The following is a 121,896-nucleotide window of genomic DNA, read 5'->3' on the forward strand; positions in this document are numbered from 1 at the left end:
TGATTTAAAACGTGAAAAGATTTGGAAAATATCTGTTGACGCTAAGTTGGCGGTACACATGCTTTGCAAATCATGCAGTCGACCGAAATCTGCACGTTGCAATCCATGTTGTTTTCGAACCGGATGTCGATTTCGTTACGCGATTTTGATTGGACTATACATAGACTCGTTAATCAAGCCAAAATATAACTCCATAATTCCAGCTTAGTTCGGCAAGGGTGGAAACTGGACTTTTACAGTCAGTAAACTCCTTTGCCTCGGAAAGATGGCAATTATATTTACACGACCATCAACGTCACACACTGAAACCTGCCGATCCAACTTGTATTTTGCTATTACAACATTCACGAGGCGTACCCTTCCTGCCGACCGACTTATACACATGCATGCCATCTGCACAAAGTGTTCATATATACCTGGTACACTATGGGGCCCATTCCACAAGGCGAGCGTGCGCCTATGATTGTGACAAGTCTGTGACACAGTTTGGGAATTAACATCGCCTTAGTGATAAGATCGCTTTGTGGAAGGGGTCCCTGGATGCATTCACGTAGGCATACATGCTTTCGTTTGTTTGTTTGTTTGTTGTTTAACGTCGATCTCAGCAATATTCCAGCTACATGACGGCGGTCTGTAAATAATCGAGTCTGGACCAGACAATCCAGTGATCATCATTACGAGCCTCGATGGCAGGCATCAACCAAGTCAGCAAGCCTGACCACCCGATCCCGTTAGTCGCTTCTTATGGGTTGCTGAAGACCTATTCTAACCTGGATCTTCACGGGTCAGGCATACATGCACACACGCCAGGTGACAACTGGCTTAAACAGGAGTCCATCTAATTCACCAGTGTGTTATGCACCGACTAGGCACAATTTCAGTATACACAGGTGTTTCTCGAAATGTACATGGGCATATTCACGTAACCATTGATGCACACATTCATACATATTGAACCGCCACTTCTTTCATTTTGAAAGAATGGAAGGCCTCTGAACTTAGAGACACTGCACGGATTACAAATTTGCCCTCGTTGGGCCAATTATATTCTTCATGTAAACAAAACACAAGTTCTTGTCTGATAATGATACTGTATTGCCACACTCTGCTACAGGATGCGAAAAATTTCACTACTGTTTTTACTTCTCAAATTGTTATTTTTTTCCTAAAGAAATTCATTGCAGTTTTAGAAGGAATATTAATGATGATATAGACTTTTGTAAAGTGCAGAGTATTGCATATATTGTGCATGTAACTATTTACAAAACTGAGATGGTTACAAGGAAATTGTTTCGTGATTAATGTATATATTTGATTTGATTTGGATATGCACTTTGACAGATGCATGTCATGGTATCCCAATTGCGTAAATCGATGCTTACAATCCGCCGTCAAAAAGCTGGCATATTGCTGAGTGCGACCTTCAAAACAAACAAAGGCTGTTACTGGCGGTTTATTGGGTGTGTGCCTGTTTTATGAAGTCATAAGCGTGTGAGAAGTCTTCTATGATGTAAACCTTTGGTTTGGTGAACCTACAGATGCTGACGGACTGTTTGGTGAGACAAGTCGCCTATGGTATAAACCTACAGATGTTATTGGCGGACTGTTTGGGGAGACAAGTCTCCTACTGTTATAAACCTACACATGCTATTGACCGGCTGTTTGGTGAGACAAGTCGCCTATTGTATAAACCTATACACATGCTATTGACGGACTGTTTGGTGAGACATGTCGCCTACTGCTATAAACCTACACATGCTATTGACGGACTGTTTGGTGAGACAAGTCTCCTACTGTTATAAACCTACACATGCTATTGACCGGCTGTTTGGTGATACAAGTCGCCTATGGTATAAACCTACAGATGCTATTGACGGACTGTTTGTTGAGATAAGTATCCTACTGTTATAAACCTACACATGCTATTGACCGGCTGTTTGGTGATAAAAGTCGCTTATGGTATGAACCTACAGATGCTAGTGACGGCCTGTTTGTTATGAACCTACAGATGCTATTGACGGACTGTTTGGTGAGACAAGTCGCCTATGGTATAAACCAACAGATGCTATTGACGGACTGTTTGGTATAGACAAGTCTCCTACTGTTATAAACCTACACATGCTATTGACGGACTGTTTGGTGAGACAAGTCTCCTACTGTTATAAACCTACACATGCTATTGACCGGCTGTTCCGTGATACAAGTCGCCTACTGCTATAAACCTACACATGCTATTGACGGACTGTTTGTTGAGACAAGTATCCTACTGTTATAAACCTACACATGCTATTGACCGGCTGTTTGGTGATACAAGTCGCCTATGGTATAAACCTACAGATGTTATTGACGGTATGGTATGAACCTACAGATGCTATTGACGGACTGTATGGTGAGACAAGTCGCCTATGGTATGAACCTACAGATGCTATTGACGGACTGTTTGGTGAGACAAGTCGCCTATGGTATGAACCTACAGATGCTATTGACGGACTGTTTGGTGAGACAAGTCGCCTATGGTATGAACCTACAGATGCTATTGACGGACTGTTTGGTGAGACAAGTCGCCTATGGTATGAACCTACAGATGCTATTGACGGACTGTTTGGTGAGACAAGTCGCCTATGGTATGAACCTACAGATGCTATTGACGGACTGTTTGGTGAGACAAGTCGCCTATGGTATGAACCTACACATGCTATTGACGGACTGTTTGGTGAGACAAGTCGCCTATGGTATAAACTTACACATGCTATTGACGGACTGTTTGGTGAGACAAGTCGCCTATGGTATAAACCTACAAATGCTATTGACGGACTGTTTGGTGAGACAAGTCGCCTATGGTATAAACCGACACATGTTATTGACGGACTGTTTGGCGAGACAAGTCGCCTATGGTATAAAACTTCATTTGGTACGTGTACAAAAATGGTACCCTTGTGGCTCTTAAAACGCTTGTCTACAATAGGTTAAGAACGAAGTTATATGTTATACTATGCACGCACCTGCATATATCTATGTCCCTGCAGCAGTCGCGTAATTGTTTTTGTTTTTTCATGTGATTGATAAAATGCAACAGAAACCCTTCAGTTGAAAAAATCTAATAAAGACTTCATTATATTATGCGCACGTAAAATCACACCGAGGCTGCAGTGATTACAGTACTGTCGGATATGCAAGCAAAATGCTTTTTGCCCGCGAAAACTGTTGCTATTGAAATTTCGAGTAACTAGTGATCTACTAGACTAGTGATCTACCTAGATGTGGTTTGAAGTATTTCAGTCACAATGAGTCCTATCGACAATTTGACAGGAGAAAAAAATTGAACGAAAACAAGTTCAGATTTATGTAGAGGGGAATGTCCGAGTAACTCTCCATTCCTTAAATATAATGGAGCAGAGGCCCCGCAGGGGCCGAGGCCCATTATTTTTAAGGAATGGAGAGTTACGAGGATATTCCCCTACTTAAAACTCATCCCTACTTTTACACTTTGACAAAATATTCTGTAGTTGAAAATATTTGAAAAATTCAAATGCTGCTTCAAGATAATGTACAGTTGACAAGCAACTCTCCATTCCTGAAAAATAATGGAGCGTTCAAACAATAGAATGACGTCACAGATGTGTTTTAATTTAAGTCCAATGAGGGAAGTCTGAAACGGACTATTGAAATATGCGCACGTGCCCTCGTTACAAAAATAATAAAACATCTAATCCACAAAAAGCAAGTCACTTGGAGACCATTCTAGATGCCCATCTTAGAAAATAACAACATGACGCTGTATTTGTTTCGTCAACACTGCTCCAATGATGCATGTTGCATTAGCCACGGCCACGGTACACCACATGGAGTCTGTAGAAGGAAATGTGTACACGTTGATTTCACTTAAGAGAAATAGAGGTAAAACATGTATAAGTTTAGATACAATATATTACAAGCTTTGGGACTTTTATACCCACAAGTCTTCAGTGTGATAAATAAAACAAAGAAGGCAGGGGTCAGCTCAAAAATATAACCGGGACATAAAAGGACATTAGACAGCTTTGAGACGGGGGTGATTAGGCGTAAAGTGTGAAAGTAGTGTGAGCAGAGGGTACCCCCGAATTGTAGTAGTATTAAAGTAGCAGGAGGAAATTAAAGACACAACTTATGTTTCCCGGACTACATTAATTATTGATTTCGAGACACTGCAAGTTTTAGGGGGAAAATATTCCATCCTGTCTACGAGGTACCAATCGACTACCGCAGTCAGGGCTTCCAGATCATTTACCTTGATGAAACCGGGGTGAACAAGAGTCATTCCACGGACTACATGTGCCAATCGCCAGATGGATGAATAGCAACCGTGGTACCATCAGGCAAAGGTAGTGGTGTCATTGTTTTGCACACCAGAATCCATGGTGCCTATTGATGGATGTGGACCAATTTTCGAGGCGGAAAGAAAACTGGGGATTATCATAAGGAAATGAACGGTGATATGTTCAGAGACTGGTTGGAACACCAGATACAGCTCAATCTTTAACAATCCTTGTGCCACTGTCATGGATAACACCAGTTACCATAACGCCCCGGAACCAGATAGATACTGTCGTCCCAACCATGAGTAAAGCGACAACGCAGGAATATCTGACGTCTTGCAATGTCGACTTCAGACCATCTGAAGCGAACGTTCAACTCATGGAGAAAATTAGCCTGAAAAATAAACCAGTAAAGTACAAGACATGTCCTGGCGGCACAACATCGTCGTTGTCTTAGGTACGCCAGTCAGACATTTTGGGCTCAACCCTATTGAGCTTAGCTGGGGTAACTGTGAAGGGCTCGTGGCAAGACATAACAAAACATTCAGGCTCACACATGCTGAAGGGTCGTTCAATGCAGCTAATGCTAGAATCACACAGAGGTGTGGCAAAAGGCTGAAGATTACGTCCGTGAAACAGAGCGTCAGTAGCGCCAACATGGTGGCGTAGATATCAGCTTTGTTGCATTAGTTAGCATACCTGTGGGTATAGTACAGATTCACATGTGTCAGGTGAGTCAGACGCAGCCTAAAGATCTTCTGCAGAACAAAAAATAGTTCTTGATAGTTATCCTATACTCATCCCGTTTAATATCTTTAAACTATTCTATCATTTTTTCCAAGCAAATATAATGAAGTACATATCTTAACGCATATCTCAATAAAGTACAATAACAGCAATATTTTGAGACCATCCCCAACTCAGGGGACGACTGCGAGAATGCACGCGCTGGTGTAAGGTCATCATCTCAGTACAGGTGTCAGGTGATTACCTCAGGCTATAGGCCGTTTCACACATGCATGACAACACACTAATATTGTCTAAGTTTATCACCATTTTACCTGTAACAGTACCTATTCAGGCTAATCACAGTGTCAGTTAGGATATACAAGATTAGGCAGATTAGCGCTTTTTTGATATATGCTATTTTCATAGGCCTCGTATATATTAAATGAAACTAGAAATGCATTTTTCTAGCATTTCCGACAGTACCTTTGTTACTTATCTATTATACTCCAAGGAATAATGTAGAAGACCCCCCTCATATCTAATACCCCTGGTTTAATCTCCTCTTCAGCATAACTGAACCATATCTGACCCTGCAGCCAGTCAGAGTCGGGGTGTGACATACGATGACCAAATGGCCTGCACAACATTTTAAATAGCTCACTGGCGAGCAAACAATCCTGGCCTAGGTTTATACTGAGCCTCTCAAGAAGAGCATTGAAGGTGAATGAATCTCTAAAAATAAGCAAGTCTAACAGTTTATGCTCCAACAAAAATACTTTCTTATTAAAGTCAGCGATTATCATAGCTTGAAAATGTGTTAGTTTTATGTCTCTATCAAAATGACGAGGCATCTTGTTAAGAATTTCAAACATACATACGTTATAATACTTTAGATATGAAACATCATTACTATATAGAAAAAAAAACTGATGTTAAGTGTAAGTATCAACGGTCTAGTGCTGCAACCGTCGTTCCTGTTACTTGTTTACGCACTATCGTTGAATAGAGTAACATATTCCTTTTGTCGGAAAGGTTTGTTAGGTGTTTAACGCCGCACTCAGCAATATTCCAGCTATATGACGGCGGTCTGTTAATAGTCGAGTCTGGAACAGACAATCCTGTGATTGACATCATGAGCATCGATCCTCGTAATTGGGATACGATGACATGCATCAACTTAGTCAGCGAGCCTGACCACCCGATCCCGTTGGTAGCCTTTTACGGCAAGCATAGTCGCCCCTTTCATCAAGCATGGGTTTCTGAAGACCTATTCTACCCCGGATCTTCAGGGGAGGTTCGTGGCTTTCGACAGATTACATAATTACAGAATTGATAATTTTTAGACCTCGTAGGATTCATGGATTTATATACAGCTACGAACTCTAGTGCTATGAAATACGTCCTGTAAATAACCAAATTGCATTATCAGGATGTTTAATACATTTGGGGGCCGTGGGGTAGCCTTGTGGTTTAAGCGTTCGGCTCATCACGCCGAAAACCCGGGTTCGATTCCCCAAATGGGTACAATATATGCACACCCATTTCTGGTGACACCCGCTGTGATATTGCTGGAATATTGCTGAAAGCGGCGTAAAAACATTACTCACTCACAAATGCATTTGAGTATATGATAGCGAGTCGTGTAACGACAAGCCATGAACAGGCAGCGCGTGTATTGTGGGTGCACGGCGGTCCTTGGTTCGGTTGGCGGGGAGGGACGTACCAGGTGCATCCCAGCTGGAGGCCGTCACAATGACTTGTAAGCTGATTTCAGCGTTGGCACAGTATTGTACGCTTGTTAACTCATAATGCAAACACTCCCGGCTGAACATGGTAACCGAAATTTGTGCCAGCTGTGGCTAATTATTTCAAGTTGTCTTCACTCAATTGTCAGTACATCTTTAGCCGAGCTCTGTATACCAGAGCTCTATATAGTCCTGGATGTACCACAGTTCTCAATGTCATAAATGACACACTGACGAACACAGGGTTACGAGAATGAAGTAAAAATACAACGTTGTTTTTGTTGATTCCGGTGAAATCTCTGATGTACTGCATCACCAACAGAGGTGAATATAAACTAGCGGAAAAAAATAACTGTGCTTCAAATATAGTGGTGTAAATGTAATACTATTTTAAATAACATGCTATTTGGTCTTTCGTCTGATCACCAGATTCGTCTGGTCAAAACGTTCTAAGCCCGACTACTATTGGCCATAACAAAGTGAATCAGTCAATGTAGTACATTGTTTGAATAGTTCATTGCAAGTGTCGTAAGAGGCGACTAACGGGATCGGAAGGTCAGGCTCGCTGACGTGGTTCATGCATGTCATCAATCTCAATTGCGTGGATAGATGCTCACGATGTCAATCACTGGATTGAATGGTCCAGACTCGATTATTTTACAGACCGCCGTCATATAGATGGAATATTGCTGAGTGCGGCGTTAAACAAACAAACAAACAAATCATTTCAAGTGTATTTGGTCTGTTCAGGCCATTTGTATATTAGTTGACACATCAATGAAAAAGAAGGAGTACCGAGCAGTCATCAAGTTTTAAACCATGCAGAAAAGTACTCCCATGAAATTCATGACGGCATGTCACAAGTGTATAGGGATAAGCACCCTAGCTATTGCACTGTTAGACGTTGTTTAAGGCCTTGACGATGACCCTAGATATGGACGTCCCTCAAATTCCATCAATAAAGATTCAATCTACGATCCATAGAAAGTATTATTCATGAAAATTTACAGAAGAATAAGATATCTGCTCCCTGGGTGGCAAAGTTTCTAAATTCCGATCTCAAGGAAAATAACTGATATTGCCTGGCTTACTTTAGGGGAAATTGAGGAGGATTTCGTAAAATCTAAAACGAGATAAGTAACCGGTGATAAAATATGGGATCCCGAGTCGGCACATTTCCACTTCTCGGGCACCAAGGAAATTGAAGTTCTTCAAGATCCGTGGGGATAGTTATGGCCACTGTATTCTGGGATGCAAAGGGTGTGATCCTTGTTGATTACTTAGAAAAGTCAAAAGAAGATTTGCTATGCTGATTTGCTTCATCGCTGAGAGATTCTAGCAAAGAAAAAGCCGCGAAGAATGCCGACTGATGGGAGTCCTACTACTTCATGACAATGCCTCCTCTCACACCTCTCGACTTGCAAAGGCTGCTGTGCAACAATGTGGTTTGAAGAGCTTCCTCACCCTCCATACTTGCCAGACCTGACACCAAGTGATTTCCACCTTTTTCCTCAACTCCTTTGTGGAAAGTGCTATGACGACAACGATGACCTCAAAGCTGTCGTGAATGGGGTTTTTTCAGGGTGGATTCAGAAATCTTCCTCACTGGAATTGAACAGCTTCACTGTATGTGTATTGAAAAGCAGGCAAATTATGTTGAAATTATGTTGTTTGTTAGGCTTAGATTTTTTTTTTTATGGGGGGGGGGGGGGGGGGGGCATTCATAATTATACACCCAGGGCACATAAAATGTTTTCAAAGAGTCAATCAGTGATTGTTACTTAATGCTGCATACATCAAAATTCAAGCTAAATCACAGCAAGTTGTAATCAATTGAGTCTGCACCCAAAAATGTCAGCTCATCATATGGGGGCACGGGTGGCCCAGTCGCCAAAGAAGCTGCCATTCTTTCTGCAGAAGTGCGTCCCTTTGGCATGCCAGAAACCTATGATTGTGGGTTCGAATCCCAGTTCGCCCCGATTATGTTTCTGGGTTTGTCAGCAATATATCCGTGCTCGTGGGTTTCACCGAAGTGGTAAACGTCTGGGACATGCTTCACTTCAGGCTTTCCTCCCACATTAAGCTGACACGCCGCGATATAACTGCAATACTGTTAAAAGCGGCGTTAAACAACTCACTCACTCACTTGTTGACGTCACCTCACTCGTGGACGACAGGCCTGCATGAGTGTTTCCCGCCAAAGAGATGATATTGTGTTTCCATGGACAGTCAAATATCTGGCAACTTCGTTTCGCGCCATTCATGTTGGCAGCATACCATGGCCCGTATACGTTGATTTTCAGCAAATCCTGCATTGCGTTAGCGTGACATACGGTTACAGACCATTCAGCTTTCATACATCATAACACAATCTTTTAAATCATGTCACCTTGCAATAAGCCCGATTTCCTACAAAGAATAAATGTCTTTAGCAGTCCATCTTGTTAACGTGTACCTCGTCTTTGCATTGGGCGATCGAAACTACATACCAGGTAGGCCTCGTGAACATTTTCTTATAATGGACAGCCAGCGATAAAAGGCTTCTTTATTGATATTAATGTAAAGGAACATTTAAAAACTGTTTAATAATTATCTGTAGTACTCAGATCAATCGACTTGCCAGTTTTCAACCGAAGTCACCATAGCGTACAAATCGAAAAACGTCCAATTAAGAGTCGGCAAGTGTTAAACTCCTTTCATCAGGAACAAGTCATTGATCCAGGTTGATTTGGCTAGATGCACCAAGAACCGAGCAGATATTCAGTTGAAACTTTATGTCTGGCCAGACATGCTAATTTTTAATCACATCTCTGCACTTGTTCCCCGTTTTATCGACCATTTTCGGGCCGTATGGGCCATGATTGTATTGTAACGTATTGTCTATATATAAACACATAATATTCTAGACGCTTTACCTATGTAATGTGGTACAGATGTTTAAATGAGAAACCGAATGTGACGTCATCTATTGTGTTCGGATATATCTCATATTCGTATGACCTCTGCCGACTTATTCCCTGATTCCACTATGACAGGATTAAGTCCATCCTCCATTGGTGTCATTTTTACAATCCTTATGATAGCATGTGCTCCCAATCACATTGGTTAGTACATACTTTATAATATGCTGGACCTATACTGAAGAGTATATTAACTTTTTTTTAAATACTGGAATTTGAACTGCATGACTTTTCCTTAGTTATTACAAACTAAGAATAATTTCGGCCTCACGCACAGGTTTGTTTGTTTGTTTGTTGTTAACAAGGCACTTAGCAATATTCCACTTATATGAAGGTATAAGGACCAAGCAATCCAGTGATTGATGTCATGAGAATCGATCTATGTATGTATCCAGCAAGTAATGAATAATCATCAGGCCTGATCATGCACCCGGTCCGTTAGTGGCATCCAAGATCCATTCTATCCCAGATCATCACGGGTCTAGGCACAGGAGGAAAACATTTGGAAGTCATAGGGATACTTAGGAAATAAATACTCGGAACATGTATTGAATAAAGTTGTTTTATTATATACCATATAAATTGATCATAAACTGAAATGTGCAATCGCAACTGAATAATGTCATAAAAATACCAAGACTTTTATTCATGAAAGAATTGTCCAAGCCCAAAGAAGATACTTATATTTGTTCTTGCTCGACATTTGACATATTTTCTTATTTTATTCGGACATATTTGATTGTTATTTGTCGTTATTGAAGTCACACAAAAATATCCTGTTATGCTGTGGATAGTAGGACCCAAGGGAAAAAGTTGAGGTAAAGTGAGACTGTTTTGTCTCAGCTTTCTGTCCTCACTCTGGTCTTACAATCTCAAGCATAAGAGGGGTGTTTATCCTACACAGTAAAATTATAACAAAAGCAAGTCATCGATGACCGAACAGCTTTTTCTATACCATATAATGACTGAGTGAAGTGGAGATATGTACGATTCCTTTGTACCCCACCCAACACACCAACAAATAAGGAAATACAATGAGTGGGTGTCAATGATTGGGAATAAGCTGATCAGACAAGCTTCTAACAACATAAAATTTGTCACCCAAGGGGGGAGTCATGGTAACATACATAACATTAATAAAATATGACTTTACTTGCAGATGGACAAAAATGATGTGATGTGACGTGTTGTTGACACAGCAGTGGGTGGACATGGAAATGTACAAATGCTGACTTGGCTGGATATAAAAGCTGTAAATATCTTGTACAAACGACTAGAAATTATTGTATAGAAAATATCAACTTTTGTCCCATAGAATGCAGGTGCATCGACTTAGTGGTTCTGATGAATATTACGTTTTGACACCTCCATGTTTCTCAGCTTTTTCAAACAGTAATCATAAAATGAAATATGTATCTTAAACCAAATGACAGGTTTCCAAGCCCATCGTTGTTTAGCTGGCGTAAACACATGAAGTATCCAAGTACAAGACAAGCAGAACACTCGACACTTCCTGAAAGAAGCAGCCACATATTTCCTGTCTACCCCTCAAGTTATTTTCCATGTGATTCACGCTGGTCACAATATCATGAAACGGACAAAATTCAGGCCAAGGAATTCAATGGATCACACATTTGAAAATGCAATTTATCGTACATGAGCACAACCTGAACACTGCAGTAACACATCGTGACCCACATCCATACAACACCTTTCCATCTAGAATCTGCGCACCGTTCCTTGTTGCAAATAGCGGGCCTCCGGTTGTCTGGTTACACCCCCCATCATCATGAGGTTTGTGTTTTGTGGGGCAGCAGCCATGTACAGTCCTGTTCCCCCCATGTTGTTGATCAGTCCCCCACTTCCCCCCATGTTGAACCCTCCTCCTCCTCCTCGGTCACTGTGTGTACCCGTGACTCCGCCCATCCATCGGTCGCCGCCACCGCCACCACTGCCACCACCGCCTCCCCGAGTCGCTGAGTTGTCCATAACACCATGGCCCCATGACGGGTCCATCTTGCTACGGTCGCTGTTATTTCCCCACACCTGACGTTGATTTGAATTAGCACCATCTGCAAAAATAATTCAATCATATGTTAGAATAGTGGAGTGATTGGGCGAGTGTGCTATTTATGGTCCATGTTTTTGTTAGCAATCGACAGTCAATTAAACACATCTGTGACGTCATTCTACTGTTTGAGCACTCCAATGGAGAGTTGATTGTGTCCTCTGCCGCTGCTGCACGTGCTCCGACACGAGCTGATCTTTACACTGCATGTTTTGTGGCTCTTTAGAATGTTTTGTCTAAGTGTAAGAGTAGAGATGTGTTTTAAGAAGGGGGAATATCCTCGTAACTCTCCTGCGGATCCTCGACTCCATTATTTTTAAGGAATGGAGAGTTACTCGGACATTGCCCTCTACATTTAATGCAGCACTCACTTGACATCATACCAGATCCAGAATTATAACTTTTGCCACGCCTGTCATCTTGCACCCCAGAGCCACTTTGACCCTGCCAGGTGTCCCGTCCACTCGCCACCACCAACCGTGTGTCTGGAACCACATTCACTCATGTCAGACAACGGTATGAGGCCACCACAGATCAGGACCACTACCAACAAGTATTTTGGTTTGGTTTCTTGTTTTACGCCGCACTCAGCAATATTCCAGCTATATGGCGGCGGTCTGTAAATAATCAAGTCTCGACCAGACAATCCAGTGATTTAACATCAGGAACATCGATCCACGGAATTGGAATTGATGACATGCATCAAACAAGTCAGTGAGCCTGACCATCCGATCCCGTCAGTCGCCTTTTACGACAAGCATAGTCCCATTCAATTTCCAATTCAAACATTTTTTTTAAAGAAATCAGTAATGCTCATTACAAAGAAAATACACAAATTTCTTCCAAATGTGGAAAATTGGAACACGTTCAAGTAACATTTCAATAGCTTGCCAATAAATAAGGCATGATGATTCAAGATGGCATCTGTTGTTTCAAGAGCAAGGGAAGAAACTCAGTCAACAAACCACACAAAACAAAATGAAAACATAATAACAGAATATTCTCATGGAATCCTCCTCCTCATCTGGAGAATAGAGCTACTGTCATCTAGATGTAGATTAACATTAAAATGTCTTGTTTTGAAAATATTTTGTTCACATTCTTACCTCTATCTGATTTCCAGTCATTCCGGGAATCATGCCGCTGAGGTGATCTCGCGTTCCGTCGGTCATCATCTCGACTTCTGTTGAAGTCTCGTCTGTTATCTTCCTGGCGGGAATGTGTCCGCGTATCTCGTCTATCGTCTCTTGTGTTTCTAGTTCAGTTCAGAATATCACACATTAAGCCACATTCTGGTGCATATGGATATACGTTAACCTTCGCAGACTACAGATGCACATAGACCTATGTTAACCTTTGCAGATTACAGATGCACATAGACCTATGTTAACCTTCGCAGATTACAGATGCACATAGACCTATGTTAACCTTCGCAGATTACAGATGCACATAGACCTATGTTAACCTTCGCAGATTACAGATGCACATAGACCCTGTTAACCTTCGCAGATTACAGATGCACATAGACCCTGTTAACCTTCGCAGATTACAGATGCACATAGACCTATGTTAACCTTCGCAGATTACAGATGCATATAGACCTATGTTAACCTTCGCAGATTACAGATGCACATGGACCAACAGTAACCCTCGCAGATCACAGATGCCTTTCATGATCGAGGTATCCCTGAGGATTGTTTGTACTGCGATAAAATACATGGATAGAGTAAATAGTGTACTGTTTCACAGCACATTCCTATATGTTATTTACTATCATCTTACTGATTTTGTTTGTCATTACTGGAAGATTACGTTTCAAGAAACCCAGCAATACCTCTGAGTATCTGCAAAGCTGTCTCCGCGTCTGTCTTCTCGACGATCATTTCGGTCTTCCATGCGTCCTCTGTTAGAACCACGATTATCAGTATTACGATTATCACGCCTATCATATCGCTCCACTTTCCTGTCTCCATTGTCACTCCGGTCAAAGCGATTATCTCGTCTGAAAAAGTGCAAAAAGTTTTGACTTCTGAAAACAGAATTTCATTTGTCGGTCTAACACTTTCAAGCTGACAATTTTCATATTGTTATGTGGTGATACGTTTGAAAGACACCATCAAAACTTTAACTGATGAACACTATTGGCTGGCTGACAAGTTCCTCACCTCGAATCACCATAATTATCGTATCGATCAGATGTAGGTCGTTTAATGGGTCCACTCCAGTAGTCATCATCGTGACGACTGGCAAGTTTTTCAAATGGTCTTTTTGCTGCTCTGACCTGCTCCTCCAGTCTGAAAATTAGAATGAAATTGTCTTCATTGTGACAATGTGTCTAGTTTACTATCAGAAACACATTTACCATGTTGGACTGAAGTATATAAAGTTAAAGCCAAGTAAAATCCATCGTCTGCAGATTAATAAAACCATGAAGACCTATTACTCCACATGCCAAGATTTCCGGACAATTTGGAATGTTGACATTACATTACATTACACCAATGACATTTTCCAGGGCCCAACTGCACAAAGCAACTTTTGTAGTACACCAATTGAAAATCAATGTTTAAGTATAGAAGTGAAAGAGTGATTATTGCTGAATGCCAGTTGTCGTGCTACAGTATCTGTGTGCATGAATTGTTCTATAGGCATTTCTTAGAGCTTGACTACTGACAAAGTAGACGCAATTTATTGACAACAACTCTTTGTGCATGTGGTCCCAGATAACAGTGATCTCACCGACTTCAGATTTTGAAAGAATTTATACATTCACATTTTGTTTACACATATCTGTAAGAAAGACATCCAGCATCACATGACCCTGACATTCATTGTGCTACATATTATCAAATACTTGAGACTCCATCATGACTGTCGGCAGCAACACAACAAAGGACCCAACCACCTCACCTGCGTTGCTCCTGTCGAAGTTGTTCGATTCTCTGCCTCTCCAGTCTATCTCGTTCCAGGAGTAGTCTCTCTGTTTCCATGCGGTCTCGCTCCAGCCTCTCCCGCTCTTGTCTGTCACAACAGATGAGAGCCGTGTACCAAGTGTGTGTGTGTGTGTGTACATACAATAGTGCAATTACATCAAGAGTCAGTGAGTATGATTTTACGCCGCTTTTAGCAATATTCCAGCAATATCACGGCGGGGGACACCAGAAATGGGCTTCACACATTGTACCCATGTCGAGAATCGAACCCAGGTCTTTGGCGTGACGAGCGAAATGCTTTAACCACTAGGCTACCCGACCGCCCCAATCACATCAAGAAAACAGATTAATAATAACTTGCATTTATGGCTGATGCCATGTAGAGACTGCAACTGGAAGAACTAAATGCCATACTTATTGCTAATCATGCTCTATCTGTATATACCTCAGTTTCAGTTTCTCTCGTTCAAGTCGCATTGCTTCGTCTCGTTGACGCATATGAATCTGCTTTTGTCTTGAACGTTGTCTCTCAAGTTCCGACAGTCTCCTTTGCTCCTCACCACGAAGGGCATTTTCTTTTATACGGAGGCGTTCTTTTTCCCTCTCAGTCTGAAAAAGAAATGATGACATGAAACATGTTGATATTGAACTAGTGAGTGAGTGAGTTTGGATTTACGCCGCTTTTAGCAATATTCCAGCAATATCACGGCGGGGGACACCAGAAATGGGCTTCACACATTGTATCCATGTCGGGATTCGAACCCGGGTCCTTGGCGTGACGAGCGAACGCTTTAACCACTAGGCTACCCGACCGCCCCTGATATTGAACTATAAACCTTATTAATGTAATAGGAAATGTATGTCCTCATAGTAGGGCTGGGGCCAGTCCAAATTTACTACCCGAGTCCCGGGCTTCCACCGCCCTATTTCCCGACCCTACCCGGGCACCCACCCCCCTATTTCCCGACCCTACCTGGGCACCCACCACCCTATTTCCCGACCCTACCCGGGCACCCACCCCCCTATTTCCCGACCCTACCTGGGCACCCACCACCCTATTTCCCGACCCTACCCGGGCACCCAGCCCCCTATTTCCCGACCCTACCAGGGCACCCCCCCCCCCCCCTATTTCCCGACCCCACCAGTGTACCCACCCCCCTATTTCCCGACCCTACCCGGGCACACACACCCAAGCACTTGCAAAACAGCACTTGCAAAACATATTTAGATACATGTATTAAATGATCTGGTCATGCATACACTGAAGTTGACTTAAGTTATACCTTTATTCAACCATATGAAAAGTCAGAAGGAATGGGTGCATAGTCAGAAAGAAATGCGAACATGTGACTTGAACATGTGACTTGCAGTGTAACTATCGAGTTCTGGATAATTTTTGTCATTAAACTATATATCCCATGACTAACCAAGACCTGTGGGTACCCGGGTCCTTCTCACTACCCACCCGACCCAGGTACCTGAGTTACCCGTCCCAGCCATACACCATAGTAACAAGAGTCATCAGGATATGAAAAATCCCCCTGGGCCCACAAATATAAAAGAACAAATCATCTGACTGTTACTTTAAGTCCAACTTGATTAGAGAATTTCAATCTAATCTGTCTGTCCGTACTAAAGAGTAGTGATTGAGCTATCAATACAATACCATGGAATTGGATTTCAGAACTTTGTATTCTATGTCACGTGAAAATAAAACTTGTTGCCATGGAAACAAACAAAAAATAACCGAATATGGACGGACGGACAGATAGACAACGCAACGAAAGTTTTCCCCCAGCACAATTGCTCTCAAAAACAAGTCTTGACTGGCTGATTACGTGATGTGGGCAGGTGTGTACTGGGTAAGCGGTTTAGATTTTGTTAAGACATTTCAAGTCATTTTTTCGACATGTAATAAGCACAGCAGAGGGACAAGTTCACCCAAGATCTGGTCTGTATGCAGTTTCTAGGGTGGGGTGGTTTGGGTTGGGGTGGTGGTGGTGGGTTGGGGGGTTTGCGGTAGGACCTTGCTTATCGACCCTGCCTGCAACATCCACTATCTGCCCATTATATCTAACAAAACATCTTTGTTTGGTTAATCTTCCCTTCTGGGGTTCTGAACATAAACAGATGCTACGTTAGGATAAAAGCTGTACCTTGATTTCCTCAAAAGAAAGTATGTAATCTTTAGAATTCTTGGATTGGGATTTGCCCGATTCAGATTTCTTCTCATCCTTTTCTCCACCTTCCTCTTTCTTCTCCTCTCCTTCTGTCTTCTCTTCTGGTTTCTGCTTCTCTGATAAACAGATATTTTTTAGCATGAGTCAACAGCTTCCATACCCTCAGCCTAGTGTAAGAGTGTGTCTGTTTAACGCCTTACTCAGCAATATTCAAGCTATATGGCGACCTGTATGTAACCAAGTCTGGACCAGACAATCCACAGATTGAGTTTATGAGCAACAATCCACGAGATTGGGCATGTTGGAGGTCCTGATGAGCAGGAAGCTAACAATCATTAGTGCAAATCTGAGAAGAGTCGCATGTCTGTCGTGAGAGAATAATGTAAAAGGTCCATTAAAAACTGCTAAAAACAGCGTAAACGAAAACTTTATTGTAAAGATGTAATATAACTTGATCTTCTCACATAACAAAACCAGTTTGGTATTTGCAAGTCACGAATTGCAGTTATGAAGGAGAAACTGCTGGCCCATCTTTCCCTCCAGAAAGACCAACGATCCGCATTCGTATAGTCACAACTTTGGCAACTTGACAGTGTTTTTTTAACTAAACCAAATAAATAATGACAACTGACTAAAGTCGTAAATAGTGACGGACTTGTTTACCCAATCGACCAGGTCAATGAGCCAAACAACCTGATCCATAACTTTTGAACCAGCGGAGGTTGCTGGGGACCAAATCTAACAAGGAATCCCCACGGAGATTGAGGCTTGTAACCAACATAATTGTGGCCTATGACATCTCTACTCGCAATTGGGATTCGATGACATGCATCAACCAAGTCATCAAGGCTGACTTCCCGATCCTGTTAGTCGCCTCTTACAACATTGCCATTTACGGCAAGCATGGGATGCTGAAGACCTTTTCTACCCTGGCTTTGTCCTGATGAAAACATTTGCATCCACCTCTATGGAACAAACCTGCTGATTTCGGTGATGTTGTTGAAGCTCTCTTAGTATCTGTCGATCGTTTATCATCCTGCTTCTTCTCTGAGTGTCTAGCATCTCTCCTAACGCGGTCGTCATGGCGGGGAGACCTTCCGGCTGGACGTCTATTGGACCGATTATCCCGGCTCACAGGCTTCCTGTCATCTTTCTTCTCCACTTTCTTCTCCCCATCTTTCTTTTCCCCTTCCTTCTTGTCTGTAAACATACACTGTATGTCTAAGAAACAGGACATCAAATGCTATTTAAAAGGACAACAAGGTAGAGATGTAAATTTTACATTAAATTGTATAATAATACTATCTCACACTATGCATTTCTTCCTTTTGCGATTCTGTCCTGATGATCGATCTGCTGAATCAGATAATGATCGTCTTCAGAAGGATGGAGATCGTCCTGTCAAAATTGAGCAGTTTTAGCAGGAGAATGTTGATCCTGAGAACGTCGATCCCTTAAGTGTTGATCCTGTCTTTCGTCCTTAGTTGAAGGAGAGGGTGAATGTGAATGATCGATCCTCGGTGAAGTTGATTGTGCAGCTGTCGTCTTGGGAGCGATTGTGACAGGGCTGTCTGTTTGCTGATAACTTGAACATCATGTGGAGGAATGGGGGATGATATGCGACTCTTCACTGTCTGGGAGCACTGGGTAGGGATAGTTGTAGCCGGAGTGGATATGCTGTTCTGAGTCATGACCCTGCGGACGTCTGTGGCTGCAGGCTGAACCAACGTAGGTGTGGGATAGGGAACACTAGGCACACCGTCATTTTCTACCAAAGTGAACGCATGGTAGAGGTGAGGTGAAATGGGGTTTAACGTTGCGTCCAAGATTATTGCACTTATAAAGCGACGTGCATGCACGTGTGTGTGGCTGCTTGTACTTATCTGGACTGATGCCGATTTATAGTGCTAGCCCACTTAGATACCATGCCACAGTTTAACATGAATACCCCACTCAGACACAGTATACTGACCCCGAGCCGACCAGTCCTTGTTTTAGCCCCTTAATGCCGAGCGCCAGACAGGGTAACAACAAGTACCATCTTTTAACGTCTTTTTGTATGACGCGGCCGGTGATCAAACCCTGGACCTTCCGCTCTCCGGGTGGACGCTCTACCACTAGACCACGGAGGCGGTCCGAAGGCATGGTAGACGCGGGAGGTGGCTTGACAACCGCTACAGTAGAGGGGATAGCTAGCTTGGTTACACAATTGGGTTTCTTGGCTGACAAAGGCCCATATTCAGATTTAGATCGGTGGTCGACATTACCTTTCTGACATTTGCGTAAATATATATGCAAAAAGCTGCCTCTGAGAGTTTAGAGTATTGCAAACATCTGTGGTCTGATTTCCTACGGTAATCGCAACAAAGATCATGTGGATTGGCTGAGGAATAGGTACATCTGCAGGTGTTACAGGCTGGGCATTTCTCGTGATGTTCCCATACTCTTCTTCAAATGCTGTAGATGCTAAACAATTGCAAAGGAAGCTCTCGGCCAAAAAAGACCCAAAAAAGTATTCTCTACTGCATAATACATGTCCCCACATGGTGGCAATGAGAAAGAGAATGATGTGGCAGGGGTAGTCAGGTGATGAAGTGACACGCACAGCCTTACAGTGCGTGACCAATTTGTTTGGGTGGTGACCATGGTGTTGCTGACATGTGCTCGGGCGAAATGTTTTTATAAGCTGAAAATGCTGTTCTATCACTTTTTGACACCAGAATCAAAAGAAGAAAGAAATGCATAGTGTGAGATAGAAAAGTTTAAAAATTTGGTTTGCTGTCAACAAAGTACCAATGATGCTGATTACCTAATGGTACTTAATGAGTTACATATATATCTGTCATCAAACAAACATCATTTGTATAAATACTACTCAAAACAAGTAAAGAACAGCCACAATTGGAAGGCTGTGTGTTGCAATACCCAACAGCCATGAAAGATTAGTCATGTGAATCAAATCGGCGTTCTTTAACTTCTTATACATAGAACAGAACTTTATTATGGGCCAGAGGCATTAATGGAATATAACTGTCTGATAATTACAACACCTACCAGATGGCTTCTTGTCTTCAGGTTTCTGTGCTAAAGCTGCCTTACTGGGCCCACCTGGTTCATTCTTTGCCTTGTCAAACAAAGGAGATGCATCATGAGGAAGAGAGGACCAACAAATATACTACTCCGCTCATCTTAGGGATACTCTGGTACTTCATACTGCATGGATACCCCAGCAAGTACTCTGAGTCGACAAGTCCTTTTATCCTCTTAAACAGTTGTTAATGCCAAGTGATAGGCAGGGGAACAAAGACCGTCCATTAATATGACATTGCCAGGGATCGAAACCACCAACCTACCACTCTCTAGGCAGATGCTCTATCCACTAAACCATGGAGGCAGTCGCATATCAAATGAAATTAGTGTGGCGCTACAGAGTGAGTGAGTGAGTGAGTGAGAGAGAGAGAGTATGGTTTTACACCACTGTTAGCAATATTCCAGCAACATCATAGCTGGGGACACTAGAAATGGGCTTCACACAATGTACCCACATTGGGAATTGAACCAGGTCTTCAGCGTGACAAGCGAACACTTGAACCACTCGGCTACCCCACCAACCTGGCGCTATATAGAATATTAGTAATATCCCTATCAAAAGGTGAGTAGGATATATCTTCAGGGTAATGAAACAACTGTTATCTTCAGAAATTAACATCAAGAACTTGACTGTTAAATCATAGTGCGTACCTTTTCCACCGATATCATCTTCCCGTGTAGTTCGGTCCGATGTAAGTGCTGAATGCACTTGGAGGCCTCTTCCGCCGACGACATCGTCACAAACCCATAGCATCGTGACCCTGGACTGCGAGCATTGGTCACAACCTTAGCTCCAATAACCTGCATGGTGGGAATAACATTGTCATTAATGTGTTCCTATTTGTCAATATGGGTGGGTGCATAAATATTGCTTCAGTGTCAATGAGAAAATCTCGTGACAGCTTCTGTCAATACATGGTACGGAAACAGACCAATTGTATCTGCAATATGCTCCTCGTACACGTCACTATTCTATGGTCATATACAGATCTTGATTAACAGTGACACATGACTCAACTCAGTACTTAAACACAAAACTTATTCAACTATTGTTGAGAGAACTTGTAAAATGACTGACTTACAATGAAACTACAAAAAAATCACGTCTCACCTTTCCATATTTGCTGAAAAGTGACTTGAGGTCCGTAGCTCTTGTAGAAGAAGACAGGCCACTCACCCACAGGTTGCGACTATGCTGGCTGCCTAGGTAACAAAATTTATGCTTTTAGTTATCAACTTCTCACAATTACAATTGCGTAACATCCTCAAATCAAGTAAATTTAAACAGGAAAATATTTGCTACATACTGGAAAAGGTTACTCCTTATTTTTGTTTATTATTTAACGCCGCACTTAGCAATATTCCAGCTACAAAGAGTGGCCTCCAAATAGTCGAGTCTGGACCGGACAATCCAGTGAGTGTGAAAACGGTCCACATTGTAGGGGTATGCTTGGGATCTATCTGAACCCAGAATCCCTGTGGGGGTCTTCCTTATCAACACACACCATGAACAGCTGTGCCTGCGACACTCACCTTTCGCGTCCTTCTCCTTGCTCTCCTTGCCCTCAGAGCTACAATAGATAAAATGGAGACATCTTTCAACAGGACAGTCACAGCAAGGACAGTCACAGCAAGGACAGTCACAGCAAGGACAGTGAGCATGAGTAAAAATCCTTAAGAATTTAATTTTCGAGAAAGTGAGTTGGGTGTTACGCCTCTTTCTGCACTATTCCATATCGAACAGGTGACACCAAGGAAAACTTAAAGGAAGATGCAATAACAGAAATATCTTGAAAGTGTTTGTCTTTTGTGAATAAAATTATCCTGGTTTGGATCTAATGAAAAGAATATTTAGCAATACAACACCATCTGGCTGGTAGGAAGTTTTCTTCCTCATTATTCTCAGGACTTGTATTACAATTTGATCATGTGTAAAATATGTTTCACCTTTTAAGCAAATTATGATACCAAGAGATGTCATGTAAAGCAAATAAAGAGAACGAAACTAGTTAACATTTTAGGTGTGAAACTGAGAAAATCGGCTGACAGCGAAGATATCTACGAGACACTACATGAAATCAAGAGGAACCTTGGGTAGCCGGGCATCATCCCTAGGGAAGGACACCACATCTGACGACAACAAAAGCTGGTTTTCTGCTGTCACTTCAACAACGACTTGCTCATGCTTGCTTCAGAGGACTGACATGATTATCTCATTGTTCAATTTCTTCAGTTTTCCAAAACGATTTTTTCTCTCATAAATTATCAGAATTTGATGGCACTGAATTTCTGTTTGAAAACATTTTTTTTTACTTTGGGTGTGCTGCTGCTTTAAGTCCTGGTTTGAATGAAAGGGGAACACAAGAAAGCATCTAAAGAAGGACAGCTAACCCCAAAGAATACCTTAACTCATTGGTGCAAGCCAACTTCAATATGACTGAAGCAGCCCTATACAATGAGAATCTCTTTCATCAGGTCGTTATGGCTAGTGAAAGCTGAGTGATCTTGAAGACGTTAGCATGATCAAGAAGACATCAATACAAACCAAACCAACCTCTTGGCAGGTTTTGCATCTTCTTTTTTCTCTTTTTTTATGTCCTCTTCAGCGATCATGCTTTTTTCCTCAGTTTTCACTTTGATCGTCTCGCAGTCGCCTCCCTTGTCCTCCTCAGATGTTGCTGTGGTGTCAGCTCCGGCAGGTTTCTCTTCTCCTTTGTCATCCTTCAGATCTGCATCAATCTCATTCACCTGAGTGTCATCAACACTCACATCAAAGGAATCATCTGTTGGTTCAAACAGGGTGACTTGATCCTTTGGAACATCCTTCTTTGCTGTTGCTGTCTTGACTGTTGCCGTCTTTGCTGTTGCCGTCTTTGCTGTTGCTGTCTTCACTGTTACTGTCTTAGCTGTTACTGTCTTTGTTGCTGCTGCTGCTGCTGCTGGTGGCGTTTCTGCAGGTTTTCCAGGTGCAGTTGATGCTGCCTTTGCTGCTGCTGCTACTCTTGGTGAGGACGATCGGGTGGCAGTCTTCACTGGAGCTTTCTGTGCAGCCTGTGTCTTTGCAGTGGTCGTAGTTTTGGCTGGTGTTGGTGCTGGTGCTGCTGCAACACTCTTAGGTGTGGCTGCTGGCTTTGCTGCAGGGGATTTTGCAGCTGCCTGTTTTACAGGTGTTTTCACAGGTGCTGTCTTGGCAGGTGTTATCTTGGCAGGTGCTATCTTGGCAGGTGCTGTCTTGGGAGGAGTAACTTTGGGAACAGTTTTTGCAGCAGCTGCTTTTGGCGCTGGCGTTGATTTAGCTGCTGGCGTGGCAGCCTTGGTCTTAACTGGGGAAGTCGATTTAGTAGGGGTGGGAACAGGAACTGGGGTGACTTCAGGAACAGTCACAACCTCAGTCAGTTCTTCAACAGTCTCTGGTTCCTCTGGCTCTGTCTCGTCTATAATCTCTGTCTCCATCTCAGCTTCTTCTTCAGGATAAGCGTCTTCTTCAGGATAAGCGTCTTCTTCAGGGTCAGCATCTTCCTCGCCACCTTCTGCTGGCATCTCTCCATCTCCTTCAAGTTCCTCACCCAAGTCAACTAAACCATCCTCCTCACCAACATCCATTTCCATTTCTTCATCATCTTGAGGGGCTAGAGAAATTTTCAAGTTAAAACAAATTTAGACCACATTACACAATGTCCATTTGAAATCAAAACTCATACTCACCTATTAATATCAAATAAATATTAGTTCAGTAAAATGCAACGGACATTATTCAGCTAACTACTCAGGGCTCTGACAATGTACATATGGAGTCCAGAAATGTTCTTTCCTTAACAGCTTCCACTCTTGTTGAAACGAACGTATTGAGTGACAGAAGAATAGTCATCAGTCGATGCAAACAACAATCCGATTCACAAACACAGTCTTCTTCTGTTTTCTTTTAGAACATGTGGCAAGATCAACAATCTCCATTACAAAGTTTGTTTCCTTACATGGGAAGTGTCCATGATCTCGTTGTCTTTGTTCTTAGTGTCAACTCCACAACAAACATCACTGTGCCAGGAAAGTCACGGCAAGTCTCTTCCAGATAATATTGCAGAATCGGTCCAACTTATTTCTCAACTACTGCTTCTTCATACACAGTAATGCCAACAGAACTGGCACATGACAAGGCAATGCCAAGATGTCCATCAAGTCATCTGGTTTCCCCAAGTGCAATGACAAACAAAATGCCTGCATCAGTTCCGCTCATCTGATGATGTCTTTCTTCATCCATAGTCAATACCGAATAATATGTGTAAATATAAGTGCATCTGCAAGTAATAACTTCTCTCAAATTAAAGACTATAATGTCATGAAAATTATTGGTATTAACATATTTTCTATTTATACAAAGGACATGATGAAATTTATCCTGTAATATTTTGTAAGAAACAGACAAATGTTATTGATTAGTCACATGTAGACTGTCATTCTACTCTCAGATTGAACCTTCTCTGCATGGTGTTCCCTTACCTTCCTCTTCATCAACCTCTGAAACATCAACCTCAAACGCATCCTCTTCACCGGTACCCTGGAAAACAGGTATGCATTGTAATTTGTATATGGTGTACGTCAACAGGAAAATTAGTGCTCATATATTATCCAACTTGTCTTGGCATAAACTGTCTAACTGGCCTTGGCAGATGAACGTGGAAATGAGAGTTGATTGCAAGGGAATTGTTTATTGTGATCATGTTTTCTCAGGACCACCATATTGCAATAACTGTCACCTTCATCAAAGTCATGGCAAACAGCCACTGTGAAACAAAGACGTACTCCCTCATAACAAAACATATGCAAGGTTCCCCATGAAGCAGGTTTTCTGAGTATTTGACATGATTTTGGTCAGAAGATAAGCCAAAGAAGCATGAAGTGAGTGAGTGAGTGAGTGAGTGAGTGAGTGAGTGAGTGAGTGAGTGAGTGCGGTCATATCATGGTGGATTAGCTTAAGGTGGGAGGAAAGCCCAATGTGCTGCACGTCTCACACGTTTACTTCTTTGGTAAAACCCCACGAGCATGGATATGGTGCTGACAAACCTAGAAACATAATCCAGGTGTACCAGGATTTGAACCCATAATCATAGTTTTCTTCCATGTCCAAGGGAAGCAATTCTGCACAGCAAACTGCAGGATCTTAGACGACAAGCCACCTGCGCACATGAACTATCAAATGCCTCAAATTAATTAAGAAGTGCATATTCTGTCTGTAGTTGTCTGTTGATAACCTGTCTACTCTGATTCCAACCAAAGTTGTTGTACAATTTCCCTGTCATTCCCTACCTTACTTTCACGCGTAACATTATTTTTGAGAGTCAAAACTTAATAGAATCATCACAACACCATAACACAAATCCCTAGGAGAATAATCTGCTGGTACGAAACAGTTAACTTCAGGAAAGACTAGTGACATTTCTGTAGCAGATGATTGTTGAGGACGAGTGAGGATAATAATCTATTTCTAACCCAGGAATATACTATCAGTGTGAGTCATCCTTTACCTCTGATACACAGTTCACATTCATATACAACCTGACATCACTTATACATGGTATACATGAAGCATGAGACACATCTTCATCAACATGAAGTACTAATTTGATGGAGAGAGTGTTATCAACAAGATATCAAATTGGAATGAAACATTTGAGACTGATTAACCTGATGAATATGGTCCTGTACCCACAATGCTGCAGTTTTTCCTAAATGCAACCCTCTTAACTTCACAGGACATACACAATGAAGAGTATCTCGACACTGACCATTTCCTCTGCTTCAACATCCTCGCCGAGGTCCAGGATAACATCATCAAGAATGTCCTCACTTTCATCCGGTTCACCCTCAATGTCCTCTTCAAACAATTCTTCTTCATCATCCTCTTCCTCTCCTTCCTAATGCCGGGGAATAAACAATGTTATCACCCTAAACTGACTTCCATGGGAAATACCACCACAATGAAACTGTATCACTGGTATGATGTCATCAGTTACCATGACATCACAATCAAATGATATCAATCAAACTCATTAATTCCTAGTACTATTGCTGTTTACAAACTGAAAAACGTGGAAGAATGATTTGGGATGATAGAATCTCACTCTCATGTCTTTTTATATTAAAAAAATAGCCTTAGAATTATAAACTTTAAACAATTTGTTTTTATACATTTGATATCAAAAGATATGTTGACACATCAAAAGGCAAAATCATTCACCCACAGCCCTCTATACCGGTAAGTTCTTTATTGTTCTTAAGTTTTCACTTCTCTAATGTATGTAAAAGGTTTATCAAGCCTGTGTTAAAATGCTGAAATAATTGCATCAACATAATGTTTCTAAGGAAAGTAAGATGAAACGACAAACACTTACCTCTCCCTTTGGTTTTTCTTTTAATCCTGAAACAAACAGAATATTGAACACATGTTCATATTTTTTTCAAAGTACATGAGATAAAAATAAAGTTCTGCTTATTTACCATGCTTATTGAATTACATTACACTCCTTATACTTACGAGTACTTTTCTTTTCTTCTGCCTTTTTGGGTGTAGCATCCGAGACTGCAAATGTGTACTCATTTGGGTCCTGCCCTTCGTCCTCTAGTGCCTGGAACAGATTGGTAACACTTTACCCTCACCGTCGTATTTTTCCCTAGAGAGATCCTGTAGTACTTCTCACGTGTCAAGATATATCACAGAACCACTTGTCCAAGCTTCAGACTATTTGTATTTATCTCATGGTGTCTACCCCTCAAAGTTTAATGAGAATGGTTGTTGTTTAATGCCGCACTCGGCAATATTCCAGCAATATGACTGCGGTCTGTAAATAATTTAGTCTGGACCAGACAATCCAGTGATTGATATCACGAGCATCGATCTACGTAATTGGGAAACAAAGTCAGCCAGTCTGACCACCCGATCCTGTTAGTCGCATCTTACGACATGCAGAGTCATCTCATACGGCAAGCATGGGTTGCTGAAGACCTATTCTAACCTGGATCTTCATAGGTAAGCTCAGTTAGCGAAAGCTGGAGTCATTCTTTACTTTCATGACACGTCATAAGAGGGAGTGAGAAATACTGCAACTTTTAGTAGCTGGTGTCAACTATCTAAGGTAGCCTAGGGACATGTAGAACCCGATATGGATACTGATAAGCTATACCAAACCAAGAAACAATGAAGTCATTCTGAGATATTGGTAGTGTTAAGTTTCCAAACCAATCAAAGCCAGACTTAAGGATGAACGAAACTACACCACATGTTGTTGGGTCACACTGAAATGTATATAGTTTAATACCAGTTGATGACGGATGGATATTTTTGGTATTATTTAATTTATTTCACACTTTAGTGGGTTGCTGTCATTACGAATTAATACAGTTGTTATTCGCTTTTTCAGATACTTGCGTTATGAAAAAAATAAACGAGTTTCCAGGTATCTCAATTCCTTGTTAACCGAGTGGGTTGCTGTCATTACGAATTAATACAGTTTTTATTCGCTTTTTCAGACACTTGCGTTATGAAAATAATAAACAAGTTTCCAGGTATCTCAATCCCTTGTTAACTGACCAGAATTACAAAATTCTACCGAAGCAATTTGAAAATTGAATGGCAGAAGTATGATTTATGAAGGATCTACCGATTGATAAATAAAATACATTGTGCTACAGACCTACACAGCATGCTCTGACAAGGCTGTTCATTATTGAAACAGCTGGAGTTGGAAGAAATGCATATTATGCCTAGTTTAGATAATAAACTTGTTTTGTATACAGATGTGATGGAGAGATTGGTACAACCTGCAGCACGTAAACATAAATTATAGCTATGTTTCTCATATGTGAAAATGTAATCAAGAAACATATTATGCACAAAAGAACCTTTTGAGGATGAAATCCTCTTTATGCAGTGTTTATGATTGTGAAAGTAAGATGAGTGGTTCAGGGTTGGGATGAAACTGGTGTTATCAACTGGAGCTTGTACGACATGATGTAAACATGGAGAATGAGAGGGGGCTGAAATTAATGAGTTAGAGAGACGCAGGGAGGATGATAGATGTTTTTTCTCAACATCACGAGTGCACACACTATTAATCCCCTTGTTGACAATCACAGGTCCATTACTCTGTGGGTGAGGCGTAACTATAGCGAAGGTGGAGTAATCATTTAAGCACCATGACAACACCACAAATTAAATATTTTAAGAGGGTTGTCTTTAAAGAAATCTATGCATATATTATGTTCTTATGGATATTTTCAGGTACAGGTTATGTAAATGTGCATGACTGCATATTCTTAACTATTCGATTCCAGTGGTCACGAATAACGAATTCAATTCATGATGGATACGGTTCAATTCCTCGAATATGCGAGTGAATCTTAACAGTCCTAATTGTTACCTGTGGTTGCAGCCTTAGAAATTGTGACAACTCCTATAGTCCTTGACAAACTGCCCAATAGTTAAGGTATCATAAGGACCAGTAGAAATTTGCCATTTTTGAGGGTTTTGCTATATGTTATGATTATAAGGACTAGTGGAGTAAAAGGAGTAAAAATGTTAGTTTCTACCGCTAGGTTGTTGAAATGTGCAATTTGTTCGATGTTTAAGGATTGCTTTCATTCTCAAATTCGAGGTTTAAACATATTAAAGAACACAAATGCAAGCTGACTATTCTTCTGCTTGTTTTGGGCTTCATCACAGTATTTTTCGAAAAGTGACCGTCACGTGCGACTATATTATAGCCTATAACTGAAGTAGCATCAAACAAACATGGCGGATGGCTAAAATGCATGGGTCGAGTACAATTTATTGTCTTCAAACGACCATGTTAAGGCTGTGCAGTTGGCATGTGAGAGCCAGCAAGTGTGATGTACCTATATACTAGCCGTGATAGTGTTCATATTGGTAGTGAGGGTTTGGGGGAGAGGGCGCATGTGACCTAATTTGACTGTCAAACGACTTCATTGAACATTCTAGCTGCTGCGTACGCACACGATTAATTAATCCTTTAAAAATCACCTTTGCAAGCCTTTCGTGTAATACAGCTTTCACACCAGCTTTGTCTAAACCCCGTGTCTCTAATTCCTGACGTAAATCAACAACACGCAACTCAGAGAGCTTCTTGTCGCCTTGTACCGCCATCTTGTTGCAGCGATCTTGACGAAGTGCCCGGATGAAGCAGGTGCCCCTATTTCTTGACTGGTTCCCTGCCCCAAATGCTTCACCTCAGCCCGCTAGCTTGCACAGACTTATGTGGTGTGCGCAACAGAGATAGGGGACCAGTCTAGGATACTTCCAAACGACCTTGGGCCCAAACGGTTATGATCTAAAACGTACCACTTACTTAGACAAAGCAGCCTACTGATATATATATATATATATATATATATATATATATATATATATATATATATATATATATATATATATATATATATATATATATACACACACACACAAAGATTTCGGACAATTTGGTACTTGGGAGACAAGCGTGACATTTCGAAAGCGAGATCCGCATATTTGCCATGTTTTTTCCTGTTTCTTGTCAATCACATTAGTTCCAAAAGGGGCAGAAAATTCAATACTATAAACGATTTCATTGGATTTATCAGAAAAGACAAGATCAGGCTTGTGGGCCTCGATAGGTCCGAGGCTGTATACGGGCCTATTCCATAGAAGTTTGTATTTATCATTTTCCTTGACGCCCTCTACACATTCTGGGTCGTCCCATGGATGGACCTCTGTGTCAAAACCACAAGCATGGCGAAAACGGTAATAAAAGGATCGAGCCACTCTATCATGTCGCTTAAGATAGTGTGTTTGTCTCAAAGCTGGACATCCACTGACAATGTGCTGGACAATCTCATTAAATTCATTGCACAATCTACACTTCCCATTTACATTTTGATGCAAAATCACACATTGACAGTTTCGAGTGGGAAGTGACTGGTACCGGGCAGCCAACAGAATGCCCTCTGTTTTACTATTCAGGCCAGGGATGAGATCATGTGCAACTGAGAGAAATACATTGGAAAGACTTCACATCCCTTAGCCAACAGAATTCAAGAACACGGGACCACTGTTGCCAAATCTGTCCTTTCGGAACACCTCATCAACAATCCTGAACGCGATACTTCCTAGCAACAAACCAAGATTCTCCACACCAACAACCACTGGAAAAATAGGAAACTTCAAGAAACTTTAGAAATCAAAATAAACAAGCCAGCTGTTAACATAACATCTCAATTCGTAGTGAAAACTTTTCTATAAACAGTCAGTACACGCAATAGGCAATCACGTAACCAATTTTAATGAGACTGTCACGTAACAGACAGTGTATTCAGTAATTTAGGCACCAAGGCCCATATTACAATGCAGATTGGATATTAACATTTGTCACGTGATATACATTATTAGATTTTAAATCAAGTTACACATTTCTCATTATAAAGATATGTTTTAAAAATCGTTCAATCAATCTGGGTCAGACAAATCAATGGCCGTAACTGTTAGCAATGATCAATGGCGTACAGGAGTGGGAGTTCTTGGGACCAACCTTGCTCGTGTCCAAAGGACTGGGACCGAAAAACTTGATGGATGACAATTTCAGTGTTAAATCTCGCCCTTGTTTAATCGGTTAACCAGTGGTCTATTGCACCATGCAGAGTGTGATCGATGTAGTGTAAGGCAGGATAAATACGTTGATTGTGGGTTCTACTCCCAGGTTAAGCTCATCTGTAAGGCAGCCTGGTATCGGCGATCGTAGACTTCACTATATTAGTAGTGCGGCGACACCGCGGTCGTCCCTGAAACGCCGTTAAACGGAGAATCTCACCTCGACGAGTGACGATATATTTGATGTCAAAAGACGCGTGGATGAGATTCTATTTATCAATTTATTAGTTAATACTTCCAACTTCTTAAGGCTTGTAACGGTTATACCCCAGTCATTAATGTAAAACGTACAGCTAACCAGCTTCAGTGGCTGGGAGATTAGTGATGTTATTTGGTTGTGACGTCGGATGGTAACCGATGGCCTGCATTGTGATGTAATTCCACCGTAGCGATATCCCCATACAGCTTGATCTCACCAAGCGATATACCCCGTGGAAGCCAACTTGGGATGATAAATGACTGAAACGCTATTCATAACGGAGTTAAACCCGTCCCTCTCTCTCACTCACTCACACATTCTTCGCCAACGGTGAATCGCCAGAACATGGGTATTTAGATGTTAACAATGTATCCCATTTATGACGGCTTTATTGCATTGACTTGTGTGCACAAGTTTCAAGAAATCTATAATGCAGTGATGACAATTCTTTCCACTTACATCTTTAAACATTTGTTTGCGCTTTGTATTGCTGCACCTCACGTGACCTCATGAGTAGATCAACAGAAGCGCGTGATCTCGTTCGCAGTCGAGGACGAGAGCTCAAAGTCTGGACCCGCAATGTCTGGCTCGCTGATCGAAGTGGAGTTTACTCCAGAGAACATTGCAATTATTCACATGAAGGGAGAGCATAATCGTTTTAATCCTGAATTCATTGACGCTTTCTGTGCTGCTCTTGATACCGTTGAGAGGTATGTTGAGTGTCGTGCATACTGTATAGTGATGTTTTTAGTTGAAAATAACCGATCACATTTATAAATCCTGACTACAATAATATTTTGTATTGACCGTCGTTATCTTTTAATGACAGTGTCTCCCGGTAACCGAATTGTGATATTATGTTCCTTATCTATATTCACATTCAATTCGGTTTATTTTCGTAAGACCGCCTCCTTGGTCAAGTGGTAGAGCGTCCGCCCGGAGAGCGGAAGGTCCGGGGTTCAATCCCCGACCGCGTCATACGAAAAGACGTTAAAAGATGGTACTTGTTGTTACCCTGTCTGGCGCTTGGCATTATGGGGCTAAAACAAGGACTGGTCGGCTCGGAGTCAGTATACTGTGTCTGAGTGGGGTACTCATGTTAAACTGCGGCATGGTATCTCAGTGAGCTAGCACTATAAATTGGCATCAGTCCGGACTAGTACAAGCAGCCACACACACAAACACACACACGTACAGACACGTCGCTATATAAGTGCAATAATCTTGGACGCGACGTTAAACCCCATTTCACCTCACCTCACCATTTTCGTAAGTGTAGGCCATCGGCCCATAGTTACATTTGTATTACAATGGATGTGATGTACACAGCTGTTATTGTTGTGACAATAATGTACTACGAAGTGACATTGCTTGGTAGATATAGATAGCTAGACATTCAATTAATTTACAATCAGTTGTAGACATAATGATATCAAATTTTTGTTTGGTCGGATATTCACAATATTTTCTATCTGTACTGAAGTCGAATGGAATTCGTTTGAGAGAACTTCAGGTGTCAAGCAGAGAAATCGGTCGGGTCATGGCCTAACGGGAGGCAACTCCGCATCCGCCCTTAATCATTCACGATTTTCCGGTCTATCTATCAAAACAGAACAGCACCAAAATAACTGATTCTCCAGAACGGCCTCAACGTTTCCTCAAATCTGATTGCGTATAGAATTGCTCATCAAATGATAACAAATGTGTTCAAACTAAAAGATGTTCAAAAAGTGCTTATTTCAATCAAACTCTGCCTGTTGTTTTAACAAAAAACCGCCCCCCTCCTTATGAAAACCAATGTACTATGTTGTAGCCAGTACATTTATCTGAGAGAGGCTATTTATATCATTGACCTCTCCCTTTTAACAATGTTGGGTCCGTCCTGGCAATAACGTACCGTTAAAGACTTTGTGAAAACTAGACACCACTTGTCAAGACGACACAGTAAAGCACATCCTCACAATCGTCAAAATGAAGTTACCATCTTTTCCTTTGTGTTTTGCAAACCGTATAAAAATTAACCATTATTTAATATATATATATATATATATATATATATATATATATATATATATATATATATATATATCACGTCGACTACGTTCTGTTGCAGGAATCCGACGTGTCGAGCCCTGATAACCACGGGGGAAGGACGATTCTTTAGCAATGGCCTTGACCTTGAGTACATGATGTCTTTAGACGGAAGTGGGTTATCAAAATGGATGACCAGGATCCAGGGTTTCCTCTACAGAGTCGTGACATTTCCTATGCCAACAGTTGCCGCCATCAATGGTAAAACCATTACTTTGCATGTTGAAATGAGTATGTTAAAATCTGACGTTATCTGACGTTATTTCAGCCATTACATGTTGAAAACATGGGTTGACTGGTTGGTCCTCGGAATCTTTATAATGCGTTTCTATTTAGGTTTATCTCTTAACCTGACAAGTGTGGATATGCTAACATGACAATTTTCAGGACGAGGTGTCGGGGTCTAAGTGAATGACAGCGTCACTTCTGTTTGTAGGTCACGCGTTTGCAGGCGGTGGGTTTCTGGCTATGTCACACGACTTCCGGGTGATGAGGAAAGGTCAAGGCTGGATCAGCTGGAACGAGATTTTCATCAAGATTAGATTCTCGGATTTTCTTATGGAAATATTCAGGTATAATAAGAAACGTCAACGCCAGAAAACGATTCCACTGACAAATTATTATGAATGGGTCACTGAAAATGATGACACCAGGTGTCCCGCCCTTCCATTAGCCACAAGGCTGTTCACAATGGACTATGCCATTATGGTTGCAGTTGTATTTGAACCCCATGATCAAGGACAATAATCGGGACGGATCTCAGATTCGAGAACATGATCAGTGGAACTGGACACGTGTTCCTCCCTGCACATTGGAATACAGAACAATCCCCGAAACCACTCGGGTAACTCCACAACCGCAATCATTACTATGATTGGATGAGCCGTGTGCCCACGAAGAGATCAGCTGCCATATTGCTTTGGATGATAGATTACTTCGTTGTTGCACGTAGCCTTTGTTAGATCATGCAAACCTCCAATACTGGATTCTCAGTGCATCGTTTGACAGTGCCACAGGATCATAAAAAGTCCCGAGCTACACACAAGTATGGAATGAGACGTGTTTTCTTACAAGATCCTATCAGTGAACTGATACCGAGGACGCCAGATGTATAATAACTAGTTACGTGTAGTAGAGTGTCCATTTGAATGTGGTTTCCCTGCCTCGCGCTTGACATTGAGGGGATGAAGGAAGGTTCGGGGCCTGTATGCTGTGTCGGAGTTGGATATCCATGTTTAACTGTGGCATGATATCTCAGCAGGCTAGCACTATAAAACAGGCATTGTTCCGGACTAATCCAAGCAGCCAGAAGCCATCTTCCCGAGGCAAGAGAGTTAACTGACTATAAAAGTACAGTTTCCACCCTTGCCGAACTAGGCTGGTATTATGGAGTTACAGTTTGGCTGGACTAACGAGTCTATGCATAGTCCAATCAAAATCGCGCACCGAAATCGAAATCCGGTTCGTAAACCGTCGTGGAGATTTCGGTCGATTGCAGGATTTGCAATGCATGTTCACCGCCAACTCGTTGTTAGCAGATATGTTCCAAATCTTTTTATTTTTTTAATCAAGGTGCTCGCGTGATTTGATGCATTTCGCGATGTAAGACCTGTTTTATCACAAAATAGATCTTGATTATCGATCAGATCGTCCTGACTGAGCGCCACCATTTTGTGTGAAGCAAACGCAAGTGATACGAGAGGTGGAATCTGATTGGTCCATAGGAGAGGCTTAGAAGGGACATAGCTGGTAATAGCCGCTGGTGGCGCTACGATCGAGCCCAGGAATTCCAGCCTAGTTCGGCAAGGGTGGAAACTGGACTTTTAAAGTCAGTTAACTCTCTTGCCTCGGGAAGATGCCACAAGCACGTATCACGCACACATACATGCACGTCTCCATGTGACATCACCTCAACCCATTTGACTGAGATAAATGTAGACACAATAACAAAACCATATCGTTATACCCATATTAGTCCAAACAAACTTAACTGTGCCCTGGTTTGATGTAAGACATGGCTTATCCTCCTAAATTTGGCTCCACGTGTCTTTTTTGTAGGTGCAAGGTTCCCAATGGATCAGCACAGTTACAGGCTGTAGTTCTGGGCGCAAGGTTCACTGCTGAGGAGGCGGCTAGGTACGGCATCATCGACGTCGCTACCGCCCCCGAGACGATGATGCAGGAAGCTGTGACTGTGGCGAAGAAAACCCTAGGGCGTCAACCGTATGACCGCGAGACGGTGACGCAGTTTAAAGCGGACCTGTACAGTTCACTGAAAGATAAAGTAGCCTTTAGAAGGCCTCGATTGTAAACACAGAAGTATATTTCGTTTGTGTGTGTGCGTGCGTGCGTGCGACTAGGTAGGCATGTATGTTTCCATGAGTGTGGGTGGGCGTGCTTGCGTGCGTGTGGGTGGTGGGTGTGCGTGCGTACTAGCGTGCGTGCGTGTGTCAATAGTTTGGTTTAGGTAGGGATATACGTTTATCCGCATGTAATGTTTCTACGTGTGTCCTGACTCAGTATGGGAGGTATGCGGCAATCCTTGCACCTAGAACTAGAGACAATGTGTCGACCACATGTGCAGATGCTGGTACAAATGGTATGGTTGGTGCCGCATCCCTACGCCAGGACTGATACTATAATTACGGGGGGTGATGTGGCTCACAATATAGTCCATATATGTATGTATGTATGTATGTATGTATGTATGTATGTATGTATGTATGTATGTATGTATGTATGTATGTATGTATGTATGTATGTATGTATGTATGTATGTATGTATGTATGTATGTATGTAATAATTAAATAAGTGGAGTAAGATTGAACACAGTTTTAATATATGTATTAAGATCATAATTTGTCTTTATCAACTGGATTGTTGATGTCTGAAATAAATCGCAATCAAGCAAGGAATTAGCATTTATGTTTTTTTCTTAATGTCAGGATTGGAGATTATATCCAGACATTATCAACAACATGATAGAACAGAACAGACACGCATGATAACCGACGCACCTTAGGTTTAGACCAAAACACGAGGTTGTGAAGAATTCCTTAGGGTTGGGGTCTTCTCACATTCCCATAAAAGTGCGTAAGAACTTGACAATTTGTTCGTCAAAACGTGAGGAACATGCGGCGATATTATTTTGATTGCTACTAGAAATGACACACACCTTTATAAAATGAATATTAAAAAGCCCCCGTGCCGTACAGAAATAATTCCTCTCAAAATGATCAAACGTCCTATGACGTTACTAAAATGTTTAAAGAAAAAGATGTTGACAATCTGTTCTTGCATTTTGAAAATGTGGTAACAAATTTTGAAGAACTGATACAATAAGATTGTCTTGTCGCTTTGATATACACTCTTCAAAAAGGGCAAACATCCGGCAAATGAATAGGATACATGTTATTGGAAAATATTGGTGGCCTGAAAACGCAGCCATTGTCGATTTGCAATGTTTTAAACAGCATTGTTTTTACACTTGTTAAAAAATGTCATGGAGGAAAACAGTAAAGCAAAATGCACGTGCAAGTTATGGCATTCGTAACTCGTGGTAGTGGCTATAAAAAGACAAGCATAAGCCAATAATTTGTCATTCAATAGTCAACATTTTTCAATTTCGAAAATACCGAGACTCAGCGCTGCCGATCGGAACATCGCCATAGGACATAACCAAAGTGGGCAATCGCAGTTTTCTGTTGCACGCCACTTCAACGTCCACCACAGCACCATTTGCGACCGATACATACAGTAACTGTTCAATTCCACTGCAGACCGTCCGAGAGCCGGCCGACCAAGAGTTGCCACCCCTGCACAGGATCGCTACATTCGACTGTTCCACCTACGTCATCGCAATGCCAGAGCTACAGAGACTGCAGGATATCGGACCAGACTGTCAGGAACCATCTCCGCGAGGCTGGAATCCGACCCAGAAGACTAGTTATCGTCCCTGTTTTGCGACAGATCCAACGACAGCGACGCTTGCATTGGTGCCATGCCTAACAGCCTTGGAATTTGAGAAACTGGAGACGAGTGTGGTTTAGCGATGAATCACGATTTCTTCTTCACCGGCGAAATGGAGGACAACGTCTTTATCGTCGTCGAAATGAGCGTTTTTTTCATTGTAGCTAGATGTTTTTCATTTTTAAAAATCAGGATCTTAATTCTGAATTAAAAAAAAATGTCTGGTTTTGCTGCTGAACTTGATGAAGTTGAATATTTAATCTCAATACAAAATCAGTGTTTAAGACCAGCAATATATAGGCTTATATACTGAACCGCAAAAGAAACGTCACCTCAAACTACGTTGCATGAAAAGTTGTCATTTAAATATCTTGGTAATATTTGGCAATGTTTCTAATATCTAACATTATCTTGTCCGGAAAAATTTGATGATAAAAAACAAAGCAGATGACAATAAAACTGATCGCCTAAACGCATCACGGCAACGGCCATGGTAACCCGATGCTCGTGAGTTCCGTGCAAATTGAGATGCACATGCGTTCCCCCATTTCTTGCCCTATAAATTTTCACCCAGATCGGATAACATTCATTCGTTATTGAATTGCTACCACATGCCAAGATTGACAAGAAATCAGCGACACCAAGCCCTCGGACGATTGCAAGCTGGACAAACCGCCGTTATTCGGATGCTTGTGTTGTTGAGAGAGACTCTTGGGGTGGTCCGAGCATCATGGTGTGGGGTGGAATTGGTCTTGCACAGATGGTCGGCCCTGTGGTCTTCCAGAACATCGGTCCAGGGAGAGGCAATGGTGTCACAGCAGCTCGGTACATTGATCAAGTCTTGAGACCACACGCCATACCTCATTTGGCACGTCGCCGCAACCACGGGTTTCAGTATGATAACGCCCGTGCCCACACTGCGAGAGCAGCAAGAGACTTCCTCCAGCAGAATGGCATCAGAACCACGCAGTGGCCTGACCTCAGTCCCGATTTAAATCCCATTAAGACTTGTGGGACGAGATTCAAAGACGGATGAGTGACGTCCAACCAAGGCCGACAACTGCAGCTGAACTGCGTCAGGCGTTCCTCAGAGTGTGGGCTCAAGTGCCTATGGCCTTCATCAACCGCCTCATCCATTCCATGTATCGACGTTGCACGGCAGTCATCAATGTACATGGCGGACACACGAGATACTGACTTGTGATGACATTTTCTCAGAGACTAGTGTTGTGTTTCACTTTAAGAACAATTGACACTTTAATTTCAACCTTGATGATCAGTTTCATCTTTTTTATATGTCTCAAAGTATGTTTACAGTGTTTGGACAAATAAGGTAACTCATATATCTAACCATGGTGACGTTTCTTTTGCTGTTCAGTATAGATGGAGTTGTTTGTTGTTTAACATCGCTCTCAGCAATGTTCCACCCATATGACAGCGGTCTGTAAATAGTCGAAACTGGACCAGACAATCCAGTGATTGATATCATGAGCATCGACCCACGCAATTATGTTACGATGACATGCATCAACCAAGTCAACGAGCCTGACCACCCGATCCCGTTAGTCGCCTCTTGTGACGAGCATTGGTTGCTGATGTAGAGCTCTTCACGGGTCTGTCCACAAGTGAAAAGGTTGCTTCTGCTTTCTGTCACGATTCATGGCGCTAAGCCTGAATGTCCTTGCAGCCCAGAACCGTGGCTACACATGCGGTATGAGACCTCATCGCTGGTGCGAACAGTGCAGTCACATTGCTGCAGTCATGCATACAGACTTGAGTTTAGGCTATCCGAAAAGGTTTTATCTGCGAGGATCTCCCGAAAATGCTGTCCCAGTAATTAATGAGAGGTCTTGCTGATAATCATCGTATCACCATTTATCATAACCCTATTAGGTAAAAGCTTAAAGCTTTCTAGCTTTGTACAAGAATTTTGATAAAAAAACCTCGTGGTTTTCTTGTTTATGTTTTATGTGAAAGAATGTAAGAATGAAAGAATGTGATATCTGGAAAGAGATCACCTGTGCGCCAACATCCAAACTTTCACGATGTCTTGCAGACGACGAGTTCGGAACCTATACACAAGACACTATGGAAGTTTTCGAAACCCAATTCTGGATTAAACTTCTGGAGAAAGGTTATATTTGTCAAACTATTTCAATTTAATCAGTTGAATGCAAACGTTTCTTTTCAGAGTACATGCCTAAGAGAAAAGCCATATCGGGTGTAGAAACTAAATCATTTTAAATTGCATTGGCATAGCTTTACCGTTGATATAATGAACGCCATTTACACATATCTACATAATTCTTTACAGCCGTAAATGATATGTAAAGAGTGGGAAAATAACGAAACGATAATTGTCTGTTATTTATTTAGAAACTAATGACAAAAACTATAAACAGTCAAAGTTAGCTATCTACAACATGACTCGGTTAACATCCACACAAAGCAGGAGACATACATGTCATCCACAAACTAGTCTAGTACACTGTAACACTTTAATTACTATTGGTAAAATGTTAAACCGAATTTATATAGTAAAATGGTTAATAAATATTCTCTTTGTCTTAGTATCGTCTTGAGTAATGCAATTTGACATTCATTCTATCTTCTTTATTTGCATAGGGGTATAAACACGCGGACACCTACGCAACATGAAATGTATTGTGACGTCAACAGACCATCCTATCGCAGCAACTCGTGTTCTCCTTCTATGAAAGGAGCTTCAATGCGGCTGTCATTTTCCTCACAGCGATACTAGTGCTGTCGTTGTGTAGTGTCTCTTTTGGCAGTGTTCAGAGTTAGAAGCGGAAATTAGAGAAAATGGTGTCTGATGATACAGTCTACGGAGTTCTCTTGGTATTTTCGGTCGCGTTTGGATTGTATACCAAGAATCTTAAAGGGGCTGATACTAGACAAACCGTATCTACCATAGCCGGATTTTGTACAATCCTGCTTATATGCCACTTGCACGTTTTTCACTCAATTATCACCGTGATTGGAACTTGTGTGGTCCTGAAATGTGTGCCTCACCGGTAAGTTGATGTTGCGCCGATGTTGCAGCGCGGACATTAATTAGATCTGCCCGCGTCTGTGCACTGTAATATGTTAATGTTCTGTGTTGATGTTTATACACAGAGTCGATGTGGTGATGTCACTGGATTCGTGGAGCTCCGTATCCCTCGTTCACTCTTATCAGCTGCGTTATTACCACGGGCTGGTCCAGCTGACCATCGGGGATCAATGAATAAGGATATACGGCTTGAGGCTTGAGTGTAGACTAACATATAGTCTCTGAAATGAACATATCATACAGAAAATAAAAATCTAATAAAAAGGGAGCCCAGTGATTCTCTTCATTTTCAGATACTGCAGTAATCTAGACTTGCCAAACATTATAGACTTGCATGGGCTGTAGTTGATATAAATGTATCAGGGTCTGTAAGACAGACTAGCTTTAGTGACATATCAATAGATAACGATGAATAAATGAATTATAACGTCAACCACAGATATGTCACCATTGTGTTTCGATACCCTGTGTCGTGACATGACCTCGCTCCACGCACCCCACAACACACCACCCCCTCTCATATTCATCCTTATTGATTCCATATAAGCATATATATTTCATGTCCTATTTTATCAAATGAAATGATTAATTATTTGGCAACAATTCAGTTTAATGGACAATAATTGGCCGAGACAGGTTGTTGACTGTGCCTCACCCTTCAGTGAACTCACTGCCTCTTTGGTCCTTCGTTTAATTGTCGAAGTTAGGGAAGTTGTTTGTTGTTTAATGCCGCACTCGGCAATAATCGAGTCATATGACGGTGGTCTGTAAATAATCAAGTCTGAACCAGACAAGCCTGTGATTGATATCACGAGCCTCGATCCACACAATTAGGACATGATGACATGCATCAACCAAGTCAGCGAGCCTGACCACCCAACCATGTTAGTCGCCTCTTACAGGTTACCCCAAATCTACCCTTAGTCTATGGATACCCTTTCTGATCAAACACCCCTTCACGATCTTTAGGGTGAGTTGTGATTTTGGGTATAACTTAGCTATCTCTTTTAAGAAATGTATTCAATGAGGTATATTCATGCAGTTTTATAAAGTTTTATTTGAGAAAGGGCTATAGTATAACAGGGCACATAAAGGTTAATGATTACGTGTGTACTTGGGAAATGAGTACTAATTGCTTGCGATAGCGCCCATGGTCCCATGTCGGATAATTAGATAAACGTGTTAGCCTAGCTCTGCTTCAAGCAATGAGAATTCTATCCTTCATGGGGCGCTAATTGAAATCCGAAAAAATGTGCATGGTGAAGTGCAATATTCCTGATTGTAGAATAATAAGAATGGTATAATTATAGTTTCTAGAATCAATAACCATGATAAATCTGTAACGGGTGACTGATATTCATGAATCTTCTTTTTTACAGGAACTGTCATATTGCTTGCTTCATTTGGAGTTTTGGATATCTGGTAGTATTCCGCACAGTTCATCTTCTGGGAATTCCTGCGCCACCTCCTCTTTCTAATGCTGTGCAACTGTTCCTGACTTTAAGGGTTTGTCTTTAGTTATCTTCCATGATATCGGGACAGTGGGGTAGCTTCAATTTCCAGAATCAGTTTCAAATCCCCACATTGTTACCATGGGTACAATATGTCAAGTCCATTTCTGGTGTCACCCAGGTGGGGTATGGCTGACATATTGCTGTACCTACAGCATGGGTGACACAATGTCACACAATGAACATGCTATGTGATTACAGTACATTGATTCAGACTAAACAATTTGCCAAATTTTGTAGCTATTGAACTTAAGGACATTTTGTATATTTTCAGTACTTTAACATGTTAGCTATGAAGCCAGAATCTAGTAACATCAGCAACCTCATAATTGTCATTCAAATCCAATTTTGTCAGTTCAGGTTTTCTAGCCTTTATCTACCAAATAATTATTACCCATTATTACACAGTCACATATCAGTGTCACACCTACGTAGGGATTCTAGGTTACATGGAATAGGTCACCAGCAACCTGTGCTTCTCAAATAGCAACATAATGAATATGCTGGTCCGGCTGGTAGACTTGGTGACTTGGTCAGGCTGGTAGACTTGGTGACCTGGTCAGGCTGCATGACTTGGTCAGGCTGCATGACTTGGTGACTTGGTCAGGCTTGGTGACTTGGTCAGGCTGGGTGACTTGGTGACTTGGTCAGGCTGGGTGACTTGGTGACTTGGTCAGACTGAGTGACTTGTTCAGGCTGGGTGACTTGGTCAGGCTGCATGACTTGGTGACTTGGTCAGGCTTGGTGACTTGGTCAGGCTGGGTGACTTGGTGACTTGGTCAGGCTGGGTGACTGGGTGACTTGGTCAGACTGAGTGACTTGTTCAGGCTGGGTGACTTGGTTAGGCTGGGTGACTTGGTCAGGCTGCATGACTTGGTCAGGCTGCATGACTTGGTGACTTGGTCAGGCTTGGTGACTTGGTCAGGCTGGGTGACTTGGTGACTTGGTCAGGCTGGGTGACTTGGTCAGACTGGATGACTTGGTCAGACTGGGTGACTTGGTTAGGCTGGGTGACTTGGTGACTTGGTTAGGCTGGGTGACTTGGTGACTTGGTCAGGCTGGGTGACTTGGTCAGACTGGATGACTTGGTCAGACTGGGTGACTTGGTTAGGCTGGGTGACTTGGTCAGGCTGGGTGACTTGGTGACTTGGTTAGGCTGGGTGACTTGGTCAGACTGGATGACTTGGTCAGACTGGGTGACTTGGTGACTTGGTCAGGCTGGGTGACTTGGTGACTTGGTCAGGCTGGGTGACTTGGTGACTTTGTCAGGCTGGGTGACTTGGTCAGACTGAGTGACTTGTTCAGGCTGGGTGACTTGGTTAGGCTGGGTGACTTGGTGACTTGGTCAGGCTGCATGACTTGGTCAGGCTGCATGACTTGGTGACTTGGTCAGGCTTGGTGACTTGGTCAGGCTGGGTGACTTGGTGACTTGGTCAGGCTGGGTGACTTGGTGACTTGGTCAGACTGAGTGACTTGTTCAGGCTGGGTGACTTGGTTAGGCTGGGTGACTTGGTGACCTGGTCAAGCTGGGTGACTTGGTGACTTGGTAAGGCTGGGTGACTTGGTCAGACTGGATGACTTGGTCAGACTGGGTGACTTGGTTAGGCTGGGTGACTTGGTTAGGCTTGGTGACTTGGTGACTTGGTCAAGCTGGGTGACTTGGTGACTTGGTAAGGCTGGGTGACTTGGTCAGACTGGATGACTTGGTCAGACTGGGTGCCTTGGTCAGGCTGGGTGACTTGGTCAGACTGGATGACTTGGTCAGACTGGGTGACTTGGTTAGGCTGGGTGACTTGGTGACTTGGTCAGGCTGGGTGACTTGGTGACTTGGTCAGGCTGGGTGACTTGCTCAGGCTGGGTGACTTGGTGACTTGGTCAGACTGGTAGACTTGGTCAGGCTGGGTGACTTGGTGACTTGGTTAGCCTGGGTGACTTGGTTAGCCTGGGTGACTTGGTGACTTGGTTAGCCTGGGTGACTTGGTCAGACTGGGTGACTTGGTTAGCCTGGGTGACTTGGTCAGACTGGTAGACTTGGTCAGGCTGGGTGACTTGGTGACTTGGTTAGCCTGGGTGACTTGGTTAGCCTGGGTGACTTGGTGACTTGGTTAGACTGAGTGTCTTGGTCAGACTGGGTGACTTGGTTAGCCTGGGTGACTTGGTTAGCCTGGGTGACTTGGTTAGCCTAGGTGACTGAGTGACTTGGTTAGGCTGGGTGACTTGGTCAGACTGGGTGACTTGGTGACTTGGTCAGATTGGGTGACTTGGTCAGGCTGGGTGACTTGGTTAGGCTTGGTGACTTGGTAACATGGTTAGCCTGGGTGACTTGGTTAGCCTGGGTGACTTGGTGACTTGGTTAGCCTGGGTGACTTGGTGACTTGGTCAGGCTGGGTGACTTGGTCAGACTGGATGACTTGGTCAGACTGGGTTACTTGGTGACTTGGTCAGACTGGGTGACTTGGTCAGGCTGGGTGACTTGGTGACTTGGTCAGACTGGATGACTATGTCAGGCTGGGTGACTTGGTGACTTGGTCAGGCTGGGTCACTTGGTCACTTGGTCAGACTGGATGACTTGCTCAGACTGGGTGACTGGGTGACTTGGTAAGGCTGGGTGACTTTGTGACTTGGTCAGACTGGGTGACTTGGTCAGACTAGATGACTTGTTCAGACTGGGTGACTTGGTGACTTGGTCAGGCTGGGTGACTTGGTGACATGGTCAGGCTGGGTGACTTGGTGACTTGGTTAGCCTGGGTGACTTGGTCAGACTGGGTGACTTGGTCAGACTGAGTGTCTTGGTTAGACTGAGTGTCTTGGTGACTTGGTCAGACTGGGTGACTTGGTCAGGCTGGGTGACTTGGTGACTTGGTTAGCCTGGGTGACTTGGTCAGACTGGGTGACTTGGTCAGACTGAGTGTCTTGGTTAGACTGAGTGACTTGGTGACTTGGTTAGCCTGGGTGACTTGGTCAGACTGGGTGACTTGGTTAGACTGAGTGTCTTGGTTAGGCTGGGTGACTTGGTTAGACTGGGTGATTTGGTTAGACTGGGTGACTTGGTTAGGCTGGGTGACTTGGTTAGACTGAGTGTCTTGGTTAGGCTGGGTGACTTGGTCAGACTGGGTGATTTGGTTAGACTGGGTGACTTGGTTAGGCTGGGTGACTTGGTCAGGGTGGGTGACTTGGTTAGACTGAGTGTCTTGGTCAGACTGGGTGACTTGGTTAGGCTGGGTGACTTGGTCAGGCTGGGTGATTTGGTTAGACTGGGTGACTTGGTCAGACTGGGTGATTTGGTTAGACTGCGTGACTTGGTCAGACTGAGTGTCTTGGTGACTTGGTCAGGCTGGGTGATTTGGTCAGACTGGGTGACTTGGTTAGGCTGGGTGACTTGATGACTTGGTCAGACTGGGTGACTTGGTCAGACTGGGTGATTTGGTTAGACTGCGTGACTTGGTCAGACTGAGTGTCTTGGTGACTTGGTCAGACTGCGTGACTTGGTTAGACGGGGTGACTTGGTCAGACTGAGTGTCTTGGTTAGACTGAGTGACTTGGTTAGACTGAGTGTCTTGGTTAGACTGAGTTTCTTGGTGACTTGGTCAGGCTGAGTGACTTGGTCTGACTGGGTGACTTGGTGACTTGTTCAGACTGGGTGACTTGGTCAGGCTTGGTGACTTGGTCATGCTGGGTGATTTGGTGACTTTGTCATGCTGGGTGACTTAGTGACTTTGTCAGGCTGGGTGACTTGGTGACTTGGTCAGACTGGGTGACTTGGTCAGGCTGGGTGACTTGGTCAGGCTGGGTGACTTGGTGACTTGGTCAGACTGGGTGACTTGGTCAGGCTGGGTGACTTGGTGACTTGGTCAGGCTGGGTGACTTGCTCAGGCTGGGTGACATGGTGACTTGCTCAGGCTGGGTGACTTGGTGACTTGCTCAGGCTGGGTGACTATGTCAGGCTGGGTGACTTGGTCCGACTGCTGTCAATTTCACACATTGCACTAATAATAATGTCTCAGACAGAAAAGGGGCTTCAGACAAAGCATTGTTCCTCCTTACCTTACTGAAACTGATGCCAAAGGGTAACCATGGTAACTACTCTCTACCATCGTAACTGTTGAAAAATGTCCTCCTGTCTGCTATTGTTGCAGATGATTGGACTAGCGTTTGAGATCCATGACAGCAGGATGGCTGTGTTCAAGGAGGATGCCACAGAGGAGGAGAAGAGACTCATAAAGAAATATGTACACATCGATCCAAGCTTCTCTGACATCTTCTCCTATGCCTACTGCTATATTGGAATGATGACAGGTTGTTATTTCTCATGTGTAACATTCATGGAGTATTTGTGCATTATGATTGATTGTGTGTGGTGAGTGGGTAAGCGGTCAAAAGTGCCAGGTGCTGAGATCGTATCTTGCTAGTGACTGGTTTGTTATTCAGCCTTTGGACCAACAATGTTTACAGGTCTCTACAGTGTTGTCACTACCCCTAGTGTAAAGTACATGCACCCTGTGCACTCAAAAGAACCCACTCGTCCAATGGTATATGACCAGATGGTAGGAACGCGAATACGTACATACACCCGAAACACAAGTGTCAAAACTTGTGGTGTCACCCTGGGTAAGTGACTTATTTCAAATGTGCCTCTGTTCACCAAGGAGGGAATGGGTACCCGATATGTGAGGTGGATGTAAAAACCTTCCAGCGCCCTTACGTAGCTTGGGTTGTATACTCCCCAGGGAGTTGAGAATAATAACTGGAATGCCAATGGAGTCACTGGTCAAGCTGATACATGTGTATATAATGGGGGTGAGGGGGGGGCCCTAATGTTTAAGGCAACGAAATTCGCTGTGCAGAGTTGCGTCCCTTTGACATCCCCAAAACCTATGATTGTGGGTTCAAATCCCGGTATACCCTGATTATGTTGTGAATGTGTGGGTCTGCTGAGATTCTCTTTCATGATGAAATGAGGATGTCAAGTGTCAAATTTTCATGTGTCATGAATTGAATTACAAATTTAACGTTAAGGTTAATTACTAATGGGGTTTGATCATCTCAGGACAAGAGGACAACTAATTTGCTGACTGATACAATCTGCTCTGGCTTGTTGAAGTAGTATGTAATAAGTAAGACATTCATATACTATTACTTGAACTGGGGGGCACGGGTGGTCCAGTCGTCTAAGGTGCCGCGATTTGCTGTGCAGAGTTGCATCCCTTGGGCACCCCAGAAACCTATGATTGTGGGTTTGAATCCTGGTTCGCCACAATTATGTTCCTAGGTTTGTCAGCACCATATCCGTGCTTGTGGGTTTCACTGAAGTGGTAAATGCCTGAGACCTACATCACTTCGGGCTTTCCTCCCACAATAAGCTGACACACCGCAATATAACTGGAATACTGTTAAAAGCACCGTTAAACCCAACACACTCACTCACTTAAACTGAATTGTTTTTGAATTTTAGTGAAATATATTTTCACAGTTTTCCCCTGCTAAAGAAGTATGTACCAGTAATAAGTCTTGTTTGCACAGTTTTGCCCCGTCACTAATCTGCATGTGACCTTGTTACTGTTGTTGCAGGCCCGTACTACAAGTACCGTACCTATCAGGACTGGCTGGAGGAATCCAATACAGAACACATTGCCACTCGTACACCGTTCTGGGAGAAAGTCAAACCCCTCCCCCTCATTCTGGCGTGCTTCCTGGCCTTCTCTCACTATTTCAATATCCAGGTAGGACTGTTCCTTCTGATGGTAACCATGGTGACAAAGAATGTGAAATTCATTGTCTTGCGCTTGTTGGGTTCCAAACCAGAGATGGTCGCCAGTATTCAATTCTTGGTAGAGCTGGAATATGAGGATATATTTTATCATAGACTTACGACAGTCGTAGCCGTACAATCCCTTTGTGATGGTTACAGTGTGTGAAATGACTGATTGTATGTCACCGAGCATTGATGACATACAGGCTTGTGTAAGCTGTCAAGCTGGTTTGCCTGATCGGGACTCGATTATGTGCAAGCCACCATAGTTTGAATATTGCAGACTGCACGTAAAACAATACTCACTCACTCATTCACTACTCTGTAATATGATCGATGTAGCCAAACGATTTTGATGTTTATTACATTCATGGACTATAACTTGAAGTAAATGTTTTTGAAATAAAGTACACATTTTCACAGTTATTATCAATGTGTCATTTGTTTGTGTGTATTTTTTACAGTATGTGGAAACGGATGAGTTCTCTGACCAACCGTTCTGGTTTCGATTGTTCTACATGATGCCGATGTTTATCATCTTCCGGACCCGCCTGTACATCGCGTGGCTGCTGTCCGAGTGCATGTGTATCACATCAGCTCTCGGAGCATACCCGGTCAAGTCCAAACCCAAGTGTGGACAAGGCCCTACTGATCTCAAGGCCCTGGAAGACACGTACGTGTAACCTGTCGGCCTTAAAGACTGGATAGTGTGTCAGTTATCTTGGAGAAACATCTGGTACAATTCCCCAAATGGAACAATCAATATACAATTTAAACAACCAATGTTGGTGTAACTGGGGTATATTTAGGTTGTCACTGGATATAACAAGGTATTATTGTTACATATGTCATGTATTAGGGAAATAATCGATGAGCGGGAGTCTCCAGAAATGATGTCATGATAGATTATATTTTATTGTGAATAAACCACAATTTCGTTCTTCATTGTTCTTTGCGATTTATTGCGTAGTTATCGCAAAGATGATATTAATTATGATTTATACCATGTATGGGTAAGCATTGTTGAAGCAAGTATGAAGACACAAGTGTAAACTTTTAGTACAGCACATTTCTCAAGAGATTATATATATCATCCTTTTAATATCCCTTTGCATAAAGAGTAATAACATCTTCTAGGAGTTTGCAACTGACTTTGATGTAGATGACTTTGTAAGTTGTTTTTCTGTTCAGCTTAGTTTTCTTGTTGTGTTGTTTGTTGAAGCTGAAACATGACAGAAAGTGTTCTTGTAGCTTTTGCAGGGAGTTTCATGATAGCAGTTTTCTATGTGACTTCAGGCAGAACGAATCTGATAAGAAGTCTGTTGAGTACAACTTCCAGTCTGTGCACAATCTGGACATCTGGGGGTGTGAGTTGGCGCCGACAACCAGGGAAGGTCTTCGCAGCTGGAACATGACTGTACAGTACTGGTTGGCTACATACATCCATCGTCGCATCCCAGCCAATCTCAAGGCCTACAGGTACTATATTTACTGTTATACACCAGCCAGTCTCAAGGCCTACAGGTACTATATTTACTGTTATACACCAGCCAGTCTCAAGGCCTACAGGTACTATATTTACTGTTATACACCAGCCAGTCTCAAGGCCTACAGGTACTATATTTACTGTTATACACCAGCCAGTTTCAAGGCCTTTAGGTACTATATTTACTGTTATACACCAGCCAGTCTCAAGGCCTACAGGTACTATATTTACTGTTATACACCAGCCAGTTTCAAGGCCTTTAGGTACTATATTTACTGTTATATACCAGCCAGTCTCAAGGCCTACAAGTAATTATATTTACATGAGAATAAAATATGTTTAAACTAATTATATTTACTGTTATATACTGTTATGTACCAGCCCATCTCAAGGTGTTCAGGTACTATATTTACTGTTATATACCAGCCAGTCTCAAGGCCTATAGGAACTATATTTACTGTTATATACCAGTCAGTATCAAGGCCTTCAGCTACTATATTTACTGTTATAAACCAGCCCATCTCAAGGTGTTCAGGTACTATATTTACTGTTATATACCAGCCAGTCTCAAGGCCTATAGGAATTTTATCTATTGTTATATACCAGGCAGTCTAAAGGCCTTCACATACTATATTTACTGTTATGTACCAGCCCGTCTCAAAGAGTTCAGGTACTATATATACTGTTATATACCAGCCAGTCTCAAGGCCTATAGGAACTATATTTACTGTTATATACCAGCCAGTCAAACGCTCAAACTCCACTGTACTGTATATAAGTTTGATATCAATATATCAGTTTGATATTTTGTTATAACCCCCATAGCCTGTGGGATGGGATACTAGCAGTTAGGATCGTGCATCTGGATGTTAGGAATGTCCAAATGACTGACACAGGTAAACAAAGCTAGATTGTACCTTATACACTCTGATCCTTGCAGGGTGTCGATCACGATGGGCGTGAGTGCGTTCTGGCACGGCATCCACCCTGGATACTACCTCAGCTTCCTGACAGTACCACCAATTCTCATGGCAGAAACAGCCATGTCCAACACATTCCGCCGAGATGCTTCCCCGCTGCAGCAGCAGCTGTTTGACTGGGGTTGCTGGTTCTTCAAGATGAGGGGGTTTGACTACATGTGCATGGGGTTCCTCTTGCTGCGGTTAAATTCCACCCTAAACTACTGGTGTTCCATATACTTTACTGGACATATTGTGGTTGTTTTGTTTTTGGTTATTGGAAATGTTTTTATGAAAAAGACAAGACGTGAAGTGAAGAAGGATTAGATTTGAATTGACAGGGAGCATATGTAATTCCAATGAATGGGTCCAGTATGACATGCCAAAGAGTTGAACACGTGATATTCAAAAATACACATTGTTTGAAAGGGCCACTGTAAAACTCAGGGAAGAAAATGACAGTGATTAATGGAGTTTAAACATGACCTTTTCTCTCTTTATCCTGTTAATAGTAACATGATAAAATGTTCTGAATTTGGTACTTAAACTATGGAGTAAACATTTCGGAGTAAACATTGTTGTACTTAATGACACTGTGCCAGGTTATGAAGACATCAGGATACAGTGAAGAAATATATATGTATAAGATCTTTTAAATTATTGCTAGTAATGTTTGGCAATTTTTTTTTTTTTTGGTTGATCAAAAGATTGGTTTCTTAAAAAGGGGTACAATGTTTTTGACACGTTAGAGTGTTTTGAAGAATATGGTCCAGAACAATACTCAATATGTTTTATCCATAGGCACCTTTTGGACATATATATTTATATATACTTTCCATATTTTTGCTTTTAAGTTTTTTAAATATTCTTTTGGGATACATCTACATTCATTTATGCGTGAGCTGCATTTCAAACATGTTTCTTGTGTTCAGTTAAAACCAATTTGGGCATACTGTGTCCTACGTTTGACTCTTGTCATATTGCAGGTGAAGAGACCACGCCCAAATTATCTTCCGGTTATTAACCATATTCTACTCTTAGTTGTAGTGTTAAGGGTGATTGTGGAACAGGGCCTAGGTAATTGGTTTTGGTATCCTGTGTTTCGATATGTGGTGATGATGTGAAGAGTTTGAAACTAGAATAAGGGAACTTAAAGATCTTCCGTGTATGTGATTGTTGCCTCCTCTGGTTCATTGTGTCCATTTGGAGATGAAGACCTCATTTAATTTAACAGTTGCAGTTGCATCTGGAGTTTTCACTATCCAAACTAAATGAATATGGAGACCTTTTATTTTTCTGGAACAATATTTGGCTCTGGGTAGCATTTTGTGCTTGACTAGTCAATACTGAGTTATGTCCCCTGAACAGGCTATGGGAAAAACATATGCAGACATCTGAAGGATTTATATAAATTAATCATATGATCTTACATATACCGGTAAGTTACAAGTTTCCTAGTTGAGCTGTCAAATGTCTTTCAATGATGGCTATCATTGATACTAGTCACGTCTTTGTCACTGATATATTCTTATGAAGCCTCCACACAGGAACTGCCTAATGTGTCCGGCCACAGTCTGAGCACTGCCTCAGCACTTGCTCCTTGATGCGCTCACTGTACATGCATCTCAGCTCTTCTACGTGTGTTTCTGATAATTAAGATAACTGACATTTGTTTGGAAGCCTTGTTTTTGTTTGGCTTCCTGTGTAGGTGTAGTTGGGCCGTCAGTATTCTTTGTAGCTCAAGGTCACACATTTGTTATGTTTGTTTCACGGGCCCTACGTCCCAACTGAAAAGCAGCTGGAAAAAAAAGTTAGGCACAAAAATATTTAGTTTTATTATGTTTTAATGAGCAAACCTGTAGAATTCTTATGAAAGTTATCACATGTTCATGTGAATGAATAGACTTTGTTAATTTAAACACTTGAATGTTGGACATGGCTAAAATGTGACAAAATATCCGATGTTAGATGTTTTCTAAGATTTGAATGAGAGAAAATCTTTAAAATTAGCTGATTCTCTTTCATTTGGATCACAAACTTGCTGATAGTTGAAGATTTTCGATTGAAGTTAAACAAGTATTTTGCGCATATTTGATACGTAGTTGTGTCATAATTCCAACACATAATCTCAGTCACATGAACAAGCCCTGGAGTAATCATGACAATATTTCAAGTTTGTAGCAAAGGTCAATTTTCAGTTGGTAATAATTCCCTTATCAGTGTTTTCAAGTACATGAGGTGTGTGTATGATACACCTGCAAAGTATATCAGGATTTTTGTGATAATTAATATGGAGGTTGCAATACATTAACTATAATATAGCATTTAATGCCACACACAGCCATGACTAGCGTAACAATAGGTAGATTGGCTGCAGGTTTCACTTTAGGTAAGGAATGAATTACCTTAAAAGAACATAAGAATATTTAGCTGTGAAAGTATGGCCAAATAGCAATACTTGTCAAAGAATACTGCAATATTCTGGGACACTTAGTTGCAATCCACCCAAACTACAATGTATTGTTACACTGTTCCAGGACACACTATTGTACTTTCATCTCCTAATCACCCATTTTACAAGTCATTAATCCTCTCTTTATCTTCAGACTATTTACACAAATTTCTCATTTTGCCAATTTTTTTCATTGTTACGAAGTTGTTTCATCGTGAAGGATTTTAATGGATTCTTCAATCTTTTTCGAAATTCTTTGATAACTTGGTCTTGATTCCTTGAGTAGCATTACTTCCAATCTTTCCCTGAAATAATAATCCTTGGTATCAGGTTCCTGCAAGTAACATTAGACTAGATAAACACTTTACTGTCATCATGTTGAGAGAGACACCTAAAGATGCAGCACTTACTTATCCTGTTTATCTGTTTTGAAGATTGTCCAAGTTTAAGAAATAGTTTTTGGCTATCATCCAACATTTCAACTGTAATATTTTATTACATTCCTCTTCTGAAATAATAATCCTTCATATCAATTTGCAACTAACACTAGACTAGGCGAACACTTTGCATAATATCATATCATGTCATGTTTAAGAAAGCTGATTTAGCTGATTTGATTATCGAACATTGTAATATTGCTATGAAGTCGTTTTGATGTTGGCCTGGAACTGGGGGTTCCTCCCAGGTTGTGTCCAACTATATATCCCTTCCTGATGAAGAGCCTCCCCAGATAACAGAAAATGGACTGGTCCCCATGACTTTAGGACGAAAGTCACATACATGTTATTGTGATAGTTCTACCAAGTACTTTCACTTCTGTACCTGTATATATAGACGTTATGCCTGTGTGATGAGTCAGAGTCTGGTTTGCTGTGGGACATTCTAGTATGTGCTTGCTAAGCATGCTGAAGAAAAGTTTTAATTCCTGTGGCTTCAAGACAGTGTGTACATTTACTCTTTTATCAGTAAGATAGTATGATCAGTAAGTAAGATGTCATGGCTTGTCACGAACTACCTTGGGGTGATACTACAAACGCTTTGATAAATTGTTGCCACTCGTTTACTTGAAGTGTCCCTTTTGGTCCAGTTTATGACATGTGAGTGAGTAAGGTTTTACACCACTATTTCTAAGCAATATTCCTGCAATATCACAGCAGGGGACACCAGGAATGGGAATCACACACTGTATCCATGTGGGGAATCAAACCCGGGGCTTCGGTGTGACGGGCGAACGCTTTGACCACTGGGCTACCCCACCACCCCCAGTGACGACAAATGTACCACACCAGTGTGCCCTTCTGTGCATGTTTACACTCTGCCATCATACAGCTGGAATATTGCTCTCTCAGCAGGTGCTGAGAGTTTGCTTGAATATACAAAACGTCAATAATAAATGCTTATTGTGGAGTTTGGTGGGTAGTGTGCAGTGTTATTTGTCTTTATTGTTCAGTCCAGTGTCAAACAAATCTGCACTTTGGATTTGCATGTGTATGTGAGTGTTAGTAGCAGACCAGAGCTCTGCCAACCTGAGCGGTGCTTTTTGTTTCTTTCACTGTCATATCTGTCAATTCATTGAATTACACTTGTAGGCATCGATACAATAGACACTGTTGCAGATGATTCATTTATTGCACAGAGATATGAACATGAGAAAGACATTTATATCCCGATACTGCAGACACGCCATTTCCTCAAGTGTGCTGACATCAGGGGCAGTGGGGTAGCCTTGTGGTTAAAGCGTTTGCTTGTTACGCGGAAAACCCACCTGGGTGCAATGTGTGAAGCCCATTTCTGGTGTCTCCTGCTGTGATATTGCTGGAATATTCCTAAAAGCGCCGTAAAATCATACTCACTCACTCACTGTGCTGAAATTATTTTCTCTGGAAAATGTGAAATATTTCAGGAAGGTAGAGTATTTGTACATTGAGACGTCAAGGTTGAGCTATAGAGTTCTGGGTCCAGTACCAATATATCCAGGTGATAGTAGACTGCCATGTGTCCTCAACCTGTCATGTAGCAATCTTTGAAAAGTGGAATGTTGTCCTTAAGCAGTGCTCGACATTTTTCTCCTCGGATATATTGGATTTTTTAATTCCATTTCTCCACGATTCCCTCCTTGTACATCTTGCCAAACAAAGACTCATATTTTTCAGAAATGTAATGCCTTAGACTAAACAGGTCAAAGTATGGTTGACATAATATGTATCTGGAAAAGGAGGTGCTAGCATGCATGGTTTTATTGTAAAGTACACATACATAATATTCTATGTACGTCTGAACAGTGCATCTCAAGATTCTACTTACAGGTACAATCCGTGCCCCAGACTTCAGTGTCTAGTAGCCCGAAAATGGCCTCTGGCATCATTTTCAGTAGAATTAAGTGTTATTATATGGACTATTAGTAGCTGAGCTCACTGAAACAGACCTTTACTAGACTCGGGCTACAGACTTGTGGCTAAAAGTCGCAGACTGCATTTAACTTATGAATTGAAATGTCATGTAATATTTTTTACAGTTAATATTAAACTTAAAAGAATTTTAAGTTTGTCACACATGGGTGACCTTTGATCGCTGCTTAATGGCTTGTAAATGACCCATGTCAGTGGACCTTCACCCAAATCAAATATTTCATTTTACATTTGAATTTCATAATGTTAATAACTATATGTCATATATATACCTTTCTCTTTGCGATACACATTGAATGAAATAAAAGACATCAAACTTAAAGAGGGGGTCTTGTTTCTTCTGAAATATCTAAGTGGTTCTGGGAACCTACATCTGGATGGTGCTAAGATCATGTGTCAATGATAGCCTTTGATACATGCCGGTACTAAGATACATGCCGGTACTAAGATACATGCCGGTACTATGATACATGCCAGTACTATGATACATGCCGGTACTATGATACATGCCGGTACTAAGATACATGCCAGTACTATGATACATGTCGGTACTAAGATACATGCTAGTACTATGATACATGCCAGTACTATGATACATGCCGGTACTATGATACATGCCGGTACTAAGATACATGCCAGTACTATGATACATGCAGTTGCTACATGCCGGTAATAAGACACTGCGGTGATACAGTCATTCATTATGTTCCTGTATCAAGTTCCCCAGTGAAATTTAAGACTTGTAGGCTATATGACATTTTTAATATGGCTACCTCTTTCTTGGAGGAAACATGGCAGCTTAATCAGTGAGAGGAGAAGATGTTAGCAGTGGACCCTTGGGGCTTGATGGACTGGCAGGTCATGGCAGCTGCTCTCTTGACCTTCAGCTCATTGTGAGTCCAGGGTGAAATATCGGAAGATACATATCCTTGTTGTACAGGACAACAGACATTCATCATACCTCCCTGTCAGAATGATGAGATCTGATTGGTCCACATGACCTAGATAAACTACTCTGTATTCCGCCTTGGAGGGGGGGGGGATATAAATGTCTCAGTGGGTGAATAAATCCCTTATACCCCGCCACGAGCAAGTCAGGCTGCACATGGATTTCTGAGAGGCAGTGATAGTCACGTGATAGAGCACAAGATAACCTCAGCTCAACTGAACAGCTGTTTTCTATCAATTTTGGGCAAATGAGTGCTGAGTTTTTTGTTTCAGGTTCTGAAATAGTAACAGAAACACAACAAACATTGTAATCACTACAAGGCGTGGCTTTCATTGAGACGTGAACACAGTAAATAGTAAACTGACACCAATGTCCGAAGTATTAGTTTATTGTTACGCCATATCCACTGACACACATGTACATTATACACCAACTGAAACTAGACTGGACAATACCATATATACATCCACTTATCAGAGGACATGTACATCATACAACTGAGCTGGCCACAACTTACACAGTACAACACAGTACAAACTGCTAGTGTATTCGTGACAGCAGCCTTATACAGCAACTGATGCCAACAAAACAATCATATACGCCCCATTGGCTGGCCACAGCCTACTTCGTAGTAATTAGGGCTGGAACCAGTCCAAATATAATACCCAGGTAACCACCACCCTATTACCCGACCCTACCCAGGTACCCACTGTAGATATCAAGAGATAGGTACAAACCGACCGATAGGGAAAAGGTTGATCGTAGCCCTGGTAAAATGTATTTAGATACATGCATAAAACGATCTGGTCATTCAGACACTGAAGTTTACTGCATGAAGTTTTATCTTTATTCAAACATATAAAAGTCAGAAGGAATGGGTACATTGTCAGAAAGAAATGGGAACATTACCTAGTAGAATACGATACGATGACATGCATCAACCAGTCAGCAAGCCTGACCACCAGATCCCGTTAGTCGCTTCTTACAACAAGCATAGTCGGTGGTATCCAAGAGGTTCAGCAGATTGAAGACCCAGATCCAACTCCCCACTTGGCTACAATGTGTGCCGCCCATTCTAGGCACCCTCCGTTAACGGAGCCTTGTGGCTGGAATACAGTTTGTGTACGGGCAAGACACTTATGACAAAGGGAAACAATTTCAGGGGAGGTTACTCTTGTATGACAATAGTTCCGTCAAAGTGTTATGTCCCTGCAGTCTTTCACACTGAAATGTATAATAAATCCCACTCCTCTCTCCATTATGCATCCTTTGCCATGACAAAGATGTGAAGGAAAGTGTCACCAACACTACTCTGGTGGTTTTCACTGCTGCCTTGGATATGTTTGCCTGTATGGCTACTTCATGTTGACTAGCTATTGAGTTTTGGTCTGGTTGGAATAGTCTGCTCAACTTGTGATGTCATCAGTCAACTTACAATCAAACTGCGGTCACATGAGTCTGGAAATTACTGACTGAAGACTTGGGCAGTGGGAATCATTGCCGTGTGTCTAAACACATCCTGTTTGCCATCTGGTAATGGAAGCCATGAAGTGTTTTTCTTCCCCTTTCTTTAATGTCACATTAAAAGCCTTCCAATCACAGATGTGACAAGATGAAGGCGAGGGCGAGGGCGACATATCAAACACTTTCCCCGGCTGGATGAGACAAGATGGAGGCTGTGTTCAGGGAAGCAGGTGGCACATTAAACACCTTCCCCGGCTGGGTGAGACAAGATGGAGGCTGTGTTCAGGGAAGCAGGTGGCACATTAAACACCTTCTCCAGCTTGGTGAGACAAGATGGAGGCTGTGTTCAGGGAAGCAGGTGGCACATTAAACACCTTCCCCGGCTGGGTGAGAGAGTTCCTGGATAACAAGATGGAGGATCTGGTTCTGCTCTGTGTTGAGGTACGGCCACAGATCTGTCTGGAGTGCCTGAAGGCATCCCAGGTCATGTGACTGACAAGCCATCTGTAAATTAACAGTCAATTTAATATTTCTTTAGGTAGAGAACACATTTCTCATGTTTCAGAATAAGTTAGTGTTAAAACTTCACAAACGTTTTCAGAATGAAATACTGCCAGGTTAGTTACACTTGCACATTAGACAGACAACCTAATCCATCACCTGATGATACAGCTATTAACTTGCTTAAGTGAGAGAGTTGTATTTTATGCGACACTGAACAATACTGCAGTTATGTGATGACTTGACACTTAAGACTTGCTGCCACCCATGAGTACAGGATGGTGCTGACAGACAACGGATTACTTAACGCCAAAGCTGGGAGTCGAACCTACAATCAGGGATCTTGGGATGGTTAAGGGAGACAACTCTGCATAGCAATCTGTTTGAGACCTCCCAAGACCCTCCCAAATTCTTGTTTTCTTCACAGTGTTCCCAAAATCCTGTAGGAGCATTTTGTTCTAAAATGTTGCAAAGCTACTGACTTACCACAACTGATTGTAGAAGAAGAAACAAGTCCTCGCCCAGGTATTGCACTGTAAAGATGATGATACTGCAGTTAAACACCTAGAAGGGCATTGCACTTGGGATGTAGGTCAATCATTCACTACCATTTCAGTGTATCATCAAACAGTCCCACACAATTTATACATTTTTCACATTGAAACAACCTTTCCATGATGTTAAATGAACAGGTTTGAAGTTTACTCAACTTGTTGCCATGTTCTAGTTGTTGACAAGCCTCACTTGTTTCTCGTTCCTGCTGACTTACCTGTAAAGTTGTCTTCTGTTGTTTCCCATGCATACTTCTCTAAAGTCTGAGCATGCTCAGGGCGGATTCTTTGGGGAGTGGGCTGAAATTAACATACACAAAACATCAAACTACATCTAGTCTCTGAAATGAACATATTTAACAGAAAAAAAACAGTTGTTAAATTATCTTTAAAAAATATAACAAAAAGGAGCCTGGGGATTCTCTAAACAAATCTGCAGCTATAATTGCTAGGAATTTCACAACATGTGTAAACATTCTTATCACCCATCACTGACATGTCACTGAAAGTGTGTGTAACAGGAATATGTATTGCCCCCACCAGGGCAGGGCAGGGCAGGGCAGGGCAGGGCAGGGCAGGGCAGGGCCGGGCTCAGTGTGGGGTCTTGGGGAGTGGTGGGGAAGGCTCACCATGTGCTAATACTAAACACTAATGACAGCCAGAGATTGACTGATGATTACAAGCTCTGTGCTCACTTGTGAATTCAGCAGATTTGTAAAGACCCTGAGACTGCAGTAATCTAGACTTGCCAAACATTATAGACTTGTATGGATTGCTTTTGATGTATTTGTTTCAAGGTCTGTATGACAAACTAACGAAACATGTACAAATATATATACATAGCATAACATGTATTAACCCTTTGAAATGTCTCTCTCATGATTTTCGTAAATTGGGTTATAATACAGGAATCTTAGTATTTTGTATGTCACATACTTAGCCTGCTATGGCAGTGTGCAACTTGCTTCTTATGGTCAATATCCCAACAACATAAAAACAGCACGCCCGAAAACACCCAGAACTATGTCATGCATGGAGCTGGCTGTTTCCGCCTACAATCAAGAAATCTGTGGCACCTTCGACCACCTACACAGGACAACCCTTGACGATAAAGGTGAGAATTGGTCATCAGCAATCCATGCTTGTTGTAAAAGGCAACTAACGAGATCAGGTGACCAGACTGTCTGACTTGGTTGATGCATGTCATTGTATCCCAACTGTGTGGATCAATCCTCATGATGTGAATCCCTGGATTGTCTGGTCCATACTTGATTATTTACAGACCCCCGTCATATAGCTGGAATATTATGCATTCAACAAACAAAGAACATATTACAGCCTATTTCACAAGTACCTGCAACAGCATAAGAAGCAGCACCCGAGTCACCTCGCACCGGGACAGGATGTCACAATAGGCTCCAATCGGCTTCCCTGTTGCGGAGGACCCTGCAACCACAGATATTGAACACCGTAAGGCAGGGGGGAAACTGTCAGCCTCACAGGTCATGCCTTCTGTCAGCTCCAATACGTCTGGGACATGACAATATAACCACATCAACATGTTGACGTAATGATCACCATTAACTCAGCACATCAGGCAAGTTTGTGTTCCCGACAAAACCAGATCTGGACGTGTCTGCAACTATGGTTAGCTTCATGGGGACTTTATTTAAATGAGGTTTCCTTGTAGTTTGATGTCGTCATGGACAGTTGGATTTTGACACTGGACGTCCTTATAATCAGAATAGGTTACCCAAAACTTGAGCAATTAAACTTGGAAATCTTTCACTGGTAAACTGAAATACATCATACAGTTTGAACGAGCAGACTATACTGGCATGACCCAAGTCTCCTTTCAATACTTGTTTGTTTGTTGTTTAACGCCACACTCAGCAATATTCCAGCTATATGAGCGCGGTCTCTAAACAATCAAGCCTGGACCAGACAGTCTAGTGACTGACATCATGAGCATCGCTCTACGCAGTTTGGATACGATGACATGCATCAACCAAGTCAGTGAGGCTTACTACCCGATCATGCACCTTTAATACTAGGTGAGCTGAGGTAGAAATAAATGCATTGAGCCTTGCAGAAAGTCTATATCACAACGAACATCCTAAATGCAATGTGAAATCATGTGGATATCTACTCTACCCATTCCAACCTACCTCCCCTCTCTTGAGCCAGATACGCCATTTCAGTGAGGACAGCCAGGGATCCTTCATAGTCTTCTGTTGAGATCAAGACAGTACAACACATAGAAACATAGTGATGGCACCTTGTGAATACCAAGACAGTACAACACATAGAAACATAGTGATGGCACCATGTGAATACCAAGACAGTACAACACATAGAAACATAGTGATGGCACCTTGTGAATACCAAGACAGTACAACACATAGAAACATAGTGATGGCACCTTATGAATACCAAGACAGTACAACACATAGAAACATAGTGATGGCACCTTGTGAATACCAAGACAGTACAACACATAGAAACATAGTGATGGCACCATGTGAATACCAAGACTTTTGATGGTTGTATAACTATTGTATATCGCGATGTATAAGGCAAGGTTTTCGTACCTAGGATTAGGAAGCTTTCAAGGGTATACAGGTCTAAGGAACTTCTGGCAGTATGAAACAAACCCATTGGAATAATTTCTCCCTTTAAAGACATATATTTTATGATAAAGACTCATTTTGGTCAACTTTTTAAAAAGTAAGATATTTTTACATTGTTAAAAATATACATTAGTTTTTGTTACTTGTGTCAATCTTGGCAATGGCGACCATCTCCAAGGCATCCAGACAGTCCAAGGGACTCTGTAAACAATACATGATACACATCATAATAACACCCTTGTGGTAACAATAAACAGCCGATCAGTGGGACGTTTCTGCTGTGTTCAGTACATATGCCTTACATCAACAGAGGTACAGAAGCTCACCTATATTCCGGGATATTAAACTTGTGTTGTGAGCATGTGCTGTGCCAGACAATTTGTCTTAAAAGACAAAGACAGTTTTATACTTTTGATAGAAGCCTCCTCTGGTGTAGAATACAATTGCGAAAAAAAACTACATTGTTCATTAAAAATTACATAGAATATATGTTAAAATCACATGACTAAATACTTGGACATGACAAAATGATGTTCATTAATATATTTCAAGTTTCATTTTGTGATACTCAGGGATAGGGATATATTAACAGAGAGGTTGACCGATCAGACAAAAATAATGCCCGTCTTTCTTGTGTATAACCAAGCCTCACTTATTCAGATATATGGGTTCACTTTTGGATCACTGGCTCCGGCAACAATTAAACGAGGACCTATTCTGCTTGTGAGTTATTGCTTGTAATGTACAAGTGATCGAGTCGTACCTGTGATTGCAGCTCTGCCGCTCTTTGGAAGTGGCCCATCGCTTCGACTTGCTTGTTCAATTTCTGAATAAGATTACACAGTGATTTATAAAAAAACACAGTATCAGCAATATACGTGATATGAAAACATGTCAGTGTATGTTCAGTGAATTGAAGATAATATGTGTTGAAGTAAGGACTATCACATATCACCTACAAGCTGATCTGTAGAATTATCTTCCTCAGCTTTACATCGCGTATGTGATGTGTTCCTCAGCTTTACATCATGTGTGTGATGTGTTCCTCAGCTTTACATCATGTGTGTGATGTGTTCCTCAGCTTTACATCATGTGTGTGATGTGTTCCTCAGCTTTACATCATGTATGTGATGTGTTCCTCAGCTTTACATCATGTATGTGATGTATTCCTCAGCTTTACATCATGTGTGTGATGCGTTCCTCAGCTTTACATCATGTATGTGATGTATTCCTCAGCTTTACATCATGTATGTGATGTATTCCTCAGCTTTACATCATGTGTGTGATGTGTTCCTCAGCTTTACATCATGTGTGTGATGTGTTCCTCAGCTTTACATCATGTGTGTGATGTGTTCCTTAGCTTTACATCATGTATGTGATGTGTTCCTCAGCTTTACATCATGTATGTGATGTATTCCTCAGCTTTACATCATGTGTGTGATGTGTTCCTCAGCTTTACATCGTGTATGTGATGTATTCCTCAGCTTTACATCATGTGTGTGATGTATTCCTCAGCTTTACATCATGTATGTGATGTGTTCCTCAGCTTTACATCATGTGTGTGATGTGTTCAGTATGTATATAAGTGAGTGACTCATCAAAAAGGCAATATACATCTGTCCAGTAAAAACAATATTCTTACTCTACATTCAATGACAACAAAGTTCCTGAAAATAAATATACCACATTCGCCGTATTAAGGGCCTGCTGAATTAAGTGCCCCTGACCGACTTCTAGACCATTATGTAATCAATCTTTATGAACATCTTGTACTAAGCATGCTAATTGGAGATTTCTTTCTTGTGTACATTACAGGTCTCTTTACAGAAAAGGCAGCAGTTTAAAAGGGGTATGTAACTGCCTAATTATTATTATCAAACTCTGTTTCTAATGGTCGGTCTCTGACAAGAAATTTAACTTGATAAGCGCCTTTGTCCATTTTGTATGTGCCCGGCGCACTAATTACAATATATACAGTATCACAAATCATGTATCAAAACCAATTTAAATAATGTTACTTGTGACTAAAATCATGATTTTTTAATGAAATAGACAGGTTTGTTCTGCACATAATCATTTAGATGATAGGCCGGTTGTGTGTGTATAACTTAGATGATAAGCCAGTTGTGTGTGTATCACGTAGATGATAAGCCGGTTGTGTGTGTATCACGTAGATGATAAGCCGGTTGTGTGTGTATCATGTAGATGATAAGCCGGTTGTGTGTGTATCATGTAGATGACAAGCCGGTTGTGTGTGTATCACATAGATGACAAGCCGGTTGTGTGTGTATCACATAGATGACAAGCCGGTTGTGTGTGTATCACGTAGATGATAAGCCGGTTGTGTGTGTATCACGTAGATGATAAGCCGGTTGTGTGTGTATCACGTAGATGATAAGCCGGTTGTGTGTGTATCACGTAGATGACAAGCCAGTTGTGTGTGTATCATGTAGATGACAAGTCGGTGGTGTGTGTATCATGTAGATGACAAGCCGGTTGTGTGTGTATCACGTAGATGATAAGCTGGTTGTGTGTGTATCACATAGATGATAAGCTGGTTGTGTGTGTATCATGTAGATGACAAGCTGGTTGTGTGTGTATCATGTAGATGACAAGCCGGTTGTGTGTGTATCATGTAGATGACAAGCTGGTTGTGTGTGTATCATGTAGATGACAAGCTGGTTGTGTGTGTATCATGTAGATGATAAGCCAGTTGTGTGTGTATCACGTAGATGACAAGCCGGTTGTGTGTGTATCATGTAGATGATAAGCTGGTTGTGTGTGTATCATGTAGATGATAAGCCGGTTGTGTGTGTATCACGTAGATGACAAGCCGGTTGTATGTGTATCATGTAGATGACAAGCCGGTTGTGTGTGTATCACGTAGATGACAAGCTGGTTGTGTGTGTATAATGTAGATGACAAGCCGGTTGTGTGTGTATCACGTAGATGACAAGCCGGTTGTGTGTGTATCATGTAGATGACAAGCTGGTTGTGTGTGTATCATGTAGATGACAAGCCGGTTGTGTGTGTATCATGTAGATGACAAGCCGGTTGTGTGTGTATCACATAGATGACAAGCCGGTAGTGTGTGTATCATGTAGATGACAAGCCGGTTGTGTGTGTATCATGTAGATGACAAGCCGGTTGTGTGTGTATCATGTAGATGACAAGCCGGCTGTGTGTGTATCACATAGATGACAAGCCAGTTGTGTGTGTATCACGTAGATGACAAGCCGGTTGTGTGTGTATCACGTAGATGACAAGCCGGTTGTGTGTGTATCATGTAGATGACAAGCCGGTTGTGTGTGTATCACATAGATGACAAGCTGGTTGTGTGTGTATCACATAGATGACAAGCCAGTTGTGTGTGTACCATGTAGATGACAAGCCGGTTGTGTGTGTATCATGTAGATGATAAGCTGGTTGTGTGTGTATCATATAGATGACAAGCCGGATGTGTGTGTATCATGTAGATGACAAGCTGGTTGTGTGTGTATCATGTAGATGACAAGCCGGTTGTGTGTGTACAGTGTATTACCATCAGCACATTCCCCAGCTCCAGACACAGAGATGCTGCCAGTGCCACCTGTTTGTTTTCAATGTGCACCTGCAAATAGTCAGTGGACCAACAGCATTGAACCAAGCCTGCAGCAGCATCACTACTACCCCTGAAAGGGCCACTAACAATGTGTAAACCAAAATGTACCCTACCCCCATTATAACCTTAGACCAAATTATTAGACCAAAATGCAAAAAAGAACTATTGAAGGATTACCGGGTATGGCAAAAGCCTCTTTTTATGTCCCATGCCAAATAATACACTGTAATACCTAAACACGTTTGTGTAAAGTGACTCAGACAGGAACCAGCAGTATCACTGGGCAATGTACAGTCATGCACTGTATTCTCGAGAAAGAACAACAACTGGCATTAATAATATAGTTATCCTATTTTGATCATACTGGGTAAAAAGTTCATACTTATATATTGTTGTATATATGCTGTATATATGCTAATAATGAACTACAGTTACTACAAACTAAATTAGTGGTCTCTTTGAGTTTGTTATAAGCGTAGTTGACTGTATTTCATCTGCTTACCCTGATGGCGTGCCCATAGCAGTTGATAGCAGCTGTGAGATGCTCCTCAAACCCAGGATACTTGAGCGACCTGTTGAAGAGTTCAGCTTCCAGGAACGACCTTGCTGCTTGTGTGAGAGCCTGGGCCTCCCCCGGAGCATTAGCCAGCGTGTGCTCACACCTAGGTAGCCATGGCAACAGTTCATAGGACACATTGGAATTAAACAAACTTTTACCTTGTGTTGTTGCTCCAAAAAAGAAGATATGATGCATACAAATAATATCTTGTTACTACAATAATATCACATTAAAGGTATGATCATAGTATTTAAGATTTGGTCATATTTTGCCTGAAAGAATATACAATCCTCCCTCCTCAATGTTAATAAATATACTACTCAAAGAAGTTATAGAACACCCCTTTCTTTCCTGTGACTTAAGTTAATCTCTCATGTACATAACAGATTACCTATAGTTATATCTTTTGAGTAGTGGGGGCAAGGGTGGCCCACTTGTCTAAGGCGCCACGATTCGCTATGCAGAGTTGCATCCCTTGAGCACGCCAGAAACCTATGATTGTGGTTTCGAATCCCGGTTCGCCGATTATGTTTCTAGGTTTGTCAGTACCAAACCCATGCTTGTGGGTTTCTCAGAAGTTGTAAACATCTGAGACCTGCATCACTTCGGGCTTTCCTCCCACATTAAGCTGACACGCCGCTGTTAACTGGAATACTGTTAAAAGCGGTGTTAAACCCAACTCACTCACTGACTCACTCACTCTTTTGAGTAGTATATATAGCTGATCATCTAACATTTCAGTTTGGGATTGTGTTCAGGTACCAGTGGCATAGCTTCTCTTACCTGGCCTGAGCTAAACAACAGAAGCCTGCATACTGAGGACACTCTTGCTGCTGCAAGGACTTGGCTAGACTCGCTGCAATGTAAACATCCATGGTCAATAGAGGGATACTACTAAGTACTAGTTTGGTGAAACATTATCAACTTGAAGTCCTTGGACCATCGAAAATATAACAAGTGTTGATATTAGGTAATATCCCAGATAAGGGACCGCCTTTGTGGTCTAGTGGTAGAGCATCTGGAAAGAGGAATGTACAGGGTTCGATCCCTGGCCATGTCATACCAAAAGATGTTAAAAGATGGTACTTGTCTAGCGCTCTGCATGAAGGGGCTAAAACAAGGACTGGTCAGTATAAAGTGTCTGAGAGGGGTATGGGGTACTATAAATCGGCATCAGTCCAGACTAGCACAAGCAGCCACACACACATGTGCATGCACATCGCTATGTAAGTGCAATAATCTTGGACGCGACGTTAAAGCCCATTTCACCTCACCTCAACTTTGTTACAAGGTACACTCAGGCCAATTGACAGCCCTAGCAAGTTTGATTTGTCATTCAAATCCCACTTTGTCTTCCAAATCAAATTTGATTCTGTATATCAATCTCACATTTAGAATTGTCCATAATTACAGAACACTGACAATGTCCCAAGTCCCATACAACATGTACAAGGCACTAATTACAACATCCACATCTTGACTGGAAATGAACAACTGATTAGTCCCCCTAATTGAGTTTCAGTTAACAAGGCACAAATACATGCAATATGTGCAGTTCAAAAGTACTGCATGACAAAAACATGACAAATCAATCATTTAACTAAAAAAAGACATTAATAACAAAATATTCATTCGTTCAGATTGCCATGATCACCAAATGACATCTGTTTACAAAACCATATTCAAAGAGGTTTTACCCTGTTGACAAAGACACATGAGTAAATGTGCTTAAGGGACCAAGCTAAACATAGCTAGCAAAATGTGTGGGCTCCAAAATCATCTGCTGAAGCTAAGCAAATTCCGAAATCTGAATAAGCACATGCACACAGGCCCCTGAAGCAGGATAGTGATATTACTGAAACACTGGACCCATATATATATATACATAATGGTTTTATGTAACAGGTACTTCTTTTTAAAAACAATAAAAGAAAAAAACAACCAAAAACAAAAACCATCTACAGTTCCATAGTCAACGTCAATACTTTTGGTGACGTCACCATTTCTGACTTCCATAACACACCTTCTTAATTCTTAAACTTTAAACAAGTAATCTATTCAGGAATATATTATCATGATTATGCTACATTCCCATGTACCTATAGTCAAAGCTGAAACAATAGTAGATCTAATAGAGATTTTCTTTTTACTCATCAGAAGGCAACATTACGCAATCGTCTAGGAAGCTGAACGAAAAACATACGATCATTCCTCATTTACCATGTTAACACTCTAAATTGCAAAGCAAACATCTAGATCTACTCTGAACCTATCACTGTCACTCATTTGACTACAAAACACTTGTAGATAGAGAGAAAGACGAGATGCTTACCAAACTGCTCACTGCCCTCGGATACATTTGGTTTCTTGAGAAACCTCCTGCAAGAGAGGAAATTTCATAGATGATGCGCGTATGCTTAGGACCTTTACAGGCATATGTAACGAACATACAAGCACTTGTTAAAGAATTGATTCCAGAAAATATATTATTAACGTTTACCGCTGTGAACAGCCCAAACCTTAACCACAATATCCAGATTCAAAACTCAATCGCGGACTAAAACGGTCCTCTGTTTGTCAAACATACTTTCTCAACTTGTTGGTGACAGCGCGATATTTACTGAGAACATCGTTATCCTTGTCCATGTTGACATAAACCGGAAGCAGACCAAGGGAAGTAACTCAAAGTAAAGCGACGCAAAGCCACGCCCACTTTCCCGACCAACTCACAAGACTATTTGCTGCGATTGAGAAGATATGGAAAATATTTTATCTCAACAATCCACGAATCGGATGCTGCATGCAGGAAGCCAAAAATATTGTGGCCGCATATTCTATTCATTATTTTTAGATTCTTGAATTTTATAAACAATTATTATCTAACATTATTTTCGAGACAGCCCAAAATGGCCTATGTAGAGTATTTGGGAAAGACTTCCGCCCGTGTCCCTTCTCCAAAAGTTATATATCTTCACATATATCGTTTTTCTTCCAACTATATATATTTTGTAGGGGAATACCGGCGGACGTCTTACCAGTATTTGCAAAACACTTTTTTTTTCTGGGAAACAAGTGTTTTTCCCTTCTGGTCGTGAGTGATCTGATAAGTCGTGAAACAGTGACTGTTGATCTGAAAAATGTATTTGTAGGCTACTGTGGTGTATATATCTGCCAATTCACTCCATCCATACTGGAAAGTCTATCTTCAAATTTCTCAGAATCAACTTTGATGTGTAGGTTTAACCGTACGTGCAGTTATTCATCTAAACCATTAGCTGAACGTGCCTTTAAAACCTGGAAAAAAACTGTCATATCTTCTCCAGTGGAAACTGCATTAATAAAAAAGTACAAACAATGATTGAGTAAATACATGTTTATTCTTAGTGAAAAACACATTCATGAACATTCACATCTAGATGATAAGGCTGCGATGAAATTATATCAATAAGAATCAATTCTAAATAAACAATATTCAACATATTTCATCAGATGGACAGTACTTCAAAACAGATAATTCATTTAATCAAATTCATGTAAATACAATTCATACAACATTTAGATCCTCTACAGCATAAATATCATTATGCAACATCAAATATTGAAAAATACAAATGGCATCACTTCTCTAAGTTAATATCGGCAATTAACAATTTAAAAGAAGCTAATCCAAGCAAAAGTGTAATAAAATATAGCTGTTCTTAAACTATACTAAAAAAATAAAAGCAACAAATATTGTACACTATTCAAATGTTTGCCCATTGCAACATGTTATTTTTCATAATTTTTGTAAAAGAAATTTACAAGATCAAATACATAATTCAGAATTATTCATTACATGTAATTATACACCACAGTGTATACAAAAAGAGACAAAAATAAACCCATACAGTGGAATCCTCTGAACCAAACTTAACTTCCAGTTAAGTATACTTAATAGTCACATTCCAGCAAGAGTAACATCCCTTATTTTTTTATTAAAACTAACATCTGAATCTGCTGGCCAAAAATATAAATTGACTTGGCTGTATAAGTTATGTGTTTTTAAATATCCTCAAAAGGGTACTGCTGTGAATTCATTCATTAGAGCATCAAAAATATTGTAAACTAAGCGGTACAAGGAATCAATGTATGTCTCCGGCCTGAAGACTTTTACACTCCTAATTCCAGACATAATTTGCAGGAGTAAACATCGTTTAACCATGTAATCTGTGCACCCTCATTCAGAACAGTTTTCACAGAACACATTACAGACACTGATGGGCTAAAGTTATTAAATCAATAGAACTCCCAGGTCTACTCTGACAACTAAATAGGTTTCATCTGATTCTGTAGACTGTGCACTATGTTCAAACATCAACTGTTGCGAACCATGGACAATTCAACTTACAGTAAACTACGGTTATAACGAACACGCTTATAACGAACTGACGATCATTCTTTGGTCCCGACTATTTGCTGTAGTTATGCTGTATATATGCTTATAGCGAACTACGGTTATAACGAACTAAAATTAGTAGTCCTTTTGAGTTCGTTATAACCGTACTTTACTGTACATCCTAAATACTTATGACTTCTTTTATTTAAACTGTCAACTTATTATGCGAAATCCTCTCCTTTTCACCGACAAATGAAGGGTGGATATGTCAGTTTACCCACCTGGGATACAAACTCTGAAACATCTGATGGTCAAACCACTGACTTTACCGCTCGGCCAGCAAGGATGAATGGATGATATTGCACTTGGAAACTATTGATATTTTGAGACTGTTTTTGTGAATATTATATGTCTGTTACAGATACTTTTGTAAGCTGTGATAGGAAAAACATCTACTATACAAACAGGCTCAACAGACCAAATGCGCTTGCAATGAACGACTCAAACAATGTACTACACTGACTAGTTCACTTTGTTAAGGCTCATAGTTGAAAGTTAGTCAGGCTTAGAACGTTTTGACCAGCCCTGGTAAATGTTATATAAGTGAGACAAAACCTCTACTGTCCTCTGTGCATCAGCCAACACACCAACAATTTTGTTTGTGTAAACATAGAGCCACATAGATCGGAATTCTGTGAGCAAGTATTAGAGACATTATAGCTGAGATGATTTTGAAGGATTGCAGCACCAGAGGCCTTGTAGTTTCAGGGGGGATGTCAAATTGCCGAAACACTCGAGAAACGGATACATGAAAGTCAGAGGTTATAGTTTGCTATAATGAAATATCAAAATATGCCCCAAAACATATTTTATGATATGCTGCCTACAAAATACTTGCAGCATTTCAAATTTCATAATGATACATGAAGGAATGGCTGAGAAACAGGCAAAAATGATATTTTCAATATGGCCACCAAGGCAGCTATGTTTGATGTAAGATCAGAGTTTTGTGAAAAGTAGGAGTGTATAATGCTTAACATATATTGGGTGGTCTCAATTAGGAATAAATAAGGTTAACTGTAACCTGTTTGATAATAAACTTTTGTGAAATTGCTCTGGTTTTGATGGAAGCTATAATAAGTCCGGTTCGGAGAGATTCCATTGTACTTGGTACTCAAGTCTCAGCCAAGCACAGGAAGCTACACATACTAATATTTGGTATTGATGATCAAAGTGAAATAAAATTTCATGTTCGGTTAATCAATCACTCAATCAAACTCTCTCAATATTGGCATTAACCATTTCATATAATACACTGGGTGTTCATATATATATCTATATATATATATATATATATATACATCTGTAAATAAATATATAACAGTGATAAAATATAGGCACGATTGTATTCACAGTGGTCCGCGATGGATGGATGTTGGCAATAGAGCATCACAAGAGGAAAATACATTTGTCAGAATGTCTCTACACATCATTTTGGCTTAAAAAAAGCCATCATATCAACATTAATACATTTTCACACAATTGTAGTTTCAATGTGGGAGTCAAGCAATAGTTGCTCAGTGTAATACTGCTCTAAACAGTATTTCATGTTAAATACTCAAAAGAAGTTAAATTCTTTCATATTACTACAGTTAGGTAATCTGCCATGCCATGATTAGCGAGACCAAGATTAACTACAGTAATATGAAAGAATTGGGTGTTCTTTAACTTGTTTGGAGTAGTACACATCAAGGCGTGTCAGCTTAATGTGGAAGAAAAACACACAGTATTTCAGGGTGTAGACGTTTACCCATAACAACGAAGCTTTATAACGGCTTGATGATTGTCATAACTCCCCCTTAACACCGAGTGATGATGCATGCAGGGCAAGGACTGCGTGGTCAATAAGCCCTGGTTGTGTCTCAGCATCTGAGTATCACCATTGACTACTAGTTTGTCCTTTGGCTATTTTGAGAACAAATACTGTAAATTCTTGAAATGAATGTGTCTCCAAATGAATGTGACTGCTGGCCCCTAGCCAAAAATGCAACTCAATGTGAATGCTACTCCTTACCTTAATCCATGTGATGTGGATTATACAGAGTTTTTATGTCCAAGTTGGTATTTCTGCTATCCAAAATGTGTAGTAAGGCTGTCTTATTTATTGTTGATAATATTGAGTCATTTTGAGATATATTCAAATGCGATGTTTAATCAATGCGAGCAAAGACCACTCACATTTTTCGCATTTAATTCACGCCTGCATTTATTTCAAGATTTACAGTACATCTGATGAGTTTATGTAACATACACAGACACAGACATGATTACCAGCAGCAGTCAAACACCGGACTCGCCTTTAGATGAGTGGGGCCTCAGGTCTGCTACGTAGTCACCCCATCAAACATCCAGTGTGACCTGTCCCCACATGATACTCCGTACATACAACCCTCAATGACTGACATACTTAACAGCAGTACAGTGAATCAGAAGACCCTGCTGAGGCAAGTGTTCCCTAGCTATGAAAACTGAAGTTAATATCACTCAGAACTGTAATAATCACAAAATGTAGACATGTTCGCCAAGATCTACACATATTCTACTGCCTAAAAAGAAGACAACACAAGCTGCATGACTAACACCATCCCGTAATGTCTACTACAGTCAGGCCATCAGGTTCTGTAGCTCACCTGCAGGTGATGATATTTGATTCTTTATGAGACTAAAAATAACATTCTCAAACAAGAGCAAAAGTGAGCGTGGCTCACTAATACCCCGACCCGCCTAGTGTGTCAATAGTTTCAAATCAAATAGCTAGGATAGGGTTAGGGTTTCAAAAAATCAATAATCAATAATGTAATGAGTTTGAGATGAATCCACTGAATAGTTTAAGAGAAATCGTGCGGACAAAGTTTTCAGACGGACGTTAGGGTTTGAAAAATTCATAAAACAATGGAAAATTAATAAAAACAATTTTTTTCTTTTGACTGAACCCCTCCATATGACACAAAGATTATATGTACTAAGTTTTAGATGAATCCACAGAATAGTTTAAGAAAAATCGTGAGGACAAAGTATTCGGACGGACAGAACCTTGGTATAACTACATACCCCCGACCTTTGAAGCTCATAAACATGAGTATATTACAAAATATTATGTTTCTACATAATAACAGTTTTAACACGGTCCCCCCAAACAAAATATCAAACTTCACACTGATACCTGAATAAGTGGCAGAAATATGTGCAAAAAGTGTCATGTGTTAAAATACAGATGTGTCAATACAACAATGGCAACTTGACTTTGGCTGCCCAAGTGCCATACTTAAAATCAAATAAGAGTATGCCTGGGCATCAATATCGATAGTCTCAGCACATCTGAAGTTGTGTCTTCCGTGGAGATGTAAATCATGTGGAAGAGTACAATGGATGGACGATGGATGACACAGCACCAAGACATACACTCATATTAATCAAGCGTTCAGGCGAGTCCAAAACTAACTATCTTTTACTACGCATAATGGTAATATATTCTTAATCACATCAAAAGAAATATTGAATATGAATAATTTTAAGTTTGTATAAAATGTTATTTGCTGAACAGGTTGAACATACAAACAAATGCTGATACTTAGTGAGAAACAGGCTCACATAGGCTAGACATACACCTTTTATATCTCATGGAAAGTAAAACAAATAAACCAATAAAAAAAGCTTAAAATATTATGAAAATATGCAAAAAAACTAACTCTATTGAAAATTGATGGTTTAATATACTTTTCTTAATATCTTCAACATTTGGCAATGAAGTCAATACATAATTCAGCAGCCTAGCAAACTTTGGCTCCACATGGATAAGTCAACATTACCCTAGGAAATGTACAAAACAATAATTTTATGCCTCACAGTCGTTCTCACCACCGAGTTACACAGACAGGATGGGACTTGAGGACACCAACAACTCTCCCATGGTTTGAAATGATGTCATGAATACTCTGATCGTTGTCATAGTTTCATAGTTGAATATGTAAACTAATCATACTCAGAGCTATTGTCATAAAAACTATGTGGATACTTGCATGAATTTGTTTAGCTCGGAATTTACCCATCAGTGACACAAACAAAGAATAAAACTGGACCTAAAATAATTGAAAATTCAGAAGAAGAAAAATCAGAAGAAGAAAAATCAGAATAAGAACGTTTTTATCACAGTGCCGATGGTAATTATATATGAGTCAGGCTATAGGTCCAAATCTTTCACTATCAATATCCGTAACCACCCACCAAAAAAATATTGAATTGTCTGCGCAAGTTGATCTTAAATACGTTTTTCACAGTATTTAAGTTAAGTTGTCATGTGAGAAGAAACCCCATAATGATGCAGTTGTTGACCAGGGTGCCGTTGAACAAAACAACCTTAACGCTACGACTGTAGTAAGTCTATATTAAGGTATGGGAGATACGATCACATTAAGGCTAAGATTGCTTTGTACAACGACACCCAGGTCTAAACCAAGGAGCACAGGTACCATGCCAACACCTGGCTTAAACCCAGGATCACAGGAACTATGATGACAGACCAAAGATTATAATCTTGGATTTCGATGTAGGAGCAAATATTAAAAAATTGAACTACCATTGATCGTTCCAGGTTGCCATATATTTTTTGTCCAAAATCAGTCCAGTTCATCAGCTCATCTCAAACGCAAACTTTCCAGTCACTTTCTCCACAACACAACAACCATCCTCGATTATCCAGTCCATCATATATCCATTCAATTATGAAACATACTACTGTAAGCACTGTCCTCGTCAAATGATGCCACACTAAAAACAGACGTCCGATCACAGCACCCTTGTTTACTGGCTGACACAAGCTGTAATATCACCAGCACTCAATGCAACCAGAACATCTTGTAGCATCTGGACATGAAACCCTCTCAACACTCTTAATTATCTCAAAGATAATTTATAACGGTCTTCTGACTCAAATATCAATATCGGGTGCTTGCTACGTCCTGAAATGTAGTTGTATGCCCAACTTGTGTTCAGAAGAGACGTCTTGATTGGCTGTTGTGCCACAGACCATGTTTGTGGTCTAGTGGTAGAATGTCTGCTCGGAGAGTGGACGGTCAGGGATCTTGATCACTGGCCACTTCATACCAAAAGATGTTAAAAGATGACGATCAGCATGAAGGGGCTAAAACAAGGACTGGTCAGCTCAGTCAGTATACTGCGTCTGAGTGGGGCATTCATGTCAAACTGCAGCATGGTATCTCAGTGGGCGGGCACCATAAACATCGGCATTAGTCCGGACAAGTACAAGCAGCCACACAAACACATGCATGCACGTCGCTATATAAGTGTACCAATCTTACACATAAAAGCTATGAATGATGCTGAATGGGTACAGGGTACATATCATAACAGAATGGAGATTCAGTACACTGTATAAACAAAGATTGAGGTTATCTTTCCACACTGCAGAACATTATATCACAAGAGGACATCTCCCTCTGTTTCAGTGCTGAGTCTTCTTGAACCCTTGTGTATGGTTTTGAGAAATATGCTGGCTCCTCGTCTGCTTATAATGTGTGAAAGTTGCATAAAGAAATAAACAATTGTTTTTGCTCTCTGGAATGAATTGCATTTAAACTGAATCTGAGACCAACTTGATTCTTGATTATAACAAAGTAACATACTGTAACACATCTCTCACAAGCTAAAGGCACCACTCCACCACTAGATTGATATGTTGTAGAAATTGAACACACTGTGGGAGATTAACTAACCGTATGACAATCAGCAAACATAAGTGCAATATCTAAACAAGACATGGATTCTGAAAATATCATAATGACCAGAATAACACAAATATGAGGATATAGGTTGACAACATATTGATTAAACAAAGGGGAAGTTGCTTTGGGTGTGGAGAGGCATTTCTTTGTCCGAGTGTTGGATTCAAGAGGTTTGCAGTATAAAGAGGTTAAGCTTTATGGGTGACGTACACGACAGCACAACTGCTGTAACTGACTCCTGCATACATCAGCCCTAACACAGCACTACTGTAAGGAAGCCGGCCATTGCTCATTCAATCAACCAATGTTAGCTGCATTCTCATTGGTCCTCCCAGGGCCGTGCTAGCCAACAGCTGTACATCTTACATGCTCACTCCATCTAGAATAAACTATATATCTTATTTACACAACATTAGGATTTGTCAAACAAATGTTTGTGTTATTGTGAGTTTCTAACAGGAATGTAAGTGTAGGGCTGTCACTAAACTTGAAATGTTGCCATCCATACATCGCCTGAAAACTTTAACTACAAATTGCTACCTAAGAGACAGAAGTTCCAACATATGTAAAAATCTTGGGAGCAAGTTGTTGAAATCCTCATTGATTGGTCAAGATAGATATTTACGTCATTTACCATATTTCCTAGATTTGCTTGCATTTACAAACATTTTTGAAGTGACCTACCAGTGCACCTAATTCTTTAAAAATGTTCGATGTTCAGGTGAAATAATAATAAAAATATTTTTACAAGTAGAACTTTAGTGTTCCCACATTGTATTGTCACTCAATATTTGAAAGTCAATGACAGCCCTATGAATCTGTCGTATTCAACAATAAAATAATGGGATATTCAGATAACGAAAATGTATAAGAGGTATCATCTAGAAGATTTCTCCCTGCTGTAATATACATGCATCTATATAGTCTATGTATTTGGCTGACAGCGAAGGTGGAAAGTAGATCTCAAATGTGGTTGTTTGTTAAGGCATGTACCATTCTGATTCCACTGCTACATGTTTGTTGACACCAGGTCTTGTTCAGACTGCTTTCTTGTCATTCATATTATTGTCTATGAGTTCCTTAGCACCTCGTCGTGGAAACCAGCCTCGAATTCTCTTGGAGGCTGCAACATCAACAGAGCGTCTATGTACAAGTGCAACAACTCATCGAAGTACATCATGAAATCTGGTGATAGGTACAAGGTATGAGGCACTTGTGTTAGATCCCTCGGTATTCCATATTGTACCCAACAGTCAAGAAATGATACCTGTGATATGTTTAAATGTAAATACTGTTGACCCCTACAAATGTACATGTTGTCGAACAACTACCAGTGTTCATGTACCACACAAAATGTATATGAAATGCCTGATAAACCCTCCTTTTTGTATGGATGTGTCTCAGTGACCTACATTCTTTAACTTTAACCCACTTCAATGAACAACTAATTATTTCTGTCCTAGTTCAATACAAGGACATAATACTGAAGACATTACATACTACTCAAAAGAAGTTAAGGATCACCTGATTCTTTCATATTACAATAATTAATCTCTCATGCCATGACAGATTAACATTACCAATATGAAAGAATCGGGTGATCCTAACTTCTTTTGAGTAGTATACTAGTATACTAATACACTCAATAACCATCAGCTGCAATACTTGATCATGTTGATATTTTAATGACTAAAGCTACTCACCCACTTTATTCTTGCCCCCGTTCTCCAGCACCTTCGTGCCATACAGCCAGTGTCTGTCAACAATAATGATGTTGTCATCAGAAAATACATAAACAGAAAACATTTATCCTGTGTGAAATACACAATCATTGCTGTTGCAAATTCATGCTCTTGAAACCACGACAATTCTCATTATGGTAACAGTTCTACTTTCTGACCTCAAAACATGTGAAGCGGATGTTAAATCTCTCCATGATAATGGAACAACATGTCTATTAAGACAGCGGAACTTTTATTGTCATGTCAGGATCTTTAACAGTAATATGGTCAACAATTACCAGTATAATTCTCGAACTACGAATAACTAAATATACTACTGGTGCATGTAAACTTACCCAACATCAATTTTTACACATACCTCTGAGCTTTATTTACAATGCTATATCACTATCCCCTGTGTTATATGTAATTTGTCACACTTTCTTGGGCTTGACGTCATCAAACTGCAGGCACTTCAAGTTTATATGCACATGTTTCTATAACGTTTTACAGCAATGCATCATTAATTTATGTGACACTAGCAGTAGGGGTGACTATTGGTCTGGAAATCACTATTGCGACAACTATTGATATAGCAAGCAACTATTGCTTAAAAAATCGATAGTTTTCAGTGTATCATTTTAGATGGATTTTAGAGTTGAATTAAACCTTGGAACTGAAGTTTCCTTTGAATGTGATAACCATAACAACAAATAAAAAGTAAAGTTTGAGATATGACTGACTTGTTTTTTCTCTACCCTAATAATTTAAGAAAAAGAAACTTCCATGTTACCATGTGTAAATTACTACCACTCATGATCAATAGAAAAACATATTTGAACAGCATTGCATGTATTTTATTGATTTGGTAAATACAATCGAAACTATTGATATTCCTAACTCGATACTATTGATCAGAAACTGATTTAACAATCAATTTATTGACTTTAAGTTCTGACCAACAGCAATATATATTGATAATTCGATTTATCGTGACACCCCGAACTAGCAGCAGACCAACTAATGTTTCAACTTTGGTACATGTACCGTATATAACCAGGGTACAACCTGGCTGTGTCTGGGGCACTTGGCTTTCATGTCAACATGCACCTGGTGCAAGTTAAATCCAGTTACTTCAATCAAGCCCTGCTGATGCCTATGAATAATCTGGACCAGACAACTGGTGGATCACAGCACGGGTACAATGACATACGACTTTCATTTCATTCCGGCTCCTATGACAAACATGGGTACATGTGTACTTAGCTACTCTCATGAGGCAATCTTTGTACAGTATCCATGGTAACAGGACATGAAACACTCCCTATTTACAGCTGACCACTTACTTTTTCCACCTTGTGACCATCACTCGGTCGTTTTCCAGGACGGAGATCCGAGGTTCGTCAGTACATGGCACGAGACAGATGACCCTACATCCTTTAGTGATGGGGAACATGGCTCCGGAGTACGGCTCTGTTATCACATAGAGCAGGGTGCGATCTCGCTTCTGAGCTTTCTGTTTAATTTGCTCAACCTGCATGAATAAAACACGGAAGTCATATAGCAGCTGACACACACTACACCACACTAACAACTGGTGGTGGTGGGACGATACACTGATGCATCTAAGTATCGCTTCACTTCACAAAACAAGTATCGATCACAGTCACACACTAAGTCAAACATATTGATTTATACCTTAAATGTTTGCTTTAATAACTGTTACATCACACTAATTAATAGTGAAAATTAGTAGGGAAAAAGTAAAAGTTTTCATCCATTGCGCCATACTTGACACTGCCAACTATAAATCATCAGTGTGCCAGGTATTTTGCCATCCTGTCTTTGACAATGATGGCTAATGCACCACAGATAAGAGCACATGCAAGTATTGCGATACTGTAAATCTTGAAATAACACAATCGTGAATTAAATGTGAAAAATGTGAGTTGTCTTTGCTCGTATTAATTAACTTCGCATTTATGTCTCCAAATGGCTATCAACAATAACATGTCCTCACTGCACACTTTGGAAAGCGGAAATACCGACTTGAATATAAACAGAAACATGGCTTATTGAGCAGCAGTTGTAACAAGTATATATTACAACCATGCCATTCAAACGATAGGTATTACACAATAGGCTTCCGGTGAGTTATCACTGCTGGGGTCAAGAGTTCTACCAACTCCTGTCAAGTTTGTTGACACCTTTTCTGCATACCAATCAGTGAACTATTGATGGTTCAATTATTTGATTGCCTTTGAACTTAGTAAACATATAAACTGTGTGTTGTTTTTACGGAAGTGCTCTTCTCAGTGCTACTAAGCGGTGCTATTTGCTGTTTGATTGGATTAAGGTAAGGATATGTATCATTCCACTGGGGATGGGGTGGGGGGAGTCGCAATGATACTGAGTCGCATTTTTGGCTAGGGGTCAGCAGTCGTATTCATTTGGAGATGCATTAATTTCCAGATTTACAGTATGTATCAGACCGTGAACAAGGTATCCCTAAGGTATATTGATACGTATCGGATCATACAGTTGGTGTATTGTGCCAGCCCTACTAACATAGTCATGATAATGTACATCATTTGATTATACTGATTATAGTTTTCATTGAAAAATGTTTCTGGTTCATCACTCAATTTGTAAGCAGCCCACGCTGGAGTACATCAAGTGTAATTGTTTGTTATACAGTCAACAGCATACAAGTTGTTAGGGCTGAAACAATACAGCATGGTCATGATACGATGCATATCACGATACATAGGTCACAATATAATGCGTATGTCAATATGCATGTTTACGTCAAATCTCATTGAAACTTCTTGACAATAAATATTTCAGAGCAGGTTCAAAAGGGAAAGCTTGCTTTGGACACATGTTCGTAGTGGCTATTTTCAGTTGTGAACTTAAATCTCTAAACCCATTTTGCGATATCTGACTGACAAAAAACGCCAGCGGCCATAAACAAATAGTAAGTAATTCATCTTTTTTTATCAATACAGAAAAAAACGTATCGTGTATCGTATCGCCAGATGAAAACTCACGATGCACCAGTGCACCGATGTCTCGTTTCACCCCTAGACGTTATAACACTTACAGTGAGAGTGTACTGGTCACATCCTTCCACTACCGTCCATGTTATTCCGTCAGAGATCGGCTTGCCAGTGAATGTAAACACCTGTTTGAGGTTGTCCCGCCACCCAAGGTCGTACGGATATATGAAGTCCTCCCCCTCGTCCTCCTCACGCTCTCGATCCTCAGCCTGTTTTAGGAACATCACCTACATAATTTGTATTGTTGCGATACGCCATGTGTGATGCCTTGTATCTGTCCTTGACCTTAGACCACCCTTAATAATACTCAGGGTATTTTCATTAGTCCACACTACATCTATGTTTCTGAAAACTCTGACTTCTACAGTATTTATGTAGCAAGGGGGACTTGCTATGTCCCATACTAAGTTAGTTCTAGCAACTTGTAATACCAGTAGTTGCATATCTGAGGTATGTTGACAGTTTCATAATTAGAAGAGAACCACACTTAATAATACTCAGGGTATTTTCTATAGTCCACACGACACAAATCATGTTTCATGATTAGATTGTTATTGTTTCCTACCTACTGACCAAGATTACATATTCATCCCACAATCTTGATGACATAAATTAAATTGAAGTCCTTACCTTATCTATAATCCAGGATTCAATACCAGTCTCATTTCTCCAAATGCTTTTCATCTGAAAGTAAACAAAGGCTGTTCATTCTGGTAGACTGGAGACAAGTTTGCATTGTGTGCACAAATAGATTCAAAGTGCATTAAGTAATCAATCACAGTTACAAGCTTACCAGGGATAAATCTAGGATTCCAAACTAAGCATCCTTGGCAGGCAAATTGTGTAAAATCATTACTTTGTTCAAAATTGGGATTTTATTAAAGTTCTTATTTTCCAAATCATGTAAATTCAAAGGTTCTTTAACATCAAATTTTGACATTTCATCCAATACAATAATGTTAAACGAAGCTTAAAAACCTCTTCCTCTATATTGATTCTGTTATGAGTGAAATGCCAGTCACCTTACAAAGCCATAACATTAAATATAACAGCATGAACTGGGAAATGTTTAATTCCGAATTGGGAATTTGTACTGACATTTGCTGCACACTTAAGGCCAAATATTGGCCTCTGAGCAAGTCCAGAAAAATCCATGTTAACCTTTTCAACTTTCTCTGAACATCTTGAGGCAACCTACTATGCCATCTGATCTTTAGCATGTTCAACATGTCCAAGAACACTGAACATACACAAACAAAACCTTCCCCTCAGCATGATTAGTGCTGTTGGATTAGTAGGTGTCATTCCCAGATCCCAGTGATTTATATATTTGTACAAATACTGTGGCATGCCATATATCCAACCCCTGATTCTCGTGTTGTCTCACCTGTACATAGAACAGCATTCCTACTGCGATGACAACACCTATAGCCAGCCCCACACCAAACATGGTGAGAACAAAAGCCACGATAGACAGATGTATCAAAGGTTCATCATTCCCATAGTAGTAATAGTAGCTCTGAAAAACACAAGGAACACAACATCTGCAGTACTTGCCAACATTGTCCATAATTACTCTCCTTACCAAGCCACGACAAAACTACATAGTTTATATAAAATGATTTGGAGTGAAAAGTGTGGATGGCATGTGCACTGCACTTTTATAGTGCTTACGGAGTGCTCATAGGGAATAGCATGATGGGAAATCCGATACACGGAGATTACCGAGACGACATGAACGATTGAAAGGCACGGGCGTCCGTAATTAGGCATTTTGCCTTTAAACAAAATTTAACAATTAAGATAATTAACAAGGAATCACTTGAGTGGGTAATTGTATCTTTAACTTTCATGCACAACAATATCAGAATACTCATACACTGTCAGTAATTGACAACTTTAATGTCAACTATTTTGTGGTCTTGCAAATCTTCATCATGTTTCATCATGTCATATGCCTAGCATGCTGGACAGTTGATGCTAATAGGCTTAGCTACACAAGCATGTACATCAAATACATGTGAAAGGTTCTCTATGATTATTTATGTTAATGACCCGTTCGAACTGTTCAGGAAGGATAAAAAACAGTCAAGCCACTGGATTTATTACAAATTACTTTAGCCAGTGATGTTATTCAACTGGTCTTTATTAAACCTCTGTTGACACTCTTCAGTTGAAGAATTTTAAGGACTAGTGGAGTCCTTAATTCACTAGACCTCAGAGTTTGTAGCTGGTCAAATGTTGCCTATGTTTACATTTTCGGTCAGTTTTATTCAATTCCAATTTGAAGCATATTTGAAGCACTGAGAACTGGTTCAGAACTATAGCCCTCAATCCTACAAGTCAATGAAGATTACCATCACCAGATTTTTACTTGTCCTCTGCACAATTTCGTAGCCTCAGGCTAGGAACTAGTGTGAATTTCGAAGGCTGCACTAATCTCGTGAGTTTGCAGAGCTACTTACATAATTTAAAGCTCTGTATATAGATGGTATAAGTATAATGACTGCATGGACACAGCCACATGGTGCGAAGAATAGAAACCACACAAAGTTGCCGTGATTAAAGTGACCACAGCAGGTGTTGATCCATGGACAGTGGTGGTCCATTTTCATCACACATCTGAAAGCAAAATTTACAAAACAATTTGTTTAGTTCCAAGTAGGGGGACCTGATGTTACAGAAGTTGTGAACACGGTAATCAAATGGATGAGCAGTCAGAAAATAGGCAGTTTTACAGAATCCAAGACTGAAGCAGGTAGACTGGGCGTCGGCTTGATGTCATGATTTGTTGAAACTGCCAGCATATCAAACAGAGAACCCGTTCTGAGGGGAATTCACACGGTACAACAAGTTGTATACAATTTATTGCATGCAACACATTGCATCGCGTAACGTATGCAACTTGTTGGACGAATTATTTGAAATAGGACATGCTCTATTTCATGTGACAAGTTGTACGCATGCAGCCAATCACAACGGGTATCACAGTTTGGTGAAAGTGCGGGAAACAGTTATTTGGGGAAAAGCATAAGTACAATAAACAACATCTGAAAATAATGTACAATGAAAATATTGCCATTATCACAATTTACCAATTCCCCATTCTCAATGAAATTGCTTTTTCGAATAACGGATAGCTACATGAAAAGTACAATTACAAAACTATTGGGTGTCTGCTCTTTGTCCAAACACCAATAACCATTACCAAAAGACACCAATAACCCTTTATTCGTGTCCGAAATATTCCGAAAACTCAATACACACAATTCTGTTAGACTGCGAAGTCAGAGGCAGGTCCAGTGTCACGCAACTGCAATTGTCGCACAACGTTGACTTCTCTTGTCCTATTTAGCTTATGTGAAAGAATCAGGTGGTCCTTAACTTCTTTTGAGTAGCATAAATTACAGGTGGCATTGTCATCTAGCACTTGATGTGCATGTGACCTAAAGATCAGATGACATAAACAGTGTTACCTGTTACACTTCCTGCAGTGATGAGATCGAGGGGCTTTGAAACCTTCACAGAAATCACAATACTGTAAAAAGTTGATATCATTCTTGTTTTCCTGTAAAATACAAAAGGAATTATGCATAACTTGCATATGTTGTATGCAGTTTGACATTGCGTAAGTCTAGCGCTGTAACCATGGTGACTATTCACGAGTGGTATTGTAGCAGGACGTGGAGTCATCCCACAGATGGCACCCTTACCGTGTCAGCTTGCTGGGGCTGAGCACGTTCATATTAAATATGAGCAAAATAAGTCTCAGTACCCTACTATGCGGCCCAGGATGTGCCTACTGCTGACGGGGAAGTATGTAGCAGGATGTGGAGTTATCCCATAGATGACATCCTATCCTTGTCAGCTTGCTGACGGGGTTAACCTCTTTGATAATGTGGACAAGGCGTCTGACCTCTGATCAGAAAGTATGTGGTTCGAATCCCATCACGGGACTGGGAATATTTATGGCCACTACAGTATGGTGCATTGAGATGCTTTGTGGTACAGTAAAATAATACAGCAAAATAATACAATCACAGAACATGTATATAAGCAGGACATTTCAATATTGCTTAAAATGATATCACACTGAAATTTTATTGAATGCTTTCATATTTTATTTATAAACAAATGATAAATATATATTAAACACATTTCTCCCTATTTCAGACATTTTAATTTTTAAAAGTAAAATAGTAGTTTACTCTGTTATTAAATGAGGATGCTATGAAACATGTAATCTAAACATTTGAAAGCAGTATGTAAAATGTACTCTGGCAATGGCCATTTCAATTTTTGATATTGGAAACTCTACTTTGTTGTAACCAGGAACATGTTGAACATATTCTGTGACAAATAGACCCCTTTGCTGCTCTCAGCTAGTTATTGGTATGTTTAATATTTTGGAGGGGAAGAGGTTTTAGTTCAGTGTTAACAGACCCATGACAATAGCTCATACTGATACGTATTGTCAAAAACTTGAAATAATTAAATCAAAAGCATTGATAAGAAAATTAAGGGGTTTCTCAGAAGTGATGATAATTCAAATCCTCCATGTCACAATGAAACAGTAGCTCTAGGTTTGGGGAATAATTACATATTATTCTTTCCATTTTGGCTTACCGGTGACCAGTTGAGAGGCACAAATCCTGGTCCCTTCCATGCAGCGTTGAGGTAGTTGTAAAGTGTTAGAAACACCCATATCAGGAACACCATGACATTGAGAGCACCTCCAACTGTTGTTATTGGCCACCACATCAATGTACAGTTTAATGCAACTCCAGCAATAGTGAATATAACAGACAGTGCCAAAATAGGCCCCCAGTGGAACAATTGCAGCCACGTTCCTGTCCTGTTGAAAGCCATTTTCCTTCTTCACAACAGTGTTGATTTGGTGTGAACGATGAAGCGACTGCAAACTAAGTTGCCTCCCTTTTATCAGAATACGGACCGAAAGCCAGGCCACATAAAGACAAATATCACTGCGTATCTATGTTGAAATGAATATCAACTTTTAATATTGACCATCAGCATCAATCATTCAGCTTCCTCGTAACTATGATTTCGTGAAAGGGGGAACTTCATAACACAATTACGCATTTAGCCAAAGCATAAATATAAGTGTACATGGTCATGTAATTGTGAGATACCCCCTGGCAAACACGACACCATTCGTGCGCTAATGGTTTCATCAAGACATAAACTGCACTCTCTGAAGCTTAGCTGTGATCCTGGATTTCGACCTTCACCTTCGACGGATTACCTCCCCGTGGGCTGTTTTCTAAACGACAGATAATAGCTTAGCATGAACGTTCTCTTCCTGTTCTGTACATCGATTATTACCGGGTGGCTTTTAAGACGGGATTATTCGTCCAGATTGAACAGATGTTGGTTACTCGTGCGATATTTCTGATTCAAAGAGACAGTGGGTATCACAGTTTCGAATTGATGTCTACGCCAGCAGAAAAGCTTTTTTTCTAACAATATAAGAAAGTTACTGTCATTGTTTTGGAAAGTCCTTTGCATGTATCATACGTGGTTGTCCATGTTGGGTGACATCAATCTAGTTTAATCAGAACGTTTACTCCGATACGAAACCTCTCTCCGTGAAGAGGTGTCGAGATTAAGCTACAACCATGCTAAATATTTTCAAAGATAAAATTCTTAATTTCTTTTATTTTTTTTAAATGGAGATCGTCTCAACCGGAAATGGTATAAACTTCGTAATTAGTATAATACGAGGAAGCGTCACGTTGTCTCTGTGTCATTAGATCAATCAACATAATAAAAGTCCTAAAATAACTATTGCGTTCAGTTTGGCATGACATTGTATCAAAACCTTCAAATTGAACACAAACAAAGTAGGTATAAATTCCCGTTGAACTGGCAGACAAAGAAGGTTGATTGATCAAAGCTAGTTCGTATCAAGGTTACATCCTTGATCTGTGACGACCTTGGTGAGACTGAGCGAATGACTACTTTAAACACGATGCCGTTGGAAGTACAATCCCAATGACTCATTCTGTCATTGGATGGGACAGTTGCTGGTCATACGGTTGCACCTCTTTGGGATAACTTGAATAAATTGTAAGATTTTGTAACTAATGTTATATTTAAAATAACACTTTCTTCGTATAGTACAGATTCTCGTACTTTTTGGGTTGAGTCACGACCGGGATTCGAACCCACACTGTGTTAGGGACCTAATCGCCAGCACACAAAGTCAGCGATCAAACCCGCTCAGCCACCGAGGCTTCCACAAAACAGAAAGTCCGACAACTGGTAGTCTTGCCATATCCTTTTCACCAAAGGGTTTGATGTTCGCCCCAAGAACAATAATATTGCCTGCTCTCTTCTTTGGGAGGTCTCCCGTTTCTACTTGTAGTGCTTCTAGTGAAGTGCCTGTTGCTGCACCTGTGGCCAGCATTAGGGCGTTGTATTGTATTCTGTCGAGGCGGCTTAAGACAGTATTTGATGCTGAGTGAAAGGCCTCACAACCATAGTCTATTTTTTATCTGATAAGTGATTTGTAGAGGTCCAGCCATCTTCCTGAGGCAAGGGAGTTAACTTACCACAAAAGTCCAGTTTCCACCCTTGCCGAACGAGGCTGAAATTCCTGGTCCCGATCGTAGTGCCACCATGCCTCTCCTATGGAGCAATCAGATTCTACCTCCCGGATCACTTGCATTGGCTTTGGCGCCCATTCAGGACGATCTGATCTATAATCAAGATCAATATTGTAATAAAACGGGTCTTACATCGCGAAGTGCACCAAATCACGTGAGCACCTTGATTAAAAACATGAAAAGATTAGGAAAACATCTGTTGACAATGAATTGGCGGTGCACATGCTTTACAAATCCTGCAATAGACCGAAATCTGCATGACAGTTTACGAACCTGATTTCGATTTCATTGCGCTATTGTGATTGGACTATGCATAAATAGACTCGTTAGTCCAGCCAATATGTAACTCCATAATTCCAGCCTAGTTCGGCAAGGTTGGATACTGGACTTTTATAGCCAGCCCCATCACCCTACCTCGTCAGCATCACACACCAAGGCCCTACCAGCCACCAGACTGCTCACCAAACCAGCCCCATCATCCATCCTCGTCGGCATCCCATAGGCCCTACCAGCCACCAGACTGCTCACCAAACCAGCCCCATCATCTATCCTCGTCAACATCTCATATCAAGGCCCTACCAGCCACCAGACTGCTCACCAAACCAGCCCCATCATCCATCCTCGTCAGCATCCCATACCAAGGCCCTACCAGCCACCAGACTGCTCACCAAACCAGCCCCATCATCCATCCTCGTCAGCATCCCATACCAAGGCCCTACCAGCCACCAGACTGCTCACCAAACCAGCCCCATCATCCATCCTCGTCAGCATCCCATACCAAGGCCCTACCAGCCACCAGACTGCTCACCAAACCAGACCCATCAACCATCCTCGTCAGCATCCCATACCAAGGCCCTACCAGCCACCAGACTGCTCACCAAACCAGACCCATCATCCATCCTCGTCGGCATCCCATATCAAGGCCCTATCAGACACCAGACTGCTCACCAAACCAGCCCCATCATCCATCCTCGTCGGCATCCCATAGGCCCTACCAGCCACCAGACTGCTCACCAAACCAGCCCCATCATCAATCCTTGTCGGCATCCCATACCAAGGCCCTACCAGTCACCAGACTGCTCACCAAACCAGACCCATCATCCATCCTCGTCGGCATCCCATACCAAGGCCCTACCAGGCACCAGACTGCTCACCAAACCAGACCCATCATCCATCCTCGTCAACATTCCATACCAAGGCCCTAACAGTCACCAGACTGCTCACCAAACCAGACCCATCATCCATCCTCGTCAACATCCCATACCAAGGCCCTACAGGTCACCAGACTGCTCACCAAACCAGCCCCATCATCCATCCTCGTCAACATCCCATACCAAGGCCCTACAGGTCACCAGACTGCTCACCAAACCAGCCCCATCACCCATCCTCGTCGGCATCCCATACCAAGGCCCTTCCAGCCACCATACTGCTCACCAAACCAGCCCCATCATCCATGCACGTCAGCATCCCATACCAAGGCCCTTCCAGCCACCAGACTGCTCACCAAACCAGCCCCATCATCCATGCACGTCAGCATCCCATACGAAGGCCCTACCAGCCACCAGACTGCTCACCAAACCAGCCCCATCATCCATCCTCGTCGGCATCCCATAGGCCCTACCAGCCACCAGACTGCTCACCAAACCAGCCCCATCATCAATCCTTGTCGGCATCCCATACCAAGGCCCTACCAGTCACCAGACTGCTCACCAAACCAGACCCATCATCCATCCTCGTCGGCATCCCATACCAAGGCCCTACCAGGCACCAGACTGCTCACCAAACCAGACCCATCATCCATCCTCGTCAACATCCCATACCAAGGCCCTAACAGTCACCAGACTGCTCACCAAACCAGACCCATCATCCATCCTCGTCAACATCCCATACCAAGGCCCTACAGGTCACCAGACTGCTCACCAAACCAGCCCCATCATCCATCCTCGTCAACATCCCATACCAAGGCCCTACAGGTCACCAGACTGCTCACCAAACCAGCCCCATCACCCATCCTCGTCGGCATCCCATACCAAGGCCCTTCCAGCCACCATACTGCTCACCAAACCAGCCCCATCATCCATGCACGTCAGCATCCCATACCAAGGCCCTTCCAGCCACCAGACTGCTCACCAAACCAGCCCCATCATCCATGCACGTCAGCATCCCATACGAAGGCCCTACCAGCCACCAGACTGCTCACCAAACCAGCCCCATCATCCATCCTCGTCGGCATCCCATAGGCCCTACCAGCCACCAGACTGCTCACCAAACCAGCCCCATCATCAATCCTTGTCGGCATCCCATACCAAGGCCCTACCAGTCACCAGACTGCTCACCAAACCAGACCCATCATCCATCCTCGTCGGCATCCCATACCAAGGCCCTACCAGGCACCAGACTGCTCACCAAACCAGACCCATCATCCATCCTCGTCAACATTCCATACCAAGGCCCTAACAGTCACCAGACTGCTCACCAAACCAGACCCATCATCCATCCTCGTCAACATCCCATACCAAGGCCCTACAGGTCACCAGACTGCTCACCAAACCAGCCCCATCATCCATCCTCGTCAACATCCCATACCAAGGCCCTACAGGTCACCAGACTGCTCACCAAACCAGACACATCATCCATCCTCGTCAACATCCCATACCAAGGCCCTTCCAGCCACCATACTGCTCACCAAACCAGCCCCATCATCCATGCACGTCAGCATCCCATACCAAGGCCCTTCCAGCCACCAGACTGCTCACCAAACCAGCCCCATCATCCATGCACGTCAGCATCCCATACGAAGGCCCTTCCAGCCACCAGACTGCTCACCAAACCAGCCCCATCACTCATCCTCGTCAGCATCCCATACCAAGGCCCTATTAGTCACCAGATCAGCAAGGTGCTCACCAAAACAACCAACACAGACGTGACTTTTCACTTCACACTGAAAAACATGTTAAGGTCTTACCTAGTCCATCCCAAACCCCAGGGGATGTGTGTATGAGATATCATGCAACTGTGGACACAAATACATTGGAGAAACTTCACGCCCAATAGCCCAAAGAATAAAAGAACACAAGACCTCTGTTGAATCTTGTAGACGCGACGATAAACCAAAGTTCACCTCACCTCACATGACCACCACATTTCCCGGCCACAAACCAAGACTCTCCGTACGAACATCAGTCATTGGAAAAAGAGGAAACTTCAAGAAAGCATCGAAATCCAAAGAATGAAGCCAGCCATTAACAAAGACCAGGGTATCTTCCTACCAAGTGTGTACTCCACTGTGATATAATCACATCATCAACCTGATGAATGAGCAAGAAGTAGCTCTGAAACGTCGTGACAAAGAATAAAAGTTGCTATACATGAAAAAGTGTCATGTATTCATGTCCTTCGAACTTCTAAATGCCTCTCAAAGACTTAATGCCTATTATTGTGTTTGTTTATTTGTCGTTTAACGCCTCACTCAGCGATATTCCAGATACTAGTATATGGTGGCGGTCTGTAAAAAAATGAATCTGGACCGGATAATCCAGTGATTGACATCATGAGCATCGATCCACGCAATTGGGATACGATGACATCCATCAATCAAGTTAGCAAGTCTGACCACCCGATCCCGTTAGTCCCGATCTTCACGGGTGAAGAGTATATGATTACATGCTGGAACCAATTGCCATGCATAGACTCTAATATGTAGGAAGAGTCCATGCATGCCAATTGGTTCCAGCGTGTAATTAGATTCATACTGGAAAGTGGGTAAATCACCTTCATTACACATTTTTAATCAAATGTGTTAATTTTGTTAAAAGGGGACTACGCTCCGGTAGCTAAATTACAGTCGAATGTGCATCAGGAACCAACGCACTCTCCTACCCAGAGTTCCACGCGGCCGGCAGCCAGCCAGCATAGTACCTCTGCCACAGGCCAGCGCCATGTGACGATTCGTCACATCTTTCACAGTCCATTCAAGATATTGAATACGCTTTTCATCCGTTTCATGTATGACAAGTCAACACATTTTCATAAACAAACGTCAAAGAATGGTTACGGTTCATTAAGAAAGTATCCTAATACGTGAAAATCTATTTGTTTTTGCCTAGTTATTCTTTGTTTACATTGGTTGTAAGGATCCACGTGCTGTCATCGAAGCCCAACGGAGAGCTGGCGATACGGTCTCTTTGATGCAGAAATATATATTGTCATGCAACTCACTGTCGCAGTTGTAGTAGCATATCTATATAATTATGCAAAACAATATGTTAAGCGACCCCAAATGCTTGCATTAGTCCGTTCTACATTGATTTCTGAAAAAGCGCGTTTGTTTACAAAAAAAAAGAGAAAACTCCGGTCGTGTGATATCCAAATTAGCCTGTGGCAGTGGTGTTCGGAACCAACGCACCTTCGCCAAAATAAAGGTATGATACTAGTTGTAACGGAAATAGTATGGTCAACCTGCAGCATGGGTTACGTCCCTTACTATTTCTAAGTGTTGATGTTTTGTGGAGTTTTCGTGCCTGACATACGTAAAATTGATAGTTTGTGTTATCCACAGCGTCATTATGTCTAAAATGTTTGAAGACGAGGTTAGAAAGGCACTATTTCAATCGCCTGGAGTTCCCGAAAATGCTAGGAATAACTCAAACGGTCAGTTTTGCAGTATGATGTGTTAAAAACAAAGCGGTAAAATAACTGTTCAGTAGCTTACATAAACCTCAGTGATAAGTTGGCTACTCTTTCATTTTGTGTTGCAGATTTCAAGGTTCTTCTGAATAAGCTCCAGATAGACCACGACATAGAGACGATGCACACCAATCTACAAAAAGGTACTACGCGCTAGTAGGGGGCACAGGTGACTGTAACGCAAAAATCAGCGTATTATAGATCTATTTGGTCACTCCGGGGTCATAGTATATAAAATGATAGTAGTATACTATGGCCCCTGTAGTGACCATACATTTCTTGCTGCTAATATTTGTGTTACAAGCCCCTGTGTATTGGAGAGACAATAAGGGAATTATATATGATTTAGGGCTTGTCTTTTCAAGTCTGGTAAGCGAGATGGTAATCCTGCAGTTCACCAGGCATAGTTTAGGACTGGTTCACACTTCCGGGTGTTATTGCATGGGTGATATAGTTTTACTTCAATATCAGGCTGGATCAGACCGGAAATTGGCTTCACACATTGTACCCATGTGAGGAACTGAATCCAAGACTTCAGTATGACAAGTGAACACTTTAACCATTGGGCTACCCCACTGGCTGTGGCTCTTGCTTCCTGTTTCCAAGACAACGTTGAAACGGGGAATTGGTCATGGCTGTTTATGTCAGTATGGGGGTGAATATATTATAGTAACTGAATCATCAAGGAATGACGCTTGGAATCGCTGTACCCCCAGTCAGTGTGGGATGTAAATCAATTCAACGTTTTTGTGAGGTGTTAATGTGAATTGGTTGAAACCTTCAATGTACCATATAATATAAAGCCGTGATATAACTGGAATACTGTTAAAAACGGCGTTAAACACAACTCACAATCTCACCCCATAGATTATGAAAATGCCATGCAGGAAGTATGGGGCTGGCCACAGTAAAAGTGCATACTAATGCCCAGTATTTAAACTCACTTTCAGTATTTTAAAGTAAATAAATGATTTCTTGTTTTTCTGATGAGAGTGAGAGTATTAATGATGATAAAGTAATGAAGTTGATAATGATGCTGCTACATGATCTATTCACTATCGCTATTCACAGGTTGACACACTTGATTCCAGTATGATGTGTTTAGTCAAGTATATACATTTTCGTTTGATGTTTTTTCAGACCTCCATGAACAGAGAATGAAGCAGCTACGACAATTACTGAAAAGTCTCAACGATGATGACTGGAAGTATCCTCCCATTGATAAGATGATAGGTCTCCAATGATGGATGGTCTGTGCTATCAGACAATCAGTGCACGTGGAATCTCCAGACATTCTCCAGTGACATCTACTTCAGTTCCAGAGAGTTCAGGTGTGGTCATTATGATGGTCACTGATTACATGCAAGCATGTGAGGTGTCAAGATATTGTCAAGAGAACCTTGCCTTCCTCCCACACTGGTCACACAGAGATTAGTGATGTCACGGTGTCGTGTGGACAAAACTTGGATGAAGTACTGTTCAGAGTCCATACTGATTTGTTAAGATGTAAATTGAACACTGTTATTTCTATACAGAGAATATGTGAGTTTGTTTACATCCCATGCTTTTTTTTGCATTGAAAGTTTTCCAGATATATTAGTGAATGAAATATTATGGATGATATATCAAATATATCATAGGTATTACAGTGATAATATAGCTTTCATTTCTAAAGAGGTGTGGTTGGGTAGCCTAGTGGTTAAAGCATTCATTTGCCACACCAAAAACATTGTGTGAAGCCCATTTCTGGTGTCCCCCGCTGTGATATTGCTGTAATATTGCAAAAAAGCAGCTTAAAACAATACTCACTCATTTCCTAAGATACTTTTTGGTAGTGTCATGTGAAGGTCCTGAATTCTGTGAATATGAAGGATCTGCCGATTGTACTGTACATTCAAATCCCAGGTTTGTCCTGATCGTGATCCTTTGTTTTTCAGCATCATATCTGTGCTCTAGGGTTTTTTACCCTAGTGGAAAGCCACTAAGTGTCTGCATCTGGTTTTCATCAATCTGACACACCCTGATAAAATTGAAATACTGTTCGAAGAGGTTTAAGACCCAAACCACTCATGAATATTCTTGTGATTATTGATTGCTGAAATCTGGTACCTTTCTTGGGGAGTTCATTTGATGTTTAATTTTGCTGCCAAAATATCCTTTGACTTGTTCTCTAGATGACATTTTATAAAGTGCATTTTGTGATATTTTGTAATAAAATATGTAATTTATTCAGTTCCTTTTACTCTTCATTATTTTGAGCCAAAGACCTTATGCGTTGTATTTGGTCAGTGAAGGCTTGTTCTAAGGTTTGAAGTCAGAGGGGAAGTAACTCTTGATGGACTGCTGTGACAGAACTTCAAAATGGCAGTTGCATGTGCAGAAGTAGCATATCTCACGAAACATCATCAGCGATTGTCTCCCTTACACTTTTGACCAGAGACCATTAGTCATACCATTATAACTATCAGTGTTATTTGATTAATCTTCAAGTGCTCACATGCATTGTGTAAAGGGCTTACCTATTGCTAATGATGGTTGCATTAAGGGTCTTTAGTCCAATACTAGTATATGATAGCTACCCGATAAATCACAAAGAACAATGAATAACGAAGCGTGGTTTATTTCACCATAAATAATTGTTCGCCCCTCATGGTTAATTCTCCCTGTAGGTTTATTTTAATTAACAACCCCTGCTCGTCGTTTATTTTTTAAATGCAGGGACTTCGAATGGATAATCATCAGAGTTAAATGTGATGTAAAAAAAGATATTGTTTTAGGCTTTGGTAGTTATTAATGGGATGTCCATGACCAGTTGAAATAGTGAGTTTACATATAATGCTAGACTGTCAACTATCCATAGATTACATGACGTGTAAGACATGTATTACAATCATAATATATGAACACTATTGCAATGCTTAAACATCAAGATTGATGATGCAGCTTTAAGGAATAATCACTCACTTAAACAGCCCCGAATAATCCACAATAACGAGATTGATAAATGTCCATAGAAACAGCCAATGGATATTGTTTACTTCATCAGTCCGCAATATTAAGGTTATGTCTATAAGTCGAATCAGAACCATACAGAGCAGTGGTTGATAGTATGAACAACACTCGACGCCGTTTGATCAATCAACCAGGTGGCACATTTTGTTGTCTGTCCACATGCATTTTGGACTAACTGCCCTTCAAGTGAAACTTCAAGATCACTTTTGTGTTGCCTTTTCTTATCTATGTATTGACTTTACTTAATTTGCCATTAGCCATTTAGCAGCTACGGATCCTCACACATTTAAGGGTTCTTTGAAATCTGATGCTAAGTTTTATTCCAGCATAAAACGAAGTTTTGTAGGGGATATAGACACGGCACCATCCGTCCATCACGTTTCCTTATCGGGGCATAACTCATAAATCGTTCAACATGTTCTCCATGAACTTACTTACTTACTTGGGGGCACGGGTGGCCCAGTCGTCTAAGGCGCCGCGATTCGCTGTGCAGAGTTGCGTCCCTTGGGCATGCCAGAAACCTATGATTGTGGGTTCGAATCCCGGTTCGCCACGATTATGTTTCTAGGTTTGTCAGCGCCATACCCGTGCTCGTGGGTTTCACCGAAGTGGTAAACGTCTGAGACCTGCATCACTTCGGGCTTTCCTCCCACATTATGCTGACACGCCGTGATATAACTGGAATACTGTTAAAAGCGGCGTTAAACCCAACTCACTCACTTACTTACATTGGAGATTTTACGTGCGCTTTCCGACTGAGAGCGTATTTCGCACTTGGTATGCAAATCAGTTCCCGCTTGCACAAAGCTACCTTTGGGCTATGACTGTCGTAAGTCCATGTTACAGTATGCACTAAGATTGCTTTGTGCAAGTGGACCCAGGTCTGCACTGAACTGGCGTCTTTTGTTATTGAGAAATATTGTATTTTTGTGTGTTTCCAGGGCAAGAAGTTATCTTGGGTTGAAATGAGTTATGATCACGTGATTACAATCCAGGTAAAAGTTCGTAGTTCAGGTGACTGCTCCGGTTATAGTTATCAGTGAACTTGGTCAATAGCCCTTCCAATACTACATATGCGCAGTTCGTTCTGGTAATATACGTTCTCATGACTACAGCACTCAGCTGCTACATAATAGTCGCCTGCAGTCAACTGGCGAACTTTACCCGTATCGAATCCACGTGATTGAGACTCAATGATGATGTTTGTAGCTAGCAAAATGGATAAGCGCACTTTGCAATTTTTTTCGTTATGTTCCTATCACCAAACTGGCTTCATGTCACTTCATAAGTATGAACACACATGAAGCTATCTTTGTGTATGAATCATTGCGATATTGCGTGGTTCTGTTTCATGTGGCGAGGACTATATCTAGTGTTTGTCATGCGTTATAACTGGTGTAGAGAGCAATTATTGAAAACATCACTTCAAAAATTCGTATATGTATGGGTCATCGTGTATTTCGTAAGGCAGAGGTGGTTGTACCTGCGCTCTTCCACATATTTACCTATGTCTGAAATAACACATGCAATGATTTCGGCCTACCATTGGCTGCACAACGTTTACAAACACAAAACACCCTATGTATACCAAAGTATACCCTATGACGTAATTTGTGACCTTTTGTTGCAAGACATACCGGCGAAACAATGCCCTGAGACAGGGTTCATTTGGTTATCGAGTTTGCATAAGGCGCACAAGTGCAGCAGATTGTTCCTTCTTCTTGAATGACGTCACAAAACGTTGACGTAACAATAGAGTGACGTCACAGAACAGCGTTCACTTTCATGTGGTTTATTCCGCATGTTGGTGTCCACGTTATTAGCTAAAAATGCCACTTTGCTGTTTCCGACAAGAGCCTTGGGTAACAGGTAAGTCATATAGAATACTGTTGAAAGATTCCACGTATCCGTTATTGACACACTTGATTCATTCGCTGTACCCATGTGTCTGTTACAGACACACTTGATTCAATCGCTGTACCCATGTGTCTGTTACAGACACACTTGATTCAATCGCTGTACCCATGTGTCTGTTACAGACACAATTGATTCAATCGTTGTACCTATGTGTCTGTTACTGGTATATACACACGTGATTCCATCACTGCACCCATGTGTCTATAACATAAATAAACATCAGTATATACCTGCAAGATGGATAGACCAGTAATAATAAAATGTGACAAAATCAGACAGTAAAAATTGTAACGAGAGCGAACTGGCTTCAGTGTTATCCTCGTGTTGAGGATCGCCAAGATCGATAACAAGAGATACTTCTTGTTCAGCTCTTGTCTAGTTGAATGTAGCATTACAATGTTGCCCAATATAAGCTTGGGTAAATTCATCCTGAAATCAAGTATCTATTTGTACACATATGATTAAAACAGAAATGTAGTTGATCTTTATGTAGTGTTTGTGTGGGGACACAATTGGAACACAAATAAACTGAAGAAAAACTCTCCATAGTGTTTGCTTTCGAACATTATTAAAACATTAACGAAGTTGAAGTATCTGTTTTATAGAACACAGTTAAACGTAAAAGTAATCAACTCTGCTCCAACCAGTACCCACACGCCACGCTCCACGGAATACCTTTGTTTCAGTGGGAGAACTACCATGGTCGGTGGAACTTCGCCAGGAGTTCAAAGCTATCAGATGGTGGCTCCATCTCATCAGAGAAGTTTGCATGGAACAGAACAGGGTGAGTATTACCTTTTGTTAATTAATCTGTGTCATTACAAAACCAATGAAGATCCGGGGTAGAATAGGTCTTAAGCAACCCACGCTTGCCGTAAAAGGTGACTATGCTTGTCGTAAGAGGTGACTAACGGGATCGGGTGGTCAGGCTCGCTGACTTGGTTGATGCATATCATCGTATTCCAATTGCGTGGATTGATGCTCCTGATGTCAATCACTGGATTGTCTGGTCCAGACAAGATTTACAGACCGCCGTCATATAGCTGGAATATTGGTGAGTGCGGCGTTAAGCAAGAAACGCACAGACAGTACAAAACGACCAAGAATGTTTTAAAGAGCACATTTGACTGTTCATATCAAAGGATGATTTAACCTTTCAACACAAAGATGTACAAAAACTGAAAACAATGAAGACAACAGCTTGTCTTTCAGGTATCAATGTAATATGGGCCCTGATGATAGCGTACTTGGTCCCAACCAACATAAGCTTGCCGCTCGAGGCGACTTAATGGATCGGGTGGTCAGACTCGGTGACATGGTTGATTGAGTTGTTCATTATATCAGTGATTGAATTGTCTGGTCCGCACTCCAGTTTTCAAGTCTTTCCTTTAAGTTGCTCGTCAGTTTAAATGACGGCAGAAATAGGTTCCCAGCACCCTATGCTTGTCGTAAGTGGCGAGTAAATGGAACGGGTTGTCAGGCACGCTGACTCGGTTGATACCGTGTCGTAGTGCGTGGACCGTTGCTCACAATATAGGCCACTGGATTGTCTGGTTCGGACTCGATTATTTACGAGTCATAAAGCTGGCATATTGCTGAATACGCCGTTAACCAACGAATAAACAAACACATAATATATTTTGAGATCTACCACTATATATGCGTGGTATAAAAAAACCTTACTATCGATATGATGGAACAGATCTTGAACGATGCTTTTGTAACCTGATTGAGTCCATGGCGTTTTACGCCACTGTCAGCAATATTGAAGCTATATCCCGGCGGCGTGTAAGTTGTCGAGTGTGGACCAGGTAAACCAGTGTTTCATATACAAGCGTGCAAAAACCGGCCCAAACCGTCGAGATGCATTGATACACGGTCAGCCAAGTCACATGCTGCTACATCCGATTCTCTACTTCGTCAACGATTACGTCATAAACGCGATGTACGTGGTACGTCTGCTTCCCCCCAGGAGCAATCACATTAAAATCAGATCTTAGTTCTCGCTACCGCTAAACTTTGTTAAGCTGCAGCGATAACTAGGATCTGATTTTAATGAGATTGCCCCAGGAGCTCCCACGTGTTTTTATTGTTGATTGAAACCAATTGCCATGGCTGACTTTACACCCAGACAGTAAAGTGCATGTCACCAGTTGATGTTTCAGACCAACGATCTGCGAATCGTCAGCAGACGAATATGGAAAGTACACAACGCAGTCAATGAAGGCGGGGCGGAAGTCTCCAGACAGTTCCTCTGCTGTGACCCCAATGACCCCAACGTCCACCAAGCCCTCGTCAACGTCCAAAACAGCGTCATCGCGGTTGCAAATCGCTACAAACTCCCACGGATTCTCCCCCCGCCCATCTTCGTCAATGGGGTGATGGTTCGGACTCCCTTTCCCTCGGAGCCAGGGCGGTTCCAGAAGTTCATCAGTGATGTCCGCGGTCGGTTTACATTTGTCACATCCAAGCCTAAAGACCCAGTGGCTTGTCAGAGAGAAGACCCTCCCTCACCAAACAGCAAAGTAACGTCGGGGGGTGACAAAACATCACCGTTGAGGCGGTTCCTCCACAGAGTGAGAAACATTGGCCGGCAGGGGTCTACTTCTACACGGTAGATTCTTCAAAAATATTATGTGAACCGTTTTGTATAAGCAAAATGTTCCTAAACAGCATACTTCAGCCATAGTGTATGTTAAACTGATTTGTAAACAAACTTTTAGTTCTGTTTCATGGCTTCACTGGCAATTGTCTGTCGATCGTGTTAGTATCTGGCTCACCGTTCTACCTCATACTATTCTGCATCATCTGCCGGTCTGACGAAGACATCTAAGCCGTGACAAGTTCGATATTTTGATTAGCCAAAATTGAACGTGATTTCCTCTAGATACGGCCTTGATAGAAAGGACTTACATTTGTAACCCTCTTCAAAGTCGGAATGAAGACATAAAGCATATGCTATTGTTTGGTGTTATTTCTTGGTGTGTATACATAGTTCAAAGGGTTTTGACGCAATTGCGTTGCTAGTCATGAAGAGCGAAAGAGAGTCCAAGTTAACGCTGCTGTGAACATCCTCTCAGTGATATCGCAGCACGTCAGGTTACATGTATGGTTAGCAAAACGAATATATTTCTTAAACGTTTTTCTTTTCCAAATCTTGGCATTTATACACATCAGATGTAATTCAAACTTAGCATTTAGTTCATCGATCACTTCAACGTCTGGTTTGTTCACAGGCCACCGTCGCATGAAGGATTACTGCTATACATATTTAATTTATAATTTAATTTGTGTGAATGACGGGTGCTACCGGTAGGGCAGGACATGCTTACACTTTTCGCGAACACCTGGTATCATCACTAATTTTCAGTGGTCCATTCATATAAATTTCACAGCTATTTTGCCCTTTACGCCAAATGGAATCTGTTTCAGTGGATAATGTAGACTGGTTATTTGCTTGCATTGACAATACGCTTGTCGTAGACGTTTAGCATTTTTGTGAAACCAACGAGCGCGGGTATGGTGCTAGGCAACTAAATATGGCAATCTGAGCGAATGTGGGGAACAACGACCACGACCCACGCTCCACATGTTGCGAGGCGAGATATGGGAGGAGTGAGTGAGTTTGGATTAACGCCACATCGAACAGTATGTGTACCAGTGTATGGTCCGCCAGCTTGATATGAGGAAAGTCCTAAGTGATGCATATCTTAGACGCTTACCTTTTTGATGAAACACACGAGCACGGACACGGTGCTGACAAAGCAAGAAACATGATCAGGGCGAATCAGGAATTTGAACCCACGATTGTACTCTACTACTCGTGGAATGCGGCGCCTTAGGCGAAGGAGTGTGTCGTCAAATATGGGAGGTGTGTCGTCAAATATGGGAGGTGTGTCGTCAAATATGGGAGGTGTGTCGTCAAATATGGGAGGTGTGCCGTCGAATATGGGAGGTGTGCCGTCAAATATGGGAGGTGTGCCCTCAAATATGGGAGGTGTGCCCTCAAATATGGGAGGTGTGTCGTCAAATATGGGAGGTGTGCCGTCGAATATGGGAGGTGTGTCGTCAAATATGGGAGGTGTGCCGTCGAATATGGGAGGTGTGTCGTCAAATATGGGAGGTCTGTCGTCAAATATGGGAGGTGTGCCGTCGAATATGGGAGGTGTGCCGTCGAATATGGGAGGTGTGCCCTCAAATATGGGAGGTGTGCCGTCGAATATGGGAGGTGTGTCGTCAAATATGGGAGGTGTGTCGTCAAATATGGGAGGTGTGCCCTCAAATATGGGAGGTGTGCCGTCAAATATGGGAGGTGTGTCGTCGAATTTGGGAGGTGTGTCGTCAAATATGGGAGGTGTGCCGTCGAATATGGGAGGTGTGCCGTCGAATATGGGAGTGTGCCGTCGAATATGGGAGGTGTGTCGTCAAATATGGGAGGTGTGCCGTCGAATTTGGGAGGTGTGTCGTCAAATATGGGAGGTGTGCCATCAAATATGGGAGGTGTGCCGTCGAATATGGGAGGTGTGCCCTCAAATATGGGAGGTGTGCCCTCAAATATGGGAGGAAAACCCCAAGTGAATAAAGTCTTGTACGTTTATCACTGGGATTCGAACCCACGACTTAGGGACGCGACTCTACACAGCGTATTACGGTGCATTGGATGACTAGTTGTTAAAGCGTTCGCTCACTCCGACGAGGGATCGTGCTCGATTACCATAACAATCGGTAACCTAATTAACCAAATGACCATGAGCTCATCAACACTTGTACAGTAAATCTCCCATGCACATTAACCTAGATACATTGTGACCATATTAGCTGGGGATAATCACATTAACCTAGATCCATTGAGACCATATTAGCTGGGTGTAATGAAGACTGATTATTTCGAGAAACAAACTGAAAGTGACATATGTGAAGCGCAGCACTTTTCTAACTAACAACATTGTTATGAAACCACCAGTGTAGTCCTCATGGCATATGTGTCCTACTGTCAGCTCACTCAGAGAGCATACGGCCAACAACATTATTTTCCCACCCCACTATAAAGATGGCACAATGTCGTTTTGAGCACATCATGTCATCGTCCTGTGTAATGAGCGTCGTGCTTTGTCACGTCAGTTCTGTTTGTTCCTTTCCATGTGACAACTGTTCCTAAGGAACTTGCATGTTGGATTCACCAGACTAAACATTAATTATTTGACCCAAAAAATGTTGTCAACACGAGGAGAAACACATATGACACACGTTCAGCTCCCTCAGTCTGGCAAATTCAGAGAAGTTTACATAGCCAAATATACATTTTGAGAGAATCTAAAAGCATGGTCAAAGCAAGGTCAAAATGATAAATTATGCAATTATAAACAGCACACACGTCTTGAATCCCACAACATAATAACACATATCCAATGTCATTAGAATGTGTACAAAACTGACTGAATAATGGCAATAAGAAGTTTCATCTAACAATATGGTTTAAGTATCATACTGAAATTTTGATCTAAACATCTTGAACAAATTCTGATGTCATCAACAAATGCGAAGTGTCAGCTTCAATGATCCATTAGTTTCTGAGGAAGTGTTTACAGATAACTCACGAAATTTTCTAATATGATCACTGGCAGCCATATTTTATTTCTGATAAAGATAAATTGTACAATCTCTGTACTTCATAAGGGACCATCACACCCAACAAGTTTCATGACTCCTACCCTTTAAAAAGATGTGTGAATTTTACTTTCTGAAATCAAAGATGGCCAGGTGGGCTAAAAACAAACTCAATCTCCCTTAATCATAAATTCCTTAATCTCGAAAGTCACACTATCTTTCACCAAGACGTCTACCCATATAAGTATCATTAAAGTTGTACACATAAGCATATTTCGAGCTTGTAGATTGCCATTCACACGATATCTCGAACCTCGACATTAAAATACCGTAAAATTTGCATTTTATCTCGAACCTCAATTGAAGTATTTCAAATATTTCACATTCACACATAACTAACATACACTTTACTAACAACAATTAGATAAATCACACCAACAAAAACTATATACACACAAACATCTAATTTGTGGTCAAACAGTAGTGATCGGGTTGAACAATAATATAAAAAGAATATTGCCTTGTAAGATATTACCACTATGTTTTGATAAAGGTATGGTATCACATCACTTGCAAAATAGCACTCATTCGTTGTGTCACACGATATCTTCAAAAGAAAGAGAGTCAAGTGTATGTTATTCTGCGCGCGCGCGCGCACACACACACACTCCATACTGACTTTCATTATGATCCAGTAGAAAATATAATTGGCTATAGCGACCGTGTTTGATATTGGCAAGCCGCGGAATTTTTCTACTTTTATCAACTCGTGTTGACATATTTGATATCAATAGACACCCGGTAGAGATTCTCTATATAACAATTGTTTTACTTCTATGATAGAATGTGTTTATTTCAGAGATTAGATGCTAGTCTGGCCGCGCCCTTTTTCCATATGTTTATGTATAGTTACAAATTGAAATACATGAGTGCACATGTTAAATATATACAATTATTAGCTGTGGTAACCGTACCTCTGTGCAGGTCCCTATAAACTATTCTGACTCCTTGCTAGACAGAGCTACGGGCTGTCCCATACTGTTTTCCTTATAGATGCCGGAGCCAAATCTGCATCACACTATACACGCTTCAGCAAAGTGCATGCACTGTGACCTCACGACAAATGCAGCATGATTCACTTCCTAAGACACTTGCCTTCAAATACGTGCACATATTATGCAGATTGTGCTGTAATATATTTACTCGAAAAGTTAGAAACTGGACCAGTGAAGATTTATTACCTGGCATTGTGCTCAGCCATGGCAGCCACAGTTGCTACCCTTTTGATGATTTCAACCCGATAAGAACATAGAAGGTTGCACGATCGAAAATAGAAATACAAATATTTAAAGGCAAGTGTTTTAAGAAGTACATAATGTTATAAATGAAAATGTGACAATAACTGAAAATAGAACAGTCCTACTGGCGAGCTCTCGGTGGCAGCCAATCAGAATTAAGTTTCAATACTTGCCAAGCGGTTTGCCTGTATTTCCTGTCAGTCACTATCAAGAAAAGGTTATGTCATATTTTGACATGTCATCGTCACATGATGGCCTAAAACCCACCCTTTTAAAAAAAGGTGGCAGTGGTATATCTGTTGATCTGACAGTAGAATCAGATTAATCGGATACAGATACAAGTGACTGTTCAAATGAAACACGACCACAACCACTTCGGGAAGAAGTGCTTAAGCAAAACATGTTTTATTTATACAGTAAGGATTAGTATATGCATTATAGTATACCTTAAATTACCAAACAACAGGCTACCACTTGCTACTTGAATTCCAGAATGAAATAGGTTGATGTTTGCAAGTCAATTGAATAATTGTGTGTGGTTAAAATAACGGCACACGTAAAAAGACGTTGAGACTCCATTGTGTACAGTACCGAGTCTGGTGAGTCCCATCATTATGTGAAGAGTTATAATATTATATAGCAGTTCCCTTGTCAGACTTTATCAATCTGTTATCTGCAAAATATAATAAAACATATTGGACATTACGATTTAATTGGATTGGCAATTCCGTTGAGAGTAGATAAATACTTAAAACATGATTTAAACAGCATGATTAAAGAAACAAGATATATTTTAGATCAAAAATGAAATTCATCATGGAATCTAACATCAATTAATATTTTGTTAAAATTACCCCCTACAAAAGACATTTTAGTCCCTGTAGTACAGCTTAGAAGTCATGGCGACCCCCAGTTCTCAGAGGCTAGGGCAAACCCTGTATTGACCAGGCTCCATGACCTAGTGCATAACATTCACAATGTAGATGTAAACTAGTTGTTAGCAGAGGTCCCCAGCACTTGACTGTACATCTTCCACAATCAGCCTGTCAGCAGAAAAGGAGAATAACAATTTTCTTTAAAATGTTCACTTCTTCCAATGAAGGTGGGAAGAGTATTAATATTAATAATATTATTCTAAAATATATACTTTATCTTGAAAAATGCAAAGCACCGGTTAAAGTTACTCATGTTACTTTTCCCATTTCTGCTAGATGGGAGACACTTTTTTCAGAATATGATGAGCAAACTTGACTCTTGTCAGGTAATAGTATCAATACACCAGGTATGCACCTTGCCCAAATATAACTTTAAAAAGACAGAGGCACGGGATGTCGGGTGAAGAGTTCAACAAAAATACCACAAGGCAGTGTGCATTTAGTTCTGTCGTGATGAACAGACTGATTTTACCACTAAAGTTGTCATTTTCTAGCACCTCTTACAAACAAACAAACCCTCATTAATTTTGTCATGAAGCAGCATGTGAAGATTGTTGTGGGGAATCTTGGTTTGTGTCTCCTACAAACAGATACAAACATTCTGTATTCGTTATAATCAATAAAATATAGCATTATAATACCAAGTATAAGATTATTATACAATGTAAATTTCAACTTTGTTGTTTAATCGCACTCAGCAAAGCACTGTAAAGAATCAGATCTGGACCAGACAATCCAGTGATTGACATAATAATAATAATAATAATAATAATAATAATAATAATAATAATAATAATAATAATAATAATAGGGCACTTACATAGCCCAACACTTTAAACTGATGTATGTTCTTGTTATAGTACTTGTCTTCTGCATCAGTCAACAAAACACTGAATCATGAGTTTAAATGAAAGTAGGACATGGGAAAGTTATTTGGTTGCAGATGCATATTGGAAGGATCTTTTTGCTTGGGTCAGAAAGCAGCATCTCCTTGTACTGTTAGTTGACAGGAAAGTTTTCTTTCTATTGTTTAATTCCCTCTATTTGGGTACAACACAAATTGACTCAAACACTGTCAAACAGATCACTATGAGAATGCTACACTGAAAGATGCCTCTCTATATTACGGCTAGCAAACCCCAAACATATTACATCATTATTTAGTTTATAATAAAATCTATTTCATCGGAACGACAGTCTAAAACATAAAGGTAGATAAACGTGTTGGGGTTTTTTGTTTCATGTTTCGATAAGGTAAACAGCTTTGTTATGTTCATGATGTTTTTACTGTAACTACAAGGTCCCGTGTTGTGCCTGCGGCATAATCAAGATTGATTGCGTTATTTACATATGAATTAATTCAACGTAGTTTCATGATTTACGCGTTAATCACCAATGTCAACATACACACCCAGGAAGATCCGGGTCACAATAGCTCTTCAGCAACCCATGCTTGTCGTAACAGGCGACTAACGGGATCAGGCTCGCTGACTTGGTTGATGCATGTCATCGTATCCCAATTGCGTAGATCGATGCTCATGGTTGCGATCACCAAATTGTCTGGTCCACCCTCGATTATTTACAGACCGTCGCCACATAGCTGGAATATTGCTGCACAGGCAGCTGATGACCTGTAATCTCTCCGCAGAGAACATGCAAAGTCGATTCGCAATGTTAAACAACAATAAATGCAACAGTTACAACAATTATGACTCATGATGATGATGATGATGATGATGATGATGATTGTATTTCATTGTTTTACAAAGAGAGCAGGTGCGTAAACGGAACGTGTATGTACTATGGCGGAGCAAAAAGTAATGACGTCATTAGTCACAACTTAGACAATCACTCCATGCTAAGTCACCACTCCACCGGAGTGTGTTAGACAATGTTACATGACGTCATAAAGTTTCTTCTCGTTTGAATAACGTACAACCAGATGACGTCACTGGTACGTCAGTATACTTTTTGCATCGCGCAGCAGTTATTGTCGATACACATGTGCATAGGTACAAATTTGGAATATCCTTAGAATTGATACACTACTTTTGGTTTTTAATATTAATTAAGTAGGGATAAGGTATTTGGATGAACAACTTATTTATTACATTTAGGAGCAATGTTTCCGTGTAGGTTCTAGCACGTACCGTTATCACGTAAGTGTTAGAACCTAAACTTAAACGTCGCTCCCAATTGTAATCTATGTTTTTTATCCTTACTTAGTACTCCAATTTCTAAATGCCTCTCAAAGAAATTTAATATTAATTGTTTTGATTCACGTTTCCGACCATTTCACCACACACATGCTCATAGATTAAACACTGACATTATCTCATTGTACAGAATTAAATGTGCTGACAGTCAGCACGTTGATTGTTAAAATGGTAGCAACACGTCACATAGTCACCCTTATTAATATTTCTCCATTGCCAGCTCATTTCCGAAACAGTCAGCTGTTGAAGCTGACGTAATGTGGGACTTCCCCTCAGAGTCGTCTCCCTTTACAATGTTTACTTTTTACCTTGCTACCCAAACAATAATAAACAAAGCTTCCCGAGGCCCGTAAGTGACACATTTAGATTTGTAATGCAAATTTTAGATCTCCTCAGTGCTATATAATCAGACAGCGGCCATACATATGGAGCGAATGACCTGTTTTTATCAAATGCTAATGAGCGGTAGTGGCCATGTGACTGACTTGAGTCAGTGCCTGTTTGTGGTGTGCGAGCGAGTCGAGAGGCGAGCGTCAGCGAGTGTGTGTTCTAAAGATAGCCGGAGTTATATGCAGGGACAGTCGAGTGCGCTATCATAATTCTCAGGAAACTTCGTCCGTCAACAATTCTAGATGTCATTGCAAGGAACAACAAGCTCCCCTCGCGGACGAGAGATTCCCAGCCGCAGAGTCGTTCTCAACAACTTAGAACAGTTACCAGGAGATTACAGTACAACTCCAGGGGGAACGCTGTTCTCCACTACCCCCGGGGGTCAGTTTGCTTATTTGTGCATTAATAGATAATGAAGAAAATGTAGTGACGAATATTCAATGCATTTTTATATGGTCGGTTATATAACTGCACATGCATAGCCACCGTGCGTTCATCCCACCCTTGTTTACTTCAGATCATTCAAGATGGCGGATCATCATGCCATGTGACTTTTGTGTGAAAACAGCTTATCAGATGTTGCCTCGTTGCTTGGTTTTGAGGCTTGTCATGCCATCTGTTTGATATATATTTATATATTTCAAATGCAAATTATCTACTCTAACTCCGTCGGCAACGTTTCGGTGTAGTTGGACGCATTATTAATCGCCTGCATTGGTAAATAAATATACATTCTTTGTGCGAAGGTACGTTATATGGTAACCGTTCATGCGCTTTAATTATGAATTTTTTCAGATTTTTCAAGTCACCTGTGACGGCATTTGGGAATCGTTATAAGTCGGCATTCTTCTGTTTATGTTGTCAATGATGTTTTTTTAAGGATACCTGACCCCAAAACGATTTGTTTACATCAGCACTAACATGACCTTGGCACTGGAAGCACGATGTATTATTGTGACTAACGATAGGCCCGTGGCAGATGGCAGATGGCTCCTGGTTGTGATGCACTGACACTGGTACTCATCCCAATAAATGAGCAGTGTATTGACTGTATTTAGTTATTTTCCTGTTACGAAAGAAATAAAGTTCTTCTTTTTTTTTTAAGAATGCTAAGTATGCAAAGTGTTCAATTTGTGTCATATTTCATTTTTATCTAGGTTTGTCTTACTATAACTATTTTATAGAAGTGGTAAAACATTATTTCATTAAATATTGCAAATGTAGCTGTAGGTTTTGATAGGATGTTTTATTTATGTCTTGCCTCATAAATATTTCATTGAGGAAGTATTACTGAATTCAGATATGGCTATGGATCTAAATTTGTAAAACAAATATTATGACCTTATTTTATCATGTGACACATGTCTTTGTGTATTGAGCTTCAGTCAGTTAAGGACTGTAGTACTTACAGATACTATACCATGTATATACTCTGCAGCAGCAAAACTAGGTCACTATCCTCTAAAATGGGGTCACCCAGTTTGTTGGTTGGTGGCAAATCTCAGTGAGTGTATGATTATATTTGTTATGAAGGACACTCTTAGAGGTGTTTTCTCTGCTTTTGCTCCAAGTGGAAATCAGGAATTCAGTGAAATTTAATTAAAAGATATGTCCATTTTCAATACTGATTGTGGCTTTCATCGCCATGCATTAATTATCAAACTTGGGAGTAGAGATACTGGTCAAATTTGCTTGTTTGAAAGAACACAGACAATTCTTGCATTGCCTAATATGTGAACGTAGACATCCTTAGGCATTATTTCACTTGAGTTTTGTGATTCACCAAGTCACACTACCGTAAATTAAATAAGATTATGAATTTCTGAATTATTTCAATTATATCTGAATTGAATGCAGTTGTCAACACAGTCAGGAACTACAACCCATACATCAGCCGACCCCTTTCTATAGAATCTTTTTTCTTGTCCTCAAAATTTGGCTCATTTTAGGTCAAATATGGTAGTGAACATAGATAGCACTGTTTGTGTCATATATTAGTATCACACGTAAGGCAGGTAGATAAGGGTTTATCAGTAAACAATAAATCTTGTCATGTCTAAAAAAAATTTAACAGGTAATAATATTACATATTTTCCGAGCACTGTTGGCAACCCTGAACATATTTAACATATGGCATATATTAGATATATAATAAATATATAAGTATGTATAACATGGTGCAAGTGTGTCCTGTGTCCATTATTGTATTACAGTTGTTTCTAGATATGGTGTAAGTGACTCTGGACTTTTGATTGGTTAATGAAGCACTCACACCAAACTGACTTCTGTTTCCTGATTGGCTGATAATGGAATGGAGTGGGTTTTTTTTGCATTATTGCGCTGAACAATGTCACTGATATCTTATTTATTACAGTGTTTTTGTGTTAATGATTAAGTAAGCAGTCTGTGAAGTTATTCTTGTTGACATTTAGATGTCAATATGTTGTTCTGTTTATGGAGTTATAAACGTAAAAAAAACGATAAACACGCTTTACATTTATGACTCCATAAACACACACAAGATGTTGATGTCAGTTTTCTCCTAAACTCTGCATGACACCTACTCAGTACGTCACTGTGACAACAAGCAATGTTTATCTCCACTCACTCACTCACTCACTCACTCACTCACTCACTCACTCACTCACTCACTGCTGTATCAGACTGTATGTCCTATCCTTATTCAAGAAACTGAAACAATAGCATGTGTTCATTTTTATAGAATACCCTTTGTCCTGTGATGGTTATGTACTTGTTGTTTCTAGCATACATCCACTGTTGAATATGGATGGATATATGGATGTAAATAGCCACTTTAATATGACGTTTACCATTTGTCTTGCTACACAGAGGTGCTGTATTCAACACTGGCAGCTTGTTGAAATGCATTTCAACGTAAATCTTAGCCTGACAGTTTAATGTTGACCATCTATCAGTTACTCACATGTAAAGAAGTCAGCTGATTGCTTCACACCTGTCTTTTGTTATCATTGTCACATGCTTAAACAAGATTGCCATAAGACCTCGTTTAGGTGACTTATTTTTCTTATCGTTTGCAAATATTTGCAAACCAATTAGCCTGGGTCAGCTGAAAATGATATTTTTACAATTTCACTTCAATATGTTTTCCACTTGTTTCAAATGTAAAACTGGTGTGTTCACTGTGTTTATATGCTCACTTGATTAACATGAAGTGTGCACACCAGCTTTTGTGTTTTAATGCCATAAGCACAATTCTTATCAATAAATGTGTCAACAATAACAACTTCTCAGATTGCTTTTTCACACAACTAACTGTAGATGAATATCCGAAAACTATCCAAATCAGTGACATCATTCAGCACAATTCAACAGAAGCCCCACCCATTCTATTATCAGCCAATCAGAAAACAGTACTTTGTTAGTGGGCAAGGCCTTTTTTGTTTTTTTATGAAGATCTGAAAAAGACAAGAATTTGCTTGGTGAGCCAATCAAATGCCACAGAATCACTTCCAATGTATCCATAATTGTGTGCCTCAAGAATTTCTTTGCTCTTTGTGACACACATTAAGTTGTTTGGGCTGTTCGGCTAACTTGGATTAAATAAATCCTGATATGGCTTATTGTAGATTATGTTTAGTAGTTTTACAGTAACACATATCGCAGCAAAGGCATTTACTTCTGAGAAGGCTGAGCTCTCTTTATAAGACGTTTGCAGTAGCCATGGACTACATACAATGCATTTGATAAATTATGATTCAAACATCCATAGTACATTAGTGAGTGAGTGTGGTTTTATGCCGCATTTAGCAATATTCCAGCAATATCACGGTGGGGGACACCAGAAATGGGCTTCACACATTGTACCCATGTCGAGAATCGAACCCGGATCTTCGGCGTGACAAGCGAATGCTTTAATCACTAGGGTACCCAACCGCCCCCCATTGTACATTAAGTTTGTATTATTTCTGTAGCATATATTATATTATTCGCCACACATAGGAACGCAGTTTGTCCATCTGGTTGTACATCTGCTTCTCAATGGGGACAAATCTTCTCAGAAACAATTTAAGTTGGAGAAATGAAATTTTACGCTCTGTAACTGGCCACTGAAACTACTGAAGTTACATGAATGAAAGTTAGCATGTTTTTCTAAGAGATATTTATCAAGACTGAGTTCGAAAACTGGTGCCGTAATTATGTTCATCCAGAATTACATCTCTTTCTGCATGTTTTTAGATTTTGTGCATGCACAGTTATGGCCCTTGATCCATGGTATTTTATACATATATATATATATATATATATATATATATATATATATATACTGCATGGTGTCTGCAATCGGGAAAGTTTCTCAGAAACTACGTTTCATAAGTGAAACTTTGCAAGCTTATTTAAGAGACTTATCAAGACTGAGTTTGAAAATAAGATTTTCTCATGACAAAAAGCCGTCCCAGTGCTTATCTCTTACTAAGGATATATAGGACTCACTTTTTTGTAGTCAAGGCTATGTGTCTTGAGTGTTCCTGTACACCAATGGATCCTTCCTCACAATATCAAGCACTGGATCAGACTTGATTATTTGCATGTCATAATCTTATACATAATATAGCTGGACTATTGCTGAGTCTGGTGTTAAAAAAACCCAAGGCAAACGGACAACATGATTTTCCTTGTCAGTAGATGTAATAAACAGTGTTTATGTTCTCTTTAATTTGCTCATAATCTGTGAAGATCCGGGTTAGAATCGTTCTTCAGCCACCCTTGTTTGTTGCTAAAGGCGACTGCTTGTTGTAAGAAGAGACTCAGGGGATCGGGTGGTGAGACTCGCTGACTTGGTTGATGCATGTCATTGTATCCCAACTACGTGGATTGATGCTTATGAATCTGTCCTTGGATTGTCTGGTCCAGTGAGTGAGTTTGGTTTTACGCCACTTTTAGCAATATTTCAGCAATATCATGGCAGGGGACACCAGAAATGGGCTTCAAACATTGTACCCTTGTCAGGGGAACCTGGGTCCTCGGAGTGACGAGGTACCGCTTTAACAACTAGGCTACCCGACCGCCCCTTGTCTGGTCCAGACTTCATGATGTACAGACCACCATCATATAGCTGGAATGTAGCTGTGTGCTATGTTCAACAAGAAACAAAACAAAACATCTTGCTCATATTCAGTCGCTGTATGTTATATATGATTTCTGTTATGTTCCAGGTACAAGATTAATTTATGATCGGTCTTTCTTACTGGAATGTCGAAATTCCCCATTAACAAAAAGCCCTCCAATCATGGCTAAGATTCCTGGAATCACCGCACCAGGGGAGATAGAAGTGGCAAAAGAAAATGGTCGTAAAATACCTGAGGAAAAAGAAAAATCTGGTAGGTTTGACCTTCTAGTGTGGAGAGTGTGTAGATGTTTCGACGTGTGTAGATCAAGTGGTGCACTGAAGATGCCAAAGTTTGCATATTGATGCTGTGGCTGGTTTACCCTTGTAATACATCTTCTATTGTTTTTTGCAAAGAACAACAAAGTTGTTTTCTATCATGTTATCACACTTTGATATCAAATACCAATGTTGATGCAGCACAGCACCTGTTCCATTACGAACCTGATGATCATTAGTGTTGGACAAATGTATGATAAACTCAACTGGTTGACAAAGACAGTTTGTAGGTGATCTGATGATCAGATATGCCAGTTTGATAAGACTATGATAATGATAATAGGCTTTGTACTTGAATCAGCAACATGTTACTTGGATCAAGTTTTACATTTATCATGTGTATCAGCCATAGCAGGGACCCATGAAGATCCACAGTAGAATAGCTCTTCAGCAACCCATGCTTGCTGTAAGAGGCGAATAACAGGATCGGGCGGTCAGATTTGCTGACTTGGTTGATGCATGTCATCGTATCCCAAATGCGTGGATCGATGCTCATGATGTCAATCACTGAATTTTCTGGTCCAGACTCGATATTTACAGACCACCGCCATGTAGCTGGAATATGGCTGAGTGCGATGTTAAACAACAAATAAACAAACAAATTCTATGATAGTTTTATTTTGTTTTTCAGACCACCCTGAAGAACAGCCTCAGTTTGAGATGGATATCTAGAATTACCCACAATGCCTTTCATTTCATTTCCCCAACAACTGCCTGCCAGTATTGACTGGTGGACCTTGGCAGTCCCGATGGACAGGATGGAAACACCAACGGGTTTCAATAACTTTCTCCAAGTACTTTTATACAATCACACAGCTGAAAAGGAAAGTGAAGGTCCAGATTGTTTCAGCCAGTGAAATATCTGTTGTTGCGGTTACCCAGGAGAGAATGAATGTGACATTTTGAGATATTAATTATCTTAACATTTATATGTTTTTAACATTTTCCAGTGCTAACATACATATAGTATGTATGACAGCGGCATTACTCTGGTTTCTTTTGATGCCATGGTTTCTGTGTGAACCGTGTATCAAAGATGCAACTTGTGTTACTTGTTTATCTTTTAGTTATTTACCTGTTTTCAGTTTTATCTCTATCTCAAAGTGCTCAATGCCTAGCTATGGGACACTCTAGTTACCTAACTTTGGGTTACTCTTGTTTCTTATGCCTAACTATCTTAAGGGTTTGTTCATTAAGCGTTACTATGAGACCTCTTGTTTCTCAATCTAACCATGCTAACTATGAGGCAGATTTGTTCATTAAGCCTAACTACAGAACATTTTAAAACTATTGCCTTTATCAGTGGAGCATTTCTTTCTGGCAATGATAGAATTGCATTTCTTCAGCAATAATAAAACTGGTGAATTATGGACAATGAATGTGGCCAAGATCTAAACTAGATTTGTCTTTATCAGTAACCAATGCAATAAGAACTTCAGTTAACATTTCAGTGACATGAATATGAGAAAAATATGTCTGTTCTCATCAAAACAGTGTTCAGAGGGGCACAGGCAAGTCATAATCCTACTCAAAACATTTGGAAGGCTGTGTGTTGAAATGACCACTATTCATGACAGATTCACTATAGTGGAAGGGGAATATGTTTTATAACTTCTTTTGAGTAGTATATCTATTTTGTAACAAAAGGGGATGACCGAACATGTTTTCAATGTTATAGATACGGTCAATAGCAACATTAGGCTATGTGTCATTTACAGGTTCATATCGCTTATTAAGGACAAGTCATTTATTTTAGGTGGGGATAGGAGCTTTGGTCACTGTGATAACAGATGATTCCCCAATTTGGTTAAATTTGGGGTGATGCAGATTGTTGTTCTTTTCGTTCTTGCCCTTCACCATGGCGACTCCCCTTATAATAAATGGCTGGTTCCTCATGAAGAACATTGGTAATGAGACCCAACCATCACACGATGGCTCATTGTCATAATACTCTGTGTATTACGTACTACTGTCTCGGGTTAGTCTCATGGCTATGCTTTCCAAATCTTAAGCAAGTATTACTTTGTTCTGAACTCTGCTGTGCTCTGTGTGATGTCTGTGTTGTTGCCTCCCTTTAAATGTTACGATTTGATACCGGTATACATTCATGACAGTGAATATGCAACTAGCGGAACTAGACGCTCTCTTCTCCAGTGCTGGAGGTAATGTGGCTGAGCCTCGATCCCACTGTGCACCACAATGCTCACATCATAAAACAACATGTGCTGCGATGCACTGAACTCATGACCATGTACTGGCACATCGAAGATGGCAGCATAAAAAAAAAGGAACATATAGAGGCTCAAAATAATAATGGTAGTCCATTTCCTAAGAATATGGTGACATCAAATTTTATAGAAGAATAGTAAAAGTATACTTGGAACGTAGATTTTTGTTGTGGCATATATTTAAGGCTTATTTGTTTTTTGGAGGGGCTGAATAAGAAAAAAATGTTCGGATATACTATTCTGTATTTTTAGTTACTTGATGTATGGATTGTGGCACAATGTATTAGGATACTCCAGTGAATCATTACGTCACTTGTTTTTCGAGAAACTGCTGCAGTTTGTGCTACTCTGTACTGTTTGTGTGTGTTGATATGGTAAACGTCGATGAATCCTACAGGAAAGAATTGCAATGTTTTCGTGATATATGCAGTTGAGTTTGATAGTTTTATTTAACAAGTCAAACTAAAGGAGATTGTTTTTGAAGTTTGCACCTATGAAACTCTTCTCAAATCAAAATGTCATTTCAGTTACTTAATTTTTTTATCACAGTGGAATCATATGCTATAAACATTGAAAAATTATTTTTTTAAGAATAGTAGTTGTGGTTTCAGTTACAAAGCTTTATCACAGTATTGGCATTAATGATTGTCTTCGCCATTGGTCATGTTATGGTCACTTTACTGAAATTGCATTCCAAATGTTCAAGACTGTATTCTAACCATTCAGTATATTTGACAGATTTTGAAAGATTTAAAACGGGTAATTGCCAGATCAGTAATTTGAAACCACACCGATTATTTTTATAAAAGCAGAAAATCATGAGAACATCTTTTTCTGCTCAGTTGGTCATTCCTCACAATCAGTGACATGTTTTCGGGCTATTTCAACTCTCTAGTCGTGTTGATAGGGTTACTCTCTTATTAATTATTAATGTGACAGCTTGTGTGTATATACATGTAATGTTTTTATTTGTTGCTGTTTCAATGTGATATAAATTGGAATTTTGTTGGTGTAAAAAAGTGTAAGTCTTCAACATAAAACTTCCAAAAAACATGTTTTATATGTTCAGCATTTGTATCTTTGATAGTAGATATCTGTTTTGATAAATCTGCATGTAAAGATAACATGGCTGAAAAATTGTATTTCATAATATTGGTGTTCATTTTTTAAACAGAGATACATGTATATTTCACAAATCAACATGTCTTTTACAAAAATATGACAAATGTTTATGTTTAAGGGGAAGTAACTCTGTCATGTTAAGGTGTCTACTGCTTAGTCCCACTAGGAGAAAGAAGAAAAACATGAAAACTACCAAATGCTGTCTGCACAATAGTGCTGTTTAAACACCTGTTGGGCAGATGTTTATGTAGGCTGCTGTTAAATCCGAAATATTATTATTTACAAAAATTGAAATAAAAAAAAAGAAAATATGTAAGTTTGTTGTTTGTGTTCAGTTATAAAAGTGAATATACATGTATGGTTGTGGACTAGGAGAGATCTGTACTGGGTGTTTCACCAACGTTGTTGCCGTCTTTGACCTTCAACATTTTGGGATTTCCTCCTACATCTAAGGCACCACAGGCCCATGAAGATCCTGGTTAGAATTGCTCTTCAGCAACAGGACCATCTCCTGGGCCCACTTGCACAAAGCGATCTTAGCGCTAAGACTATTGTAAGCCTATGCTAAAGTATGGGAGTTAAGATCATCTTAGCGCTAAGATTGCTTGTGCAAGTGGGCCCTGGTCTAGTGGAGCATCTGCCCAGGGAGCGGAAGGTCCGGGGTTTGATACTTGGCTGTGTCATACCAAAAGACGTCAAAAGATGGTACTTGTTGTTACCCTGTCTGGCACTTGGCATTAAGGGGCTAAAACAAAGAGTGGTCGACTCGGAGTCAGTATTCTGTGTCTGAATGGGGTATTCATGTTAGACTGTGGCATGGTATCTCAATGGACTAGCACTATAAATCGGCATCATTCCGGGGATTGAGAGAGACATAAAAAGAGGGGGGGAGATAAAACAAGACTGGTGGCGGTGTCTGAGGGGGGTATTCATGTTAAACTGCATCATGATATCTCTGACTTTTACAGTCAGTTAACACGCTTGCCTCGGGAAAATGTTTAAAACACCAATGTGTTCGGACTTGTACAATCATCCACACAGACGCAGACTAGCCACGAACGCACGCCGCTATATATACGTAAAACAATCTTTCACCCCAATTCCACCAACTTGGCAGAATCTGGTTAGAGGACTTAGGGCACTTTCAGCAATATCCTAGCAACATCTCCACCGTCTGTATGTACAATCATGGCAGGGACAGCAGGTCAACCAGGGCACACATTCTCACAACCCTATACCCTATCCACATGTCATTCAGCTCAAAGAGGAGTAGGGCACGGGATCTATACTGCCCTGGAATTGTCCAGGGAAGAGTGTATTGGGCAGGAGCACCAAACATCATGGTGGGTTCGTGTTGTGTTAACTGCTTAGATCTCCAAACAGCCAATAATTTATATATTATGCTCATTTGTTTTTGTTGTTGTTTGTTGTTTAACACCGCAATCTGTAAATAAATAAGTCTGGATCAGACAATCACGTCAATGAACCTGACCACCCTATCCACAGTCACATCTTACGACCACTGGGCGATGACTGGGGACATGGCAAACCTGGAATCCACACGGGGTGCTCATAATGTTTTGTGCACAGACTGTAGATTGTAGGGAAGTGGGCCTTGTGGGACACCTCTCTTCATTCTTACAGTACTCGATATGGCTGCAATGAACAGGGCGAACATGTGTGTCTGGATTAGTGATGGGTATTCGGCTGTGGGTTCCTGTTGAGTGATGAACCCTGGGCTCCCGAGGCCCCTACTGCTGGCACAAGGCCACGGATACCCATACTATACTGACTGTACTGATTACATTAAAAAAAAGAGCTTCTCTTTTTTTAATGTAATCTGTACAGTCAGTATAGTATGGCTATACGTGGCCCTGTGACTGCTGGTATCAGCGTCTGTGTTACGATGAGGTGAACGGTGGACACACCATCTTCAATACCACGAAGTACAAATGTATCTTTTGATAAATAAGAGCGTAAAAATGTCACTAAACCAGACACGCCAGTTCTGTGCGTTGACCTGTTTTAGTCAGATACGGAAGATGTGTAGTGTTGTGTGGGATATTTTACGTGAGCTTCATTTAGTTCAACAATGATGATAAGTATCGCCTACAGATGTGTAGGGCATGTGTACGGAAGCCTTTTAGGGCCAAACACAATATGACCCTAAAAGGCTTCTGACATGTGGCTGCACGCATGTCATGTCGTGAGCTGGATTGGACACTGCTTTGCACAGTTTAAATAAGTTCTACCAGGGCGTGTCAATTTCTGGCGGAGAAAACCCGAAATCATGCAGGTCTTAGACGTGTACCACTTTGTAGTGAGTGATGGCTTAACTATGTTCTGGACAATATAGTGTTTTTGCCATGTTTCCACAGATACAGTTTGAACCAAGTGAGTTACATAGTGATTGGCCCTGTTTAGTTGTTATTGTCAATAAATATTCCCAGGTCTATGTCTGTCAAGTTTCAAACGTCTGCATCCCTTCCCTATTTCAGGTCGAATGTCATGATGTACGTTCATGTCAGTTGTTTCAATTACAGGTGCATGTGGGACAGTGGGGTAGCCTAGTGGTTAATTGTTCGCATGTGACGCCGAAGACCCGGTTCGATTCCCGACATGGGTACAATGTGTGAAGCCCATTTCTGGTGTCCCCGGCCGTGATATTGTTGAAATATTGCTAAAAGCGACGTAAAACCATACCAACTCACTCACTCACTCACTCACTACAAATGCATGTTGTACAGGCGTGAAAGCGGTTTGGTAGCCGAGTGGGTGAAGCGTTCGATCGTCTCGATGAAGAGACAGGTTTGATTCTTTACATATAGCTTTATATTTTTAGCCCCGGGGGCGTACCTGGAGATTACATGTTTTAGAGGGGAGGTAGAGAATATTGGGACACCACTAGAGATCTCCAAGGTCAGGGAGACCCGACACAGCTGCAGCCTACACCGAGAAAAGGGTCTTGTGAATTCTAGTAAGTTAGTTAGTCACGGCGGCCAGAAAGTTACTAAACAACTACTAACCTACCTGTTAGACTGCACGAAGATAAATATCATTTATCAATTTAGCTTAATTCACTACTTAATCCGCGTTTTAAAAAAATGTGTTAAGACTGTAAACATATACAAGATATGTTTAGGTGAGGTGAAATGGGGGTTAACGCCGCGTCCAAGATTATTGCACTTATATAGCGACGTGCAGTGTGTGTGTATGTGTGTGTGTGTGTGTGTGTGTGTGTGTGGCTGCTTGTATAGCGCTAGCCCACTGAGATACCATGCCGCAGTTTAACATGAATACCCCACTCAGACACAGTATACTGACTGCGAACCGACCAGTCCTTGTTTTAACCCTTTAATGCCGAGCCCCAGACAGGGTAACAACAAGTACCGTCTTTTAACGTCTTTTGGTATGGCACAGCCAAGTATCGAACCATGGCAAGAGGTTGCAGGTTCGAATTCCTTTGAGGTATGAAACTCTTTGTGCTCATAAATTTGTTGTTGCTGTATGCGTGATACGATTTCTCTCAAACGGGAAGCTGACCTTTCTCAGTTAGGTCACCTAGAAAAGAAAATACTAGCTGATTAGTCAAGTGTGGGATCGCTTCACCTTCCAAACAGGACCCTGACTGCAAAGTACACTGCAACACAAATTCCTGGTGTACGCCCCATATCTGCACAGACCGTGGTAACTGTTTACACGCTGCAGGAATCCGAGTAATGAGACCGTACTTTGGCGTTATTTAATCTCAACGTAATCGACTTCAGCGACTGCAGTGGTGTCGAGAAACATCAGTGGCTCGGTTTAGTTACAATCGGGTTTTTTCTGCGACGGAAGGAGCGTTATACCGGATGTTGCGTACAAGAAGTCGACAGATTCGATACAGGAAGTGCCAAGATGAGGAGAGTCATGCGTTGTTGAGAGAGAACAGATGTTGTTCATACCAAGGGCAACTTAACAGGTATATGTGTTATAATGAAGAGATCTTGATTATGACGTCTCGTTGTCCCAGCTCTGCAAGCACCGGGCGCCATTTTTCAGCATGACAATACTCGTCCCCCACACATTCTGTTAGCTGAGCATAAACGTACTGCCGTGGCCGTCAAGGTTCCAGGATCTTACACCAATTGAGCATCTGTGGAGGAAAAAAACAGACGTGTAAGTCGGCGTCAACATGAGGTCACAGTCTGCAGCTCTTCGGGAAGGAGATGCCATTCCTAAAGGTGTCATCCGCTGGCTTCTTGGTCCCAGTGGTGGACACACGCGGTTCTAGACTTTACGACTTGCTGTGTTGGAGAAAGTGACGTAACCGGCGCATACAATGACTTCTCTGTCAACATTTGAAGAACTCTGTAATCTCTCAAACACACACATGCCCAACATATCGCTTCCAAAGCCTTATAGAATTAAGTCTCAGAATGAATCTACTGAAAACAACTTATGCGTTTCTTTTGGGGAGGAGTATATTCAGAGGTATTTCCAGCAAGTACCAGAAAATCGAAACAAAATACAGATCAAATATTTAAATGGACGCATGGCAGTGGTAGAGTGTGATTGACTGAATGTGGTTGAACGTCGCAGTCAGCTAAAGCATGATAAACGCAATCTGAGTAGAATGACACGCAAGTCACTGAACCTAACATGCCGAACGCCTCTTCCTTCGCTCCTACCCAAGGCATGATGCGCTTGGGATCTATGCTATGACATCAGGGTATATGCTATGACTCTACCCAACTGTACCAGAGTAATGACTCGACCCGAACTGTACTCGAGTAATGACTCAACCCGAACCGTACTCGAGTAATAACTCAACCTGACATGTACACGAGTAATGACTCAACCCGAACTGTACTCGAGTAATGACTCAACCTGACATGTACACGAGTAATGATTCAACCCGAACTGTACTCGAGTAATGACTCAACCTGACATGTACACGAGTAATGACTCAACCCGAACCGTACTCGAGTAATGACTCAACCTGACATGTACACGAGTAATGACTCAACCCGAACCGTACTCGAGTAATGACTCAACCTGACATGTACACGAGTAATGACTCAACCCGAACCGTACTCGAGTAATGACTCAACCCGAACCGTACTCGAGTAATGACTCAACCTGACATGTACACGAGTAATGACTCAACCTGACATGTACTCGAGTAATGACTCAACCCGAACCGTACTCGAGTAATAACTCAACCTGACATGTACACGAGTAATGACTCAACCCGACATGTACTCGAGTAATGACTCAACCCGACATGTACTTGAGTAATGACTCAACCTGACATGTACTCGAGTAATGACTCAACCCGACATGTACTCGAGTAATAACTCAACCTGACATGTACTCGAGTAATGACTCAACCCGAACTGTACTCGAGTAATGACTCAACCTGAACTGTACTCGAGTAATGACTCAACCCGAACTGTACTCGAGCAATGACTCAACCCGAACTGTACTCGAGTAATGACTCAACCCGAACTGTACTCGAGCAATGACTCAACCCGAACTGTACTCGAGTAATGACTCCACGCGAACTGTACTCGAGTAATGACTCAACCCGAACTGTACTCGAGTGATGAGTCAACCTGACACATACTAGAGTAATGACTCAACCTGACATGTACACGAGTAATGACTCAACCTGACATGTACTCGAGTAATGACTCAACCTGACATGTACTCGAGTAATGACTCAACCTGACATGTACTCGAGTAATGACTCAACCTGACATGTACTCGATTAATGACTCAACTTGACATGTACTCGAGTAATGACTCAACCCGAACTGTACTCGAGTAATGACTCAACCTGACATGTACTCGATTAATGACTCAACCTGACATGTACTCGAGTAATGACTCAACCCGAACTGTACTCGAGTAATGACTCAACCTGACATGTACTCGAGTAATGACTCAACCCGAACTGTACTCGAGTAATGACTCAACCCGAACTGTACTTGAGTAATGACAACCTGACATGTACTCGAGTAATGACTCAACCCGAACTGTACTCGAGTAATGACTCTACCTGGAGAATCCTCGAGTTATGTTTGTTTAACGCCGCCCTCTGTAATATTCCAGCTACATGAAGGCGGTCTGTAAATAATACAGTCTGGACCAGACAATCCAGTGATTAATATGAGCATCGATCCACGCAATTTGGATATGGTGACATGCATTAACCAAGTCACCAAGCTGCCATTCCTGGTCGCCCCCATTCAGCCATTGATGAGGACACTATCCATCAAGTGGAGACCGCCATTTTGGCAGACCGACGTATAACTGTTCGCCAGTTAGTACAAGATGTCAAGATCAGTGTAGGGTCTGTGGAAAAAATCATCCATGACAATTTGAACATGCATAAGGTGTCTGCACGATGGATTCCCAGGTTGCTCACGCCTTTCCAAAAGCAGGAACGAGTCAATTGCTGAAAGGATCTTTTGGACATGTGCCAAAAAAAACAGGCAAACTTTTTTGACAGACTTATCACACAGGATGAAACATGGGTCCATCACTATGATCCTGAGACTAACACTTCAGTCGATGCAATGGAAGCATGTGGAGTCACCACCCCCAAAGAAGGCACGTGTCCAACCCTCTGCAGGCAACGTCAT

The 121,896-nt window shown here is 41.0% G+C and overlaps 9 protein-coding genes and 1 pseudogene across 11 annotated transcripts; 7 read left to right on the forward strand and 3 right to left on the reverse strand.

Annotated features, from left to right (window-relative positions):
• Positions 1-11,218: 11,218 nt before the first annotated feature.
• On the reverse strand, positions 11,219-29,166 carry LOC139469497 (scaffold attachment factor B2-like). Of its 2 annotated transcripts, XM_071251683.1 has the most exons (19): positions 29,035-29,166; positions 26,533-26,623; positions 26,390-26,415; positions 25,784-25,912; positions 24,498-24,555; positions 22,555-23,629; positions 21,534-21,571; positions 21,112-21,203; positions 20,652-20,801; positions 19,965-20,034; positions 17,889-18,110; positions 16,887-17,026; positions 15,176-15,339; positions 14,708-14,818; positions 13,963-14,091; positions 13,632-13,799; positions 12,904-13,052; positions 12,169-12,282; positions 11,219-11,801 (listed from the first exon to the last, which is right to left on the reverse strand). In XM_071251683.1, the coding sequence occupies exons 1-19, from the start codon at positions 29,155-29,157 to the stop codon at positions 11,449-11,451; spliced, it is 3,402 nt and encodes a 1,133-aa protein (XP_071107784.1). In that variant the 5' UTR covers positions 29,158-29,166; the 3' UTR covers positions 11,219-11,448. The 2 variants fall into 2 exon arrangements, with proteins under 2 accessions (XP_071107784.1, XP_071107785.1); XM_071251684.1 differs by lacking the exon at positions 17,889-18,110.
• Positions 29,167-31,471: 2,305 nt separating this feature from the next.
• LOC139468789 (uncharacterized) lies at positions 31,472-35,325 on the forward strand. The gene is made up of 4 exons (XM_071250925.1): positions 31,472-31,602; positions 33,006-33,184; positions 33,420-33,555; positions 35,042-35,325. The coding sequence occupies exons 1-4, from the start codon at positions 31,472-31,474 to the stop codon at positions 35,292-35,294; spliced, it is 699 nt and encodes a 232-aa protein (XP_071107026.1). The 3' UTR covers positions 35,295-35,325.
• Positions 35,326-39,678: 4,353 nt separating this feature from the next.
• LOC139469498 (lysophospholipid acyltransferase 7-like) lies at positions 39,679-51,567 on the forward strand. Its single transcript, XM_071251685.1, has 7 exons — positions 39,679-39,988; positions 41,406-41,532; positions 45,674-45,833; positions 47,106-47,257; positions 47,751-47,959; positions 48,583-48,765; positions 49,713-51,567. The coding sequence occupies exons 1-7, from the start codon at positions 39,777-39,779 to the stop codon at positions 50,056-50,058; spliced, it is 1,389 nt and encodes a 462-aa protein (XP_071107786.1). The 5' UTR covers positions 39,679-39,776; the 3' UTR covers positions 50,059-51,567.
• A 5,736-nt stretch (positions 51,568-57,303) lies between these two features.
• Positions 57,304-67,503, reverse strand: LOC139468716 (40-kDa huntingtin-associated protein-like). The gene is made up of 12 exons (XM_071250839.1): positions 67,434-67,503; positions 67,179-67,225; positions 65,630-65,702; positions 64,790-64,949; positions 64,228-64,296; positions 61,450-61,512; positions 60,830-60,887; positions 60,225-60,287; positions 59,411-59,502; positions 58,275-58,356; positions 57,992-58,038; positions 57,304-57,508 (listed from the first exon to the last, which is right to left on the reverse strand). Exons 1-12 carry the CDS (start codon positions 67,490-67,492, stop codon positions 57,371-57,373), a joined length of 951 nt encoding a protein of 316 aa, XP_071106940.1. The 5' UTR covers positions 67,493-67,503; the 3' UTR covers positions 57,304-57,370.
• A 6,689-nt stretch (positions 67,504-74,192) lies between these two features.
• Positions 74,193-85,146, reverse strand: LOC139468626 (palmitoyltransferase ZDHHC6-like). The gene is made up of 9 exons (XM_071250745.1): positions 84,429-85,146; positions 83,279-83,370; positions 82,268-82,424; positions 81,190-81,321; positions 80,433-80,486; positions 79,847-80,011; positions 78,090-78,277; positions 76,726-76,778; positions 74,193-76,145 (listed from the first exon to the last, which is right to left on the reverse strand). Exons 1-9 carry the CDS (start codon positions 84,669-84,671, stop codon positions 76,060-76,062), a joined length of 1,170 nt encoding a protein of 389 aa, XP_071106846.1. The 5' UTR covers positions 84,672-85,146; the 3' UTR covers positions 74,193-76,059.
• Positions 85,147-85,794: 648 nt separating this feature from the next.
• LOC139469306 (uncharacterized) lies at positions 85,795-89,432 on the forward strand. Its single transcript, XM_071251445.1, has 3 exons — positions 85,795-85,806; positions 86,828-88,030; positions 88,290-89,432. The coding sequence occupies exons 1-3, from the start codon at positions 85,795-85,797 to the stop codon at positions 89,430-89,432; spliced, it is 2,358 nt and encodes a 785-aa protein (XP_071107546.1).
• A 1,471-nt stretch (positions 89,433-90,903) lies between these two features.
• Positions 90,904-93,325, forward strand: LOC139468704 (uncharacterized). Its single transcript, XM_071250823.1, has 3 exons — positions 90,904-91,081; positions 91,189-91,260; positions 92,258-93,325. Exons 1-3 carry the CDS (start codon positions 90,997-90,999, stop codon positions 92,359-92,361), a joined length of 261 nt encoding a protein of 86 aa, XP_071106924.1. The 5' UTR covers positions 90,904-90,996; the 3' UTR covers positions 92,362-93,325.
• A 2,561-nt stretch (positions 93,326-95,886) lies between these two features.
• Positions 95,887-98,940, forward strand: LOC139469252 (uncharacterized). Of its 2 annotated transcripts, none has more exons than XM_071251391.1 (3): positions 95,887-95,998; positions 96,733-96,830; positions 98,200-98,940. In XM_071251391.1, the coding sequence occupies exons 1-3, from the start codon at positions 95,959-95,961 to the stop codon at positions 98,662-98,664; spliced, it is 603 nt and encodes a 200-aa protein (XP_071107492.1). In that variant the 5' UTR covers positions 95,887-95,958; the 3' UTR covers positions 98,665-98,940. The 2 variants fall into 2 exon arrangements, with proteins under 2 accessions (XP_071107492.1, XP_071107493.1); XM_071251392.1 differs by having other exon boundaries at positions 98,212-98,940.
• A 970-nt stretch (positions 98,941-99,910) lies between these two features.
• Positions 99,911-102,519, forward strand: LOC139469312 (uncharacterized; annotated as a pseudogene).
• A 4,084-nt stretch (positions 102,520-106,603) lies between these two features.
• On the forward strand, positions 106,604-115,558 carry LOC139469513 (eukaryotic translation initiation factor 4E-binding protein 1-like). The gene is made up of 3 exons (XM_071251698.1): positions 106,604-106,873; positions 111,688-111,852; positions 112,549-115,558. The coding sequence occupies exons 1-3, from the start codon at positions 106,735-106,737 to the stop codon at positions 112,587-112,589; spliced, it is 345 nt and encodes a 114-aa protein (XP_071107799.1). The 5' UTR covers positions 106,604-106,734; the 3' UTR covers positions 112,590-115,558.
• The last annotated feature ends 6,338 nt before the right edge of the window (positions 115,559-121,896 follow it).

The sequence above is a fragment of the Haliotis cracherodii genome, unplaced genomic scaffold (genome assembly GCF_022045235.1).
Source record: "Haliotis cracherodii isolate W230 unplaced genomic scaffold, xgHalCrac1.p SCAF_2, whole genome shotgun sequence".
NCBI classification, from domain to species: Eukaryota; Metazoa; Mollusca; class Gastropoda; order Lepetellida; family Haliotidae; genus Haliotis; species Haliotis cracherodii.

Bases quoted from the DNA above. Each gene is read 5' to 3' on its own strand.
- LOC139469497 (XM_071251683.1), bottom strand. From the start codon at position 29,157: ATGGCGGTACAAGGCGACAAGAAGCTCTCTGAGTTGCGTGTTGTTGAT. The intron at 20,035-20,651 runs GTACGCACTATG...TTGTTTGACAAG, and splicing joins AGATGATATCGGTGGAAAAG to GCAAAGAATGAACCAGGTGG. The intron at 13,053-13,631 runs GTATTGCTGGGT...GAACTGAACTAG, and splicing joins AGCTTTGCAGATACTCAGAG to AAACACAAGAGACGATAGAC.
- LOC139468789 (XM_071250925.1), top strand. From the start codon at position 31,472: ATGTCTGGCTCGCTGATCGAAGTGGAGTTTACTCCAGAGAACATTGCA. The intron at 33,185-33,419 runs GTAAAACCATTA...TTCTGTTTGTAG, and splicing joins AACAGTTGCCGCCATCAATG to GTCACGCGTTTGCAGGCGGT. The intron at 33,556-35,041 runs GTATAATAAGAA...TCTTTTTTGTAG, and splicing joins TTTCTTATGGAAATATTCAG to GTGCAAGGTTCCCAATGGAT.
- LOC139469498 (XM_071251685.1), top strand. From the start codon at position 39,777: ATGGTGTCTGATGATACAGTCTACGGAGTTCTCTTGGTATTTTCGGTC. The intron at 39,989-41,405 runs GTAAGTTGATGT...TCTTTTTTACAG, and splicing joins CTGAAATGTGTGCCTCACCG to GAACTGTCATATTGCTTGCT. The intron at 47,258-47,750 runs GTAGGACTGTTC...TATTTTTTACAG, and splicing joins CTCACTATTTCAATATCCAG to TATGTGGAAACGGATGAGTT.
- LOC139468716 (XM_071250839.1), bottom strand. From the start codon at position 67,492: ATGGACAAGGATAACGATGTTCTCAGTAAATATCGCGCTGTCACCAAC. The intron at 64,297-64,789 runs GTAAGCAGATGA...GACTATTTGCAG, and splicing joins GCTATGGGCACGCCATCAGG to GTGCACATTGAAAACAAACA. The intron at 57,509-57,991 runs GTAAGTCAGTAG...GTTAATTTACAG, and splicing joins TTCTTCTACAATCAGTTGTG to ATGGCTTGTCAGTCACATGA.
- LOC139468626 (XM_071250745.1), bottom strand. From the start codon at position 84,671: ATGGCTTTCAACAGGACAGGAACGTGGCTGCAATTGTTCCACTGGGGG. The intron at 78,278-79,846 runs GTAAGTGTTATA...TTATTCATGCAG, and splicing joins GTGACCAGTACACTCTCACT to GTTGAGCAAATTAAACAGAA. The intron at 76,146-76,725 runs GTGAGTAGCTTT...TTGATGTTGCAG, and splicing joins CGGGGGCAAGAATAAAGTGG to CCTCCAAGAGAATTCGAGGC.
- LOC139469306 (XM_071251445.1), top strand. The intron at 88,031-88,289 runs GTCGGCATCCCA...TCACCAAACCAG, and splicing joins CAGCCCCATCATCCATCCTC to ACCCATCATCCATCCTCGTC.
- LOC139468704 (XM_071250823.1), top strand. From the start codon at position 90,997: ATGTCTAAAATGTTTGAAGACGAGGTTAGAAAGGCACTATTTCAATCG. The intron at 91,082-91,188 runs GTCAGTTTTGCA...TTTGTGTTGCAG, and splicing joins TGCTAGGAATAACTCAAACG to ATTTCAAGGTTCTTCTGAAT. The intron at 91,261-92,257 runs GTACTACGCGCT...ATGTTTTTTCAG, and splicing joins GCACACCAATCTACAAAAAG to ACCTCCATGAACAGAGAATG.
- LOC139469252 (XM_071251391.1), top strand. From the start codon at position 95,959: ATGCCACTTTGCTGTTTCCGACAAGAGCCTTGGGTAACAG. The intron at 95,999-96,732 runs GTAAGTCATATA...CCTTTGTTTCAG, and splicing joins ACAAGAGCCTTGGGTAACAG to TGGGAGAACTACCATGGTCG. The intron at 96,831-98,199 runs GTGAGTATTACC...GCATGTCACCAG, and splicing joins TTTGCATGGAACAGAACAGG to TTGATGTTTCAGACCAACGA.
- LOC139469513 (XM_071251698.1), top strand. From the start codon at position 106,735: ATGTCATTGCAAGGAACAACAAGCTCCCCTCGCGGACGAGAGATTCCC. The intron at 106,874-111,687 runs GTCAGTTTGCTT...GTTATGTTCCAG, and splicing joins GTTCTCCACTACCCCCGGGG to GTACAAGATTAATTTATGAT. The intron at 111,853-112,548 runs GTAGGTTTGACC...TTTGTTTTTCAG, and splicing joins TGAGGAAAAAGAAAAATCTG to ACCACCCTGAAGAACAGCCT.